At 42.0% G+C, this 144,179-nt stretch overlaps 1 protein-coding gene across 1 annotated transcript; it reads left to right on the plus strand.

Moving 5' to 3' along the window:
- The first annotated feature begins 32,708 nt into the window (after positions 1–32,708).
- On the plus strand, positions 32,709–120,423 carry LOC142760897 (putative cation-transporting ATPase 13A4). Its single transcript, XM_075864067.1, has 30 exons — positions 32,709–32,771; positions 38,352–38,525; positions 51,908–52,054; positions 61,448–61,518; positions 61,909–61,989; positions 67,072–67,141; positions 67,240–67,374; positions 68,267–68,339; positions 75,653–75,784; positions 75,914–76,084; positions 78,284–78,441; positions 80,170–80,358; positions 81,899–81,960; positions 82,291–82,441; positions 84,592–84,675; positions 85,404–85,560; positions 86,336–86,453; positions 87,942–88,066; positions 93,132–93,301; positions 103,256–103,375; positions 106,303–106,382; positions 106,713–106,755; positions 112,486–112,595; positions 114,934–115,030; positions 115,172–115,244; positions 116,643–116,817; positions 118,962–119,149; positions 119,309–119,397; positions 119,516–119,596; positions 120,171–120,423. The coding sequence occupies exons 1-30, from the start codon at positions 32,709–32,711 to the stop codon at positions 120,378–120,380; spliced, it is 3,597 nt and encodes a 1,198-aa protein (XP_075720182.1). The 3' UTR covers positions 120,381–120,423.
- Positions 120,424–144,179: the final 23,756 nt, after the last annotated feature.

A 144,179-nucleotide genomic window follows, 5' to 3' on the forward strand; every position in this document is an offset into this window, starting at 1 on the left:
CGTATGCCTCTTCTGGCAGACACAACACTTTTTCTGGGGGCGCCTTTTTTTTCTGTGGGTGGCACTTCACCAGGAAAGTGCTGCCTTGGAACTATCCTGGGGACATCAGTACTTGCAGAGGTAGAACTTTCTCCTACCTCTGCCACATTCCCAAAGAGAAGGGATTTGATCACCTTCTCCTGGTACTCCAGGTATGTCCCCTCCTGACCAGTGCTACTGCAAATTACAAAGGAGTTGTACAATGCAATTTGGATGAAGTACACCGCACGTTTTTTATACCAAATTTTGGATTTTTCGCATGGCATTGTACGGCTTGAGCATCTGGTCAGAAAATTCCACTCCCCCCATAAATGTATTATAGGCATGGATGCAGACAGGCCGTGATGTGGTGGTGGGTGTTGCACCACGCACAGGGACAATAGAACAGGTGGCGTCATGGATTGATGTCAGCATTAGGACATCCTTCTTGTCCCTGAATTTAAAAAATAGGACCCCTTCGCTATGGAGCGCCCTGCTCTCCCCACGCTGCAGGGGTTGGCCGAGAAGGGTTTTTGGGAGCTGTCTCTGGTTTTTGCGGACCGTCCCTCACTCCACCGTTTTTTTGCTCCGCCAGGCATTTAAACTGGGGTATACTTGTATACCGGTTGTCTATTTACAAGTGGTACCCCTGATTAAACAGTGGGTGCAGGAGGTACCAGACAATCTTCCCAGTTGTGGTCAGGACGGGTGGACAGTTTGGGGGCTCAATCTGACTGTCCCCTCCCTCGTATATATTTTAAACGTGTGCGTGTGTGTGTAGCCTGACTTAGACTCACACAACTTGTATATTTTGATGCCATACCTGGTACGTTTGTTGGGCAAATACTGCCTCAACTTCACCCTTCCCTTGAAATGCACCAGGGACTCGTCAATGGCAATTTCTCTGCCAGGGGTATAAGATGATGAAAATTTTTGGGCCAAATGGGAAATAAGGGGTCTAATTTTGTAGAGTCTAACAAAATTGGGGTCATCCTGGGGGGGGGGGACACTGGGAATTATCATTGAAATGTAAAAACTTCTGTATTGCCTCAAATGAGCCCTGGACATTGTGGTGCGTTATAAGGGGCAGTGGTACAGAATATCTGTGGACCAATAAGACCTCACTGATGGCTTCTTTGTTAGGCCCATATTCAGTACCAATACCCAGTACTGCAGCATTTCTGCTTTGTCGGTGGGATGACACCCGTATGGCCTGGCATAAAATCTAACGGGGTTGTCAGCAATAAATTGTTGAGCCAGGGGATTAGCTAGGGGGGGGGAGGGGAGGCATGTGCCCCGGGCACAGTTTAGAGGGGGGCGCCAGCGCCACCTCCTCCTGCACTATAATTGTACCTGTGTCTCAAGAACACAGGTATAATTAGAAGCAATGAATGACCGGGCACGTACAGTGCCCGGCCATTCAGCGCCTTTCCACGAATGAAGCGACTGGTACCTTTTGTACCAGTGACGCTTCCGTCGATGAAAGGCACTAATTGACTAACAGGGAAAGTCATCCAATCAGCGCCTTTCATAGACGCTGCGTTCAACCCCCAGGAGACCTGCGCAGAAGAGAGCAGGTCTCCATGGCTGCCGGACGGCGTGGGAGCGGGAATAAGGTGAGTTTGAATTGTTTTTTGTTTTTTTTTAAATTGTAATAAAAGTGTGCGGCTGTATCTACAGGGAGGACTTTGTCTACAGGGGGAATTTTTCTTCACGGGGGGGCCTTCATCTACAAGGGGGACTTTATCTACGGGGGGTGTCTACTACAGGGGGGGCTATATACTGGGGTGGGCTATCTATGGAGCACCATATACAGGGGTGGGCTATAGCTACAGGGGGGGGCTATATAGTATATAGCCCCCCTGTAGCTATAGCCCACCCCTGTAGATATAGCCCCCTGTAGATATAGCACCCCTGTAGATATAGCCCACCCCTGTAGATATAGCCCACTCCTGTAGATATAGCCCACCCCTGTAGATATAGCCCACCCCTGTAGATAGTGCCCCCTGTAGATAGTGCCCCCCCTGTAGATATAGCCCACCCCTGTAGATAGTGCCCCCCCCTGTAGATATAGCCCACCCCTGTAGATATAGCCCACCCCTGTAGATATAGTCCACCCCTGTAGATATAGTCCACCCCAGTAGATATAGTCCACCCCAGTAGATATAGTCCACCCCTGTAGATATAGTCCCCTAGTAGATATAGTCCCCCAGTAGATATAGTCCCCCAGTAGATATAGTCCCACTGTAGATATAGCCCACCCCTGTATATAGTATCCCACAAATATCTCCCCCTACAGTGCTCCACAGAAAGCCCACCCCTGTATATAGCCCCCTTGTACATATAGTCCACCCCTGTATATAGTATATACAGGGGTGGACTATGTGTGGAGCACTATATACAGGGGTGGACTATCTAGTGGAGCACTTTATGTACAGGGCGGCTATATACAGGGGTGGGCTATATGTGAAGCACTATATGCAGGGGTGGGCTGTATGTGGAGCACTATATGCAGGGGTGGACTATATGTGGAGCATTATATACAGGGGTGGGCTATATCTACAGGGGGGCTACATACATGGTTGGGCTATCTGTGGAGCACTATATACAGGGGTGGGCTATATCTACAGGGGGGGCTATATACAGGGGTGGGCTATATCTACAGGGGGGCTATATACAGGGGTGGGCTATCTGTAGAGCACTATATACAGGGGTGGGCTATATCTACAGGGGGCTATATACAGGGTTGGGCTATACGTGGAGCACTATATACAGGGCTGGGCTATATCTACAGGGGGCTATATACAGTGGTGGGCTATCTGTAGAGCACTATAGGGGGAGTTATTTGTGGGACACTATATACAGGGGTGGGCTATATGGGGGCACTATCTACAGGGGGCACAGTGTGTGTGTGGGACACGGTGTATGGTGCTATTATAATTAGAGGTGCAGTGTAGGGCGCTATTATATTTAGGGGCGTAGTGTGTGGTATAATGATAACTTTATATTTATTTATAGGTGCACAAATGTTGGTAAAGTGAGAAGCTGAAGACATCTGAGTGGCATACTGCAGAAATGGGCTGTGACCGGGAGAATTCATCATAAAAGGTCTGGACCGGATGGAGAAAAAGAACTAGAATCTGAGATGTCACCGGTGAGTCACTTAATGTAAATGTTTATTCTGCCTCTAATCAGTAATGTAGTCACTGTATGATCTGCAGCGAGATGATTATGATAGGATTTATTTTTTGTGAAACAGCAACTCCCAGCATATCCTTACCATTGTTCGGGCCATGCTGGGAGCTGTAGTTTTACGCCGTACACACCTATACCGCAGGGGTTGCACTAAATTGAGCTGTATTTGTGCTGGTGCTGTATTTATGTACTGAGCTTGGTTCTGGTGTTGTGTATTGAACCATATTGCTTGTAAGATGTACAAATGTGTTACATAAAGAGCAATGACACGTCGATTGGTAGAGAAAACAAACACGGCGAGGGGGAAGGAGATGTCGGGAAAGAGGTTAGGGGGGGGGGCGCCAAACTGAATCTTTGCCCTGGGTGCTGGAGAACCTAGCTACGCCTCTGGTTGAGCACATAGATTTGTTTGCTCAACAATATTTTCCACAAGGCTGTCCGAAAAAAAGAGCTGGAAAAACTCAATCTCGGACAGCCCTGCTGTCTGGACTTGGACCCCTGCAGCAGTAGTAATGTCCAGGACTTGGGGGGGTGTAGGAGGTTGGGGGCAACCAATTAGGCTCAGGTGCAACTTGACCACTAACCCTCCGGCGACTGCAAGGGGGTTCCCCGGTGTCGCTTGAGGAGGAGGACAGAGCAAAAGCGGACCCAGCATCACGCGCAGTATCGGTGTCCGATGCAAGCATCTCATACGCCTCCTCTGCAGTAAAGGTTTTGCGGGCCATTTTTATTGTATATGAGTGAATGTATATGCATACCACAAAATTATTTTTTGTTCGTTTTTTTGTTTTTTTTACATAAAACACAAAATACTAACGTACACTAATATTTTTTTGTCTTTTTTTATTTTATGACACTAAAACTGACTAACACTGACTAAACTACACCGACAAAAAAACAATGACTTACTGACAATCACACACTGACTGACGCTGACTAACAGACGGTCTGACACTGACTAACAGACGGTCTGAAACTAAGCGACGCTGACACTGACTGACACTAAATAAATTGACACTGACTAAATGGACGTTGACTAACACTGACGCTGACTAACACTGACTAAATAGACGCTGACTAAACTTTTTTTAGAGTTTTATAAAATAAAAATAAAAGAACAAAAAAAAAAAATCTTCCTTATAGACTGGGAGAGGAAGGGGGGGGCTGATCACAGTTACACACTGTGATCAAGGGGTTAATGGGGATATTATGTGATTTTTTTTTAACTTTATTTGCTCTTCACACGACACGAGGCTCTGATCTCCTCGACTTCCTGACTCCAACAGAGGAGATCAGAGCTTGTGACGTATTTCCTTCTAAGAAGTAAGCTCCGATTGGTAAGTATGCACAGACTAACCAATCGGAGCGATCTACAACAAGGGACCACTTCAATTGGTCCCTTGTTGTCTGCCCGGACATCAGGGCAGACTGACTGAGAAGTTAACCGGTGTAGCGCCGCACGGAGGTTAACTTTTAAAGCACGGACGTAACTGCACGCCCAGGTCCGCGAAGTTAATGCTCACCTGGGCGTTAATTTACGCCAAGGTGCGGGAAGGGGCTAATAACAAGTTCTTTCGTAGTACAGTATGCAAGTTCATGCAAAATCTTAACTTCTTGTGGACCAGCGTAGGTATTGAAGATTTTGATAGTAGCAGTGCTTGGCATTACATCAGCATAGCACACAGAACAAAGCCCAGACTTGAGAATGAAATAAATATGCCTGAGGTGATAAGGGACCTTAACCATTATTCCCTAAGGGCCCAGACATTTCTCAATCTGCCCCATTCTTTGACAATGAACGCTTTGTTGAACAGTGTGAATGTCTGATCTCTCTACTTACTTTCTGTATTAATGTGTCTTAAGGAGGAAGCGGAGTCACAGGGACAGGAAAGAGGGTCATTTTCAGATAAAATACTGCTTTGCTTCACGATTTTGGTCTGCATAATATAATTTAAAGCAAACCCACAGGAGTACCAGATAAAGAAATGGGGAAACATTTAATATGAATTTTATATGTACCTGACTAGACGCCAGTAAGTCATCCTTTAGGATTTTTAAGGTTTTAAGACTTCAGACAGAAATGAAAATTTTATTGCACTACTGAATTCTTTTTTTCTAGTAACTGTTTTCAGTCTTTCTTGTAAGTTCAGCTATTTGTGCTCCAGATTTCTCCTGCCTTTAGTCTTTGTCACAAGAAGAAGCTACTTCCTGTCAGCCATATTAACTTCCAGCTGCCAATCGGACAAGCTCTGAACCTACAAACTCCTCCATTTCTTTTTCTCAACCAATTTTATTTGTGACCTCCCCTTAATTCTAATCACCACAGAGGTAAAATCTTACACGTTTTTTATTTAGTATAATTTTTTCCTCTGAAAAAACTCAAAATATGTGTTATTATACGATACTATACATTGGAACACACATGCTTTACACATTTTTGTATAAAGACAATACATAAACATATCTTTGAGGACTCATATGTAACTCATGTGAGCATTAAACGCACACATTGAAAAACATATAGACAGGCACAGATAGCTCCAAAGTATAGTAGCTGGTTATAAGGCACTCTGATTATGTTATTATTCGTCTACAATACACAAAGGAGACAGTTACTACATACAGGAAATTTAGATTCCTCATTTCACAGAACACTGTGGAATATTCAGCCTGGTGCATTAGAACTTTAAAAAAGGGTAAAAATAGGGAACATATTTTTATCATAGACCACATGAAACTTAAAGGGAACCTGTCACCAGCATTTCACCTATTAAACCAGCAATACCTGGTGGAAGTTGGTGAAAAAAATCATTTTTATGTAACCTATAATTATCATCTAATTAGTCTCTGTACCTTTAGTTTTCTATTTTTTAGTGTTCCTGTGCCATATGCTAATGAGCATAAAAGAGCCATGTTATAGTTCGAAAAGAGTCATATCTTCATTCCTCAAGCATTTCAGAGTTAACTCCGCCTCCTTACTTTTGTTTGACAGTTTCTCACCTCCCCTAACACACACGAAATCCCACATTTCAGCATCGATGCCCTGTTCTGGTGCGTACACACAACGGGACACCATAGCGGCACATGCGCTGTAACTGGATTTGAGGCCCGGAAGAAGCAGGGAAGGCTGTCAGAGCATACATGATGGGTGCATGCACGCTATCTCAGACGGGAATTCAGCATTCAGGATGGGCCAGTTTTCGTCGGTGGGTGGGCATAAGAAGAGGAACAAATGAGACTGACGGATTATTACCATAAAAGGCGCAAAATGTTTGCGGTCTGAGGAGAGGTTCAGAAAAGGGGATAACGGCATTGAACTTTTGACATGTTCTGAAAAGGAATAGATAATTTTCTCACTTGCTATTTTCTAGGGACCAGGAGAACTACAAGTTTCACAATATTTATGTTTTTAAATACTGATATACTTTCACTAAGACATTGGTTTGTGGAATGGGAGGAAAATACACGGAAGGAAGGTATGACCATGTGTGGCGGAACGAGAGTGGTGTTCTGGCACCAAGTGTCAGATCATGTCAGTCTTTCCCACCTGTCAACCTTTAGACAGTTGTTCTTAACCCTTTCAGTACTGAGCTCATTTTGGCCTTCAGGACTAGCCCCATTTTTTCAAATCTGACATGTGTCACTTTATGTGGTAATAACTCTGGAATGCATTTGTCTATCTAAGCGATTCTGAGATTGTTTTCTCGTGACATATTGTACTTTATGCTAGTGGAAAAATTTGGTCAATAAATTCATTGCTTATTTGTGAAAAACACCAAAATTGTAAGAAAATGTGCAAAAATTATGATTTTTCTAATTTTAAATTTATCTGCTTGTAAGACAGACAGTAATTCCACACAAAATAGTTACTATTTCACATATTCCATATGTCTACTTTATATTTGCATTGTTTTTTGAACATTATTTTATTTTTCTACGACGTTACAAGGCTTAGAACTTTAGCAGCAATTTCTCACATTTTCAAGAAAATTTCCAAAACCTATTTTTATAGGTACCAGTTCAGTTCTGAAGTGGCTTTGAGGGCCTTATATATAGAAACCCCCATAAGTCACCCAATTTTAAAAACTACACCCCTCAAAGTATTCAATACAGCATTTAGAAAGTTTCTTAACCCCTTAGGTATTTCACAGGAATTAAAGCAATGAGGGGAAATTGACAAATTTCTTTTTTTTGTCGGAAAATCCATTTGAATCCATTTTTTTCTGTAACACAAAAAGTTTTACCAGAGAAACGCAACTCAATATATATTACCCGGATTGTGCAGTTTTTAAAAATATCCCACATGTGGCCCTAGTGTGGTAATGGACTGAAACACAGGCATCAGAAGCAAAGCACCTAGTGGATTTTGGGGCCTCCTTTTTATTAGAATATATTTTAGACACCATGTCAGGTTTGAAGAGGTCTTGTGGTGCCAAAACAGTGGGAATCCCCCAAAAAGACACAATTTGGCAAACTACACACCTCAAGGAATTAATCAAGGGGTATAGTGAGCATTTTAACCCCACAGGTTTTTTGCTGAATTTTGTGGAATTAGTCTGCAAAAATGAAAATCAAATTTTTTTTCAATAAAACGTAGAAATTATACATTTTTACAAGCAATAAAGAAGAAAAAGCACCCCAAGATTTGTAAAGCAATTTCTCCTGATTACGACAATACCCCATACGTGGTAATAAACGGCTGTTTGGACGCACAGCAGGGCTCAGAAGCAAAGGAGCGCTATTTGGCTTTTGGAGATCAAGTTTACTCAATTGGTTTTCAGTGTCATGTCGCATTTGCAAAGCCCCTGAGGGACCAAAACAGTGGACACCCCCCAGAAGTGACCCCATTTGGGAAACTACAGCCCTAAAAAGAGTTTGTGCACTTTGATCCCATAGGTTTTTTGCTGAATTTAGTGGAATTAGGCCGTCAAAACTACTATTGTTTTTTATTCTTTTTTTTTACCGAGTTCACCGTGCGCTATAAATGACATATTTAATTTATTCTGTGGGTTGATGCGATTACGGCGATACCATATGTATATAGGTTTTTTATGTTTTATTGTGTTTGCACGATAAAATCTCGGTTTTAAAAAAATTATTTTGTTTTTGTGTCGCCATATTCTAAGAGCCACAACTTTTTTATTTTTCTATCAGGAAAGCTGTGTGAGGGCTTGTTGTTTGCGGAACAACATGTCGTTTTTATCGGTACAATTTTTGGATACATGCGACTTTTTGATCCCTATTTATGAAAATTATTTGGGAGCTGAAGTGACTAAAAATAGCGATTCCGGTATAGTTTTTTAATTATTTTTTTTAAGGCGGTCACTGTGCGGGATAAATTACATTATATGTTTATAGTTCAGGCCATTACGGACGCAGCGATACCAATTATGAATAGTTTCTTTATTTTTTTCATTTTTTTCTAATAATAAAGGACTTTATAAGGGGTATTTTACAATTTATTATTTTGACATTTTACTTTTGTACATTTTTTGTAACTTTTTTTATTTTATTTTTTTAGTCCTTCTATGGACTTGAAGATCCACCAATTGTTGGATCGTTTTTATAATACCCTGCAATACTTATGTATTGCAGGGTATTATACCTGTCAGTTTCACACTGACAGGAGGCATATTAGGTCCTGCCTCTGGCAGGACGTAATATATGGCAGATCGGAAGTCTTTCTTAGGCTTCCGGTTGCCATAGCAAACGCCCCCCGCAACAATCGGCCCCCGCAATCACGTAGCGGGGTGCCGATGTTGCTATAACAACTTAAATGCAGGGGTCACTATTGACTGCCGCAATTAAGGAGTTAATCGGTTCGGATCACCGCTGTGATCCGACCCGATGTTTTCCCCCAGTACTAAGGCTGCTAGTAGCAGCCTGTACTGGGAGATGCTGGGCTGCGGGGAGCGTCTGTGTGCTCTGTTAGGAGCACACGTAGATTAACGGGCTGCAGGAACAAGGACCAGCTCTGCAGCCCGTTAATCTACGTGGGGTGGTCGAGAAGGGTTTAAATGAAGCCGGGTGATCGGCCCCTTTATCGACCCTTTATTCCCCTCTATTTCCCCTCCTGGACTCTCCCATTATTCCCCTCTATTTTCCCTCATAGAATTTCCCCTTTTGGACTGTTCCGTGCACAGGAGGCGTGGCTGGTGTTGCATGACAGTTGGTAAGAAAAAGCAGTTGGAGGTTGGAGTCAGCCATTTACAGATGGGGTATCCAGGGTCCAGAGTAAAGAAAGAAAGCAGAGTATTTACCATCAACCAATAGACTTTATCACAGCGATTGGTATGTGTACTGTACCCCTCTGTGTCTCCCTCAAATAAACACGCTATTTTAACTGTTAAACTATTTTCTCCGTCCGTCTGGATTATTTCACCCACAACAGCGATACCAAACACCCGGTATCACCACACCATATATAATCTATAATCTGTGAAACAAATCGAAGCTTAAGCTGTGTTCACATCAGCGTTGGGCTTCCATTCATGGGTTCCTTTAGACCTTTCCGTCGGAGGAATCCATGAACGGAAAGCCAAATGGAAACAATACGTAGCTTCCGTTTGCATTACCATTGATTTCAATGGTAATGCTTCCATTGCAATTGGTTTCCGTTTGTTTCCATTCCATAAGGTTTCCATTTTTTTTTAGCGGAAACAATAGCATAGTTGACTACGCTATTGTTTCCGCTAAAAAAATGGAAACCTTTTGGAATGTAAACAAATGGAAACCAATTGCAATGGAAGCATTTACATTGAAATGGTAATGCAAACGGAAGCTATGGTTTCTGTTTGGCTTTCCGTTCATTGGTTCCTCTGACGGAGAGGTTTAATGGAACCCATGAATAAGAGACCGACGCTGATGTCAACAGGCCCTTAACCCTTTCCCGACCGATGACAAAAATGAACGTCATGGTCGGCTGCTAGATCGCGCATCATGACGTTCATTTTCGTCAGTATTTCAGACTGTCACTCTGTGTAAACACTGAGTGACAAGCCCGCGCTGACCGCTGTCCTAGACAGCTGTCACATCAATCTCGCCGGTCAGCGGACCATCGCCACTGCTTTCGGCAATTAACCCCTTAAGTGCGGCGACGGATTGCCGTCGCCGCATTTAAGTGGTTTGAAGCACATCGGCAGCCCCCACGACGTGATTATGGGGGCTGCCGATGTTTGTTGTGGCAATTGGAGGCTAGACAATGGCCTCCGGGTTGCCATGTACGGAAGCCTGGGGGAAGCAGCCTCCGACCGGTTCTCCTCGGCTTCCTGTCAGTGTGACAGTTACGTCACAATGACAGTTAGGCTGGGTTCACACACCCTATTTACGGACGTAATTCGGGAGTTTTAACCTCGAATTACGTCCGAAAATACGTCACCAAAGCATCAAAAGACGGCGCGTAAAAAAGACGCCCGCGTCAAAAAAGTGCCTGTCACTTCTTGTGACGTAATTGGAGCCGTTTTCCATTGACACCATGGAAAAACAGCTCCAATTACGTCCGTACTGGACGCAGCCAAAAGCGCCTGCACTTGCCATTACGTCTGAAATGCCGGAGCTGTTTTCTCCTGAAAACAGCTCCGTAATTTCAGCCGTAACGGAGTCTGCCGTGTGAACATACCCTTAGAGTACATTACACTACGTGTGTAGTGTAATGTACTCTATCAGCGATCAGAGCTGCAAGTCTCAATGTCCCCTAGCGGGACAAGTAAAAAAAGTAAAAAACAAGGAATAAAAATGTTTTAAAAAAAGTTATAAGTTCTATAAACACAAAATGCTTTTTTTCCTATAATAAGACTTTAATTATAGAAAAAAAATGAACACGTTAAAAAAAGTACGCATATTTAGTATCACCGCATTCGTAACGACCCCAGCTATAAAACATATATAATGCAATTTTTCCCGCACGATGAACACCCCAAAAAAAAAATCAATAAAAAACTATGACAGAATCGCAATTTTTGTGGTCACCACCGCTCCCAAAATAAAGAATAAAAAGTGATCAAAAAGTCGCATGTACCCAAAAATAGTACCGATAAAAACAACAACCCGTCCCGCAAAAAACAAGCCCTTACATAGCTTTTTTGACTAAAAAATAAAAAAATGATGGCTCTCAGAATATGGTGACACAGAAAATGTTTTTTTTTTATAAATAAGTGATTTTATTGTGCAAACGCTAAAAAAAGGAAAAAAACCTATATTCATATGGTATCGCCGTAATCGTACCGACTCGCAGAATAAAGTAAAATTGTAATTTGTAGCGTACGGTGAAGGCCGCAAAAAAACCCCCTAAAAAAACGGTGTCAGAATTGCTGTTTTTTGGTCAGGATTGCAAAAAAATTAAATAAAAAGTGATCAAAAAAAATTAATAAAAAAATCGCATGTACCCCAAAATGGTACCAATGAAAACTACAGATTGTCCCGCAACAAATAAGCCCTCACACGGCTCCGGTGGTGAAAAAATAAAAAAGTTCTGGCTTTCAGAATATGGCGATGCAAAATGTGCAGAGTGTTCCAAAATCGGATAAGATCGGGCGCCATTTATCAGTGCGACACCGGCCACATATCTATGAATTATTATTTATTTACCACATTATTATACCCTCTTATTATGCCCTGATGTACTCTGTCCGGCTTACATATGCCCCCTCATTATAAACTGAAATACCAGCAATACCCCAAAAAGAACTACTACCAAGCAAAATCTGCGCTCCAAAAGCAAAATGGCGCTCCCTCCCTTCTGAGCCCTGCAGCGTGCCCAAACATCACTTTGCGCCCACACATATGGCATCGCGATACCCGAGAGAACTCGTTTAACATTTTATGAGGTATTTGTCTTCTGTGGCACAAACTGGGCACAACATATTAGTGGAAAATTGCAATTTTCGCTTTGAACCATCCGCTGTGCACTAAGCCCTTTGCGCACGATGCCTTAATTGCCCGTTGATGTATGGAGCGGGCTCACATGCTGAGCCTGCTCCATACGCAGCCGGTGTCAGCTGTGTATTACAACTGACACCCAGGACTAATGGACAGGTACAGCGATCGCTCTGTTACAGAAGCCTGTAAGAATAACAATATACTGCAATACATTAGTATTGCAGTGTATTGTACCAGCGATCCAATGATCGCTGGATCAAGTCCCCTAAGGGGATTAATAAAATGTGTAGAAGAATTAAAGTTATTAGTAGTGAAAATTTTTTTTTTTAAAGTTAAAAAAAAAAACACCTTTTCCCATTTTTCTTCTAAAGTAATGTCAAAAAAATTAACAAAATTAGTATCGCTACGTCCGTAAAAGTCTGAACTATTACAATATACCATTATTTAATTTGCACAGTGAACATCTTAAAAAAATTTAGTAATTGAAACCGCCAAAATCACGGTTTGTTTTTTATTGTCACATTAGCTCTAAAAAAAAAAATGTAATTCAACTTTTTAATCACTTTTTATGTACCAAAAAATGGTGCCAATAAAAACTGCATCTCCCGCAAGAAATAAGCCCTCACACCACTCTATTGATGGAAAAATAAAAAAGTTATGGCTCTTGGAAGGCGGGGAGTGAAAATCTAAAATAAGAAAGCAAAAAATGGATCAGTCCTGAAAGGGTTAATTCATTTCTAATGAAAAAACGTATGACCACATATGGGGTATTTCCGTACTCAGGAGAAATTGCTTTATAAAATTTTTTTGTTGTTTTCCTCCTTTATCCCTTGTGAAAATGAGAAAATTCTACATTTTAGTGGAAAAAATTTTGATATTAATTTTCGCGGCCTAATTCTAATAAACTCTGCAAAAGACTCGTGGGGTCTAAATGCTCACTATACCCCTAGAAAAATTCCTTGATGGTTTTTCTAAAATGGGGTCACTTTTGGTGGATTTCCACTGTTTTGGTCCCTCCAGTGCATTGCAAATGCGACATTGCACCGAAAACCATTCCAGCAAAATCAGAAATCCAAATGGCGCTCCTTCCCTTCGGAGCCCTGCTGTGGGTCCAAACAGCAGTTTATTACCACATATGGGGTATTGTTGTAATCGGGAGACATTGCTTTACAAATATTGGGGTGCATTTTCTTTCGTTATTCCTTGTAAATATTAAAATTTTTAATTTTTACAGACTAAATCCAATATATTTAGTGAAAAACCTGTGTGGTCAAAATGCTAACTATACCCCTAGATAAATACCTTAAGGGGTCTAGTTTTCGAAATGGGGTCGTTTATGGGGAGTTTCTATCGTTCTGGCAGCTCAAAGCCTCTCCAAATGTACAGTGGGGCCTAAAACATTTTCAAGCAAAATATGAGTCTTGAAAGCCTCCGGGTGCTTTCTTCCTTTTGGGCCCTGCCGTGTGTCCAGGCAACGCATTAGGGCCACAATGTGGGTATTTTTGAAAACAGGAGAAACAGGGTGATAGATTTTGTGGTGTGTTTCCTCATTCTCATGGTCGCTTTTTTTTTTCACCTGCTATGTATTAAATTTAGCAAAAAACTGTGGGGTCAAAATACTTACTATACCCCTAGATAAATACCTTAAAGGGAATGTGTTGCCAGAAAAACATGTTTTTTTTTTTTTAATTAAACATTTAGTGTGTGGGTGATTAAACATTGTTCAAATTTTTTTTATTTTTTTCACGAGTCAGGAAATATTATAAATTAATTCTAATTTATAATATTTCCCATTTCTGGTCACTAGATGGAGCTATTCCCAAAATTGCAGCATTGCAAAATTGGGTAAAAAGCCCTCGCTCTAGTGAGCTCTCAGCATCCCCCCCTCCTACACTGTGTGTCGCTATTTTTTGAGCTAACACACAGTGTAGTAGGTGTACATACAGTAGTAAACACACACAAACACAAACATACATTGAAATCTCTTACCTGCTCCTGCCGCCGCGGCTCCCTCCGGCCCGTCCGCTCCGTCTGCTGCCGCTGGTCCAAGTGCACAAGTCCGGAAGCCGCGACCGGAAGTAGTAATATTACTGTTCGGCCGCGACTTCCGGTCCACAGGAAAATGGCGCCGGACGGCGCCAATTTCAAATTGGACTGTGTGGGAGCGGCGCATGCGCAGTTCCCACACAGACGCCGTACACAGAAGTGAATGGGACGGGACCCGTTCGCAGTCCCTATGGGACTGTGGCTGCCGTATTCCATGTCTGTATGTGTCGTTAATCGACACATACAGAAATGGAACAAAAAATGGCAGCCCCCATAGGGAAGAAAAAGTGTAAAAATAAGAAAAAGTAAAACACAAACACACAAATAAATATAAACGTTTTTAATAAAGCACTAACATCTTTAACATATAAAAAAATAATTTGTGATGACACTGTTCCTTTAAGGGGTCTAGTTTTCTAAATGGGGTCATTTGTGGGGCTTTCCATCATTCGGAGACCTATGAGCCTCTGAAAATCTGGCTTGGTACAGGAAAAAAAAATGTACTTCAAAATTTATAAAATTATTATTCAATTTGTAAGTCCTCTAAATTGCTGAAAATGTATTTTATTTTTTCAAAAGTGCAGCCAAAATAGAGTAAAGAGATGGAAATATATATTTAATAAAAAAAAATTGTACAGTATATGTGACATATGTATTGATTGCTTGCTTGCTACAAAGTTTGCAAAAGTGACATTATTTAAAACCATTTTTCCTTTGCAGTTTCCTTCCTGAGTAGCTGTCTAAGGGGGAGGGGTTAGCTGGTACCAGGTGGTATAAATCAGGCCTCAGTACTCTGTAGAGCCTGCTCTGTGGCTTGAAAAACAAGTGGGTTGTAGATCAAGTGGAGTTCCAAAAACCGGAGTTCCGAAAAGAGGAGTTTAAGCCCCAGTAAGTACTCTTCTACTTCTTTTTCTTTTTGATTAACACCTGTTCGCTGTTTTTTTTTGGAACTTGGATAATGGATAGCAAGATTGAAGGTTTTCTTCAGTGCACAGTTTGCCATATGTATGCACGACTGGAGCCGGAGTTCCAGGGTGAATACCTATGTGGCAGATGTGAGCATGTTGGTCACCTGGAAGCTCGTATTAGAGATCTGGAGGAGCAGAATGCAACACTGAGGAAGATAGACAATCTTGAGCTGAGCTTGCTGCTCACGGAGCATGCAGTTAGTGGGTTAGAACTGGAGGGTGAAGACATGGGTGAGCAGGATCAGGTAAGTAGCTGGGTTAATGTATTTAGGGGCAGTAGAAAGGGTCAAAGAAAAGGAAGGTCGATCCGGTTTCTGACATTCCAGGCAAATTTGCCAAGTTGGGTGATGATGCGGGGGTGTCAGTCTCAGAAATGGCAGCACTAGTGGATACTGATCTCTCTAACAGCCGGGAGAACAGCCCATCTAGTAGTCGGTGGGATGGTAATGCAGGTAAGCCAAGACAATTGATAGTCGTAGGGGATTCTATAATCAGGAAGACGGATAGAATAATTTGTCGCCAAGACCACCTCAACCGAATGGTTTGCTGTCTCCCTGGTGCCAGGGTTCGGCATGTGGTGGAACGGGTGGACAAATTGCTGGGAGGGGCTGGTGATGATCCAGCTGTCGTGGTCCATGTCGGTACCAACGACAGAATAAATGGTAGGTGGAGGAGCCTTAAGAATAATTTCAAAGAACTAGGATACAAGCTGAAGGGAAGGACCTCCAAGGTTGTATTCTCAGGAATACTGCCTGTGCCATGCACATCACAGGAAAGACAACGGGAGCTCAGGGAGTTAAATGCATGGCTGAAGTCTTGGTGTAGAGAAGGATTTGGGTTCCTAGAGCACTGGGCTGACTTTTCATTGGGGTACAAACTGTATTCTGCAGATGATTTGCACCTAAATGGAAGGGGGTCCGCTGTGCTGGAGGAGAGAATTCTAGCTGGGGTGGCGGAGTATTTAAACTAGGGCTGAGGAGGGAGGTCAATGTAGAAAAAAAAAGGGGTAGCCTGGTTAGAGAGGGGTCAGACTATATTGGTGGGGGGAGAAACAGAATGTGGGGAGAGGACTAGACAACAAGATAAGGAGATCCTTTCGTTACAAAACATCAGTGTAAATAAAAAGGCCCGATTAATGTCAAATCACATTTCTGATAATAAAAGTGAAAAACTGACAGGCAAGTTAAAGTGTATGTTCACAAATGCCAGAAGTCTAGCAAGCAAAATGGGGGAGCTGGAGGCCTTGATACTGGAAGAAAATATAGATATAGTTGGTGTTGCTGAAACATGGCTGGACTCTTCACATGACTGGGCTGTAAATCTACAGGGTTTTACACTTTTTCGGAAAGACAGGACAAATAGGAAAGGCGGTGGTGTATGTCTGTATGTGAGAAATTATATAAAGGCGAGTGTGAAAGAGACAATAGTGGGTGAATACTGTGAGGAGGTTGAAACCTTGTGGGTGGAACTAGAAAGGGAGGTAAACACTGAAAAAATTACTTTTGGTGTAATCTATAGACCCCCCAATATAACTGAGGAGATGGAAGTTCAGCTATATAAACAGATGGAGCGGGCTGCACAGGCGGGTACTGTAGTGATAATGGGAGATTTTAATTTCCGGGATATTAATTGGTGTCATGGTTCGGCTTCAACTGCAAAGGGGAGACATTTCCTCAACCTGTTGCAGGAAAATGTTATGGGCCAATTTGTGGAAGACCCGACTAGAGGTGAAGGTGAAGCTCTGTTGGATCTGGTCATTTCTAATAATGCAGATCTTGTTGGGAATGTCAATGTTCGTGAAAACCTCGGTAACAGTGATCATAATATAGTTACATTTTACCTATACTGTAAAAAACAAACGCAGGCTGGGAGGGCAAAAACATTTAATTTTAAGAAAGCCAATTTCCCCAGGATGAGGGCTGCAATTCAGGGTATAGACTGGGAAGAACTAATATTAAATAATGGGACAAATGATAAATGGGAGATTTTCACATCTACTTGAGTTATTATAGTTCAAAATTTATTCCTATAGGTAACAAATATAAACGACTCAAATTAAACCCCACATGGCTTACACCTTCTGTGAAAGGGGCAATACACGACAAAAAAAGGGCATTTAAAAAAATACAAATCTGAGGGTACAGCCGTAGCCTTTGTAAAATATAAAGAGCTTAATACAATCTGTAAAAATGTAATAAAATTAGCAAAAATACAAAATGAAAGGCAGGTGGCCAAGGATAGTAAAACAAATGCCAAAAAATTCTTCAAGTATATGAATGCTAAAAAGCCAAGGTCTGAACATGTAGGACCCCTAGATAGTGGTAATGGGGAGTTGATCACAGGGGATCAAGAGAAGGCAGAGTTACTAAATGGGTTCTTTAGCTCTGTATATACAACAGAAGAAAGAGCAGCTGATGTAGCCGGTGCCAGTGCTGTTATTATATCAGTTGATATACTGAATTGGATTAATGTAGATATGGTCCAAGCTAAATAAAATAAAATAAATGTGCACAAGGCCCCGGGACCAGATGGGTTACACCCTAGAATTCTTAAAGAGCTTAGTTCAGTTATTTCTGTCCCTCTTTTCATAATATTCAGAAAATCTCTAGTGACTGGTATAGTGCCAAGGGACTGGCGCAGCGCAAATGTGGTGCCGATTTTCAAAAAGGGCTCTAGGTCTTCCCCGGGTAATTATAGACCAGTAAGCTTAACATCCATCGTGGGGAAAATGTTTGAGGGGCTATTGAGGGACTATATACAGGATTATGTGACAATAAATAGCATTATAAGTGACAGCCAGCACGGTTTTACTAAGGACAGAAGTTGTCAAACTAACCTAATCTGTTTTTATGAAGAGGTGAGCAGAAGTCTAGACAGAGGGGCCGCTGTGGATTTAGTGTTTTTGGACTTTGCAAAGGCATTTGACACTGTCCCCCATAGACGACTAATGGGTAAATTAAGGACTATAGGTTTAGAAAATATAGTTTGTAATTGGATTGAGAATTGGCTCAAGGACCGTATCCAGAGGGTTGTGGTCAATGATTCCTACTCTGAATGGACCCCAGTTATAAGTGGTGTACCCCAGGGTTCAGTGCTGGGACCACTATTATTCAACTTATTTATTAATGATATAGAAGATGGGATTAATAGCACTATTTCTATTTTTGCAGATGACACCAAGCTATGTAATATAGTTCAGTCTATGGAAGATGTTCATGAATTGCAGGCAGATTTAAACAAACTAAGTGTTTGGGCGTCCACTTGGCAGATGAAGTTTAATGTAGATAAATGTAAAGTTATGCATCTGGGTACCAACAACCTGCATGCATCATATGTCCTAGGGGGAGCTACAATGGCGGATTCACTTGTTGAGAAGGATCTGGGTGTACTTGTAAATCATAAACTCAATAACAGCATGCAGTGTCAATCAGCTGCTTCAAAGGCCAGCAGGATATTGTCGTGTATTAAAAGAGGCATGGACTCACGGGACAGGGATGTAATATTACCACTTTACAAAGCATTAGTGAGGCCTCATCTAGAATATGCAGTTCAGTTCTGGGCTCCAGTTCATAGGAAGCATGCCCTGGATTTGGAAAAAATACAAAGAAGAGCAACGAAGCTAATAAGGGGCATGGAGAATTTAAGTTATGAGGAAAGATTGAAAGAATTAAACCTATTTAGCCTTGAAAAAAGACGACTAAGGGGGGACATGATTAACTTATATAAATATATTAATGGCACATACAAAAAATATGGTGAAATCCTGTTCCTTGTAAAACCCCCTCAAAAAACAAGGGGGCACTCCCTCCGTCTGGAGAAAAAAAGGTTCAAGCTGCAGAGGCGACAAGGCTTCTTTACTGTGAGAACTGTGAATCTATGGAATAGTCTACCGCAGGAGCTGGTCACAGCAGGGACAGTAGATGGCTTTAAAAAAGGGTTAGATAATTTCCTAGAACAAAAAAATATTAGCTCCTATGTGTAGAAATTTTTCCTTCCCTTTTCCCGTCCCTTGGTTGAACTTGATGGACATGTGTCTTTTTTCAGCCGTACTAACTATGTAACTATGTAACTATGTAACTATGTGTGTACATATGTGACATATTGCAGTTAAAAATAGGGAAAAATTTACATTTTTACAAAATTTCTTCAATTTTTCTATTTTTTTATTAATTTCCGCAAATTGTATCAGTCTTCTTTTACCACTAAAATGAAGTGCAACATGTGACGAAAAAACAATGTCAGAATTACTTGAATATTCAAAACTTTCACAGAGTTATTCTCTGATAAAGTCAGACATACCAGACTTGACAATTCTGGCTTGGTCATTAAGGTCCAAACAGGCCCGGTCATTAAGGGGTTAAGTATCCCCTCAATTGAGGAATAATGGTGGCTAAACTAAGATATGTCTTTCACATTTTACTTTACAGTCTGGCAGACACAAGCAGCCGAAGGCCCCTGTGCACCCCAGTTATGTCTTTAACAACTCGCCAATAATTTTAGCCATTGTCATTAGATCAGTCCCTTACTTTCAATTTAATACACAGTTAAAAGCTGATTTTCAGGTGGCAGTGGGCATCCTTACCTACTGAGCCTCTGTACAGCAGCACAGTTTGCACATACGGTCTGTAAATCAACCCCTTGAATTACTTGAAAAGATGGTGAACCTTATCTAAAGAAAAAAAACTTGAGGAAAACGTTTTGGCAATTAACCCCTTAAGGACACGTAGAATCCCGATGCTCATAATGTTTTTATTTTTGGTACGACGTAGTTGTATGAGACTTTGTTTTTGTGCGACGAGTTATACTTTATGTAGGTACCATTTTTTGGTACAAATACATTATCTTTTAATTAATATACATTTTTATTTTGGCGAAAACGCTGTGGCTGAAGTATGGAGCGGGCTCACGTCCTGAGCCCCCTCCATACGCTGCGTGTCAGCTGTGTACTACAGATCGCACTGTTCGAGGCCATTTAACCTCTTAGATGCCACAGTCATTAGCGCCACAGCATCAAAGCCGTTAGAAAGAGGGGATGGACCACTCTGACAGTGCATCACCCCCCCGCGACGCGATTGCGGGGTGCCGATATTTGTCATGGCAGCCTGGGGGCCTAGTGAAGGCCCCCAGGTCGGCCTTCTTTCTTCTTCTGTTATGCGCTCCCTCTGGCAGGGCTTAACAGGAGCCTGTAAAAATTACACCACACTGCCATACATTAGTGTATTGTACCAGCAATCTGATGATCGCTGGTTCAAATTCCCTAGGGGGACTAATTAAAAGTGTAAAAAGAAGTTAAATAACATAGTAGCGGAAAAAAAAAATATTCAAAGTTCTAAAAACATCGTTTACCCATTTTTCATCTAATATAATGTAAAAAATAAAAAAATAAACAAAATTGGTATCACCGCGTCCGTAAAAGTCCGAACTATTGCAATATAACATTATTTAACTCGCACCGTAAAAAAAAAAAATGATAACACCAGAATCCCTGTTTTTTGGTCGCCTTAGCGCTACAGAAAATCTAACAAAAAGTGAAAAAATAGAAAATGGCTTGGACTTTAAGGGCTCATTCAGACGAGCATAAAACTCATCCGTGTGCTGTGCGTGAAAATCACGCACAGCACACTGACACATTCATTTCAATGGGGCCGTCCACACGTGCAGGAGTTTTCACGCAGCATGTGTCCGTTGCGTGAAACTCACTGCATGTCCCATATTGGTGCGTTTTCACGCACCTTCTCGCCCATTGAAGTCAATGGGTGTGTGAAAATCACGCACAGCACACTGATGCATATCCGTGTTCGGTGCGTGATTTGCCCATCAATTCCATTGAAAAAAAACAAAGATGTGCTTTGCGAGTGCGCGAAAAACACATGCCACTCGCAAAGCACACTGATGCATAGCACTACACACACGGACCAGATTCACGCGTCATTTCCACGCTCGTGAATCTGATACGCTCATGTGAATGTAGCCTAAGGGGTTAATCGCAGATACCAATGGTAAACAGTTGATTTTGCCAGGGGATCATACATCGGGTTGCTCATTTCCACGGCAACGGAATGTAGTATTACCTTTCGGTCGCAGCCAATTTTCATGTTTTCATTTTTTCCTCCCTCCCTTCCAAAAGCCATAACTTTTTTTATCGACATAGCCTTATGAGAGCTTATTTTTTGCTGGTCAAGTTGTAGTTTTTCAAAACTGAAACTGAATAAAAATTCTTTGTGGGGTCAAATGGGCAAAAAACAGCGATTGCAACATGTTTTGGGGGTTTTTAGTTTTTATGGCGTTCATTGTATGGTAGAAACTAAACTTTCACTTTATTCTATGGGTTGATACGATTACAGCGATACCAAATTTCTATGTTTTTTTTAATGTACCACTTTTATAAATAAAAAACTGTTTAAAAATTTGTTAACCCCTTCCCGACATTTGACGTATCCATACGGCAATGTCGGGTAGGGGAAGTATGGAGCGGGCTCACGGAGTGAACCCGCTTCATACGATGCTGGTGTTGGCTGTTTGTCGGCTGTTTGTTACAGCCGACACCTCAGAGTAACTAGCGGCATCCCGCTAGTTTAACTCGTTAAATGCATCGGTCAACAGACACCGCAGCATTTAAATCGTTAGAAAGAGGGGGCGACCCCCTCTAACAGCTCATCGCGCCCACCGCAACGCAATCGCGGGGGGCGGGGCGATGGTTGCTACGGCTGCCTGGGTGCCTAATGAAGGCCCCCAGGTCCGCCATCTTTGTACACCTATTAAGCCCTGCCTCCTGTCAGACACATTAGTATTGCAGTATATCGTGCAAGCGATCTAATGATCACTGGTTGAAGTCCCCTAGGGGGGACTAATAAAAAAAGTAAAAATGAGTTAAATAAAGTTGTTTTTTTTCTGTAAAAAAAATAAAAATAATAAAAAAATGAAAAGTTAAAAAAAAAAAACCTTTTCCCATTTTCCCCCTAGAGCATAGTAAAAAAAATAAATAAATAAACATAATTGGTATCGACGCATCCATAAAAGTCTGAAATCTTACAATATATCGTTATTTAACGCAGGAAAAAAAAAAAAATTGCAAACGCCAGAATCTTTATTTTTTTGGTCACCTAATCTCCCACAAAAAATGAAATAAAAAGTGATCAAACCGTCGCATTTACACCAAAATGGTATTATTAAAAACGATAAACACTTATCGCCAGTATTTATATTTGCTTGCGTCCTTGATTCATGTTGATCATGACCCTCCTACTCACATGTGCCTTGTGTATTTTCCATTGTAATCACTCTTCATATATTTCACGGCTAGTACTCTTTTATGATTAGCAGTTTCACTGCTTTATACATTGTGAGGGTTTAGCATCAGGAGAGGTTGGTACAGCGGTTTCTTAGTAGCCAGAGACAGGGACACCGTGCATTAAAAGTCATAACAGGGCTTTGCCTGTGTTTTTATTCTTGTCAAAGAAACAGCCTCTTTTACAACAAGGCAAAATACAAAATAAATCCTGCTCGTCTGAGCACTAACTAAACAAGATATTATCTAAGGGCGGGTTCACACATAGCGGAATTTTACTTAAATTCCGCTGCGGACACTCCGCAGCGTTAATCCGCAGCGGAGCCGTTTCTCCATTGACTTTCACTTTAATTTAGCAGTGTTCGTTTACACGATGCGTACAATTCCGCTGCGGAGCATAGGCTGCGGAGCGGAATTTGGTGTCCGCAGCATGCTCTGTCTGTTGCGGAGCAGTGGCGGACTGGTTGCGGACTCATGGCGGAATTTCTCCATTGACTTCAATGGAGAGTCAAAATTCCGCAATGAAGTCCGCAGATCTTATGTGTGCTGCGGAGCGTATTGTTTTTACTACCATGACATTTCTTCATTCTGGCTGGACCTATGTATTTCTAGGTCTACAGCCAGACTGAGGAAGTCAATGGGGCTCCCGTAATGACGGGAGCGTTGCTAGGAGACGTCTGTAAATAGTCACTGTCCAGGGTGCTGAAAGAGTTACGCGATCGGCAGTAACTGTTTCTGCACCCGGGACAGTGACTACCGATCTCAATATACATGTATCTGTAAAAAAAAATATAAGTTCATACTTACCGAGAACTCCCTGCGTCTGTCTCCAGTCCGGCCTCCCAGGATGACGTTTCAGTGTAAGTGACGGCTGCAGCCAATCACAGGCCAAGCACAGGCTGCAGCGGTCACATGGACTGGAGCGTCATCCAGGGAGGTCGGGCCGGATGCCGAAAGAGGGACGCGTCACCAAGACAACGGCCGGTAAGTATGAATTTCTTTGACTTTCACTAGGGAAAGTGCTGTCCCTTCTCTCTATCCTGCACTGAATAGGGAGAAGAGAAGCACTTTTCCTGCAGTCCGCAGCGGCCAGTCCGCATCAATTTTCTTCACATTTTGTGCAGATCCGCTGCAGAATCTGCAACGCAGATTCTGTGCGGCATTGATGCGGACAGTTGCGGAGGAATTCCGCCATGTGTGGTCATGCCCTAACTATACCAAGTGCCTTCCTACCAGGCACTGGACACAAAGTAACACAGGTCTTTACTCACATAGCATACAGGCTACTCCAGCCTTAGTAGTCTCCAGTCTTAGTCAGGGGTGAGACTCCCACACACTGTGTCTGCACCTTTTTATACACAGGCTACAGGTGCAGCTAATTGAGCAGCAGCCTTGTCCTACAAACAGAGATGGACTAGGGATTGGGGAACCCGCCCTGCTCTTCTCCAATCCAACTCCAGGCCCCTTTTTTCCGGCTTTTCCTTAAGCCGAGATTGGAAAACTAGAGCTTTCTATTGCAAGAACTACTCATTCCCTGGAGCCTAGGATACATATGACAGGATTCTAGGGGAAATATACCTTCCCTCAATGACTTTACCTGTCACTGTCTCACAACATGTATAGTCTGCCATTATAACCCCTGTATTATTAATACGATACTCATGTACTTGTTATAACCAATCACAGCCCTTGTATTATTATGTTCATAATCAATTTTGTCACGTTTTTACTGATCACTCTCATTCACCTCATCATCTCCTGTTCTGCCGTCTTCTTCTTTTCTGTCTTCTCTTGGTTTTCCTTTCTCTTCTTTTTTCTTTCTTTTTCTTTCCCTTCTCTTTTTCACTTTTCCCTTTCTTTTTACTTTCCTGAACAGGGGACATAACATAACACTCATTAGTTTTTTATCCAGAATAAGACCCAAGAACGGATCTCCTCGTCACACTCACTTGAATACTAGTACGTTCCGGGGTTGCGCATGCGCGGGTGAGTGTGGGAGCCTTGCCCGGCTCTCTGTCGTCTTCACGCTCGTGCTGCGCCTGCTCTGTCTCCATGGACACGCGTCCTTGGGGGAGCGCATGCGCAGTGCGGGTGTGACGACGGACAGCGGGGATCTCGCGGCTCAAGCCGGACCCCGTGCATGCGCCGTGGACCGGCACTGGAGAAAACACACACCTGAACACAATTGTCACTATCTACCCAGCTATATATAAATCTGTACAATGCCATGTTACAATATACTATCCCCTGAGGAAGCCAGATTGGCGAAACGCGCGTCGGGGCGCTACCATTTCGGGCCGCAGTGTGGGGCCACCTATACATTCATCTCGATGGGTAAGCTTGTTACAACACCCATTGTGTTTAAAGCAGATCCTTTGGATCTATATACACTTTGGACACCTGACACTTTCCTTTTTGGCCTGTTGGCCTGACTTTGACCTCTTTCCTTTCATCCATCTTCTACTATGGCAGTATTGGTTATGCAACTTTCTGATTCTGGGCACTCATGAACATATACTTACGTGATGTACCCTATGTTTCCCTTAAACTGTACCTGCATTATTACCGATAGGCTGTTAACATGTCTATAATATACTATTTAGACATTTGATTTTTTGGTCTTTGTGAGGCACATATCAGTGCCAAGGAATTCTCTGTCGCAGGACACCCTAGATTTAATTCATGTGAAGCAACCACACTGTTCCCTTTTTAGATCCCTTTGAATTTTATATACATGTCATTTTATGTTGTATGTCCTAATAAAATTTGTAATTTCTCATTATACTTGTGGCGCAATGGCTTCTTTTTCTTCAAGTTTTCTAGTATTAATGAAGCTTGCTACGATATAAATACATAGTAGAGGTGCTCAGACACTTGCTAGTGGCACCTAACTTGTAACTTAACCTGCTGAGTCTTTATATTTAAATATATCGTTATTTAACCCGCACGGTGAATGCCGTAAAAAAAATAATTTGCAAACGCCAGAATCTTTATTTTTTTGGTCACCTAATCTCCCACAAAAAATGAAATAAAAACTGATCAAACGGTCGCATTTACACCAAAATGGTATTATTAAAAACGACAGCTTATCCCGCAAAAAATAAGCCCTCATACCACTTAATCGACTTAAAAATAAAAAGTTGTGGCTCTCGGAATTTGGCGACACAAAATAAATTTTCTTTTTTACACTTAGGTTTTTACTAGTAAAAGCAGTAAAATATAGAAAAAAACTATATATATTTGGTATCGCCGTAGTTGTATTGAACCAGAGAATAAAGATAACATGTTGTTTTAATTGTGCAGTGAATTCCATAAAAACGGCGCGCAAAAAACCATGGAGGAATCGCTGATTTTTTCATTTTCAACCCCACAAATAATTTCTTTACCGTTTCCTAGTACATTATATGGCAAAATAAATGGTGCTATGAAAAACTACAACTCGTCCCGCAAAAATCAAGCCCTCATAGTACTATATCGACGGAAAAATAAAGACGTTATGGCTTTTGGAAGGTGGGGAGTAAAAAACTAAAATGAAAATCTGAAAAAGGGCTGCGGCGGGAAGGGGTTAATAAATAAAATTGTCTTGTGTCGCCACATTCTGAGAGCCATAACTCTCTCTTTTCATCAATTGAGCAGTATAGGGCTTTTTTTTTCAGTGCAAGCTGTAGTTTTTATTGGTGTTATTTTCGGGTACATGCGACTTTTTGATCCCTTTTTATTCCGTTTTTTTGGGAGATAAGGTGACCAAAAAATAGCAATTTGGGCATTTTTTTTATATACAGCATTCACCAAGTGGGTTAAATAACATTATATTGTTATAGTTCGGGCATTTACGGATGTGGCGATACCAGTTGTTATGTTAACTTTTTTTCTAACAATAATGTAGGGATAAAATAGGAAAAGGTTCTTTTTTGAACTTTTAATATTTTTTTTTCACTACTGAAAACTTTATTTAACTTTTTTTTTACACTTTTATTAGTCTCCCTAGTGGACTTGAACCAGTGATCATCAGATCGCTGGTACAATACACTGCAATACTATTGTATTGCAGTATATTGTGAGTTACACAGGCTTGTGTTAAGTCCTGCCAGAGGCAGGGCTTAGCAGAGGCAGACAGAGGGCAGTTGTAATGTCCGTGGCTGCGGGCTGTCAGCTCCGTTCTCCCCCTGACAGCCGCAGCCACAAGTCGGCAAGCGCTGGCCCCAGCCTCCTCCTCAGGAGAAGCGTCTACTCACCACAGCCGGATCCCGTAGGGTGCGCACGCACGCTTGTGCCCGCTCTTAAAGGGGCAGCACGCAACGGACCTCGTTCTTGAACCTTGACCCGTGAATACTCTGGACTATAAGAGGTGTCCAGCCCCCTAGTTCTATGCCTGAGCTTTGTTGTGTATTCCTAGTCTGTCTTGCATATAGCCCCCTAGTGTTTCCTACTCCCAGTGTTCCTGTATCCTATACTTGTATCCTGATCAACTGCCGTGCTGTGCTGTATTCCATGCCTGTCCTGCTTCTCCACGCTTGACATCCACCTGCTGCCAAGTTCCTGCCAAGCCTGCCTTGCTACTGTCCGAGCTACCACATGTAGTCTATACGAACTATAGACTTTGACCTGCGTCCTGTTGGCCAGCTGCCATAGCACCTAGCTGGTACGGCCCAGTGGGTCCATGAACCCAACGTGACAGCAGTTCTGGGGCCTTCATGGGGTTGCCATGACAATGATTGGCACCTCGCGATCTCGTCTTTGGGGACGACGACGATGAGCTGTCAGAGGGGGCCGCCCCCTATTTCTAATGGCTTAAATGCAGCAGTTGCGATCTCTGTTCCTGACAGTTAGTGCCGGGTGTCAGCTGTAATGTACAGCTGACACCCAGAGGGTATGGAGCAGGCTCAGGGAGTGAGCCCGCTCCATACATTCCCCCCACTGCACTATGATGGCACGTCATTTTTTTGGCGGGAAAGGGTTAATAACATGGCAGCCATTCAAATGAATGGCCACCCATGTAATAAATAGATAACTGAAGTGCACCAGAGAGACATGTAGGAAACAGAGTAGAAACTCTAGGTAAAACTTTAGCCAGTACTGTTGGAGAAAATATAGCTTGATATAGCAGAACTAGATTTGAAAATCTGTAAAAATCTATTGGAGATGAAAAGTAGGACATTCTCAATATCCTTAACCATTTGTCACCAGAAATAGGACTACAAGCACCTTTCCATTTTCATTTCAGTTCGAGAAGATTTTCATCATTACTTAATTGAATAAGATAATTATAAAATTGTGAAATGCCTCCGCTCTGAGTGTGATTTTTAAAGATTATGTTCAAAGTATTAAATGATTGCATTTTTTTTAATATTCGATTAATATTCGTTTAAATATTACTATAATACTATTACTATAGGAATAGTTCTTGTGCTTTTTCTTCAATAGATTCCTAACATATAGGATCAAATGTTTAGTTAGACATAAATTGCCTCTTAATCTCCCTGCCTCTAGACCTTGTAAAATATTAGTTTCACCGCTCATCATTTGGCATAAAATATTGGACTGGATCCTGGGTTTGCTATTCTATTCAATTGTTATGTTCCGAAACATTGGCACAATGGGCGCAGAAATAAATGTGTCCCAACGGATCACATGAAAAGAATGAATGTTTTTTTTTTTCTTTTGTTTGCTATTAATAAGCAGGAGGTGTGACCTTTTTGCAATCATTTAAACGTTGCCTAGCATTCTCATGTCACATCTGAATTACACTTCCATTTAACATTGACAAAGCCAATGATGCAGTAAATTTTATCATAATGACATACCTTCAAGCTGCCACAATTTTATTATAATTATCTGATGTTCTGTCAGAGCATCTACCTGGGAATACTTTGTATTTTAATTAATATTATTTGATTTTTGATAATATTCAATAGAAATATTCCCCAGGTATATCCATGAGAAACTGGGGTTTTCAAGCATTAAAATCTTGCATGTCCTCCTATAGTGCTTCTTTTATACGGCTTTCCTTCTTCCCACTGTTAAAATCCAATCCAGTTTTGGGCAAAAAATGATGGCCAGTAAATATGTCTGTATGATTGTTCCCTTATAGATACATTATGTGCACATACAGGGTCATTTACAGACGCAATTATAGGCTATGTTCACACGGAGTATTTTGCAGGAGGAATATCTGCCTCAAAATTCTGTTTGGAAGTTTGAGGCAGATTTTCCTCTCCCTGCACGCCGATTTTCGCGCCGTTTTTTGCCCGCGGCCATTGAGCGCCACGGGCATAAAACCCCGCGAAATACGCTTTCTCTGCCTCCCATTGAAGTCAATGGGAGGTCAGAGGCGGAAACGCCCGAAGATAGGGCATGTCGCTTCTTTTTCCCGCGAGGCAGTTTTACTGCACGCGGGAAAAAGACGCCGACGCCTCCCATTGAAATCAATGGGAGGCGTTTTCGGGCCGTTTTTGCCGAGTTTTGTGACGCGGTTTCCGCGTCAAAAAAGTCGGCAAAATACTCCGTGTGAACATAGCCTTATAAGAGTAAGGGGAGGATCCCGATATTATATTTGGCCAGAGAGTGGTTTATTTAATCTTTTTGTCTTTAAATAAGTCAAGTATTATGACTTTTCTTTTACATGAAGCATTATCCAGACTGAAGATATGCATGTTATGTTGTATTGTTGCACTGTAAGGTTTATGTTCTTTTGGTAGGACAGGCATATGATGGTTGGCTTGCTGCGTTCTAAATTTTCTTGGTGTCGGAATGGGCATCCTGGTTGCTATCTTAGCTAGCTGTTTGCCATGCCAGTACAATGCCAGGACATTGCAGCTTGGCTACGCCACTTCCTGATGCTGGTATGGGCTTACTTGATAAAAAATGGTGATGTTCCCACCAGTTGGTGTTTAGTGTGCGGGCAAAGCCCAGTGAGATGAGCTGCTGTTAAGGTGTGTGACGAGCTGATAGTGAGAGCGTGAAGCTGGGTTGAGATACTATTGGTGCTTTGGGCTTGAGTCTGAGTGGTCCAGATGCTGTTTGTGGGTAACGGGCAAGTTTCCTCGCTGTGTAGTGAGAGCTGATGTGGTTGATGGGTGACTGGCAGGAGCCTCCCCATTGAGTGTGGTGCATTGCTGTGTGGATGATGGGCAGGAGCCTCCTCACTTGTGACAGTGAGAGTGAAGCAGAGCAGCAAGCCAATAGGTCCAGACTGTGCCAGAAAAAATTTCAGGACATACCCCTGTATCAGCGACAAGTGTCATTGAATCTTTCCTGTGAGTACGCCAGCCACAGATCATCCGCCTGCCTGAACCAGAGTTTTACTAAGAGACTGTGCCTCTCATGTTTGAGAAGTGTTGTTTGTCTGCTGTGGTCGTATGTGGAGTTGACACTGGCCTGAGTATACTCTGTTTTCGCCATGACCAGAGGCGTAGCTAGGTTCTCCAGCACCCGGGGCAAAGATTTAGTATGGCGCCCCCCCCAACCTCTTTCCCGACATCTCCTTCCCCCTCGCCGTGTTTGTTTTCTCTACCAATCGACGTGTCATTTCTTTTTATGTAACGCGAGCATAAAAACATTTGTACATTTTACAAGCAATATGGTTCTATACACAACACAAGAACCAAGCTCGGTACATATATACAGCCCCAGAAGCAAGCTCACTACATATATACAGCCCCAGAACAAATACAGCTCAATTTAGTGCAACCCCTGCTGTTTATGTGTGTACGGCGTAAAACTACAGCGCCCAGAATGGCCCGAACAATGGTAAGGATATGCTGGGAGATGTATTTTCACAAAAAATAAATCATATTATAATCACACCACCCATCATCTCACTGCAGATCATACAGTGACTACATTACTGATTAGAAGCAGAATAAACATTTACATTGAGTGACTCACCGGTGACGTCTCAGATTCTAGTTCTTTTTCTCCATCCGGTCCAGACCTCTATGATGACTTCTCCCGGTCACAGCCCATTTCTGCAGTTTGCCGCTCACATGTCTTCAGCTTCTCACTTTACCAACATTTCTGCACCTATAAATAAAGATAAAGTTATCATTATACCACACACTACGCCCCTAAATATAATAGTGACATACACTACACCTCTAATTATAAGAGCACCATACACCGTGTCCCACATCCACACACTGTGCCCCCTGTAGATAGTGCCTGCCATAGAGCCCCCTGTAGATAGTGCCCCCATATAGCGCACCCCTGTATATAGTGTCCCACAAATAACTCCCCCTATAGTGCTCTACAGATAGCCCACCCCTGTATATAGTGCTCTACAGATAGCCCACCCCTGTATATAGCCCCCTGTAGATATAGCCTACCCCTGTATATAGTGCTCCACATATAGCACAACCATGTATATAGTGCTCCACAGATAGCCCAACCATGTATATAGTGCTCCACAGATAGCCCAACCATGTATGTAGCCCCCTGTAGATATAGCCCACCCCTGTATATAGTGCTCCACATATAGTCCACCCCTGTATATAGTGTTTCACATATAGCCCACCCCTGTATATTGCCCACCCCTGTATATAGTGCTCCACTAGATTATACAGGGGAGGGCTATCTGTGGAGCACTATATACAGGGGTGGACTATATGCACAAGGGGGCTATATACAGGGGTGGGCTTTCTGTGGAGCACTATAGGGGGAGCTATTTGTGGGATACTATATACAGGGGTGGGCTATATCTACAGGGGGACTATATACAGGGGTGGGCTATATCTACAGGGGGACTATATCTACAGGGGGACCATATCTACAGGCTGGGCTATATACAGGGCTGGGCTATATACAGGGCTGGGCTATATACAGGGCTGGGCTATATCTACAGGGGGGCTATATCTACAGGGGGGCTATATCTACAGGGGGGCTATATCTACAGGGGGCTATATCTACAGGGGTGGGCTATATACAGGGCTGGGCTATATCTACAGGGGTGGGCTATATCTACAGGGGGGCTATCTATGGAGCACCATATACAGGGGTGGGCTATATCTACAGGGGGCTATATACTATATAGCCCCCCCTGTAGCTATAGCCCATCCCTGTATATGGTGCTCCATAGATAGCCCACCCCAGTATATAGCCCCCTGTAGATATAGTCCCCCTGTAGATATAGTCCCCCTGTAGATATAGCCCCCCTGTAGATAGCCCACCCCCTGTAGATATAGTCCCCCTGTATATAGCCCACCCCCAGTAGATATAGTCCCCCTGTATATAGCCCACCCCCTGTAGATAGACACCCCCCCGTAGATAAAGTCCCCCGCGTGTAGACAAAGTCCCCCCGCAGATACAGCCACACTTTTATTACAATTAAAAAAATAAAAATATTCAAACTCACCTTATTCCCGCTCCCACGCCATCTGGCAGCCATGGAGACCTGCTCTCTTCTGCACAGGTCTCCAGGGGGTTGAACGCGGCGTCTATGAAAGGCGCTGATTGGCTGGGCAGGATGACTTTCCCTGTCAGTCAGTCAGCGCCTTTCATCGACGGAAGCGTTACTGGTACAAAAGGTACCAGTCGCTTCATTCGTTTAAAGGCGCTGAATGGCCGGGCACGGAACGTACCCGGTCATTCATTGCTTCTAATTGTACCTGTGTCCTTGCGACACAGGTACAATTATAGTGCAGGAGGAGGGGGCGCTGGCGCCTCCCTCTAAGCTGCGCCCGGGGCACATGCCCCGCCTGCCCCCCCTAGCTACGCCCCTGCCATGACTCTTGTCTTAATGCCATCTTTCCCGTGACAACCCTGCATAGGGCCGTACAATACCCAGGACCACGTTCAACAGTCTTTTCTCCTTAGTGGCGGACACAAACAAAGATGAACACACTTGGTTTCCAACTGCTAATCTGATGACAACTTTCATGGCTTCAGAAAATCCTTCAACGGTGTGTCAATTCACCAGTCATTGTAAGACATGGACAGGAATGAGTGTAGCCTCTTATATGTGAGCTAATAGACACTAGGGAGCTAGCTATGAGCCTTTGTCATTTTCGAATACATTTGTCTTGGGATAAAGTAAGCTTTACTTGTCAGTAAAAGTTTGCATGTAGCAATATGTGCCTTTTATAGCTGTAGGTTTGGCATCAACTATAAAATAAAGGCCAGCCTGACGGAAGTCCCATAACTTGGCTGCATTGTGCAGATCAGTAATTACTTCTGTAAATATAATGAAGAGGTGTGCTAAACTATTGAAGATTGTTTATGCTAATCTAGTAAAGGTCATAAGGCATAAATAGGAATCTCCATCACTACCTGTGAGTATTCTTTACTTTGCAAAGCATGTGAAGTAGTTTTCAGTTTAAATCATGAAGTCTAAAGTACCACAAGATCACCGAGCAATAATCAATGAAGGAGAGGAAAATGAAATGGTGAGTTGTGTATTTCCTGTATTGCACTTTACAGTAATATTTTTTATTTTTTTATATCAACAAGAATCTATCTACACTTTTTTATTGTTTTCATAGCCATCACACTAGAATAAATAAAAGGGCAGATACAAAATATCTCTAGACATCATTGCTGTGATTTACTTTTACTGCAACAAGTTTGGAATCAACTATTATCCTGTTTTTAGTAGTCTCTAACATGTGGTTCTCCACCTGTTGTAAAACTACAACTCTCAACATGCCTTAACAGCCTGCAGCTGCAATTTAGAAACCGCTGCTATATGTATTCTCAACTGCAGAAGTCATTCATTACCCTACGTGTTACACTCTCGATTCATCCCCTATCATTTTAATAACAATGACTTTTAATAAAACAACTATAAGCACTTCGCATGGTATGAACATTTTAAAGCTGTCACTTTATCAAGCTGCTTATTTCAGGTATTTATAAACTGTCCATAATTATCTCTAATTAGCTACTTGAGCAATAGCTTTGAACAATTTTCTATAGAAAATCTATAATGTATCAAACAACACATATATGTATGTCGTAAATATATGTATGTATGTATGTATGTATGTATGTATGTATGTATGTATAAGCATTGTAAGAAAAACTTAGTTTTTTTAAATAAAGATATATATTACCCCCCACACCCAACGTAAAACAAATAAGGCTTAATCATTTGCCCTGTAGCGTGCTAAATTTTTAATAACTTTACCCCTTTAATGCAATGAGCATACTATATTGGTCCACATTTATTAATGTGTGCACCTCTTAATAAATCTGATTCCATTTAATGGGTGAAATTACACCTATAAATTTAGTGTTGATATACTGTGAGATCTCTCAAATTTAGCCACTTCCACATATCCAGTTTTAACATATTTGTCACAGTGAATAATTCATAATCTTTAAACTAAAATGTAATACTAGACACATCAATGTCAGTGAACACATAACATTCTGTTGACAATACAAAAATCACATTCTGGTAAAAGGGTTGTGTGGATTGAGCAACTCACGTTCACTTGAACAGTCACCCAATGATTAAGAGTTATCGCTGGGGAAGAGGCTGGCGACTGTTCATAAATCCTGTAGATTCGTTCAATGAGAAATGAAGTATTACCTGGTGCCTATTAAATGGACCATCTGTGTAAAGTTTAGATGGGAACGGTCCTTCAGAGGTAGAGTCGCTCCTTGCAGTTAATTTCAGTTCTGGTTAATTGAGGGCGGTCTTGAGCTGGTACCCCTTTTTTTCATTCATAATCCCTAACAGGGTTGTCTAAGGCAGACCACTTCTTTATAGAAGAATGTTATTCAAGACCTTTATCACCCAAATAAAAAAAATGCAGATGGTTTAACCATAGTATGATTAGTCATCCACTAATGTACTGTCAGTAGCTGAAATGCCTCTGTAAGTCAGTCTTACATTTAGTCACATGACCATTCTCTAATAAGTGATAAACATATTGGTGGGGCAGACTGCGTTGTAGCCACTTGGTGACCTGTAGCAGCATGATTGCGACAGGCTGTGGAGCCTGCAGTCACTTTGGCACAGCCCAACTTAGTGGGAACTCCAGCGCAGTTGAGATCCCCGACCCTGGTTTAGGACCGCTCAATAAAGTTCAGGCTTCTGATAAATAAAGAGACTCTTTGATAAACTGCAACATCCATCTTATCTTCTGAAGGACCCTTTTATATATAGCAGCTGAATAGCAGAACTGTGTCTCAGTAGCAGACAGTGACAATAGCACTACCTTACACCTTGTTATTGAGGGTTATGCCGGCAGCTGTAAATATAGGCAATGTCTGTAAAAGGAGAGAGGAATTATGGGAAATGTAGTCCTTAACATAGTAATCCCGTCCACAGGAAGCTCTGCCAGCATCAAAACAATAGTATTGCGCAGAGTTGGGCAACATAATGAAAATAAAAAATACCTACTTTATTGTGAGAACTGTAAATCTTTGGATTAGTCTACCGCAGGAGCTGGTCACAGCAGGGACAGTAGATGGCTTTAAAAAAGGATTAGATAATTTCCTATAACGAAAAAAATATTAGCTCCTATGTGTAGAAATGTTTACCTTCCCTTTTCCCATCCCTTGGTTGAACTTGATAGACATGTGTCTTTTTTCAACCGTACTAACTATGTAACTACTTCTGAGCTATAGTGGCATCATCTGGTGACTATCTAGACACATATAAGTACTTTTCTGTGTTTTTTGTAAGCTTGAAAAGCCTTTTTATAATGTTTGCCATCTAATTAGAATTTGTTACTAAACCTTTTTCAAATAGAGGCACTTTAGTAGGTTTTTCATCCATGAACTGCTTTATTCCAGTATAGCTTTGATATATGATCTTTGAGCACTTTTTCAGACCCATACTATATATTTGGTGGGCCGTTCAGGAGGTGGTCTACAAATTTAATGAGCCCCATGTATGTTATTGTCTGTTACATAAAGCCCAGTTCCTTTAGTAGGCAGTGGCAATGTGCAGTTGATAGGCGTCTGTATACCTTTTTTTTTTTTTAACCGATTTGCCTGGGCTAACTATTTTATTGCCTTGATGGTGGCCCTGCCTGCCACAACATCTCTTTTAAGTTTAAGTTAGGACTTTGGGAAGAAGCAAAATTAAACTTTTGTTTTGACCTAAGTAGATATAGATTTGCTTTTGTATTTTAGCATCATTGTCTGGTTGCATAACTTGCATTACCCAATTAGGTTGGATATAAGGCCAAACATTCTATTTATGAGATAAGTCATAAATGTCTTATAGATGCGGGTCCCGTCTATCTCCAGAATGGTGGCCACTCAAGCCCAGTCCCACCATCTGCAACATCCAGGTGGAGAATGATTGAAGAGGTGGCCATGCATGTGCCTTTCCATTCACTGGTATGGGAGTTACAGAAACAGCTGATCAGACATTTAAGGCAAATATTGATAAATATTTCTCAAATAGCATAGACATTCTAGTACAAGTGCCATATAGAAACTGTTAAGATTCATGAAAAAATAATCAGTCACGTTATGCACTAATTTACAAAGAATACAACAACCGGTTTTATTTATCTGTGGTGTTTAATGCCAGGAAAAGAGATTACCAGTAGGGAGTATGTCAAACATAATTATTGTGTATCAGAGGATCTCTTTATTGACCCTTCAATCACTTGTAAGGGATTACGATAATTTATTTGACTGAGATACCCCGTGTCACATTTCCATAGCACATTTTCTGCACAAACAACCCCTCCTTTCCGTGACACAACCTGTTTGGAACTGTATCTCCTCATGAAATGTATGACTGCTACTATTTATCAATCCATGGCAGTGGTAGAATAAAGCTTCAACAATCTTGAATCCGGGCCACCTGCTCACAAAAGATTCCATAGAAAAAAGGTTTCCTTTTCTCAATGTCAAATTAATAATAAAATATACTTGCAACTTTTCATGCACAAAAGCAAATTGTATTTTATAAAGAGTTGAAGTAAGGCCAAGAACATGATGCCATGCCGAACCATACTCAAGTTTGTATAACTAAACCCTCATGACCACAATTGAATATTATTCAAAGGCTGCAGTCACCTACTTCTTCAGACATTATTGTGGCACTGTTTATTTTAGAATGATACCACAATAGAGCTTTAGAATTTATTTATTTTACTTCTAATACCCATCCCCCTTTTTTAATGATTTTTTTCCAGGTTACTAGTGGAGAAGTGGTGCTATTTTGTATAGAGTTGTAGTAGACCTGCCAAAGAGATCTCTACTGTACCTTTGCATGCCTCCAATTTCATACAAATGCATACAGAGTTCTTTCTGTCAGATTCTGTACTAATCCCACAGAAAAAATTGGGTGGTATGCTCCGTCAGACTCCCTATAAACAGAGGTGACTGGAGCCAGCCATCTGCTGTGCCCAGAGGCAGCCAGAGCAGCTGATTGGTGCGGGGTCCGGGTGTCGGACCCCCACCGATCATATACTGATGACCTATCCCGTGGATAGATCATGAGTTGTCCATGCCCAGACAACACCTTTAACCCCTTCACGCATTATCACGTATTTACGCCCTCCATACCCTGTGGGTGTCAGCTGTGTTTTACAGCTGACAGCCCAGACAAACGGCCAGGAACAGCAATCGCGCTGTTCCTGCAGGCTTAACCCCTCAAATGCTGCGGTCAATCGTGACCGCAGCATCTGAAGCTTTGAAAAGAGGGGGACAGCCCCCTCCGACAGCTCATCGCAGTGTAGGGGCGCTGGTGGTTGTCATGGCAGCCCGGGGGCCTAATAGAAGCCCCCAAGTCTGCCTTTTGTCTGCCTCTGTTAAGCCGTGTCTCTGGCACGGCTTAACAGAAGCCTGTGAAAATGACGATCTACTGCAATACATTACGATCGCTGGTTCAAGTCCCCTAGGGGGACAAATAAATGGTATAAATAAAAAGTTTAATCAAGTTATTAGCAGTAAAAAGAAGTAAATATTGAAAGTTAAAAAAAAACAAAACCTTTTCCCATTTCCTCTAAAGTAATGTAAAAAATAAACAAAATTAGTATCACTGCATCCGTAAAAGTATGAACTATTACAATACACAATTATTGAACTCACACAGTGAACGCAGTAAAAAACAAAAAATTTAAACCACCAAAATCATTGTTTTTTTATTCACCTCAGCTCGCAAATAAAATTTAATAAAAAGTGATCAAAAAGTTGTACGTACCAAAAAATGGTACCAATAGAAACTACAGCTCGTCCCTGCAAAATATAAACCCTCAAAACGCTCAATCCACGGAAGAATGAAAAAAGCTTTTTAACAAAAAGTTTTTTTTTTTTAAAAAGTAATAATATATAAAGAACCTATTTAAATTTGGTATCACTGTAATCGTATTGAACCAAAGAATAAAATTAAGTTGTCGTTTTTACTACACGGGGAAAGCCGTAAAAACGGAAACAAAAAAACAATGTAGGAATCGCAGTCTTTTCCAATTTCAACCCGCAAATATTTTTTTCCCATTTTCCCAGTACTTATGGTACTTCAAATGGTGCCATTAGAAACTAAAACTATAAGCCCTCACACAGCTCCATTGACAGGAAAATAAAAAAAAGTTATGGCTCTTGGAACGCAGGGAATGAAAAACTAAAATTAAAAAATTAAAAATGGCTCGGTTCTTAAGGGGTGAAAGGCTTTGTAAAGCGATTTATTTTTATTAAAAGGCCAATCAGTGTGTTTTGTGCAACGTTATAATTAGTTTTTATAAAAAAATGATTTGTACTTTTTGAGATACAGCTGCTTTGTATCCTGTATACAGAGCAGCTGTATTGTGCGCTAAGACCTGAATCCGTCAGGTCCGTGGGACTGACTGGTACTGTGTCAGCGGGTCCTGCGTGTCTCGATCACATCGACACGCAGGACCTGCTGACGCTGTATATATTTTTTTAGGTATTGAAAATGTATTGAAAATGTATATTGCTAATTGGTAAAACTTTTTAGCGCTATTCACAAATCCGTTTAGGACAGTGTGCTTTATGTCACTGAATAGACTGAATATTTTTCTGTATTTTGTCAATAGGAAATCTTTGGCTATAGAGTTAGTGTTCCATGGATTATTCTGTGTGTGATTGGCTACTGTATATCAGGTGGGATTCTTCTTCTCCTCTTTTATTGGAAGCCGGAATGGAGTGTCTGGGCAAACTGTATCCCTTCGTCTTTGGAGAAAGCCAATGTAGTCTTATTGAGATCTACTGTAAGTATGTGCTTTTCCTTTCATATCCAAAATGTTTTAGGCACCAATAAGAAATAGCCTGAATGAATTCAAGCATATGTGAGATGCGGTCACTATAGTCATGCTTTGACACTAATTGCTCCATATCTTTACACAGAACATTTCATGTTTAGTTGTTTTTGAGAGAATATAGATAATTACCACAAATATGAAGTTACATGAAGATACAGTGATATATTTCACACCTAGTTCTTTCCATATGAATTTCAAAAGATCCTCAAAATTCAGTTTTGTCTGTTGCTACTGTCATTGCATTCCCCAAAATAATTATTTAACCCCTTCCCTCTTTGGCCACTTTTGACCTTCCTGTGACAGAGCCTCATTTTTCAAATCTGACATGTTTCACTTTATGGGTAAGTCCGAATTACGTTTGAAACCACTGCATGTGAACATACCCTAAAAGAAGCTTCATTTTCAGCTTCAAAAACGCCTGAAAATCAGAGGCTGTTTTCCCTTGAAAACAGCTCGGTATTTTTAGAAGTTTTTTGCTAAGCGTGTGAACATACCCTAAGGGTATGTTCACACGCAGTGTTTTCAGATTTAATTTGGGTGTTTTACGCCTCGAATTACGCCTGAAAAAACACCCATAATACGCCTGCAAACATCTGCCCATTGTTTGCAATGGGTTTTACGGTGTACTGTTCCCACGAGCCTTAATCTTACGCGTCGCTGTTAAAATACCGCGCGTAAAATGATGACTCGTCAAAAGCGGTGCAGGACACTTCTTGGGACGTTTTTGGGGGCGTTTTTCATTAACTCCATTGAAAAACAGCTCCAAAAACAGCCGTAAAATACGCAGCGAAAAACGCGAGTTGCTGTTTTCGCCTGAAAACGGCTCCGTATTTTAAGACGTTTTTAGTCACTGCATGTGAACATACCCTTAGTAGTAATAACTTGGGAATGCTTTTACTTATCCAAATGTGTCCCTAGTGTGGTAATGTAGTGAAGCACAGGCCTCAGAAGGAAAGGAGCACCTTGAGGATTTTGGGGCCTCCTTTTTATTAGAAAATATTTTAGGCTCCATGTCAGGTTTGAAGGGCTCTTGCGGTGCCAAAAGAGTGGAAATCCTGGAAAATTTGGGAAACTACACACCTCAAGGAAATTATCTAGGGGTATAAAGAGCATTTTGACCCCACAGGTTTATTACAGAAATTATTGTAAGTAGGCCGTGAAAATTAAAATCTACATTCTTTCAAAGAAAATGTAGGTTTAGCTAATTTTTTCTCATTTCCACAAGGACTAAAGGAGAAAAAGCACCACAACAGTTGTAAAGCAATTTCTTCCGAGTAAAACAATACCCCACATGTGGTCATAAACGGCTGTTTGGTCACACGGCTTAGAAGATGTAACGTCTATGGCCGGGGGTCGTCGTTCAGACTTACCCTCTGACGGCCCCGGCCATGGACATCTGTCTACACGTCGTCAGCTCCCTCCAGCAAGACGCCGGACACCGGCACTCACTTCCGGGTCTTCGGACTGATTCCCACAGGGCACGCGCGCCCGCGCGTGCACGACCTTAAAGGACCAGTACGCGTCCAGCTGTCACCCATCAATAATTAGCCTAAATGGCTGCTGGACTATATAAAGGGGCTCTGCCCACTTGTTCCTTGCCTGAGCGTTGTCGTTTACCTAAGTTTGTCTTGCAAATGGTCTCCCAGTGGTTTCCAGTTCCCAGTGTTACCCATTCCTGCCGCCTGTACCCTGTGTCCCGTACTATCAGTGTGAAAGTCAAGTCGAGTCTTCCGCTGCATCTACGGTGCCACCTGCAGAGAAAGTCAAGTAGTGTCTTCCGCTGCACCCACGGTGCCACCTGCTGTGAAAGTCAAGTCGTGTCTCCGCTACTGTCTACATTGCCTCAGGTACCCGTTCCGAAATATAGACATTGTTTTGTACCTTGTTGGCCAGCTGCTACCCTGCTATGCGGTACAGCCCAGTGGGTCCACACCCCGCGCCGTGACAGTACGCTCAGGCAATGGACCCCGCTGGCCAAGTCAAGAGCCTGTTATCCTCCCAAGTCATGCAGGCGGACCTGCAGGATCTGCAAGCACGACAGGATCAACTCTTTGTGTCAGTAGACTCCATGGTACAGCAGCTAGGGGCGCTAGCTACTTCCGTCACCACTCCTATTCAAGCTCCTCCAATCGACCCTCCTGCTATACCTCCTGGTAGTCCCAGTTCGGACCTCGGTTCTCACTGCCATTGCCACCTCGGTTCCATGGAGATGCAAGTTTGTGCAGCGGGTTTCTGAATCAATGCCAAATCCACTTCACTCTGCACGCCCGAGCATTTCCTTCGGATGGAGCCAGGATCACCTTCATTATATCTCTACTTGCCGGCAAGGCCCTGGCGTGGGCAAATCCAATCTGGGAATGACAGGGACCTGAGACCCGAGACTTCCAGAGGTTCGTGCGGTTGTTCTGTTCCGTATTTGAGGAGCTTGGACGAGTCTTGTCGGCAGCCACTGTTATCTTTAACCTGCGTCAGGAGGACGCCTCCATGGGCGAATACACCATCCAGTTCCGGACTCTGGCAGGAGAACTGTCCTGGAACAATGAGGCCTTGATAGCATCCTTCTCGCATGGCCTATCGCCTGAGATCAAGGGCGAACTGGCTACTCGAGATCTTCCAGCTGCCTTGGACGACCTGATTCTACTGGCTACCCATGTGGACATAAGGCTCAGGGAGAGATCTCAAGAGATTCTACAGGAGAGACGGCTTCCTAGACTGGCACCCAACTTCCAGCAACCCCTCTTGCCTTGTTCTTCTGTTGCGCCCGAGGTTCCGATGCAGGTGGATCGGCTTAAACTGTCCATTCAAGAAAAACAGCTCAGACGCACCTCTGGACTCTGTCTATATTGCGGCCTCGCTGGCCATGTCGTGCTTCTGTGCCCCCAGAGGCCAAAGAAACCCCAACGCCTGGGATTGATTAGAGAGACAACCCTGGGTGCTATGGCATTTAATAGAGAATTCTCTTCCAAACTGTTTATTCCTGTGACCATCATCGCCGGCGAGAGACCTCATCCAGTCTCTGCCTACCTGCACTCTGGCTCCGCAGCCAATTTCATCTGCCAAGACCTTGTGGATCTTCTTCAATTGCCTACTGTTGTGCTGAAGAGACCATTGATTGTTGCCTCGGTAGATGGACTGCCTTTGCCTGACCTAGTATTGTCTGTGACCAAGCCATTAAGACTTCAAGTCGGAGCTCTTTATTCTGAGCTCATCCCCCTATATGTCCTGTCCAAGGCCATCAACCCCGTGCTGCTGGGTTTGCCTTGGCTCCGTCTTCACGCCCCAGTCCTAGATTGGAACTCAGGAGAGGTTCTCCAGTGGGGCCCGAAGAGTCTCGACCGCTGTCTGTTGCATGTCCATCCGTCCCAGCCTTCTCCGCATTAGTCATTTGCAGGGTTGCCTCCTTGTTACTCTCAGTTCGCTGATGTCTTCAACAAAAAGGAAGCAGAGACATTGCCACCACATCGAGCATACGATTGTCCTATCAACTTGGTTCCTGATTCGTCTCCTCCTTGCGGTAGAGTATACCCTCTCTCCTTGCCAGAGACCCAGTCTATGTCGGCCTACATTAATGTAAATCTGGAGAGGGGCTTCATACAAAAGTCTTCATCCCCGGCCGGAGCCGGGTTTTTCTTTGTCAAAAAGAAGGATGGATTCCTTCGACCCTGCATTGACTACCGAGGCCTCAACCAGATCACAGTGAAGAACAGGTACCCATTGCCGTTGATTTTGGAACTCTTTGATCGCATACGGGGGCCAAATTTTTTTTCCAAGCTAGACCTGCGGTGGGCTTAAAATCTAATCCGGATCCGTCAGGGTGACGAGTGGAAGACTGCATTTAACACACGTGATGGACACTACGAGTATTTGGTCATGCCCTTCGGCCTGTGTAACGCTCCTGCAGTATTCCAAGAATTTGTGAATGACATTTTTCATGATCTCCTCTATGTCTGTGTTGTGGTGTATCTCGATGATATCTTGATTTTTTCCCCAGATCTTGTGACTCATCAGGGCCATGTCCGTCAGGTGTTGCTTCGATTAAGGGAGAATCATCTTTACGCCAAGTTGGAGAAGTGTGTGTTCCAAGAGAAGTCTTTACCCTTCCTGGGCTATATCATCTCTGATCAGGGTCTCAAGATGGACCCTGAAAAGGTCAAGGCTGTCCTGGATTGGCCACGTCCCCATGGGTTAAGGGCTATACAACGCTCCCTGGGAGTCTCCAACTTCTACAGGCTGTTCATTCTCAACTTCTCTTCATTGACAGCCACCATCTCCACCCTCACTAAAAAGAGTATGAATGCCAAGGTATGGACTCCAGAGGCGGAAGTCGCATTTAAACCCTTTAAAAAGGCCTTCACGTTAGCCTCTATTCTTCATCACCCTGATGTGTCTCTACAGTTTTCATTAGAAGTGGACACCTCCTCTGTTGGTGCTGGTGCACAATTGTTTCAGAGAGGTTCGAAAGGCAAGACGGTGGTATGTGGTTACTACTCCAAGCTGTTTTCTCCCGCAGAGCGCAGCTACTCGATTGGTGATCGGGAGTTACTGGCCATCAAGCTGGCCCTGCAGGAGTGGAGACACCTACTGGAAGGCGCAGCTCATCCTATACTTCACGGACCACAAGAACTTGACCTACCTACAGACTGCTCAACGGCTGAATCCTCGTCAAGCCAGGTGGTCATTGTTTTTTGCACGGTTCCGGTTCGAACTCCACTACCGACCTGCCGACAAGAATGTGAGGGCCGATGCCTTGTCTAGGTCATTTAAGACAGAGGACACTGTGGAGTCCCTGCAGAATATTATCGATCCTTCCTGAATCTACTCTGTTAACCCTCTGCAGGTTAGAGACATTCCTCCGGGAAAAACTTTTGTACGTCTGGCTGACCGAGGAAGAATCCTTCGCTGGGGTCACAGTTGCAAGCTGGCAGGTCACGCGGGTGCCCGTAAGACCAGAGATCTAATTGACCGTCAGTTCTGGTGGCCCACGCTGCCGAAAAAGATGTCATGGACTTTGTTCTAATCCTGTACGGTGTGTGCAGCAAACAAAGTTGCCCACTCCAGACCAGCCGGTGTGCTCCAACCACTGCCTGTGCCCGATGCCCCCTGGCGGCATATTGCTATGGATTTTGTCACAGATCTGCCTTTCTCTGCGGGATGCAGTGTGATCTGGGTGGTGGTGGATCGTTTTTCTAAAATGGCTTATTTTGTTCCTCTGACTGGCCTGCCTTCTGCTGCTCGACTGGCTGATCTCTTCATACAACACATCTTCCGTCTGCACGGCTTGCCCCTGCATATTGTCTCAGATCGAGGGGTCCAGTTCACCTCAAACTTCCGGAGAGCACTCTGTGGCCTACTCGGTGTAAAGTTGGACTTCTCCTCAGCTTACCAATCTCAGTCCAATGGACAAGTCGAGAGGGTTGCTATCTGCGGCACTTTGTCTCCAGACGACATGATGACTGGGTGCAGCTGCTCCTGTGGTCGGAGTTCTCTTATAATAACCATACCACTGAGTCCACCACCTCCAGTCCGTTCTTCATAGTCTACGGACAACATCCTCGAATACCCCTGCCTGGCTCTTATATGTCTCAGGTGCCTGCAGCCGACTCTACCTTCAGGAACTTTCTGCAGATATGGCAGCAGACACGATCTTCTATTCTGCTGGCGGTGGACCGCATGAAGAGAAAGGCAGACACTAGAAGACCAGAACCTCCCCAATTTCTTCCAGGTACAAAGGTCTGGCTGTCTTCCAGGAATATCCAGCTGAGGGTGCCATCTTGCAAGTTTGCCCCCAGGTTCCTTGGACCCTTCGAGATTCTGCTACAGATCAATCCTGTGTGCATACAAGCTTCGACTGCCTCCTACCCTCAATATCCCTAACTCCTTCCATGTCTCCTTGCTGAAACCCGTGGTCCTGAACCGCTACTCCAGGACACGTAGTTCCAAGTGGCTCCTGGCGATTCATCCGGAACTTTCGAAGTGAAGGAGATCCTGGCCACCAAGAAAGTCAGAGGAAGGCTGTTTTATTTGGTGGATTGGAGGGGATTTGGTCCAGAGTAGAGGTCTTGGGAGCCAGAGGAGAACATCGATGCCCCTGTCCTCGTGAAGAAATTTCTTTCCCGCTCTGGTCCCAAGAGGAGGGGGTGTAAGAGGGGGGATACTGTAACGTCTATGGCCGGGGGTCGTCGTTCAGACTTACCCTCTGACGACCCCGGCCATGGACATCTGTCTTCATGGCGCCAGCTCCCTCCAGGTAGACGCCGGCACTCACTTCCGGGACCTCTGACTGATTCCCGCAGGGTGCGCGCGCCCGTGTATGCACGACCTTAAAGGGCCAGTACTCGTCCAGCTGTCACCCATCAATATTTAGCCCAAATGGCTGCTGGATTATATACTTGTTCCTCGCCTGAGCGTTGTTGTTTACCTAAGTTTGTCTTGCAAATGGTCTCCTAGTGTTTTCCAGTTCCCAGTGTTACCCGTTCCTGCCGCCTGTACCCTTAGTCCCGTGCTATCGCATCTACTGTGAAAGTCAAGTTGAGTCTTCTGCTGCATCTACGGTGCCACCTGCAGAGAAAGTCAAGTCATGTCTTCCGCTGCACCCACGGTGCCACCTACTGTGAAAGTCAAGTCGTGTCTCCGCTACTGTCTACATTGCCTCAGTTACCCGTTCGGAACTATAGACATTGTTTTGTACCTTGTTGGCCAGTTGCTACCCTACTACGCGGTACGGCCCAGTGGGTCCACACCCCGCACCATGACAGAAGGGAAAGAGCGCCATTTCGCTTTTGGAGCTCAAATGGTTTGCGGAGGCCATGTCACATTTTCAAAGCCCCTCAGGGGACAAAACAATGAAAACGCCCAAAAAGTTACTCCATTTAGGAAACTACACCCCTTGTGGAATTCATCTAGGGGTGTAGTGAGCATTTCGACCCTGCAGGTGTTTCATAGAATTTATTCGAATTGGGCAGTGAAAATAAAAACAATCCCTTTTCTTCAATAAGACGTAGCTTTAGCTCAAAATTTTTGATTTTCTCAACAAATAAAGGAAAAAAATGCCTGCATTTGTAACGCAATTTCTCCCGAGTACAGCAATACCCCATATGTGATCATTAACTGCTTTTTGGGCACACAGTATGGTTCAGAAGGGAAGGAGCGGCATTTGGCTTTTGGAGTGCAGATTTTGCTGGATTGGTTTCTGGTCCCTATGTCGGATTTGCAAATCCTCTGCGGGACCAAAACAGTGGAAACCCCCCAGAAGTGACCCCATTTTGGAAACTACATCCCTCAAGGTATTCACCTAGGGGGGTAGTGGGCATGTTAACCCTGCAAGTGTTTTGCAGAAATAAGTGTGCACTCGATGTTTCAGAGTGAAAATTAGATTTTTTTTTCCATAGATATGCCAATGTGTGGTGCCCAGCTTGTGCTTATTATGCTGTGTTTCCCGGTTTTAGAAACACCCTACATGTGGCCCTAATCTTTTGCCTGGGCATTTGACAGGGCTCAGAAGTGAAAGAGTACCATGTAAAATTGAGGCCTAATTTGGCGATTTACAAAGTATTGGTTCACAATTGCAGGGCTCTGATGTGAAATAATAAAAGAAACCCCTGAGAAGTGACCCCATTTTGGAAACTGCACCCATCAAGGCATTTATTAAGGGGTGTATTGAGCATTTTCTAAGATATACAAAAAAAAAAAAAAAATGGGACATAGAATGTAATTAAAACCACAGAAAAGGCCATACTCACAGATTAGGTGGTGGGTAAAATACCCGTTCCAAACAGGACGCAACCAGGTCAGAGAATGCTGTTGATGGGAAGTGCCCAGGTGTGTTTAAATAATGATAGCCACTCCCACTTACCTTGAGGGGAGTGGTGTGTTGGGCATGGAAGTAAATGTGTAATAATAATAAATAAATAATAAAGTACTGTGTATAGTGCACATGTGAGGTATAGGGGACATGACTAAGTGTAGTGTGTAGAAATCAGGGCTGTGAGTGAAACAAAAACGTGAGTGTAGTGTGTAAAACATGGAGGCATGGTGTTTGGATAGTGAGGCACAGCATATATCGCCGAATAGCAGCCTATTTATAACGCCCATATTGTAAGAGAGCGGGCTGCCCTGCATGCAGTGCCAAACATCCGCACACCAGGCTATCCCAGCATCATAAGACCCGGGCGCGTCCTGAAAAAAAGTATGTACAATGTAAGTAACCATGAGAAAACATGGGGTATTAGTTGTTGTTTTGGCCAAAAAAACGCAAGCTCGCAATCCACGTCACGGATCCCCACACTTGCGAGTCCCTACCTAGAACTTTTCGTTCCAAAATCTAAGATATACAAAAAAAAAAAAAAAAAAAAAATGGGACATAGAATGTAATTAAAGCCACAGAAAAGGCCATACTCACAGATTAGGTGGTGGGTAAAATACCCGTTCCAAACAGGACGCAACCAGGTCAGAGAATGCTGTTGATGGGAAGTGCCCAGGTGTGTTTAAATAATGATAGCCACTCCCACTTACCTTGAGGGGAGTGGTGTGTTGGGCATGGAAGTAAATGTGTAATAATAATAAATAAATAATAAAGTACTGTGTATAGTGCACATGTGAGGTATAGGGGACATGACTAAGTGTAGTGTGTAGAAATCAGGGCTGTGAGTGAAACAAAAACGTGAGTGTAGTGTGTAAAACATGGAGGCATAGTGTTTGGATAGTGAGGCACAGCATATATCGCCGAATAGCAGCCTATTTATAACGCCCATATTGTAAGAGAGCGGGCTGCCCTGCATGCAGTGCCAAACATCCGCACACCAGGCTATCCCAGCATCATAAGACCCGGGCGCGTCCTGAAAAAAAGTATGTACAATGTAAGTAACCATGAGAAAACATGGGGTATTAGTTGTTGTTTTGGCCAAAAAAACGCAAGCTCGCAATCCACGTCACGGATCCCCACACTTGCGAGTCCCTACCTAGAACTTTTCGTTCCAAAATCTAAGATATACAAAAAAAAAAAAAATGGGACATAGAATGTAATTAAAACCACAGAAAAGGCCATACTCACAGATTAGGTGGTGGGTAAAATACCCGTTCCAAACAGGACGCAACCAGGTCAGAGAATGCTGTTGATGGGAAGTGCCCAGGTGTGTTTAAATAATGATAGCCACTCCCACTTACCTTGAGGGGAGTGGTGTGTTGGGCATGGAAGTAAATGTGTAATAATAATAAATAAATAATAAAGTACTGTGTATAGTGCACATGTGAGGTATAGGGGACATGACTAAGTGTAGTGTGTAGAAATCAGGGCTGTGAGTGAAACAAAAACGTGAGTGTAGTGCATGCAGGGCAGCCCGCTCTCTTACAACATGGGCGTTATAAATAGGCTGCTATTCGGCGATATATGCTGTGCCTCACTATCCAAACACTATGCCTCCATGTTTTACACACTACACTCACGTTTTTGTTTCACTCACAGCCCTGATTTCTACACACTACACTTAGTCATGTCCCCTATACCTCACATGTGCACTATACACAGTACTTTATTATTTATTTATTATTATTACACATTTACTTCCATGCCCAACACACCACTCCCCTCAAGGTAAGTGGGAGTGGCTATCATTATTTAAACACACCTGGGCACTTCCCATCAACAGCATTCTCTGACCTGGTTGCGTCCTGTTTGGAACGGGTATTTTACCCACCACCTAATCTGTGAGTATGGCCTTTTCTGTGGTTTTTATTGAGCATTTTCACCCCACAGGTCTTTTCCATAAATAATTGCGCTGCGGAAGGTGCAGTGTAAAAATGTTAATTTTTTCCTAGATATGCTATTTTAGTGGCAAATATGTTGTGCCCAACTTATGCCACTGGAGACACACATCCCAAAAATTGTTAAAAGGGTTCTCCCGGGTATGGCGATGCCATATATCTGGAAGTAAACAGCTGTTTGGGCACGCTGTAGGGTTCAGAGGGGAGGGAGCACCATTTGGCTTTTGGAGTGTGGATTTGCTTGGTAGTAATTTTGTTTGAGTATTGCTGGTGTTTCTGTTCATAATGTGGGGTTACATGTAAGCTGTGCAGAGTACATCAGGGGCATAGTCAGCTGGTATAATAATTGGGTTAAAAAAAAACAGTAAAATAATCCATAGATGTGTGTTATGCTGTGAAGAATCCTTTCTGCTCAGGCCAGTGTCGCACTGATAATCTCCTTCCTTATCCCCATTTTGGTCCACACTCCGCACCTTTGCAGTTTGGGGAATTTTGCTGTGAAGTGTTGTCCTGCTATAATACGGCACCCTCGCTTCCAGCAGATATGTTTTGGCCATCCCCTTGCTGGTTCCCTAATTTTAGGGCCTTGAGAATTCGCCTCTTGAAACAGAAGAAATGTTCCCCTCGGGCCTGCACAACAGCATATTTTTTATTTCCTCATGGAAGCCTTAAGTAATTGTATTTTTTCATAGACGTAGTGGAATGAGGGCTGTTTTTTGCGGGACGAGCTGTCGTTTTTATTGGTAACATTTTGAGGTACATGCAACTTTATGATCACTTTTTATCCTATTTTTTTATTTTAAAAACTGCAATTCTGGCATAGTTTTTTTTAGGTTTTTTTTATACAGCATCCATGCGTTATAAATTACATGTTAACTTTAAGCGCGTCAGTACGATTCCAGCGATACCTAATTTATAGCACTTTTTTATGTTTTACCACTTTTTTCACAATACAATTACTTTTGTAAAAAGAATGTATTTTTTCTGCCGCCAAGTTTTGAGAACCATAACGTTTAAATTTTTTCATCAACGGAGCTGTATGAGGACTTGTTTTCTGCGAGACGAGCTATAGTTTATAACAATACCATTTTTGGATACATGCGACTTTTTGATCACTTTTTATTCCAATATTTGTAGGGCAAAGTGACCAAAAAACAGAAATTCTGGTATAGATTTTTAAGTTTTTTTTTTTTACGCCGTTCAACGCGGGGAATTAATAACATAATATTTTTATAGTTCAGGCCGTTGCAGACACGGCGATACCAAATACGTATGGTTTATTTAGTTTTTTCAATAATAAAGGACTTGATAAGTGAACATGGCGATTGTGTTTTATTTTATTACTTGAAACATTTATTATGTTTTAAAACAATTTTTTCTACAATTTTTTTATACTTTTTTTACACTTTTTTTTCAAGTCCCACTAGGGGAATTGAAGGTCCAACTGTCAGTTAATTTTTTTTCTAATACATTGCACTACCTATATAGTGCAATGTATTAGATCTGTCAGTCATTCACTGTGATTAGGTTTTGCCTCCCAGCGGGGCCTAATCAGCTTCCGTAATGGCAGAGCAGGAGGCCATAGCAGCAATTGCCAGCCCTGAATGCATGGCAGGGCTGGCGATCTGCAAGCATCCTCTAAGATGTAGCGATCGCTTCCGATCGCTGCATCCAAGGGGTTAATGGCAGGGATCGGAGCTAGCTCCAGTTCCTGTCATTACAGGTGGATGTCAGCTGTAATATACAGCTGAGATCCACCGCTGATGACACCGTCTCAGCTCCTGAGCCGGCACCATCTTGCCATTGGCTACGGAAGCCTTTCAGGCTCCGCCGCCGGGCGGGTCCTGCAGGGCTTCCATGCTAGCCATACCAGGAGGCCAGTATTAGGCCTCCGGTTCCCATTGCAGCCACCGGAACCCCTGAAACTTAAATGCAGCGATCGCTTTTGACCGCTGCATTTAAGGGGTTAATGGCGGGGATCGGAGCAAACTTCGGTCCTCGCCATTACCCCAGGGCATCAGCTATAACATGCAGCCGACACCCGGGTATGGTGGCACCGACTCAGCTTCTGAGCCGGGGTCCACCATTTGTCGTATGGATACGGCAAATTGCGGGAAGCACTAGCTTTCCATGACGTATCCATACGACAAATGTCGGGAAGGGGTTAAGTTGACTGGTCATTTTCTCACAAAACTTCAACATATTAATCTCTTGCTGTTGTAACCGTTCTGATGAATCCATAGGACACATGTTCTTCTTCCCACATGAACTTCAGACCAGGTTATACATAAGTGATCGATACATGAATAATGACAAGTTTAACGTATGTTTCATATATAAGTGTGTGTGTGTGTGTGTGTGTGTGTGTGTGTGTGTGTGTGTGTGTGTGTGTGAATCAATCCCATTATTATATTTTACATTTTCTCCTATCAGAAGCAATCTTTTTCTCAAACACATAACAGCAGTTGTACTGACAATAGAAACATGGGCCACATGAGTGAATTGATGGATAACTGGGACACAAGTGAATTGATAGATAACTGTATCACTTATAAAATTTCATGCTAGTGGATTGTATTGATCTAGATGAAAGTGGTGAAATTATATGAGTATTAGTGGTCTAGAAATCTGCATATTGCATGTCTCAGACAATATTATATTCATTATGATTTTACTAACAGAACACTAAACATAGAAAATATCCCAATTTTTTTATCTTAGTCATTCTCTTTTCCTTTTGATCCTATTCTATCTCATAATGCTATCAAAACTGCTAAATATTTAAAGAAGACATCTTAATGTGTCCCAGGAGATCAGCCATTCCCCATTCCTCTTTCTTACAAATACTTCCTTTAAGACAACTGGCTGCAGCAAAACACCTCTCCCACTGCTCTGTCTGGCTTATTCTGTCTGAATAAAGAATATTAAAGCAAATCTGTCAACAGTATGGGGACAGGTACCATCTACTATTAGCCCAAATGGAGCAAAACAATATTTTAAATAAATATTCATGATTCTAAAGTATTCATGAGGGGAAAAGCTCCTCAGCCTCTCCCGGCCTACTCCTGCCCCTCTCACCAGTGATTAATGGCTGCCTTGTATACATGCAAATACACTGAAGCCCATTAGTCACTGGTGAAAGGTGTGGAGAGAGTGGGGCGCTCCCCGCATAAATACAGCGGACTCATAACTACGAGTCTGCTGTATTATGTGGGTGGCTCTGTTCGCCGGATGGCACAATATTTTTTTGTGCCGTTTGGGCCACTAGTAGGTCTGACCTCTCCAACATTTATATAAAATAGGAAAAAATTGCATTAACATTAAGAGATTTTTGACGCACACCTCAGTGCTCCCTATATTTGGTGTATTAATGGACCACGGGTGATCAAGTTGAAAATCATATGATGTTTGCATGACTTTTACAATAATGACTTTTTAGGGTGCAGTTGCATTTTGAAAGTTGCGGTATAAATCACCATACATGCTTATTATTTAAGTGTTATAGCATTTCGCTATTACACTTTAGAGACCGTTCTAGAATATTTTTCACAATTTCCTATATTGTTGTTTAGGATGAAAGGAGAAAATACACTAGGAAGAAGGTGCGCTGGATTACCCTCGACCACTTTAAAGACTTCCTTTTATGTGACTCAGAATTCTCTGTCATCGCTGATAAAAACTCCATAGTGAATAGAGCAATAAAGAGGCCAGATGTCAAAGTAAGTCATTTATATATCGTGCAGAAAAGCTGATGTTTTAAAGCATTTTAAAGTAGGGGAAAATGGCACAAACTTTGGCAAGGAAGCACGCTGGGCTGTCTGCATATTTCCCCATTTACTTTAATTAAAAAACATTAATACGCAGCCACCTCTCTGCTAAAAACGGGGGATGAGAATTCTTGTTCTTGGGACTAATGGGGTCCTAGTGGTCATAATCCCACTGATCCTACATTTATGGCATATTCTTTTAAGATGCATTGCATGTTTTATAGTAGCAAAACTCCTTTAATTTGGTGGAAAGAAGATCAGTCCCAGGGAAGCTTGTGAGCAAAGAAGTAATACTGGATACATTGAAACCTATGTGCAAAATGTGTATGTAAGTTTGTAAACTATAATTTCCAAGTTGAGATATCTGTGAGTTTCTAGTTACAGCACATACAGATGCAAACTTTAGCAATTTAAGTATTAGGCTGACTGAAAACCACCTGTAGAAATTAAAAAAAAAAAAAGGTTACTTTGCGTTCTGGACTTTTCATACTATTAACTAACTTTCAAGCAATATTTCTAGATTTCCTCTATAAGGGCATGACCACACATGGCGGAATTCCTCCGCAACTGTCCGCATCAATGCCGCAGAAATGGTGCCCCCCCCCCCCCAGGCTGCTATACATCACTAGCAGCCTCACAAAAAAAAAAGAAAAAAATCATACCACCCATCATCTCGCTGCAGATTATACAGTGACTACATTATTGATTAGAGGCAGAATAAACATTTTCATTAAGTGACTCACCATCCGGTCCAGATCTCTATGATGACTTCTCCCGGCCATGGACCATTTCAGCAGTTTTGGCTCAGCTGTCTTCAGGTTCTCACTTTTCAAACATTTTTGCACCTATAAGCGTAGATACAATTCTTATGGTGCCACACACTACGCCCCTAAATATAATAGCACCATACACTGCACCTCTAATTATAATAAAACTGTGTGCCTGATTACAATAGCACCATAAACTGTCACACATATACACACACACACACACACACACACACACACACACACACACACACACACACACACACACACTGTAGATAGTGCTCCACATATAGCCCCTACACCCTGTAGATAATGCTCCACATATAGCCCCCACCCCCTGTAAATAGTGCTTCACATATAGCCCCCACCCCTGTAGATAGTACTCCACATATAGCCCCCACATACAGCCCCCTGTAGATAATGCTCCACATATAGCCCCCACCCCCTGTAGATAGTGCTCCTCATATAGCCCCCACATATAGCACCCACCCCCTGTAGATAGTGCCCCAAGTGCCCCATATATATCCCCTTTGTAGAGAGTGCTCCTCATCTAGCCCCCACATACAGCCCTACCCCCTGTAGATAGTGCTGCACATATAGCCCCTCACACTTTTAGCAAAAAAAAAACTTTACATACAACCCTTAACCCGTTCCCGTGCCATCTTCTTGCGATGCAAGTCTTCTGGGGCTGAACGACGCGGCGCTGAGTAGCAGGGCAAGTCATTCTGCCCGGCCAATAAGCGCCTTTTAACGTTGCATCGTTGAAAGGCGCTGATTGGCAGGCTGCCTTGCCCGTTCATTCAACCACGCAATCGGCACGTTGACATCATTGCACCGCTTGCATTGTCAAAAGTAGCTCAGTGGCATGGCAAGTCATTCTGCCCGGCCAATCAGCGCTTTTCAATGTTGCGTTGTCATTCAATGACGCGCTTACATCAGTGAAAGGCGCTGAATAGCGGGGCAAGGAACGTGTCCCGCCATTCAGCACGTATGCATGTATTTGAGTCTGCAGGTACAATAACAGTGCAGGAGGGTGGTAGTGGTGGCTGGTTTCAGTGGTGCTGCCGCCCCCTCAGAGAGGCAGCAGGGCGCCGCCTGATACGAGATGCCCATCTCGCCTCATGGACGGTGTGGCGAGATGAGCATGTCGCCTCAGGTGGCGACCTGCTGCCTCTCTGAGGGGGCGGTGGCACCATTGAAACCAGCCGCCACCACCCCCTCCTTCACTAATTGTACCTGCGTCTATATGACACAGATACAGTTACATGCAAAAGCACTAAATGGCCAGGCACTATCCCTGCCTGACCATTCAGCACCTTACAATGACGCTGATTGGCAGGACAGAATGATTTTCCCCGCCAATCAGTGCCTTTCAACGATGTGCACCGCTTCCATTGTTGAAAGGCGCTGATTGGCGGGGCAAGTCATTCTGACCTGCCAATCAGAGCCTTTCTACGAAGCAAGCGGGCGATGACGTCATTGTTGCTTGCATCGTTCAGCCCCTGCAGACCTGCTCAGAAGAGAGCAGGCCTGCATTGACACAGGACGGCATGGGAACGGGATCGAGGTGAGTATGTAAAGTTGTTTTTTTCTTTAAAAAGTGTGTGTCGCATTATCTACAAGAGGGGAGGGGAGGGCTATATGTTGGGCACAATCTATAGAGGGGGCTATAAGTAGGGAACTATCTACATTGGGGGCTATATGTAGGGAACTATATACAGGCTGGCTATTTGAGGCACTATATACAGGGGGAGCTATATGTTGGGCACAATCTATAGAGGGGGCTATATATAGGGAACTATCTACATTGGGGGCTATATGTAGGGAACAGGGGGCTATGTGGGTCACTATATACAGGTGGGCAATATCTGGGGCACTACATACAGGGGGGCAATATGTGAGGCACTATAAACTGGAGGGCAATATGTGAGGTACTATATACAGGGGGGCTATATGTTGGGCACTATTTTCAGGGGGCTACACACAGGGCACTATGTGCAGGGGGTCTTTATGTGGGGCACTATATACAGGGGGTTATATGTAGGGCACTATCTACAGGGAGGCTTTATGTAGGGCACTATATACAGGGGCTATATGTAGGGCACTATCTACAGGGAGAGCTATATGTGGGGCACTATCTACAGGGGAATCAATGTAGGGCACTATCTACAGAGGGATCTATGTAGGGCACTATCTATGGGGGGCTCTGTCTACAGGGGGATCTATGGGGGGCACTATCTACGGGGGCTCTATGGGGCTATCTACGGGGGCTCTATGGGGCTCTATGGGGTCACTATCTACAGCTATCATTCTATGTGTGGGACACAGTGTATGGTGCTATTATAATCAGGGACAGTATATGGTACTATTATAATTAGAAGTGCAGTGTATGGCGCTATTATATTTAGGGGTGTAGTGTGTGGCATCATTAGAATTTTATCTTCGTTTATAGGTGCAGAAATGTTTGAAGTGAGAAGCTGAACACATCTGAGCTGATAACTGTAGAAATGGTCTGTGGCTGGGAGAAGTCGTCTTGAGTTCTGGACCGGATGGACAAGAAAAGAGAAAAAGAACAAATAGAATCTGCGAGTCACTAAACATAAATGTTTATTCTGCCATACTGTAGTCACTATATGATCTGCAGCGAGATGACAGTTGGTATGATTGTTTTTTTGTGAAGCAGCAACTACCAACATATCCTTACCGTTGTTCGGACCATGCTGGGAGCTGTAGTTTTACGTCACACAAACCTATATGGCAGGGGTTGCACTAAATTCAGCTGTATTTGTGTTGCTGTTGTATTTATGTACTGAGCTTTGTTCTGGTGCTGTATTTATGTATTGAGCAAAGTTCAGGTATTGTATTTATGTACTGATCTTGGTTCTAATGCTGTATTTATGTACAGAGCTTTGTTCTGGTGCTGTATTTATGTACTGAGCTTGGTTCTGGTGCTGTATTTATGTACTGAGCTTGGTTCTGGTGTTGGTTCTGGTGCTATATTTATGTGCTGAGCTTCGTTCTGGTGTTGAATTTATGTACTGAGCTTTGTTCTAGTGCTGTATATATGTACTGAGCTTGGTTCTGGTGCTGAATATATGTACTGAGCTTTGTTCTGGTGCTGTATATATGTACTGAGTTTTGTTCTGGTGCCGTATGTCAGGGCTTGTTTCCGATGCTGTAATGATATAGAATATATTTATAGTAACAAAATTGTAGGGCAGATTTAACCCCTTCCCGACATCCGCCGTATATATACGGCGCATGCCGGGTGGGAGAATATGGAGCGGGCTCACGGGCTGAGACCGCTCCATAGAGCGAGTGTGTTGGCTGTGTCTTACAGCTGACACTTCCGGGTAACGAGCGGGATCCCTTTCGAGCGCGATCACGATTGTTTAACCCGTTAAATGCCGCTTTCAATAGAGATTGTGCCATTTAAGTTACTAAAAACAGGGGGGCGACCCCCTGTAACGTCCCAACGGCCCCCCCGTGGCGAGATCGGGGGGAAGCGGTTGGTTGGCACGGCTGCCTGGGGGCCTGACTAAGTCCCCGAGGTCCGCCATCTTTGTACTCCTATGATGCTCTGCCTCTGGCAAGGCTTCATAAGAGACTGTCAGAAATGCGATATACTGCAATGCATTAGTATTGCAGTTTATCGTGCAAGCGATCTAACGATCGCTGGTTAAAGTCCCCTAGGGGGACAAGTAAAAAAAATAAAAAATTGTAAAATAAAGTTTTTTTAACAAATAAGAAAAAATGTAAAAATTAAAAGCTAAAAAAAAAAAACCTTTTCCCATTTTCCCTCAAGCACAATGTAAAAAAATGTCAAAGCTAACATAACTGGTATCGACGCGTCCGTAAAATTCTGAACTATTACAATATATCAATATTTAGTCCGCACGGCGAACGACGTAAAAAAAAAATTCAAAACATCAGAATTGCTGTTTTTTGGTCCCTTCTTCTTCCACAAAAAATTAAATAAAAAGTGATCAAAAAGTCTCACGTACACCAAAATGGTGCCAATATAAACTGCAACTCGCCCCACAAAAAATAAGCCCTCACACGGATAAATCGACAGAAAAATAAAAACGTTATGGCTCTCAGAATGTGTGGACAAAACTCAAATTTTATTTTAACAATCAGTTTTTTCCTTGTAAAAGTAGTAAAACATAAAGAAAACAATATAAATTTAGTATCACTGTAATCATATTGACCCGCAGAATGTTAACATGCTGTTTTTACCATACGGTGAACGCTGTAAAAACAAAACCGCCCAAAAGGTTGAGGAATCGCTGTTTTTTTTCCTATTCCACCACACATATATTTTGTTTCCCGTTTCCCACTACATTATATGGTACAAAATAAATCTACAACTTGTCCCGCAAAAAACAAGCCCTCATACGCCAATATTGATGGAAAAATAAAAGAGTTATGACTTTTGGAAGGTGGGGAGGAAAAAACAAAAAAGTGAAAATCCGAAAAATGTCTGCATCCGGAAGGGGTTAATGGAAACATGTCAGGTAGTTTTAACCCCTTGAACCGCCACCATAATACATGACCTGGCAATATTTACAAACATTCCCCTGTATGTTTTTTTCAGATGCAGCAAAATTTATAAAATCAACTTTTAAAATGACGCATGCTATATGCTAATTACTCATCAAAGGGTCGTGGGGCGGTGCCGCTATCCTGAAGGGTCACATGGTCCTGCCTCCAAACCCACCTTTCCGTGCATGATTGACATCTCCCTGGCTGTTATACATCACTACCAGTCTCCTCCAACTTTCTTGGATGCGCCATTGCCTTGTACTACTTAGGCACACACCATGCAGCGAGGTGTATTCTGCCCAGCTGCACCGCGCATGCCAGGTGAGTACAAGTAAATGGCACATCCGCAAGAGTTGGAGGAAGCTGCTATTGATGTAGAACAGCCAGGGGGATGTCAATCAAAATCTGGGGGGCGCCATTTAAATTTTCGCCTCAGGCAGCAGAAAAGCTCGAATCGGCTCTGTATGAGATAGATAGATATGACATAGATAGATATGACATAGATAGAATAGATATGAGATACAAATGTAGCCGTCTTTATCTTGACTTGTTACGCATTAAATACACAGTGGCAAGATCCTTTATCTTCACTTTTTCACTGGCTTTTGTTGTGTCATATAACGCTGCAGCAAGTTATCAAGATAAAGATGGATACATCTGTAGATAGATAGATAGATGGATATTCGATAGATAGGTAGATAGGTATAACATGTGCCGCGAGGGGAGGGTCGTGGTGGTGGGGGGTGCCGCGGCGGTGGGGTACCGCAAGTAGGATGGGCCCCTTTATTCAGCCATGTGGCTGGCCCCTGACGGTAGTACTGCCCTGATCATCATCATTTATAATGTAATTAAAAGTAGACATGCACAAGGGTGAATAGTTTCCTCTGGTGGGCTGAGGATCATCAGTCCAACACTGTATCCAAGTGATTGGGGCCGAGCTGCAGTACCAGACACAGCCCTTAGACATGAGTGGCACTTTTTCTGGGAAAAACACAATTTTTTCTCATTTTAGGCAACACCTTTAAATCTTTGACAATAAAATACAGTTATTTGATAAATACCCCTCCTTATGTGAAGTAACAGAGAATATCTATGTTTTTTGCAACAACAGTAGGGATGTATTATACATGATTTTCCCATCTCAAACATTTATAGCACATCTACAGGATATACCAAAAATGTACGATAGATGCACCTTAGAGCAGTGACAGCAGGACAAGGTAGGACTGGCGTGCGGCAGGAGCCCTCTTTCTACAGATAGGTATGGGTCCAAGTGGTGGGACCTGCATCTGTCGGACATTTATTTAATCTTTATAATTGATCTGTGGAAAGGTGAATCAATCTTTTGCATCACTTTATAATGAAGTACTAAGTATTAAGTGATATGTTAAACACCTGCAAACTTATAATAATATTGCCTTTTTTTATACCCAGCCATGTCCATTCCCTTACTTATAAATGCTCTCTGATAAATTACATGAAATATCGCTAGTGCTGACAAATAGAACCACATAGTCTAGCATTTCACACAGAGGTAGGTACAGTGAAGGAAATAAGTATTTGATCCCTTGCTGATTTTGTAAGTTTGCCCACTGTCAAAGACATGAACAGTCTAGAATTTTTAGGCTAGGTTAATTTTACCAGTGAGAGATAGATTATATTTAAAAAAAAACAGAAAATCACATTGTCAAAATGATATATATTTATTTGCATTGTGCACAGAGAAATAAGTATTTGATCCCCTACCAACCATTAAGAGTTCAGCCTCCTCCAGACCAGTTACACGCTCCAAATCAACTTGGTGCCTGCATTAAAGACAGCTGTCTTAAATGTTCACCTGTATAAAAGACTCCTGTCCACAGACTCAATTAATCAGTCTGACTCTAACCTCTACAACATGGGCAAGACCAAAGAGCTTTCTAAGGATGTCAGGGACAAGATCATAGACCTGCACAAGGCTGGAATGGGCTACAAAACTATAAGTAAGATGCTGGGTGAGAAGGAGACAACTGTTGGTGCAATAGTAAGAAAATGGAAGACCTACAAAATGACTGTCAATCGACATCGATCTGGGGCTCCATGCAAAATCTCACCTCGTGGGGTATCCTTGATCCTGAGGAAGGTGAGAGCTCAGCCGAAAACTACACGGGGGGAACTTGTTAATGATCTCAAGGCAGCTGGGACCACAGTCACCAAGAAAACCATTGGTAACACATTACGCCGTAATGGATTAAAATCCTGCAGTGCCCGCAAGGTCCCCCTGCTCAAGAAGGCACATGTACAGGCCCGTCTGAAGTTTGCAAATGAACATCTGGATGATTCTGAGAGTGATTGGGAGAAGGTGCTGTGGTCAGATGAGACTAAAATTGAGCTCTTTGGCATTAACTCAACTCGCCGTGTTTGGAGGAAGAGAAATGCTGCCTATGACCCAAAGAACACCGTCCCCACTGTCAAGCATGGAGGTAGAAACATTATGTTTTGGGGGTGTTTCTCTGCTAAGGGCACAGGACTACTTCACCGCATCAATGGGAGAATGGATGGAGCCATGTACCGTCAAATCCTGAGTGACAACCTCCTTCCCTCTACCAGGACATTAAAAATGGCTCGTGGCTGGGTCTTCCAGCGTGACAATGACCCGAAACATACAGCCAAGGCAACAAAGGAGTGGCTCAAAAAGAAGCACATTAAGGTCATGGAGTGGCCTAGCCAGTCTCCAGACCTTAATCCCATCGAAAACTTAAGGAGGGAGCTGTAGATCCGAGTTGCCAAGTGACAGCCTCGAAACGTAATGATTTACAGATGATCTGCAAAGAGGAGTGGGCCAAAGTTCCATCTAACATGTGTGCAAACCTCATCATCAACTACAAAAAACGTCTGACTGCTTTGCTTGCCAACAAGGGTTTTGCCACCAAGTATTAAGTCTTGTTTGCCAAAGGGATCAAATACTTATTTCTCTGTGCACAATGCAAATAAATATATATAATTTTGACAATGTGATTTTCAGTTGTTGTTTTTATATAATCTATCTCTCACTGGTAAAATTAACCTAGCCTAAAAATTCTAGACTGTTCATGTCTTTGACAGTGGGCAAACTTACAAAATCAGCAAGGGATCAAATACTTATTGCCTTCACTGTATATGCCAAAAGAATGCAGTAAGACCTGAAAACTTGGCACGAGAAGCGATTGCAACAGAAAACTGCTAAGATGCCAGATATTTTGACCTCATTGACTTGGTACAAACAATAGCAGTGGGATGAAAGCTCATATTATCTCTGAGAACATTCTGCGAAGTATGTTGCAGGAGTATGAGCATGGAGAAATCTAACTAGTTTATACACCAGAAGCACTAAAATCGATACTCCTAACTACGCAATGTGGAAATAACATTCAATGGTACTGAACTTAACCAGAATTCAGATTCACATCCAGGAAAGCGAAGACAAAACACACATACCCAACTGAACATTTAATAATACCAGTTCATTGATTTAACAAAGATACCATATCATAGTACCTGTGTGCAGTTTTGCAAGGCTCTCTGAAGTCCTATAAAGAGAAATGCAGTACACGTTCTTGAAATAGTAAAGCCACTCCAAAACCAATTCAATGACCATGTCTGGAAAAAAAAACGCAGCACAAGTTCTTGAAATAGTAAAGCAAAGAGAAGCCTTTTATTTCACCTTAACATAGCGACATTTAGACTCAAGAATATTTGTGTTGGAGTGTCTACAGCTTGACACCGGCTTGCACCAAATTTGTATACTATGAAAACTTCCTTTCCTATGGTTTTGGGATTTATGATGTGCTGCTGATCTTTACATTTTTTTAATGTATTTTTTATAGTATAGAAATTAAGCCATGGGCTTCATGTCTATACCATTAGCTTTTTGCCTCCTAGTGAATTGGAAGATTAGATTTGAGTAAATATTAGCTTAGCTCTCAAGCAATGCAACAAGAACAGTTTGAGATCTAGTTTATTCTCACTTTCATTTACCTTCAATTTTATGATAAAGACACATTTGCCTTTACAGGTAAAATTCTTACGGGTACAGAAACTTCGATATGTCTGGGATCATTCTAAAAAGAAATTTGAGAAAATTGGGTACGTGTGACGGTCTAAAATGTTTCGGTAGTATAATTTAATCGATTATTATTATTAAGATAATTGGTTTAGTAGTGTTAATCTTATACTATATTTAGTTACAGTGATGTTTTAATTTTGGGATGATAAAAAATAGAATTCCCGACCACATAGAAATCATGGCTTTATCTTTCATTCTCTAAATTCAGTCCATAGGTAGCCTTATCTTTTGGTTTGTTTGCAGCCATATTGCCTCAATTTTGGAAATACTATATTTTCTTTCCATAAAATATTATTATTCTAGGCAAGCAGGGACTTTTTATAGATATTTATAAGGCAATAATATAAAAATAAATGCACAGTCTATTTTTCTATCTATCTTTTCTGCATACAATATTATTGAAATTCTAGAACTTTGGAGGAAGAACACTCTTGTAATAGCATACATACAAAATATGGATCTGGTCTGAAAAAAGAAGAACAAGATATCAGGTACTGTAAGAAGTACTTTAATGCTTGAGGCTCTAACAAACAACAATTCAACATCTCACATGGTAATGTATTAATTTTACGTCCTGAACAATATTCTTTCAAATATATAAAATGGCAGTTTGCTATGCAGTTATCTGAAATGTTAACGGCTATATCAAATACTATTTGCTCAAACTACTAATTTGTTATTACCAATTAATTAATAATATTAAGCTGAACATAACTTTATATTATTATAAGGCTAGAAGAATCTAAACCCTGGAACACAGAATCTGTGCAAATTTTACAAGCTTTCAATGTAAGTCTAAGATTCCGGATTAACACGAACCTAAGGCCTCATGCACACGAACGTGCTTTTGCGGCCGCAATTCCCCCGAAAATCCATGGGAGAATTGCGGCCCCATTCATTCCTATGTGGCCATGCACACGACCGTGGTTTCCACGGTCCGTGCATGGCCCAGGAGCCCGCACTGCAGAAAGAACGGGCATGTCTTATTACGTCCGTCTTCTGCGGTCCCGGCTTATTGAAAATAATAGCCGCAGCCATGTGCATAGCCCGCGATTTGCGGACGGCTCGCGGCTGACAGTCCGCTGCCGGCCGACCCGAAAATCACGGCCGTGCACATGGCTACGGTCGTGTGCATGAGGCCTAAATACGAAAATAAGATAAGGTGTTTCGGAATGGCATAGCCCAGTAATTTCAAAGTGATATGAATCACAGGATTGCTCTTAAAAACATCATTTGAATAGAGTACGTTTTGGAGACGTACTGGCTTCATCTGGTCTAGGACTGCAAAATGCATAGTCTTGTTAAATACATTTTAAAAGAATGATCCTGTGACTCACATGACTTATTACTGGGCAACACTATCCTGACATAATGTATCTTCTTCGTGCATTTATATTTTACCGGATATTAGGGCCCACTGGCAATGTTCCCTCTAAGTCTTAGCAGCTCCTGAGCAGAGCAGTTAGGGAGCAGGGAAAGTCTCCATCAATGGTGGGCGATCTGATGACCAAAAGTAATACCCCAATAAAACGCTAATATAGCTAACTAAATAAGAGAAGAAGAAAATATATTTTAAATTAGTTTTAATTACTTTTTTAAATACTATAATATTACTAGTTAATTAGTCATAAACACCAATTATAGGCATCAATGAAAGAATCCCTCATTACCCCACTGCCCTTATAGATAGCGCCACACAGACCCCCTGTAGATAGCAGCACACAGACCCCCTGTAGATAGCAGCACACAGACCCCCTGTAGATAGCACCACACAGCCAACCCTGTAGATTGCTCCACACAGTCCCCTGTAGATTGCTCCACACAGTCCCCTGTAGATTGCTCCACACAGTCCCCTGTAGATTGCTCCACACAGTCCCCTGTAGATTGCTCCACACAGTCCCCTGTAGATTTCTCCACACAGACCCCTGTAGATTGCGCCACACAGCACCCCTGTGGATAGCGCCGCACAGACCCCTGTAGATCGCGCCGCACAGACCCCTGTAGATCGCGCCACACAGCTCCCCTGTAGATAGCGTCACACAGACCCCCTGTAGATAGTGCCACACAGCCCCCTGTAAATAGCGCCACACACCCCTATAAATATCGCCACACAGCCCCCCTGTAGATAGCGCCACACAGACCCCCTGTAGATAGCGCCTCACAGCGCCCATGTAGATAGCGCCACACAGACCCCCTTTAGATAGTGCTACACCCCCTCCCTATAGAAACTGCCACACACAGACCCCCTGTAGATAGCGCCACACAGACCCCCTGTAAATAGCGCCACACAGACCCCTGTAGATCGTGCCACACAGCGCCCCTGTAGATAGCACCACACAGACCCCCTGTAGATAGTGCCACACACCCTATAAATAGCGCTACACAGCCCCCCTGTAGATAGCGCCACACAGACCCCCTGTAGATAGCGCCTCACAGTGCCCATGTAGATAGCGCCACAGACCCCCTGTAGATAGCCCTACACCCCCTCCCTATAGATACGGCCACACACAGCCCCCTGTAGATATTTCCACACAGCCCCCTGTAGATATTTCCACACAGCCCCCATGTAGATATTTCCACACAGCCCCCCTGTAGATATTTCCACACAGCCCCCCTGTAGATATTTCCACACAGCCCCCCTGTAGATATTTCCACACAGCCCTCCTGTAGATATTTCCACACAGCCCCCTGTAGATATTTCCACACAGCCCCCCTGTAGATATTTCCACACAGCCCCCCTGTAGATATTTCCACACAGCCCCCCTGTAGATATTTCCACACAGCCCCCCTGTAGATAGCACCACACAGACCCCCTGTAGATAGTGCCACACAGACCCCCTGTAGATAATGCCACACCCCCGCCTGTAGATAGCATCACACACAGACCCGTGTAGATAGCGCCAAACACAGCTCCCATGTAGATAGCATCACACATCCCCCTGTAGACAGTGCCGCACAACACCCTTGTAGATAGTGCCATGCAGAGGCCCCTGTAGAAAGCACCATGCAGCACCCCTGTAGGTAATGTAATACAGAGCCCCCTTGTATATACTGCCACATCAATCCCCCTCCCCTTGTTTAGACTGCCACACAGCAACCGCCCTCCCCTTGTATATAGTGCTACACTGCAATCCCCCCTGTATATACTACCACTCAGCAATCCCCTTATCCCCTTGTATATACTGCTACACAGCAATCCCCCTTCCCCTTGTATATACTGCCACACAGCAATCCCCCCTGTATATACTGCCACACAGCTCCCCTCTCCCCCTGTATATACTGCCACACAGCAATCCCCCCTGTATATACTGCCACACAGCAATCCCCCTCCCGTTGTATATACTGCCACACAGAAATCCCCCCTCCCCTTGTATATACTGTCACACAGCAATCCCCCCTCCCCTTGTATATAGTGCTACACAGTAATCCCCCCTCCCCTTGTATATGGTGCTACATAGCAATCCCCCCTCCCCTTGTATATACTGCCACACAGCAATCGCCCCTCTGCTTGTATATACTGCCACAAAGCAATCCTGCCTCCCGATGTATATAGTGCTACACTGCCACCCTCTCCCCCTGTATATACTGCCACACAGCAATCCCCCCTGTAAACACTGCCACACCGCAATCCCCTCTCCCTTTGTATATACTGCTACACAGCAATCCCCACTCCCCTTGTATATACTGCCACACAGCAATCCCCCCTCCACTTGTATATACTGCCACACAGCAATCACCCTTCTCTTGTATATATTGCCACACAGTAATCCCCCTCCCCTTGTATATACTGTCACACAGCAATCCCCCCTCCCCTTGTACATAGTGCTACACTGCAATCACCCCTCCCCTTGTATATAGTGCTACACTGCAATCCCCCCTCTTGTATATATACTGCCACACAGCAATCCCCCCTCCCCTTGTATATACAGCCACAAATCAATACCCCTCCCCTTATATATACTGCCACACAGCCCCCTGCCCTTGTATATACTGCCCCACAGCAATCCCCCCTCCCCTTGTATATAGTGCTACACTGCAATCCTCCCTGTATATAATGCCACACAGCAATCTCCTCTCCCCCTGTATATACTGCCACAAAGCAATTCCCCCTGTATATACTGCCACACAGCAATTCCCTCTCCCCCTGTATAGTGCTACACAGCCCCCCTTCCCCTTGTATATAGTTCTATATATCAATTCCCCCCGCCCTGTATATTGCCACACAGCCCCCTAAAAAAAAAATATTCTACTCAACCTGCCCCGCTCCCGCGACTGACGAAGTGCTGCACTGCCACTTGGGCAAGACGCATAAGCAAACTGGCATGATGATGTGACGTTATCACGCCGGCCTTCACAGGGAGTCTTCCCAGCACCTTATAGGATGCAGGCCTGACGTGGCTTGCAGCCTATAGTATTCATTTGTATCTGCGTCCTGAGTACGTACATTAAAGTGAATCTGGCTGTTGCTAGCACCGTAGCCCCCTCCGGTGCAAGCGATGCCACTTCAACCACCCGCCGCCCCTGAGTGTGCGCGGGCTTTAAACTTTAGTAAGCGGGCGGACAGTGGAGGGATCGCAGCCGCGCACCTTATAGGGAACACTGCCCATTGGTTTATAAGTCAAACATACGGTAGTAGCAGCATAGCCACGCCTCTACTATAAGCTGACAATGGAGTTGTGCCCATCCATAGCACAACTCTGTAAGGTGAGCAGAACAGTGGCTTTTTATCTACATTGTTTTTTTTCTCTTTATGACACTTTCTTACGCTTCTTTACTATTCAGCATACATTTTTCCTCTTGGAAGGTACTAATTCCCCTTGCGCCAATGATCCATGAAAAAAGTATGCAAAACTGCTCTCCTTCTAAAAGTAGAAATCTGTCTATATAGTGCCATCTATAGGTGACAACCCTGTAAGTCAATGTCTGTCCCTTTAAAGCCTAGGTTGGCAACCAGTAGATTGAGGTCTACTGGTAGATCTTTGACTAGTCCTGACTAGATCACGGATACCTTATTTAAACTATGTGGGCACATCAGTCCACAAGTTTTGGACTAAAGCAGTAGTAATTGTTTCCACAGGAAGCCTCTGTTTTTGTTTTACATTCTTTCCTTCTCTACTCAAACAAATTAGTTTTTTTGGTGAAAACATGCTGTGTTTCTACTCCATTTAAAATAAATAAAAAATAAGAAAAGATTTGCTGATTTACAATGATAGGAACATGTATGTTTATGAAAAATCAAAATCATTATGTGAAAATAGCAGCCTGTATACTGTATACATCATAAACAGGGTCGCTTCTTTACTGTGAATTTTTTTTACTGAAGACCTTGGGACCGTCTATATTATTACAGTAGATCTCTGCCTCACCAAGGTTGCCTACTCCAACTTTGAAACATGACTTTAGAAAGACATGGCACTAAACAGACAGTTTTCTTCCTTCTGGAGGAGCGCTATTTTGCATAGCATAGATTGTTAAATGGAAGATAATGTTTTTTTTAGCCTCTTTGGAAAAGAATGGGTTGATTAAATTCATAGCTTAATACATTTCATTAAAAAAAAAAATCATTCTTATAGGAGACTAGTATGTGGACATAACACTATTGAAGTTGAAGTGGCTCCGCTTTGGAAATTATTGATAAACAAAGTATGTATACATAAATGGTCCTTGGGATTTAATTTTAAAGACTGAAGAGTTACAGAAATGAATAAGGGCAATGATGGTATTATTTCTTTCATACACAGGTGTTAAATCTATTTTATGTGTACCAATTCTTCACTGTAGTCCTGTGGCTGGCTGAAGGGTACCTGGGCTATGCCATTGCCATCCTCCTCTTGTGTTTTTGTACGATCACCTTATCGCTCATGGAACTAAGACAGGTATACTGATTAGGAAAGTAACACTGTTTATTTTATAATAGAAAAAGAGAAACAATAGAAGACACAATATCAATTTAGGTTTTTGGAAGGAGGCAGGGCAGCACGGTGGCCCATGATCAGTTTAAATCTGATCACGGGCAATATCTGCATGGAATTTATATGTTCTGTTTGTGTTGTGTTTTCTATGGTTACTAGTTTCCTCCAGTGGGCTATGGCCTCATGTACATGTTTGTATTATGGCGCCGGTTTTTACAGAGCCTTTATACAGCGGTCATGGAGAGACATGTATACTGTATCACCACATGCCTAAAATTTTACGTTTACAGAAGACTTTAGTTCATAAAGAAAGCAGAAAGGAAAAGATCTGGAACCAGCGCTTTGTAAGTTGCCCATGGGGTTGGTTGCAAAACAGTTAGCCTACGCGTTTCAAACTTATGCCACGTCCTTACTCATGGCCTGTTGTATGCTATACTAAGCACCATGCACTTATATCCAGTAACTATCCTCAAATGGATAGTTCGTTCGTAAAAAAAAACTATGGAAAAAAATTGTCACATGCTCCGTCGGATTAGGTCTGTATGGAGATCATTCCTGTAAAATCATTCATTCTAGGGGAGAATATCTCCATATATGTGGAGTCTGAGGGTGCCTGTACAGCAGGGATCTGTATTAAGGAGCTGTACGGTTAGGTATAGGGTCACAGAGACTGATGTGAGTGATGTCACTGGGGAATATCTTGGTGCTATATATGTAATAATAAATAATTAAATATATATATATATATATATATATATATATATATATATAGACACACACACACACACACACACACACACACACACTCACTAGAATTGTGACCTTGACCTGTATTTTTTGTGTTTTTACTTAATAGCAATCTAAAAAACTCCACAATTTGGTCAAAGCTCACAATACCATGAAGGTGAATGTATGCCGGAGAGATGAAGGTAAGATTGCTTGGCAATTTTTTAACTATATGCGTACAATCTTATAGTCATATGAGAGGCAAAATATATATGTTTTCTTATTTTAAAGCAAATTTATACAAATGTGTGTTCATCTTTATCAATCCAGATTGCAATATAAATGTGTGGTTTTATATTCAGACTTCTACAACAAAAATGGCAAGTAGGATCTGACTTGATATGGCATCACCCATAAAAGAGCATTTTATTTAAAAAAACAGCCCTTTCAGGTTTTTGTGATTATACAGATACAATACACTATGTACAGTGAATACACACTTATGCACAATACCTATTTTCTTTTTAAAAAATAACATAATGCTGTGGTATTTATGAGCACACAGGTCTCCAATGTCTAATGGAGGAGTTTTCAGTCTATTTTTTCCATTAAATCGTATGAATGATTTTGGAGGATCCGATCATTTAAATAATATAATAAACATAAAGGGCACATTCACAGGGGCTTGACAGGGTAGCACATAACCTCCATATCCAAATCCATTTCCAAAATCTCTGATTCTTATTTATTTATTTCCGTTACTTATATAGCGCCAACATATTTTGCAGCACTGTACAGATGTCCTCATTTACTGTCCCCATTGGGGCTCACAATCTAAATTCCCTATCGGTATGTTTTTGGGTGTGGGAGGAAACTGGTGTACCCGGAGGAAACCCACGCAAACACGGGGAGAACATACAAACTCCATGCAGATGTTGTCCTTGGTTGGATTTGAACCCAGGACCCCATTCTTGGAACTCATACCACTCTACTTAGAATGGCATGCACTTTTTCATTAACCTGAACTTTATTCAATTAACCCCTTCCCGACATCCGCCGTATATATACGGCGCTGTCGGGAGGTGCTTCCCGCAAAGCGCCGTATAGGTACGGCGCAGTGATGGTGCGGGCTCAGAAGCAGAGCTGGCACCATCACCGCGGGGTGACAGCTGTATTATACAGCTGGCACCCTCCTGTAACTGCCAGTACCGGAGCTATTCTCCGATCCGGCAGATTAACCCCTCAGATGCTGCGCTCAATAGAGCGCAGCATCTGATAGGTTTTCACCCGACCGGCAAATCAGTGATGCAATCGCTGGGTTGCTGTGGCAATCGGACGCCAGAAAATTCCAGAAAATGCGGCGTGTCCTCATAGGCTTGCTGTCAGTGAATAACTGACAGCGCTAATACACTGCACTACGTATGTAGTGCAGTGTATTAGAGTAGCGATCGGGGCATCAGGCCCTCATGTCCCCTAATGGGACAAGTCAAAAAAGTAAAAAAGAGGTAATAAAATGTGGTAAAACAATAAAAACACACACATTTCAAATAAAAATAAAGCTAAACTCACTTTTTTCCCATAGTAAGTCTTTCATTATGGGAAAAACCGTAAAAATTAAAAAAACTATACATAATTGGTATCGCCGTGTCCGTAACGACCCAAACTACAAAACAATTATGTAATTTATCCCGCGCGGTGAATGCTGTAATAAACAAAAAACATGAAAAACAACGCCAGAATCTTTGTTTTTAGGTCACATCTCCTTCCAAAAAATGCTATAAAAAGTGATCAAAAAGTCAAATTTACTCCAAAATAGTACTAATAAAAACGACAATCCGTCCCACAAAAAAATAATCCCTGACACCGCTTTGTGCACGCAAAAATAAAAAAGTTATGGGTCTTAGAATATGGCGACACAGAAAACAAATGATTTTATAAAATAAGTGATTTTATTGTGCAAAAGCCGCAATACATAAAAAAAACCTATACATAATTGGTATCGCCGCGTACGTAACGACCCAAACTACAAAAAAATTATGTTATTTATCCCGCACGGTGAACGCCGTAAAAAAAAACATGAAAAACGGCAGAATCTTTGTTTTTAGGTCACATCTCCTTCCAAAAAATGCTATAAAAAGTGATCAAAAAGTCACATTTACTCCAAAATAGTACTAATAAAAAACGACAATCCGTCCCGCAAAAAATAATCCCTGACACCGCTTTGTGCACTCAAAAATAATAAAGTTATGGGTGTTACAATATGTCGACACAGAAAACAAATGATTTTATAAAATAAGTGATTTTATTGTGCAAAAGCTGCAATACATAAAAAAAAACTATATAAATTTGGTATCGCCGTAATCGTATCGACCCGCAGAATAAAGCTAACATGTAATTTAGGGCGCACTGTGGATGCCGAAAAAAAAACCCAATAAAAAACTATTCCAGAATTGCTTGTTTTTGGTAATTTCCTTTACCAAAAAATGAAATAAAAAGTGATCAAAAAGTCGTATGTGTTCCAAAATGGTACCAATAAAATCTACAGCCCGTCTCGCAAAAAACAAGCCTGCACACCGCTCAATCAACTGAAAAACAAAAAAGTTACGGCACTAGTCATGCGGTGATGAAAAAACATCTCAATGCGCAGGCCGGAGGGGAACATTCCTTCAGTTTCAGGGCCCTAGTATTTAGGAACTAGGAAAGGGAAGGGACATCGCACATCCGCTGGAAGCGAGGGCGCCCGTATTATACCAGCGCAAAACTTTCCCAGTAATATTTCCCAAACTACGAAGGAGAAAAGTCCCCAAAAGGTGCTACAAAAGGGGGATAAGAAAGAAAACCGTTTATCAGTGTGAAACCGGCCTGCGCATAATGGATCGCTTCACAGCGTAACACACATCTATGGACAATTGTATTATTTACCCCATTATTATACCCTCTTATTATGCCCTGATGTACTCCGCACAGATTACATATGCCACCACATTATAAACTGAAACACCAGCAATACCCCAAACAGAACAACTGCCAAGCAAAATCCATGCTCAAAATGGCGGTCTTTCCCTTCTTAGCCCTACAGTGTGCCCAAACAGCAATTTATGGCCACAAGTAAGGCATTACCATACCCGGGAGAACCCGCTTAACAATTTATGGGGTAAGATTCTCTAGGGGCACAACATCTTGTGCGGTGAATGGGCAGATCAGTGGAGAAATTGCAATTTTCACTTTGCACAATCCACTGCGTATTCATTTCTGAAAAACACCTGTGGAGTCTAAATTCTCACTACACCCTTTGATAAATGCCTTTAGGGGTGTAGTTTCTAAAACGGGGTCACTTTTGTTTGGTACATCTGTGCTTTTGCAAATGCAACATGGCGTCCGCAACCCATTCCAGCAAAATCTACGCTCCAAAATATAAATACTCCTCCTTTTCTTCTGAATGCTCCCATATATGTAAACAGGTGATTATAACCACATATTGGGTGTTACCGTACTTGGGAAAAATTTCTTTACAAATGTTGGGGTGATTTTTCTTCTCTATTCCTTGTAAAAATGAAAAATGTTGATCTAAAACTACATCTTGTTGGGAAAAAAAACTATTTTTCATTTTCATGGCTTAATTCTAATTAATTCAGCAAAAAACCTTTGGGATCAAAATTTTCACTATACCCCTAGATGATTCCTCAGGGGGTGCAGTTTCCCAAATGGAGTCACTTTTGGGGTGTTTCCACTGTACTAGTACTACAGGGGCTCAGCAAATGTGACATGGCGCCCAGAAACCATTCCAAAATCCAAATGGTGCTAATTTCATTCTGAGCCCTACCGTGTGTCCAAACAGATGTTTGTGACCACATGTGGGGTATTGTTTCACTCGGGAAAAGTTGCTTTACTAATTTTATGGTGCTTTTTCTCCTTCAGTCCTTGTGGAAATGAAAAAAAAATACCTAAACCTACATTTAGATTTAAATTTAGATTTTCATTTTTACGGCCTACTTCCAATAAGTTCTGTAAAACACCTGTGGGGTCAAACTGCTCACTGTACCCCTAGATAATTTCCTCATGGGGTGTAGTTTCCAAAATGGGTTCACTTGTTGGGGGTTTCCATTGTTTTGTCCCCTCAGGGGCTTTGCAAATGCGACATGGCCTCCGCAAACCATTCCTGCTAAATTTGAGTTCCAAAAGCCAAATGGCGCTCTTTCCCTTCTCAGCCTCGCCGTGTGTCCAAACAGCCGTTTATTACCACATGTGGGGTATTGTTTTACTCGGGAGAAATTTCTTTACAAATTTTATGGTGCTTTTTCTCCTTTAGTCCTTGTGGAAATGAAAAAAATTAGCTAAACCTACATTTTATTTGAAAAAACGTAGATTTTCATTTTCACAGCCTACTTGCAAAAATGTCTGCAAGAAACCTGTGTTGTCAAAATGCTCACTATACCCCTAGATAATTTCCTCAAGGGGTATAGTTTCCAAAATGGGGTCCCTTGTTGGGGGTTTCCACTGTTTTGTCCCCTCAGGGGCTTTGCAAATGCGACATGGCCTCTGCAAACCATTCCTGCTAAATTTGAGTTCCAAAAGCCAAATGGCGCTCTTTCCCTTCTCAGCCTCGCCGTGTGTCCAAACAGCCATTTATTACCACATGTGGGGTATTGTTTTACTCGGGAGAAATTTTTTACAAATTTTATGGTGCTTTTTCTCCTTTAGTCCTTGTGGAAATGAAAAAAAATTAGCTAAACCTACATTTTATTTGAAAAAATGTAGATTTTCATTTTCATGGCCTAGTTCCAAAAATTTTTGCAAAAAAACTGGCCGGTCAAAATGCTTGCTACACCCCTCGAGTAGTTTCCCAAATGGGGTCACTTTTGGGGGGTTTCCACTGTTTTAGTTCCACAAGACCTGTTCAAAGCTGACATGGTGCCTAAAATATATTCTAATAAAAAGGAGGCCCAAAATCCACCAGGTGCTCCTTTGCTTCTGAGGCCGGTGCTTCAGTCCAGTAGCACACTAAAGCCACATGTGGGATATTTCCTAAAACTGCAGAACCTGGGCAATAAATATTGAGTTGCATTTCTTGTGTAAAACATTCTGTGGTACAAAAAAAATGGATTAAAAATGAATTTCTGGAAAAAAATAATGAACTTTATAAATTTCACCTCTACATTGCCTTAATTCCTGCGCAATGTCTAAAGGGTTAAGAAACTTTCTAAATGCTGTTTTGAATACTTTGAGGGGTGCAGTTTTTAAAATGGGGTGACTTATTGGGGGTTTCTAATATCTAAGGACCTCAAAGCCACTTCACAACTGAACTGGCCCCTGTAAAAATAGCATTTTTAAATTTTCTTGAAAATGTGAGAAATTGCTGCTAAAGTTCGAAGCCTTGTAACGTCCTAGAAAAATAAATTGATGTTCAAAAAACGATGCCAATCTAAAGTAGACATATGGGGGATGTTAGTTATCAACATTTTTGTGTGGTATAACTGCCTGTCTTATAAGCAGATACATTTAAATTGAGAAAAATGCTAATTTTTGCAATTTTTCGCGAAATTTTGGTATTTTTCACAATTAAATACTGAATGTATCGGGCAAATTTTGCCAGTAACATAAAGTCCAATGTGTCACGAGAAAACAATCTCAGGATCGCTTGGATAGGTAAAATCATTCCGGAGTTATTACCACATAAACTGAAACATGTCAGATTTGAAAAATGAGGCTCTGTCAGGAAGGTCAAAAGTGGCCAAAGAGGGAAGGGGTTAATTGGTCAATGGGCAATTTATTAGAATGCTAGAATTACAAAAATACTCTAAATGAATTTAAAATGTATTCAAATTCTTTATGGATGATCTATTATGGGACACGCCTCTTTAACCCCTTCCCGCAAAATTACACATATATACTATATATATATATATATATATAAATAAATATAAATTATATGTAAATATGTTATATGTTGTTGCGGAGGGGAAAAGTATAGAGTGGGCTCAGGGGCTGTGCCTGCTTTATACGCAGTGGGTGTCAACTCTTTATTTTGTGGTCACATTTCAGGAGCCATAACTTCTTTCAACATTGCAGTATGAAGACTTGTTTTTTGCGGGACGAGTTTTATTTTTTAATATTATTATTAAGTGATATCTATATTATACTGTATACATTTTTTAAACTTCAGCATTTTCTTAACTTTTATAACCTCAAAAGAGGAAAAGTGAACTTTTTTCAAATTTTAATAGGTGGATAGTGAAAAAAAAGCAATTGTTTTTTTGGGGGTTTTGTTTTTTTGACGTTCAGATATCGCTATAATTGACGTTTTAACTTTATTTTGCTTGTCACTGTGATTACGGTGATACCAAATTTACATCCTCTTTTTTTAGCTTTTACTACTTTTGCGCAATAAAAAATAATTTGTTTTTGTGTCATATCTTTTTATTTTTCAACGGAGCTGTGTAAACTTTGTACCATTTTGGGGTACATTTATCGCTTTCTATTGCATTTTTTTAAGGTGGAATAAGCAAAAAACAGCAATTCTGGTTTAGATCGTTAGGTTTTTATTTACGATGTTCACCGTGTCGGTTAAATAACATGATAATATTATAATACAAGCATAAGGATAGACGATCAATGTTAGAACCTGAAAATCCTGTTATATAACTATTTTTTAGGTTTATTTTTGTCTTAAACAGTGTTCAGGCTTCAAATAAGTGCAAGAATAGGAAAAGAAAGCAAGACATATTGGGGGGGGGGGGGTAATTTATTAACCTTTCTAAGCCTTTTTGCACCACCCTCACCACCTTTTGTGGAAAGAGGCGTGGTTTAGGGAAAAGGGGGTCTCGCCACTGCGGCCCAATAAATGTAATATAATTTACACAAGAAAAGCTCCTACAGTAGTTGGTGTAGATTTCACTCTATGGGGCGTAGCAAAGTAGAAGTCCATACTGGGCTCCTAACTTGCCCTCCTCGATTAGACTACCCCCACATTGGACATTAAACATTTTTCAAAAATATTAATATAAAAAAGGTATACACACCTCTCCACTGCCCTTCTCCCCTCCCGCTACTACATCAGTCCAGTGCTGCTCATACAACGTAATGACGCCAGGCTGTGTCAGGACGTTGCATGCAACGCAGCATTGATGATGTTGAAGTGCTGGGTCGCCTATAAGGTCCTGATGTTGCTCGGTGTCATGATCTTGTACAAATGGAGCTGCAATAATGAAGGAACCAAAAAGCAGCAGAGGAGTGTTGAATTGAATATGTGGGATTTTTATTTAATGTATTATATTATGTGGGGGAATGTACAGCGTACGGCTGTTGTCTTTGCGCCACAATTGTGGCGTATGGCTCTGCCAAAAGATGTGACACATTTGTTAAGAGGCTTTTGCCTCTTAATAAATGTGTTGGTGTTTACTGCAACTTTTCTTACTATTTATGAAACGCCTGTCTTAATAAATTCCCCCCATTGTTTTTAAAGCAAAAAAACTTAGGTCAAGATTACGACTAATACAATATCTCTGTTTACTTGCAGACTGTGATCAAATTGAGTCTCGTCATTTAGTTCCAGGGGATATTATTGTTTTATCGGGCAAAAATTTTTTCATGTCATGTGATGCCATTTTGATCAATGGAACTTGTATTGTCAACGAGGGAATGCTAACAGGTAGGTGAGAGCCCAGAACACTAGCATTGACTGTAAACAAGCATACATTAATTTCCTTGTGATGATCTCACACTATTCAGACTGTCTGCCAAACTCCTTACATAATATATATTTTCTGGGTTCAATTAGGTGAGTGTATACCTGTGACAAAAACACAGCTACCACATGGAGATGACACAATGCCATGGAAACAGTACAGTGGTGAAGATTATAAGCGCCATGTCTTGTTCTGTGGTACTGAAGTAATAAGAACTGAATCCACTGCACAAGGACAAGCTAGAGCTGTAGTCCTAAGGACGGGTGAGTGTAACTACAGGTAAACTGCCTCCTTCAGAAATTTCCTCTGTACAGAGCTGGTCAGGAAGGACCTCCTTGTATTACCAACCGTGTGGTTCCTCGGTATATATACACTGAATGGTCATTTTATTAGAGACACTCATCTTGTTGTGCTTTGGACCTTCTTTGGCCATCAGATCCGCAGAAATATGTCATGGCATAGATTTAATAGATGTTGACATTTTCCTGCAGGAATATTGGCTCATGCGGACAGGATATATTTTTGCAGTTGCTGCTAAAGTGTTTTTCTGCCATAGGGTAAACAGTTGGCATGAAGGTATGAACAATGCTTAAGTAAGCCCAACTGATCAAACATCCATCCACAAGTATCAGAGCACCCAGGGTGTGGCAGGAAAACATTCTCAACACCATCACTCCACGAGCCGAAATTGTGGACACCTGACAGGAAGGGTTCATTGATTCATGCTGCTTTTGCCAAATTCTCACCTTCCCATCAACATGGTGCATCAGAAATCTGGATTCATTTGACCAGGCAATGTTTTTCCACTGGTCAGTGATTAACCCCTTAATGACCGCCGATACGTCTTTTTACGGCGGTCATTAGTGGGCTTTATTCTAGAGCGCCGCCAAACTACGTCGCTGCATTAGAATAAAGTAAACAGAGCAGGGAGCCGTGAAATCTCCCTGCTCTCAGCTGCCAGAAGCAGCTGAGGGCTGGGGGCGTCCCTGCTCTGCCGGGTGAGATCGATATTAGTATCGATCTCACCCGTTTAACCCTTCAGATGCGGTGCACAATAGCGAGCACCGCATCTGAATGGTTTTGCAGAGAGGGAGGGAGCTCCCTCTCATCTCACTGACACCCGGCGATAAAATCGCCGAGTGTCTGTGTCTTCTATGGCAGCCGGGGGTCTAATAAAGACCCCCAGGTCTGCCTGCAGCGAATGCCTGCTAGATCATGCCGCAGGCATGACCTAGCAGATGCCTGTCCGTTTTAAACGGACAGGCAGTAATACACTGCAATACAAAAGTATTGCAGTGTATTATAATAGCGATCGGAGGATAGGGAAGTCCCCTAGTGGGACTAGTAAAAAAGTAAAAAAAAGTTTAATAAAGTTAATTAAAAAAAAAGTGAAAAAAAAAAAAATGAAAAACCCAGCTTTTCCCCTTACAAAATGCTTTACTATTAAAAAAAACTACAATAAAGCAAAAAAGTTACACATATTTGGTATCGCCGCGTCCGTAACGACCCCGACTATAAAGCTGTTACATTATTTAACCCGCACGGTGAACGTCGTAAAAAATAAAATAAAAAACGATGGAAAAATTGCTGTTTTCTGTTAATCCTGACTTAAAAAAAATGTGATAGAAAGTGATCAAAAAGTCGCATCTACTGTCAAATGGTACCAATAAAAACTGCAAGTCGTCCCGCAAAAAACAAGACCTTATACAGCTATGCCGACGCAAAAATAAAAAAGTTACAGCTCTTCGAATGTGACAATGGAAAAATGTAAAAAATCGCTTGGACATTAGGGCCCAGAATGCCAGCAGGGGGAAGGGGTTAAATGTTTGTAATTTTTTTTTTTCTTTTTCTCATTGGAGTTCTGCCTTTCTGTTTCCCTTAGAATACAATGTCACTAGAAATTGTTATCTGCTATTATAGCCTATCCAGGCTAAGGAACAATGACACATTAGTTGGAGCAGTAGAGTTGTATTCGGCTGCAATTTCCTTGGCTGTGCACCGCCTGGTATTTAGATCCATTCTTGACCTCCTCCTCTGACTTATTTGTCAACAAGTTGTTAACCTCCATAAAATCGCTGAATGTTTTTCCTCAATCACACCACTATTATCGGTTTACTTTTGACATTGTTTCATGAGAAAACCCCACTGGGTTGTCAGTTTTTGAAATACTGGCCCGGCTAGTCTAGCAGGGATGACCATTCCTCGTTCAAAGTCTCTCAGATCGCTAAATTTTCCAAATCTCATGTGGATTCACACTGAAACTGATCCATGGAAAACTTTCTCACTTTATTTTATATTGCACTCCGGGGTCACATGTCTAACAAAATGGCCATTCAGTGTAGATTCACCATACTGATTAGTGCAGAAAATAAAATGCAACTATCAGAATTAATTCTGTATTTAGTTATTCAGTGCATTGCCCATCAATTTAATTTTTTTTTCTCTTGATTTATTCCTCTTAGGTTTCAATACAACTAAAGGAGATATGGTGCGGTCCATATTGTATCCAAAACCCTTAAACTTTAAGCTGCACAGAGATGTTAAATGGTTTTTCATATTTTTGGGATTTCTAGCCGTTGTTGGCATTGTATATGCAGTGATCATATTTGTACAGAGAAAGGTATTACACATGAAAATATCATTAGTTTGATTGTAATTAAAGGGGAACTCTACTCAAAACGATTTTCTGATACGTCTAGAGAGTAAGGCTGGGTTCACACGACCTATTTTCAGACGTAAACGAGGCGTATTATGCCTCGTTTTACGTCTGAAAATAGGGCTACAATACGTCGGCAAACATCTGCCCATTCATTTGAATGGGTTTGCTGACGTACTGTGCAGATGACCTGTAATTTACGCGTCGTCGTTTGACAGCTGTCAAACGACGACGCGTAAATTGACTGCCTCGGCAAAGAAGTGCAGGGCACTTCTTTGTCACGTAATTTGAGCTGTTCTTCATTGAACTCAATGAAGCACAGCTCAAGATTTACGAGCGTCTCAGAGCGTCTCAGACGCCTCGTAAATTACGAGGAGGAGCATTTACGTGTGAAACGATGCAGCTGTTAACAGTCTGTCTTTTCACACGTAAATGCCTCTCATCGTGTGAACATACCCTAAGCAAACACCTTTGGTAATGACGTAACTTTCTAAGTGAATGGCCTTTCAAACCAATGGCAGTTTATTTAGACTGTTGTGTCAAATTTTTAGTATAGAGCCCTTTAAATTCTGAAGTTTGTGAAGTACCAAGATTTATTGAGAAGCTTAGCATGGCTTTACTTCAAAAAACTCAATTTAGCATTCCTCCAACCCATAATTAAATTTTCTATTCTTGGAAATTAAGGGGGGTGGGACACATTTTTTTGTTATGTAAACCTGCCTAGCATTGCATCTAAGGACAGTAGAGAAAAGGTGCTATTATTAGGGTCTGTTCACATCAGTGTTGGCTTTCTGTTCCGGTGTTCCATCGGAGGTTTCCGTCGGATGAACCCCGCAACGGAAAGTGAAACTGAAACCACAGCTTCCGTTTCAGTCACCATTGATATCAATGGTGACAGAAACATCGCTAATGGTTTCCGTTCGTCACCATTCCGTCAGGTTTCCGTTTTAATGACAGAATCAATAGCGGAGTTGACTGCGCTATTGATTCCGTCGGAAAAACGGAAACCTGCCGGAATGGAGACGAACGGAAACCATCAGCAATGTTTCCGTCACCATTGATATCAATGGTGACTGAAAAGTAAGCTGTGGTTTCAGTTTCACTTTCCGTTGCGGGGTTCACCCGACGGAAATCTCAGACGGAACCCCGGAACGGAAAGCGAACGGTGATGGGAACAGGCACTTATTAATATACAGTTCTTAACAGTAAGTTAAATCCAGCTGTTAGTCCTTTGTTTTTGTTCCCTTTTAGGGTATGTTCACACACTCAAGTAAAAACGGCTGAAAATTACAGAGCCATTTTCAGAGAAAACAGCTTCTAATTTTCAGCCGTTTTTGAAGCGTTTGAGGTGTTTTTTGGAGCCGTTTTTGGAGCTGTTTTTCTATTGACACAATGAAAACCAGCTCCAAAAACGGTTCAAAAAGTGACATGCTCCTTCTTTTTACGCAGGGTAAAATATGCCCCGTCTGAACAAAACACAGTTTTTCCCATTGAATTCAATGGACAGAGGTTTGTAGGCGTTTAGCGTTTTTCAAGGCGTATTTCGGGGCATATCCTTATTGAGGCAAGTTATTCACAAATATAACCACACAACCCCCTTCTACAGATTGAGGATCTTTTCATTGTAAATCATAAACTCCGTATATGAAGAATTCCAATGGTGTCTACATAAATATATTTTTTTCATAATAGGTTTCAGCTTGGAGAATTATTGTGGAGTCACTTGTTCTTTTGACATCGGCAATTTGTCCAATTATACCTGCTGCTTTAACAGTTGGCATTATATATGCTCAAAGCAGATTGAAGAAAAAGACTATATTTTGCATTAGTCCAGATAGAATCAACATGTGCGGCCAGCTCAACCTTTTCTGTTTCGACAAAGTAAATATATTTACATTTTCTTTTACTCACTCATTTCAAGCCATCACTATATTAACAATATATTATTATTCACTTACTTTCTTACAGTATATTTTTATTCATATATTATCCATCCAACAGCTCTAGGCTGTAATTGCACAGCCATTGAGTGAAATGGTCAGGTCTAGTGATAATATGTCACCTCCAGATACAGATTAACTGTGGCTACAGGGTTTTACCAACATGAACAAGAAGAAAAATATATATTCCCCCTGACGATAAGCTGACCACAGATATAATAAATCAGGATCCTAAGTAGGGTACCCACCTCTGTTGACTCAGAATACCGCAATAGGATATTTGAAATTGGGATTTCTCAACCAGACAACAGTTTTAACTGGTTATCTCTTCTCAGTTCTCTTCCAGTCATGGCAGATTCCAGTGAATATAAACCATTTTTAGATTATAAGTCAATATAATTAAAGATGATCAAAAGAACTATAATATTCTCATGATTGATGTCTCAATTAGCAGTCAGCATTACATCTGAAGTTAAAGGGGTTCTTGATACTTTTTAGAAATAAAGCTATAATAACAAACCACATATAGTGATCTCCTTTTGCAATACAGTATACAATACAAGCAATTCAGAGAGTAGATCTCTCAAACCGCTACTAACATTTGTGTATCGATTGGATGGAACGGATTATTAAGAATGACAGTCAGATGTTGCCAATAGGAAGTTATATTATATTTAAGATCTGTGTATAAAATATCTTGCAAGAATCCTCTCATCTTAAAGGCTATGTAAACCTTTTTAATAAAAAGGTGTATCAGTGCGTTATGCGTAACTTTGTAAATACTTTTTATTAAAAATATTTTTTACTTTTTTAGATACTTGTGCTCTGTATTCTCTATAGCTCTATTCACTGAATCAGTCAGTCCCGTGGAGCTGACGGGTTCAGTGCTGGCTGTTTTTTTTTCGTGTCTCTGACACGCAGGATCCGCCTGTAATCTATTACATCTAAGTTCATAACTTAGATGTGATAGTATGCAGGTAGAACCTGCGTGTCACTGAAGCCCTCAAGTCCGCGGGACTGACAGATTCCGTGAGTAGCGCTAAATACAACTGCTCTGTGTAGAGAATACAGAGCAGCTGTATCTAAAAAAGTCAAAATAATTTTTCATAAAAAGTATTTAGAAAGTTACACAAAACACACTGATACACCTTTTTATTTTTTTTTAAATGTTGCCTTTCATAGATGTATATAGACTTTAAATACATAAAAATACAAGGGTATTGATACTATAGAGATATATTCACAAATGGCAGAATTGTTGCAGAAATTTCTGCGACTGAAAATCAGTTCCATACATGTGAATGGGGCTGTATCTGTAGCAGATGTATGGATTTCTGTGAGTACCATTCAGACGAAGGGGACAGTTGCAGAAATTTCTTTAACAAATCACCCACGTGTGAATATACCCTAAATATCTTTGTTTTATTTGTGATCCTTGCTGTACAATAACTATTTACATTCTTCAATTGTGTAATATCCAGACTGGCACTTTAACAGAAGATGGACTTGACTTAATGGGCATAATATCATCAGGAGGAGCATGGTACGTTCCTTAGAACCTTATCAGAGATTCCCCTTAATGAAGCAGAAGCAAAAGTTGTCAGTTTTAATGCATAAATGGCAAACTCAGCCTGCAAATTGGCCTGCTGATAGATGCTTGCCATGGGTACAAGCAAATCTGTCAACAAATCTTGGCCAAAATATAAATCTACAGAATACCTTATTTTCTTTGATGTATGAATGGGAGTATTAGTTCCTCAGTACTAAAACAATGTTTGTCAGGTGTTCCCCCACGATAATAATGATGGAAATCACTGATACCTTGCACAATATATGTTTTAGGCTCCCAGGAATTTACCATAGTTGTATTTAGTTTTCAGGAAATGCTTAAACATGATCAGATGAATGAACTTACCTGGGGACCTCTGCTTGGTGCTATGACAAGCTGCCATTCGGTGATCATGGTCGATGGGAATTTACAAGGTGATCCTTTGGACCTCAAAATGTTTGAAGCAACAGGATGGGTAATCTAATCTAATCTAGACGTCATCGTTATCTACAGGGCCGTAATTAACAGCTCATGTTGCCCTAGGCACTAAGCCGGAAAAAGCCCCCTTTTATAGCCCCATTTACACTGGTCAATTATCATCATAATGTGCTTGTTTCTGAGCAATCATAGTGATAATTGATCAATGTTAACGAATGATCAATTTATCGTTGATCATCAGTTGTGATGCCTTAAAAATAATTGTTATCTATGGCACGATTGATAATTGTTAATGCCACTCAGGGACATTTTCAGAGGGTATTGCTGACTAGCACACAGCCAGGTCCTGGTGTTCAGTGGTGTGGACTGTGTTTTCCAAGACTCATGTGCTCTACTGGGAAATACAGGGAACTATAGTATATAGTATATATAAGTATACTGTACCAGAATCTGTAATCTGTATACATAGATGAGCCCTACGCCAGATAAAATTAAATACAGTGAATAAATATTAGCAACTAAATAATACCATCATTGTGTCACTGCATAACACCATCATACAGTGACTAAATGACATGACCATGACCAAGTGACTGAATAATACCTCCATACTGCTGATATAAGTGACTGAATAATACCTCCATACTGTTTCTGAATATAAAACACTATGGGAATACCAAAATTACCACCACAGTGTAAGTGAATATTACCACCATAGGGAGACTGAATACTGTGATCATATAGTGGCCAGATACCACACAGGCAATCTTCAGAGTATCACCACACTTCAGACTGGGCAAATTATAAAAAAAGTGATCAGATGCAGTCAAAGGCACAATCAACAATGGCATCCAGTGACTCACAGGTGACATCTTCTCTGATTGTAGTCCTTCGCTTTTGTAAAGGATCTGCCAGGCACAACTTCTGTGTATACTCCCATAGGTAATCAGTCTGCACCTGAGTCTATGTCTCTTAGACTGACTCCATCTTCCACCACTCAGGATGGCAGGCTTAGGAGTGGGAGAGCCTATCGCAGCCTGGCCAGACGGAGCTAGCTCCCGCCCTCTGTCTATTTATACCTGCCTTTCCTGTTCCTCCTTTGCTTGTGATTCTTCTCGTGTGGTTTCCTGGCCCAGCTACAGCTTCTAACTATTTGATCCTGCTCCATACTGACCCTGACTTACTGACTACTCTCCTGCTCTGCGTTTGGTACCTCGTGCACTCCTGGTTTGACTCGGCTCGTTCACCACTCTTGTTGCTCACGGTGTCGCCGTGGGCAACTGCCCCTTTCCCTTTGCTTTGTGTTCCCTTGTCTGTTTGTCTCGTGCACTTACTGAGCGTAGGGACCGCCGCCCAGTTGTACCCCGTCGCCTAGGACGGGTCGTTGCAAGTAGGCAGGGACAGAGTGGCGGGGAGATTAGGGCTCACTTGTCCGTTTCCCTACCCCCGTCATTACAGCTTTCCTCATCTTCTTTAACTGGCCCAGACCACCATGACGACTTCTTCCAGCTATGACTCACTTCCGCAGAGTTTGATGCACAGACATCTTTGACTATATGCTTTCCCAGCACATCGCCACCCTCTTCACAAACCCCCCCAGCCCCCTATAATAGTGCCACCCTGTTATTACCTCTAATAATGTGTCTGCTGTGATACTTAGTGCCTTTTAGTACTGTACTACAATAAAAGACAGTGACTCACAGTAGATAATGGCATACACATAGCGCCCATCAAAGTGCCCACAGTAAGTAGCAGCATACAGATAGTGCTCCATAATTAATAGCACCATGCACATAGCGTCCCCTTTAAAGTGCCTTTCAGTAAACAGCGCCATATACTGTAGATAGTGCCAGAATACAGATGCACAATATAAAATTTGACAATATAGATAGCATCCCCCTAAGTACCTCATGTAAAATTGTGCCATGTATAGGGCTCCATAAAAAGTTGTGCCATAAATAATGCCCCACATTCAGACCCCAGACCAGACTCCCTATATAAATTCAAACCCCAAACCAAACTCCTATCCCAGGGCAGCGGCACAGGCCAGTTTCTGATGCCGTCCCTACCCTAGCGCTGCCCTAGGCACTTGACCTTCAGTGCCTTGGGCAAAATACGGCCCTGGTTATCCTAACTTCAAAAATGTACAGTTTTGTGAGTTTTCCCTAAATTGATTTCTTCTTTCAGGTCTTAAAAGATACCACTGCAGAGAACAGTAAGGGATGTTCCTCGGAGAACATGGTTGTCCATCCTGGGCCAAGTGCATGGATTGTAAGTTTTCTCATTTAATAGGAAAACTAGTGTTGTATTACATATTTTAGAGGCGCCTTCGGGTATAGGACAAAGGTATAAACTAGAATAAGACCACAACTGTAAGGGTACAGTATGTGCATGCGTAGTGTTTCCAGTGGTATTTCGGGGAAAAAGAAGTGCATGTTACTTCTTGAGCCGTTTTTGGAGCCGTTTTTCATTGACTCTATAGAAAAACAGCCCCAAAACGGGCATAAATAACGCTGCGAAAAGTGGCTTAAAAAACGTCTGAAAATCAGGAGCTGTTTTCAGGGAAAACAGCTCCGTATTTTCAGACTTTTTTTATTTTGTGTGTGCACATACCCTTAGGGTATGTTCACACGCTTAGCAAAAAATTTCTGAAAATACAGAGCTGTTTTCAACGGAAAACAGCTCCTGATTCTCAGATGTTTTTTAAGCCACTCGTGTTTTTTTCTGCGTTTTTTACGGCCGTTCTTGGAGCTGTTTTTCTATAGAGTCTATATGAAAAACGGCTCCAAAAACGTCTCAAGAAGTGACATGTGATATTCGTGGCTGTTTTTTTACGCGGCCATTTTTCAAAACGGCCGCGTAATTAAACAGTCCTTCGGAACAGAACACCATTTTTGCTTCCGATTTTTCGGCCGTTTGTGGCCCGAAAAACAGCAGAAAAATGGCAGAAAATAAGCCGTGTGAACATACCCTTAAGAATATTTTTGTTTCCCTTACAGAATACAGTAAAAGGTATAAATGTTTTATTCCAATACCCCTTCTCCTCTGCCTTGCAACGTATGTCTGTTATCACTGAGGTTATTGAAGGTGAGGAGTTGAGTGTATACATGAAGGGAGCTCCTGAGATGGTAGCCAGTTTTTGCAGGCCAGAAACAGGTAAGTTATATTATTATCTTGAACTGTATCCTGTACTTGAAAATATAGGTACACGTTTAGTGAGTCATAGGTGACCTTACGCTTATATATGGGGATATATGAATATATAAGTACATGAATATATACAGTTCTATGCAAAAGTTTTAGGTAAGAATGCTTTCAAAAGTAGAAATGTTATTAGTTGTTTTTTTTTTTTTATCTATTAACAAAATGCAAAGTGAATGAACAGAAGAGAAATCAAAATTGAAACCAATATTTAAATCAATAACCCTTTGCCTTCAAAACAGCATCAATTCCTCTAGGTAAACTTGCACAAAGTTTTTGAAGGAATTTGACAAGGAGGTTGTTCCAAACATCTTGGAGAACTAACCACAGATCTTCTGTGGATGTCTGCTCCCTCAAGTCCTCTTCATGTAATCCCAGACATACTCGATGAAGTTGAAATCAGGACGTATAGAATTCTTACTTTGCAGAATTTTTAAACAACTGCCTAAAACTTTTGCACAGTACTGTGTATATATATATACATATATCTATCTATCTATACATATATATATATATATATATATATATATATATATATATATATAAAATATATAATATAATATATTCTATAATATACTTCTGTAACTGAAAGTTAGGCCGGGAAGCTGCTGAAAAATCAAATTGTCTTTAACTTTACTGCATCACTGATATGCTTGAAGAAAACATGAAATCTAAATTTTTCTAAATTATTTTATTGTACTTATTTATTTATTTTTTTGGGGTTTTTCAGTCCCTAGTGAGTTTTTGGACGTGCTGGAGCTCTATACGTTTCAAGGCTTACGAGTAATTGGAGTGGCATACAAAATTCTTACAAATGGAAATCGGGATGATTTAGAAAGCATTGAAAGGTAAGGGAAATAGTGACATTTTGTTATTGTAGTAATATTATTTTGATCATATATAAATCTTCACATATATATTTATGAAAAAAAACTGCCATATTACATTTTTTTCACAGCTAAGCAAAGAAATGAATGCTTTTATTGTACCCATAAAAGAGGTGCAAGACCAACGTGATTTTGGGGCAACAGTTTTGCTTCTGCACTTGATCATGAGTGATGCTTGAACAATGTGGAACCAATGGGATGTCATATTTCTACCACATTTGAGGACTTTTGTGGTCTCCTCATCTTCTTGTGTATGTTCAGTACTGTGTCAGAGGTTCCTAGTCACGAGTGTGTCACTGGTTCTCAGAACTTAAATTATATATGCTCAGAGACTTGTATCAGGGTAAAAAAAAAGAAGGAATGGAACATGTAAGTAGGATCACGAGGAAGATCCGTGACAAACTTATATATTTGTTACTGGAGGCACCTCTAAAACTCTTATTTTATAATTAGAATAACAAATTGGAAATCCATTCTTGAAGGCTCTGTTCACATCCGTGTTATTTATAACAGAAGTCTTGATACAGTGCCGGATCTGTTGTATGACGGATAGCACTGGTGCCTGATGGACTCAATTGACTTATAATGGGGTTTGTCGGGTTCTGATGAATTTACGATGTAGCCTCAGATGCAAATGTTATCAAATCTTAAATGTATCTGTTTATGTGCTATCTTTTAAATGCACATATAGGATCCACATCGTCCAGTTGCTTGATCTAAAGACCAATAGGCTTTATCTGTCAAATACGCGTTCTGGGTGCTTTTGTGAGTCACATTGTTTTCTGGTTGCTATTGGAAATGGGGGACAAGTTTGTAGACACACAGGTTTAACAGATTAGCTGAGCAGTGGAGGAGTTCGATTTCTCCCACGTCAGATTACTGGTGCAGAGACTGCACTTTTTAGTCTGCTACTCGTCAGAGAATGTTCTGTGCTGACATAATTTTGCAGCAATGTGAATGCAGCTCTGGGATTATAAAACATACTATAACTCATGATCAGTACAAAATAAGTAGTGACATGTATTTGCAAAGTTACCCAACATGTTATTAAGATTAATTCTATAATGTAAATATTAAAATTGTGTTTAATGTTGAACACACAGTTTAAATATACACTCCTGCAGACAACTGATTTATTTTTTTTAAAAAAGACTCACCTTAGAAGTCAAGCTTCAGCATTGGGATCTTCCATTGTGCTCCCCTAGCCCTATATTTTATATATAGTGTAGTCAGTGGGACTAAAAGCTAGGTAGCCCATACAACATATTGGGCTTCTGACTAGCAAGAAATCATTCACTGCAGAGTAGGAGAAAGTGTGAAATACAGAATTACATTGGGAAACTTAATGTTATTTTTCCAAAGTTTCCATATAATTGAATATATTTACCAAACCAGCTCATATATAACTCAAATACTGTTATTTGATTTAGTTTCTTTGTCTCTTTAAAGGGAAGAAGTTGAATGTGACATGGAGTTCCTTGGTTTGCTCATACTAGAAAATAGTCTCAAACCCGAGACTAAACCTGTCCTGGAGGAATTGAATGCTGCTAACATCAGGACTGTTATGATTACAGGTGTGGATGAATGAATGAAATCAATGAACTTTTCCAAGTTTCATTACAAAATACAATGATAGAATTCTTTATTTAATTGTTCAAAATTGGGCAATTTAGTTTTGAAACTTGACCTATTTAAATAATGCTATGCCTCTTGACCACCAGGCAGTGGTGTGATTATAGAGGTTGCAGCAGTTGCAATTGCGACTAGGCCACGTAGCCAGGGGGCCCCGCGGCTTCCCGCACCACATCTCTTAAAAGTTATTATAGTAACTGTGGCTTTTGTAGTAAACTACAAGGTCTCCTGTTACTTTAGTAACAGACAGTATACTTACCCTCCTCAGTCCAGAGCGCAGCGGAGGTCCTGACTTCTCTTTGCGTCATGACGTCACAACGCTGTGTGCCACACTCAACGTCGCGACACTCGATGGCATCAGGACCTCTGCTGTAGCCGGAGCTGAAGTGGAGGGTAAGTATAACATTACTGTCTGCTAGGGCCCTGTATCTGAGCCTACCTAGCATAGGCTTAGATACAGGGCCCAGCAGACAGGATCACACATGGGCCATGTACCTAAGCCTTCTATGTGGCAGGCTTAGATACAGGGCCCAGCAGACAGGGTCAAACATGGTGAGCCGGAATGTCAGCGAGCTGGGTCCTATATCTAATCCTATCATATGTGATACGGTCTGCTGAGCCACTGTATCTAATCCAATCCATAGCTATAAGGTCATAGTGCTATAAGATCATTCATTCATTCATTCACTCACTCATTCTCTCTCTTTCCTTCTTTCACCTTATGCAAATGCAAATGCAAAACAAAAAAAAAGGAATTCTGAAACAGATTTTTTCTGCCTGACAAAAAACTCTGTGTGAACTCCCCCTAAGGCTACAACCAGTCTGGGGCTGACTAAAGTGATGTGTGGAGATACTGCATAATCCCTTAAACAGTATGAAAAGCAGCTGTATCTCAAAAAATACAAATTAATTTTAATAAAAAGTATTTTGAAAGTTGCACACTGATATAGATATCTATCTATCTATCTATCTATCTATCTATCTATCTATCTATCTATCTATCTATCTATCTATCTATCTATCTATCTATCTATCTATCTATCTATCTATCTAAAGATATATATGTATATATATATATATATATATATATATATATATATACTACCGTTCAAAAGTTTGGGGTCACCCAGACAATTTTGTGTTTTCCATGAAAACTCTCACTTATATTTATCAAATGAGTTACAAAATGACTAGAAAATATAGTCAAGACATTGACAAGGTTAGAAATAATGATATTTATTTGAAATAATAATTTTCTCCTTCAAACTTTGCTTTCGTCAAAGAATGCTCCATTTGCAGCGATTACAGCATTGCAGACCTTTGGCATTCTACCTGTTAATTTGCTGAGGTAATCGGGAGAAATTTCACCCCATGCTTTCAGAAGCCCCTCCCACAAGTTGGATTGGCTTGATGGGCACTTCTTGCGTCCCATACGGTCAAGCTGCTCCCACAACAGCTCTATGGGGTTGAGATCTGGTGACTGCGCTGGCCACTCCATTACAGATAGAATACCAGCTGCCTGCTTCTTCCCTAAATAGTTCTTGTATAATTTGGAGGTGTGCTTTGGGTCATTGTCCTATTGTAGGATGAAATTGGCTCCAATCAAGCGCTGTCCACAGGGTATGGCATGGCATTGCAAAATGGAGTGATAGCCTTCCTTATTCAAAATCCCTTTTACCTTGTACAAATCTCCCACTTTAACAGCACCAAAGCAACCCCAGACCATCACATTACCTCCACCATGCTTGACAGATGGCGTCAGGCACTCTTCCAGCATCTTTTCAGTTGTTCTGCGTCTCACAAATGTTCTTCTGTGTGATCCAAACACCTCAAACTTCAATTTGTCTGTCCATAACACTTTTTTCCAATCTTCCTCTGCCCAATGTCTGTGTGCTTTTGCCCATATTAATCTTTTCCTTTTATTAGCCAGTCTCAGATATGGCTTTTTCTTTGCCACTCTGCCCTGAAGGCCAGCATCCCGGAGTCGCCTCTTCACTGTAGACGTTGACACTGGCGTTTTGCGGGTACTATTTAATGAAGCTGCCAGTTGATAACCTGTGAGGCGTCTATTTCTCAAACTAGAGACTCTAATGTACTTGTCTTGTTGCTCAGTTGTGCAGCGGGGCCTCCCACTTCTCTTTCTACTCTGGTTAGAGCCTGTTTGTGCTGTCCTCTGAAGGGAGTAGTACACACCGTTGTAGGAAATATTCAGTTTCTTGGCAATTTCTCGCATGGAATAGCCTTCATTTCTAAGAACAAGAATAGACTGTCGAGCTTCACATGAAAGCTCTCTTTTTCTAGCCATTTGGAGAGTTTAATCGAACCCACAAATGTAATGCTCCAGATTCTCAACTAGCTCAAAGGAAGGTCAGTTTTATAGCTCCTCTAAACAGCTAAACTGTTTACAGCGGTGCTAACATAATTGCACAAGGGTTTTCAAGTGTTTTCTAATCATCCATTAGCCTTCTAACACAGTTAGCAAACACAATGTACCATTAGAACACTGGAGTGACGGTTGCTGGAAATGGGCCTCTATACACCTAGGTAGATATTGCATTAAAAACCAGACGTTTGCAGCTAGAATAGTCATTTACCACATTAACAATGTATATAGTGTATTTCTGATTAATTTAATGTTATCTTCATTGAAAAAACTGTGCTTTTCTTTCAAAAATAAGGAAATTTCTAAGTGACCCTAACCTTTTGAACGGTAGTGTATGTATACCAGCGCAATCGCTGCTGGTATAGTGTATAGTCCCAACCAGGAAAAAGATTAAAACTTGATCTAAAATAAGCTCGTAGGGATAGTCAGTGCTGATATAGCGATATCTCTAGTGATTCACATATGTTGACGGATAAAGAGCACTTACTTTTTACACTTTATTTTTGTTACCTGTAGCACTGATCACTGCTAGAATACATTACACTACCTAGGTAGTGTAATGTATTCCAACTGTCAGTGTGATGTCACAGTCAGGCCTCATGCACATGAACGTAAAAACGCCCGTAATTACGAGCCGTAATTACGGGCCCATAGACTTCTATTGGCCATGGGTACCTTCCCGTATGCTTACGGGAAGGCGCCCGTGCCGTTGAAAAATATGGAACATGTCCTATTTCAGGCCATAATAACGGCATAATGGGGCTCTATGAAGTCTATGGGGCTCCCGTAATTACGGTTGGCTACGTGTGTGCACCCGTAATTACGGGAGCATTGCTAGGCGACGTCAGGGGATAGTCACTGTCCAGGGTGCTGAAAGAGTTAACTTATCGGCAGTAACTCTTTCAGCACTCAGAACAGTGACTGACACTGGAGTTAATAGTATTAAAAGTTATCTTACCCTGCTTCTTCCCCCAGTCCGGCTTCCCGGGATGACGTATCATCCCATGTCGCCGCTGCAGCCAATCACAGGCTGCAGCGGTCACAGGGACTGCCGCGTCATCCAGGGAGGTCGGACTGGATGTCAAAAGAGGGACGCGTCACCAAGACAACGGTACGTATGAACTTCTTTTACTTTAAATCGCTGCGGAAACTCTGCCCGAAAGTGCTGCCCCTTCTCTCTTTCCAGCACTGATAGAGAGAAGGGGCTGCCGATTTGTGCAGAGAAAATGGGCCCGTAAATACGAGTGGAATACTGGTGACACCGGACCCGTATCTACGGGCACGGGTCCGTAAATACTGGTGGAATACGGGTCGAATACACGTGACAAAGGACCCGTATTTTTTACGCCAGTATTTACGGGAGGAAAAAAATACGTTCGTGTGCATGAGGCCTCACTCTGACAGTAAGTCTACATAGGCTTCCGTACATAGCAGACCCGGAGACTGCTGATGTGCTACAAAACCCCTACATGTGGCGATCGCAATCGAGCGGCGAATTTAATGGGTTAATTGCCTAAATCAGCAGCGATGAGCCAAGGATCGGCAACACTGGAGTGTCAGCTGTCGGGGACAGCTGACCTCCCGGTTCCCAATGCACACCTTGTCGCCGACAGTGTGCAACGGGAACGACACAGTGACTTCCTGTCACTCTGACAGGAAGCCTATCAGAACCAGCTGGAGGTTGGTCCTGATGGGCTTCCGTCCATGACAGACACGGAGGCCATTCTTTGGCTTCCGTTTGCCATGCTAACTATCGGCAAACCCCGCAATTTCAGACCGGGGTCTGCCGATATTCTAGAAACACCTAAAATGCAGCGATCGCAACCGATCGCCGAATTTAAGGGGTTAATTTGCCTAAATCAGCGGCAGATCCGGGGCAGACCCGGGGGCTGCTGATGTGCTACAAACCCCCTACATGCGGCGATCGCAATCGAGCGCCGCATTTAACGGGTTAATTGCCTAAATCAGCGCCGATGCACCACTGATCGGCAACACTGGAGTGTCAGCTGTCGGGGACAGCTGACCTCCCGGTTCCCGATGCACACCTTGTCGCCGACAGTGTGCATCAGGAATGACACAGTGACTTCCTGTCACTCTGACAGGAAGCCTATCAGGACCAGCTGGAGGTTGGTCCTGATGGGCTTCCGTCCATGGCAGACACGGAGGCCATTATTTGGCTTCCGTTTGCCATGCTAACTATCGGCAAACTCTGCAATTTCAGACCGGGGTCTGCCGATATGCTAGGTTGCGATCGACGCATTTAAGGGGTTAATTTGCCAAAATCAGCGGCAAAGGACCACTTGCCAGCAAGACTGGAGTGTCAGCTGTCGGCGACAGCTGACCTCCCAGTTCTCGATGCACACTGTCTGAAACAACTCAGTAACCATACGTCCTCGTGCAGGAAGTAACCTCCCGCGACGACGTATCGTTACTGACTCGTGCGAGTAGGGGTCAAAAAGACAAAGTGATATTTAAGGGTGGACATTCACTTAAAGTTCAAAGATTTTATTCAAGAAGTTCCATCTGGTGAACAGGCCAAATTTGTGTGTACCTGAAAAGTTTTGTATACAGTATGTTTCCAACAATACATAATGTCCTAAAAAGTTCAATACTTTTGTATATAGGTGACAACATACAAACAGCAACTACGGTTGCAAAGAACTGTGGAATGATTCCTGAGAGCAGCAAAGTGATTTTGGTGGAAGCTCAAGGTCCTGACAGCAGTTCTCCAGCTTATGTTACGTGGAAACTTCTGGAATATCCACAGAGTGAGAGAAATGCTAAATTAATTCAGGTATTGCTAATTTTTCATGTTGTTTTTATCATGTTTTAAAAAAATGACTTAATTAGATGTTATCTATTGTTTTTTATCAGCACAAGTACTAAATGTGTGAACAAAATATAATGAAAGAACAAACAAACAAATCTATTGATAAAACAGAGATGAGTAAGTTGGGTTAATCTTTGCGATTTGTGACTGGTCCTATATCAGTGAAATATTATTTTGTGGGCTGTTTCCCAATGGCTGACACCCTCCCTTAACCCCTTCATGACCAAGGGTCATTGATGCCCCTGTGTCCAGGTCAACTTTTCCATTTCTGATGTGCACTTCTTTAACCCCTTAACGCTCAGTGACGTACTATTACGTCATGGAAAGCGCCCTGTTCGCGCTCCAAGACGGAATAGTACGCCTCGGGAGTAACGGCCGTTTCGGCCGTCCTCCCGACACATACAGGAGCTGTGACAGTTGCTGTCTCGTACAGCGGCTGTCACAGCTCCTACAGCGGGGACCGATCGCTGTGTCCCCGCTGATTAACCCCTGAAAAGCCGTGTTCAATAGCGATCACGGCTTTTTAGGGGTTAAGCTACCATCGCCGGCCTGCTACACGATAGCGGCCGGCGATGGTGACTATGGCAACCGGACACCAAACAATGGCGTCCGGCTATGCCATAGACGGAAGCCTAGTGGGTCCTGACAAAGTCAGGACCCACTATGCTTGCTGTCAGTGAGTAGCTGACAGCTCTAATACACTGCACTACGCATGTAGTGCAGTGTATTAGAATAGCGATCAGGGCCTCCTGCCCTCAAGTCCCCTAGTGGGACAAAGTAAAAAAGTTAAAAAAAAGTTAAAAAAAGATGTGTAAAAATAAGAAAATAAAAGATTTAAAAGTAATAAAAGTAAAAATCCCCCCTTTTCTCTTATCAGTCCTTTATTATTAATAAAAATATATAAACAAACAAATAAACTATACATAATTGGTATCGCCGCGTCCGTAATGGCCTTAACTACAAAATTATTTTATTATTTATCCCGCGCGGTGAACGCCGTAAACGAAAATAATAATAAACCGTCCCAGAATGACAATTCGTTGGTCACTTCACCTCCCAAAAAATGGAATAAAAAGAGATCAAAAAGTCGCATGTACCTAAAAATGGTATTGATGGAAACTACAGTTCGTTACGCAAAAAATAAGTCCTTGCACGGCTTTATTGATGGAAAAATAAAAACGTTATGGCTCTTAGAATAAGGGAACACAAAAAGTAAATGATTTTTTACAAAACGTATTTTATTGTGTAAACGCCATAAGACATAAAAAAAAACTATAAACAACTGGTATCGCCGTAATCGTATCGCCCCGCAGAATAAAGTGAATATGTCATTTATAGCGCACGGTGAACGCTGTAAAAAAAATAGAATAAAAAAACAATAGTAGAATTGCGGTTTTTTAGTCACTGCGCCAATTAAAAATAGAATAAAAACTGATCAAAAAGTCGCATGCACCCCAAGAAAACTACAATGTATTCCTCAAGGGGTCTAGTTTCCAAAATGGAGTCACTTTTGGGGGTTTTCCACTGTTTTAGAACCACAAGACCTCTTCAAACCGGACATGGTGCCTAATAAAAAGGAGGTCTCATAATCCGCTAGGTGCTCCTTTGCTTCGGAGGCCGGGGCTTCAGTCCATTACCGCCCGAGGGCCACATGTGGGATATTTCTCAAAACTGCAGAATCTGGGTAATAAGTACTAAGTTGCGTTTCTCTGGTAAAACCTTTTGTGTTATAAAAAAAAGTGTTATAAAAAGGATTTTCTGACAAAAAAAAAAAGTAGATTTCACCTCTACTTTGCTCTAAATTCCTGTGAAACACCTAAAGGGTTCATAAACTTTCTAAATGCTGTTGTGAACACTTTGAGGGGTCTAGTTTCTAAAATGGGGTGTTTGATAGGGGTTTCTAATATATGGGCCCCTCAAAGCAACTTCAGAACTGAACTGGAACCTAAAAAAATAAATAAATGAGGCAATACTTCGCTTCTTACATTATACTGATAATGAGCCGTGCCCACCCCGAGATGACCCCAGTTTTGACCATTTGTATAAATGGAGACCCCTATTAGACCGTTTCAGTGCCCGGTTTTCCCAAGCATACACCCCCGAGAAGTGTATTTCTATTGATGAGTACTTGGTACATTTTAAAGGGAGGGTTCAATTCCGCCAGTACCTGCCGTGTAGGAGGGCAAGGTATGGCGTAAAGATGTATAAGCTGTGCAAGAGTGCATCAGGGTATACCTACACATTTAGGATATATGAAGGGAAGGACAGCAGTATTCAGCCCCCAGAATGCCCCCCCCCCCTTACTGGGAGTTAATGCAAAAATTGTGTGGGATTTGGTGCACCCACTGCTGGACCAGGGTTACCACCTCTACCTGGATAATTTTTATACCAGCGTCCCACTCTTCAACTGCCTCACTCTCAGAAGTCCTGCGGCATGCGGCACTGCTAGAAGAAATCTGAGAGGCCTCCCTAAGACTCTGCAGGGCAAACGCTCAGAAGGGGTGAGAGCAGGGCACAATCTAGCAGCAACATATTGTGTGTCAAGTACAAGGACAGGAGAGATGCCACACCAGTACCCATGTACCTGTACGAGGTACCAGTACAGAGACCCCCAAACCAGACTGCATCCTGGGCTACAATAGGTACATGGGAGGGGTGGACTTGTCAGATCAAGTCCTGAAGCCCTACAGCGCCATGCGGTGTGGTATAAGAAGCTGGCCGGGCACATCATACAGATGGCATTGTACAACGCGTACGTGCTACATCGATGTACAGGCCAGAGGGGAACTTTCCTGGAATTTCAATAGGTGGTTATCAAGAAACTAATTTTTATGGACCAAGAAGGGGGGGGGGGGGCACCCAGTACTTCTGGAGGCGAGGCCACACGCATCGTACCAGGGCAACACTTTCCAGGAGAAGTTCCCCAAACTGGCAAGAAAGGAAAAAGTCAAAAGAGGTACAAAGTCTGCTATAAGAGGGGGATAAGGAAGGACACAATATATCAATGTGTCACGTGTCCTGAAAAACTAAGGCTCCGTATGAAAGAGTGCTTCAAAATGTATCATACATCCCATGATTTTTAATCTACCCCAGTTTTACTAACCCTGATGCACTCCGCACAGCTTATCCCCCCTCGTCTTTCCCCTCTGGGCCCTGCTGTGTGCCCAGGCAGCTGATAACAGCCACATTGAGGGTATTGCCATACCCGTGAGTACCCACATTAGAGTTTATTGGGTGTATGTCTCCGGTCAAAATGCTCACTACACCTCTAGATGAATGCCTCAAGGGTGTAGTTTTTAAAACGGGGTCACTTCTTGGGGGTTTCAACTGTACTGGTACCTCAGGGGCTTCTGCATACATGACTTTGCACCAAAAAATCCCCAGTAGGCCAAATGGTGGTCCTTTCCTTCTGAGCCCTCCCATGGGCCCAAACAGCAGTTTATCACCACAAATGGGGTACTGCCGCACTCAGGACAAATTGGGCAACAGAATGGGGTATTTTATTTCTTGTGAAAATTAGAAATTTTCAGCCAAAACTACATATTATTGGAAAAAATAATTTTGTTTTAATTCCCAGCCCAATTCAAATAAGTTCTGTGAAAAAACTGTGGGGTCAAAATGGACACAACACCCATAAATGAATTCGTTGAGGGGTGTAGTTTCCAAAATGGGGTCACTTCTGGTGGGTTTCCATTGCTTTGATACCTCTGGGACTCTGCAAATGCGACATGGCACCCGAAAACCAATCCAGCAAAATCTGGACTCCAACAAACACATAGCGCTCCTTTCTTTCTGAGCCCTCCCATGGGCCCAAACGTCAGTTTATCACCACAAATGGGGTATTGCCGCACTCAGGACAAATTGGGGAACAAAATGGGGTATTTTGTTCCCTGTGAAAATAGGACATTTTGATCATAAATTACATCTTATTGGAAAAAATGTCATTTTTTTTATTTCACAGCCCAATTAAAATAGGTGCTGTGAAAAAACAGTGTGGTCAAAATGATAACAACAGCCATAAATTAATTCCTTGAGGGGTGTAGTTTCCAAAATCGGGTCACTATTGGGGGATTCCTACTGTTTTGGCACCTCAACACCTCTTCAAACCTGGCATGCTGCCTAAAATATATTCTAATAAAAAAGGGGCCTCAAAATGCACTAGGTGCTTCTTTACTTCTAGGGCTTGTGTTTTATTCCAGGAGCGCAGTAGAGCCACATGTGGGACGTTTCTAAAAACTGCAAAATCTGGACAATACATATTTAGTAGTGTTTCTCTGGTAAAACCTTTCGTGTTACACCAAAAAAATTGAATAAAATTTAAATTCAGCAAGAAAAATGAAATTTGCAAATTTCACCTCCACTTTGCTTTAATTCCTGTGAAATGCCTGAAGGGTTAAAAAAAATTCTAAATGCTGTTTTGAATACTTTGAGGGGTCTAGTTTTTAAAATGGGGTGTTTTAAGGGGGTTTCTAATACATAGGCCCCTCAAAGCCACTTCAGAACTGAAGAGGTACCTTAAAAAAAAGGCTTTTGAAATTTTCTTTAAAAAAAAGAGAAATTACTGTTTATGTTCTAAGCCTTGTAACGTCCAAGAAAAATAAAATAATGTTCAAAAAACTATGCCAATCCAAAGTAGACATATGGGAAATGTGACCTAGTAACTATTTTGGGTGGTATAACCGTCTGTTTTACAAGCAGATGCATTTAAATTCTGAAAAATGCTATTTTTTATAAATTTTCCCTAAATTTTCACCAATAAGCAGTGAATATATCGTCCAAATTTTACCACTAACATAAAGCCCAATGTGTCACGAGAAAACAATCTCAGAATCGCTTGGATAGGTTTAAGCATTCCGACGTTATTACCACATAAAGTGAAATATGTCAGATTTGAAAAATGGGCTCTGAGCCTTAAGGCCAAAACAAGGCTGCGTCCTTAAGGGGTTAAACAATAATAACTTTTCAACCGCTTTGAATATCCTAACTATTTTTACTTTGGTTTTAAGTACAAGACTTATGAGGCTTTCATTTTCTAGATTAGCTCCATCAATTCCATGTTTTACATTTTTATTATGAGCAGACAAATCACTAAAAATGGCAAAAAAATTATAAATATTTATCTATGTTACTTAAGCGTGTGTGTGTGTGTGTGTGTGTGGATGTATATATATATATATATATATATATACTGTTGCAGCTCTTTAACAGTTAGCCTTCTTCACTCTCCAGGAGAGAGAAGAAGACTAAAGAGTTAAACGAGCACACTGGCTCAGTTATCTCTGGGCAGAAGCGAAGGAGGGAGAAGGAGGGGGGAGGTGCCGACACACATGGGGGAGGGAGAAAAGTGCAGACTGCTTCATTGTGAGCAGAACTGCATTTGTAACTTTAGTTTAATTTAAAAAAATGCATGTTTGTTTTATGAAACTAAGTCAAAGAGGTGTCGGCACTTGTAGAGAGAGCCGACAAATAGATTAGTGCAGAGTTGCTCACGCTGAAGCAGCTTCTGCTCTCATTAAACCCCAATGCACGATGCAAACATCTATATACTTGCTAACCGCATGGGGCATCGGCAGTTAGAACATGTGTGTGTGTGTGTGTGTGTGTGTGTATATATATATATATATATATATATATATATATATATATATATATATATATATATATTTTACGGATCCTGCGATACCTGTAATGTTAACTTTTATTTTTTTAACATTGCTTTAAGGAAAAAATGGGAAAAGTTATTTATTAACTTTTAATATATATTTTTTGTTTACTGTTTACTTTTTTTATTAGTCCCCCTGGAGGACTTGAACCAGCGATCGCTTGCATTATATAGTGCAATACTAATTTATTGCAGTATATCGTGATACTCACAGTCTCCTTTGAAGCCCTGCTGCATACATGTACGTGATATGTCGTTAAGGGGTTAGAGATCTTTTTGAACCAGTAAATAGCCTTCTGTTTCACTGGATGAATACCAATGGGAATTTTTTGGTTAGAGCCTAACCTTTAATGTGAGATTTATTTCCTTGTACCACGTTTGACTTATCAAATCCAGAGAATGGTCAGATTCCATTTCAACCCCTTGACGACACAGCCATTTTTCATTTTTTCTATTTTTTTCCTCCTCGCCCTTCCAAAAGCCATACCGTTTAAATTTTTCTGCCGGCATAACCGCATCTGGACTTGTTTTCTGCGGGATGAATTGTAGTTTTTAATAGCACCATTTAACCCTGTCCCGCTTCAGCCACTTTTGACCTTCCTGACAGAGCCTTATTTTTCAAATGTGACATGTCACTTTATGTGGTAATAACTTTGGAATGCTTTTACCTATCCATGTGATTCTGAGATTGTTTCTAGTGACCCATTGTACTTTAAGCTAGTGATAAAATTTGGTCGATACATTCAGTATTTAATTGTGAAAACACAAATTACAAAAATTAGCATTTTTCTAAATTTAAATGTATATGCTTGTAAAACAGATAGTAATACCACACAAAATAGTTGCTAATTAACATTTCCCATATGTCTACTTTAGATTTGCATCATTTTTTGAACATCCTTTTATTTTTCTAGGACGTTACAAAGCTTAGAAATGGACCAGTTCAGTTGTGAAGTGGCTTTGAGGGGCCTATTCATTGCAAACCCCCAAAATCACTCTATTTTAAAAACTTCACCCCTCAAAGTATTCAAAACAGCATTTAGAAAGTTTCTTAATCCTTTAGGCGTATCACAAGAATTAAAGCAAATTAGAGATGAAATTGACAAATTGTTATTTTTTTTGCAGAAATTCATTTGTAATCAATTTTTTTCGGTAACACAGACGGTTTTACCAGAGCATTGCAACTCAATATTGCCAAGATTCTGCAGTTTTCAGAAATATCCCATATGTGGCCCTAATGTGCTAATGGACTGAAACACAGGCCTCAGAAGCAAAGGAGCACCTAGAGGATTTTGGGGCCTTCTTTTTATTAGAATATATTTTAGGCACAGTGTCAGGTTTGAAGAGGTCTTGTGATAACAAAACACCCCCAAAAGAAACCATTTAGGAAACTACAACCCACAAGGAATTCATCTAAGGGTGTAGTGAGCATTTTGTCCCCACATGTGCTTCATACATTTTATTAAAATTTGGACGTGAAAATTAAAAATTTTAATTTTTTCCAATAAGATGTCGTTTTAGCTAAAAAAAACAACAACAATGTCCACAAGGAATAAAGAAGAAAAAGCCCCCTAACATTTGTAAAGCAACTTCACTGGAGTACGGAAATGCCCCATATATTGGGCACACGGCAAGGCTCAGAAGAGAAGGAGAGCCATTTGGCTTTTGGAGTACAGATTTTGCTGGATTGGTTTCTTGGCACCATGTCGCATTTGCAAAGCCCCTAAGGTACCAATACAGTGTAAACTACCCAAAATTTACTTCAGTTATGAAACTACACCTATTCAGAAATTAATCTAGGGGTGTAGTGAGCATTTTGACCCCACAGGTGTTTCTATCATTTTATTTAAATTGGGCAGTGAAAATAAAAAAAATTCCCTTTTCTTTAATAAGACTTAGCTTTAGCTCAAAATGTAAAATTTTCTCAACAAATAAAGGAATAAAAGCAACCCAAGATTTGTAAAGCCATTTCTCCCCAATACGGCAATACCCCATATGTGGTTGTAAACTGCTGTTTGGGCACAAAGTAGGGCTCAGAAGGGAAGGAGCGCCATTTTGCTTTTGGAATACAGATTTTGCTGCATTGGTTTCTGGGCGCTATGTCACATTTCCAAAGCCCCTGTGGGACCAAAACAGTGGAAACCCCCCAGAAGTGACCCCATTTTGGAAACCACACCCCTCAAGGAATTTACCTAGGGATGTAGTTAGCATGTTAACCCCGCAGGTGTTTTTTCAGAAATTACTGTGCACTCGATGTTGCAAAATAGGAATTTTTCCATAGATATGCAACTATGTGGTGCCCAGCTTGTGCCACCATAAGACAGCTCTCTATTATGCTGTGTTTCCCAGTTTTACAATTACCCTACATGTGGCCCTAATCTTTTGCCTGGACATTCACCAGGCTCAGTAGTGAAAGAGTACCATGTGAAATTGAGGCCTAATTTGGCGATTTACAAAATATTGGTTCATAATTGCAGAGGCTCTGATGTGAAATAATAAAAGTAACTCCTGAGAAGTTACCCCATTTTGGAAACTACGCCCCCAAGGCATTTATTAAGGGGGGGAGTGAACGTTTTCAACCCACAGGTCTTTTCCATACATGAATGTGCTGCGGATGGTGCAAAGTAAAAAAATTTTTTTTTTACCCAGATATGCCATTTCAGTGGCAAATATGTCGTGCCCAGCTTGTGCCACTGGAGACACACACCCCAAAAATTGTTAAAAGGATTCTTTCCTGTTTTCTGGCTCTGCTGCTCCTGCTATTATTATTGACCTTGCTTCATTTTGACCCTGGCTTTACTGACTATGCTCCTGCTCTGCGTTTGGTACCTCGTACACTCCTGGTTTGACTCGGCTCGTTCACTACTCCTGTTGCTCACGGTGTTGCCGTGGGCAACTGCCCCATTTCCCTTAGCTTCTGTGTACCCTTGTCTGTTTGTCTGTCGTACACATATTGAGCGTAGGGACCGTCTCCCAGTTGTACACCGTCGCCTAGGACGGGCCGTGCAAGTAGGCAGGGACTGAGTGGCGGGTAGAATAGGGCTCACCTGTCTGTCTCCCTACCCTGTCATTACAAATGCTTTCTGAGCATTCTATACTATATGAGAAATGTCTACTGCCTGGGTATTAGTAGAGAAAAAGTGTGCCAAATGGTCATGGAGGGATTCTTGGTGGTCGGGATGTTGGATAATAAAATCGCTTCGTTTCAACAGTAAAGGTGATGGTCAGATGAAACATTCGTTCATACCCTGAGTTATCGGGGCATGGCCAGTCCATGTAAAGCTACCAATAGAGGTACAGTGAGATTGTAGTAGGGCACATTTATCATCTAATAAAGAGTAAATCCTAGCACAAGAAAGGTTTGGCAAAGAGAAGAAATTGTAATGCCTCCCCCCATGCTGGCACCTCCACATATCATGGAACTACTCAGTTTTTATTTGTAATCTTCACCCCCTTGCCAAGCAGGAGGATGTAAAAATATGAGGGAAATGTTTTGTTGAGAATTTAGGGGTAGAGGCATATTCAATTTTTCAGCAAAGTTAGCCCCTCTTCCACAGTTTGAATGACTATTAATGATCCATTTCGAGAAACAACAAGTTTGATGGGGAAGCCCCAGTTGTACTGGACTTAGCGTTTGGGTGGATTTGTCTATTGACTTGGATGGTAGCAGAGAAAGAGGTCTGGAAACAGAATAGCAGTCCATACGGTGCCAGCAGAAAGCCTTTTTTTTGGTAAAAAGTGCACCCTAACAACGCTGTCCCTGAGAGCCTCAACGGGGGCTGCTCTCAATTTCGGTGGGACCCAACTATTGCTAGATCCATCTAGGAAAGCATTGGGACAAGATGTTTGAAGAGTTAGCGGAAATATAGGGCTAGATAGCAAAACCTGTTCCAGGATTCCGTTAACATTTACTGTATATTGTTGCACCATGATCAATCCTCCCCATCAATATCTTTGCTTTTGAGCCATTTGACTTTATCTTTCCAGCACATTGTGAGCATCAACAAGATCATAGTGAGCTGTGGGAAGTCCACTGTTTTGCACTCAAAGTAGGCCGTACGTGCCCTTATGTTATCTATATTTCCTTGCAACTGTTAGGCCAGGGAGGCTATGTTGTCACTAATATTGTACTGCAGAAGGACAAGCATTTCCTTAAGGGTATCCACTGAATTGGGAGAAATGAGGAGGGGAAATATGAAATGTCAACATTGTAAAGTAATTTAATTAATTCTACATATTAAAAATTGTGTTAGCAGGAAATATCAATCGATTTTGAAGGTGTGGATGGCAAAATTCAAAGTAGTGATTTTCATTTTTCAATGAGCGGGAAGACTTATGAAAATCTGGAGAAATACTTTAATGATTTGCTACCAAAAGTAAGTGGCAAATGCAAACATAGCAACCTACTCAATACACATACATTGTTTACCAAAGATCTTGCCTGCTCAATCATTACAGTGATATCATTGGTTTTATTTGAACTGTATCTGTATTTGTTAGATTTGTTAGATTTGTTTATTATCAGACATCTTGATAATCACTATAGGTATTGTAGCTATGACATCATCTGTATGACCATATGCCTAGTTTACAAGATGATTAGACTGGCAAACCAGCCTATTGAAAGTCTAAACATACTAAAGCTTTAAAAAAAATAAATGCCAGAATAGTCCGATAAGACCATAATTATAAAAGCCTTTTGTTTAAAATAAGTGTTCAAGAACAAGGTCCAAAGAATACATGCTGTATACCTAAAGTACATCTGTACTGTTCCTGACAGTACATATAAGATATTAATATTGCAGAGTATTGTTATAGAACCAGGGGTGTAGCTAAAGGCTCATGGGCCCCGGTGCAAGACTTCAGCTTGGGCCCCCCTATCCCTCCCCAACACCACCATCATTAGACCCCTGCGCGTGCCTATGCCCAGACGCTTTGCCCAACAGCCCCCATAGTATAGTGCCCCCACACAGTATAATGCTCCCATAGCTGCCCCCACACAGTATAAGGCCCCATACAGTATAATGCCCCCCATAACAGCCCCCATACAGTATAATGCCCCCTATATCAGCTCCCCATACAGTATGGTGCCCCCATAACAGCCCCCATACAGTATAATGCCCCCCATATCAGCTCCCCATACAGTATAGTGCCCCCCATATCAGCCCCCATACAGTATAATGCCCCCCATATCAGCCCCCATACAGTATAATGCCCCCCATATCAGCCCCCCATACAGTATAATGCCCCTCCATATCAGCTCCCCATACAGTATAATGCCCCTCCATATGAGCTCCCATACAGTATAATGCCCCCCATATGAGCTCACCATACAGTATAATGCCCCCCATATCAGCCCCCATGAAGTATAATGCTCCCCCATCTTATCAGCCCCCATGCCATATCAGCCCTCCATACAGTATAATGCCCCCATATGTGCATAATAGAAAAATAGCATAATTACTTACCTATCCTCGTTCCCATGCCGGGTGGAGGTTCCTTCGCCTCCTCCAGTGTGTGCTATGAGTGACTCAAACAGAGAAGAAAAAGAAACACGGTGCCACATCATACAAAGTAAAAGTTGGATTGGGTAAAGGAGCAAAATTGGTTAAATATAAGCTCACCTTAACCAATGGACACTGTGAGGTGTCACACAAGCATTGAGGCTGCTGCCAGGTCCAAAAACACAAACAAACACAGTTTGTTGTCCAAATTGGAAGTAGAGAGTAAAAACACGGACCACCGGCGCTGCGATTGTAGTCAGGAAATAAGGACCTTTAGACGGACATCACGGCAAAGTTTTAATGACAGAGGCTACGCGTTTCAACACCGGACTGGTGTCTTCATCTGGCCTGATGAAGACACCAGTCCGGTGTTGAAACGCGTAGCCTCTGTCATTAAAACTTTGCCGTGATGTCCGTCTAAAGGTCCTTATTTCCTGACTACAATCGCAGCGCCGGTGGTCCGTGTTTTTACTCTCTACTTCCTATGAGTGACTCGGCGCAGACAGGCGCGATGATGACGCTACAATCCGCCTGCCTGCGTCGAGATGCTCAGGGCACAGTGAATGCTGGAGCAAGGAGACGTCAGCTCCTTGCTCCAGCATTGAATGGAACTGGGACCTCGGTGAGTGACTCGCGCCCCCCGGAGGTCTTCACACGACCCCCCAGGGAAACGCGACTCACAGTTTGTAATGTATTGTGTTGTATTGTGCAGTTTGCGGTGGAGAGAGGAGGGGGGACTGTAATTTAACGGGCCACCCCCTCTCCACCGCAAACAGCACAATACAACACATTACAAGACAACACAACACATTACAATACATTACATTACAAGACAACACAATACAACACAAATCAACACAATATAGACTCTGCAGCTCATCTAGAGTCCTCCGCACCGACCCTTCCACTGCACTGGCTGGAAGACGTGTCACGTGACAACACGGTCACAAGGTACACGAAGTGTACCATGTGACCGTAAACAGGAAGTGCCAGCTTCACGGCACAGACAATTTATTTAATAACAAGCATGTTGTATGGCAACGGGGGCCCGTGGGCCCCCCAGGCTTAGGGGCCCGGTCTCAACTGCGACCGCTGCGACCCCAATAGCTATGCCACTGTATAGAACAGGTATCTCAGTGCCTATGGTCATTCCTTAAAGGGAACCCATCACCAGCATTTCACCTATTGAACTCTACTCACCCCTCGCTGGCCGATGCTGTCAAAAGTTCATTGCCGTTATCCCCTCTCCTAAACTCCTCCTTTCTCCAACCGTAAATAACGGTCTGCAAACATTTTGCACCTTTTATGGTAATAATCCGGCGGCATCGTTCATTCCTCATGCTATTCCTGCCCACCACCAATGCCGAAATCTTGTCTGGGATAGCGAGCATGCGCCGGCGATGTATCATCCGACACCCTTACTGCTTTGTCCGGGCCTTAAATCTAGTTACTGTGCATGCACCGCTTCGGTGTCCCATTGTGCTGTCAATCGAAAGTAAGGAGGCGGGGTTAACTCGGAAATGTTTGAGGAATGAAGATATGATTTTTTGGAATGAAGATATGACGCTTATGCTCATTAGCATACGATGCAGGAACACTAAAAAAGGGAATACTAAAGGTACAGAGCCTACTTAGAAGATAATTATGGGTTAAATAAAAATGACTTTAACACCCACTTTCACGAGGTATTGCTGGTTTAATAGGTAAAATGCTGGTGACAGGTTCCTACTTTTTGGCTTTTATTTTAGTGAGTTTTTAATAGAGGTAACAAAACAACGTCATTCCCTTGCTTTCCACAGTTATTAATGAATGGAACAGTTTTCGCAAGAATGTCCCCAGGGCAGAAATCAGCAATTATAGATGAATACCGAAAGCTTGAGTAAGTCTTGTTGTGTATAGTAAAATTTCACCTGGCAAGGCGAGGTGAACAGTGAAGATAAGGGTGATTATTGTTTCTTGAATGGTGTGTAGATGGAGACAATAGAGACTGCTGTAACCTAACCACCTAATCTCAGTCTCGAAAAACATTTGATAAGTATATAGTACTCAGAATAATAATAATAATTATAATAATAATTACATGATTCATCATTATTAATGCAAGATAATGTAATGATGAAATTATTATCTGGCTAATTTCATCCCTGCCTGTGACTTGTGTATGTTTGCATATGGCAATGAAAAAATAATAATCTTCCATATTTTTCAGCTACTATGTGGGAATGTGCGGAGATGGAGCTAATGACTGTGCGGTAAGTGCACAAATGTTGCAATTTATATAACTCATATTTGCTTTTGATGTTCTATAGGTAATATGCTTTTTCTTTTAAAACAAATCCACAATTTATTGGCACTGATTTTACTATTGTCATGTTATAGTGCCTCAACCTGGGCGAGACACTCATGCTGTGAGAGGGGAGGGAGAGCAGTGGGAGGGGGCAAGTATCTAGATAATAATGTGTTTTTTTTTTTAGATGTTGTAGCTATTTATTTTTTATTTGTAAAACCTACCCTGTGGCAGTCATATTAAAGACACACACTTTCTTCCTGTACTTCCTGCGTAGTCAGTACAGCAGTGTGTGCGTGCTTTATGGCACTGAAATAAATGGGAGTCAGTTGACATAGAAATCTCATAGATTTTTACAGTCTTCAGGAAGTGATTAACTACAGAGAGACCAGGGGAGTTGCATACAGATGTATACTTAGCATTGTGTGGAGTGCTGCTATACTACCTTATCTAGGTGTCCAGTAATACAATAGAGCTGTCATTAACTTGCCTCTTATGTTAATGAGACAATTCTCCTTATTCTGTGTTTGTATTTGCAGCAAAGCTGACAAGTGAACTGCAGAGAACAGGAAATATCAGTTGTGACTTGAGGACAAGTTAGCTCATAGAATTGCCATCTCCGGGGTAAGGCTTCGTTCACTTCTGTGTCAGGGCTCTGTTCATGGGTTCCGTCTGAGATTTCCGTCAGGGTAACCCATGAACGGAACTCTGACTGAAAGAAACGGAAACCATAGGTTTGGATGATGGATCCGGTGCAAATGGTTTCTATTTGTCTCCGTTGTGCAAGGGTTCCATCATTTTGACTCAATGAATAGCGCAGTCAACTACGGTATTGCTTCCGTCAAACCGAAGGAACCCTTGCACAACGGAGACAAACGGAAACCATTTGCAACGCATTCGTCACCATTGGAATCAATGGAGATGCAAACGGAAACCTATTTCAGTCAGGGTTCCATTCATGGGATCCCCTGACGGAAAGCTCAGACAGAAGCCCTGAACGGAGTCCTGACGCAGATGTGAATGAAGCCGAAGATGGTTGGAAAATTCTCACTCCAACACAGTGGAATAGGTTTAAAACTCTCCACAACCAAATGTATTGTCTCCAAATATCTTCAGGCAGTTCTTACAACACAGTGCAAAATAGACCCTAGGCCATATAGTTGACCTAGCCATCAAGATGAAAGGCCTAAAACCCAATAACTGAAACAATACACAGTTCATACCTTCATGGTTGTGACTCCCACAGGCATTGCAATGTTTTTTTTACCACTCTAGCAACCCACCAATTTTAAGGTTCTTTTAGTATTTGCACAGCTACACAGCTTATTGTTAGCGCGACCGGCGCTCCATTCATTTCTACGGAGCTGCTGACACAGACCCCGGGAGTCCGAGGTTTGTGATGGAGAACTTCAGGGGACTTTCAGTCCCCCGTTCTCCCTATCAATGCCAGCGATCACACATGTATCCCCTGTCCTGTGGATAGGGGATACATGTCTTTTGTTTAATGGCAGAGCGGGGAGATACCTCCCTGCTCTGCTGTAGTGTTCAGTGGCGTCCCGCTGTAGCAGCTGTAGCAGCCATAGCGGCTGCTAGCGGAGCCTCCGGCCATGGTGGGGGCCCGTGCCGGCGGGCGACACGGGCCCCCTCATGCCGTGGGCCCCATAACAGCCGCTACGGCTGCTATAGCGGTAGTTACGCCACTGGGTATAGTGTGCATTTTGACCCCACAGGTTTTTTTACTGAATTCAGTGGAATTAGGCTGTGAATGAAAATGTACAGTTTTTTTCTAATAAAATGTAGATTTAGCTCAGATTTTTCCATTTTCACAATAGATAAATGAGAAAAAAGCACCCCAAAATTTGCAACGTGAATACTTCTGAGCACGGCAATACCCCATACAGTGAAGGAAATAAGTATTTGATCCCTTGCTGATTTTGTAAGTTTGCCCACTGTCAAAGACATGAACAGTCTAGAATTTTTAGGCTAGGTTAATTTTACCAGTGAGAGATAGATTATCTAAAAAAAAAAACAGAAAATCACATTGTCAAAATTATATATATGTATTTGCATTGTGCACAGAGAAATAAGTATTTGATCCCTTTGGCAAACAAGACTTAATACTTGGTGGCAAAACCCTTGTTGGCAAGCACAACAGTCAGACGTTTTTTGTAGTTGATGATGAGGTTTGCACACATGTTAGATGGAATTTTGGCCCACTCCTCTTTGCAGATCATCTGTAAATCATTAAGATTTCGAGACTGTCACTTGGCAACTCGGATCTTCAGCTCCCTCCATAAGTTTTTGATGGGATTAAGGTCTGGAGACTGGCTAGGCCACTCCATGACCTTAATGTGCTTCTTTTTGAGCCACTCCTTTGTTGCCTTGGCTGTATGTTTCGGGTCATTGTCGTGCTGGAAGGCCCAGCCACGAGCCATTTTTAATGTCCTGGTGGAGGGAAGGAGGTTGTCACTCAGGATTTGACGGTACATGGCTCCATCCATTCTCCCATTGATGCGGTGAAGTAGTCATGTGCCCTTAGCAGAGAAACACCCCCAAAACATAATGTTTCCACTTCCATGCTTGACAGTGGGGACGGTGTTCTTTGGGTCATAGGCAGCATTTCTCTTCCTCCAAACACGGTGAGTTGAGATAATGCCAAAGAGCTCAATTTTAGTCCCATCTGACCACAGCACATTCTCCCAATCACTCTCAGAATCATCCAGATGTTCATTTGCAAACTTCAGACGGGCCTGTACATGTGCCTTCTTGAGCAGGGGGACCTTTTGCGGGCACTGCATGATTTTAATCCATTACGGCGTAATGTGTTACCAATGGTTTTCTTGGTGACTGTGGTCCCAGCTGCCTTGCGATCATTAACAAGTTCCCCCCCCCGTGTAGTTTTCGGCTGAGCTCTCACCTTCCTCAGGATCAAGGATACCCCACGAGGTGAGATTTTGCATGGAGCCCCAGATCGATGTCGATTGACAGTCATTTTGTATGTCTTCCATTTTCTTACTATTGCACCAACAGTTGTCTCCTTCTCACAAAGCGTCTTACTTATGGTTTTGTAGCCCATTCCAGCCTTGTGCAGGTCTATGATCTTGTCCCTGACATCCTTAGAAAGCTCTTTGGTCTTGCCCATGTTGTAGAGGTTAGAGTCAGACTGATTAATTGAGTCTGTGGACAGGAGTCTTTTATACAGGTGACCATATAAGACAGCTGTCTTTAATGCAGGCACCAAGTTGATTTGGAGCGTGTAACTGGTCTGGAGGAGGCTGAACTCTTAATGGTTGGTAGGGGATCAAATACTTATTTCTCTGTGCACAATGCAAATAAATATATATCATTTTGACAATGTGATTTTCTGTTGTTTTTTTTAGATAATCTATCTCTCACTGGTAAAATTAACCTAGCCTAAAAATTCTAGACTGTTCATGACTTTGACAGTGGGCAAACTTACAAAATCAGCAAGGGATCAAATACTTATTTCCTTCACTGTATGTGGTGATAAACTGCCGTTTGGACCCACGGCAAGGCTTAGAAGGGAAGGAGCACCATTTGGCTTTTGGAGCTAAAACTTGCTGGAATGGTTTGCGGTGCCATATATATATATATATATATATATATATATATATATCACATTTGCAAAGCACCTGCGGGACCAAATCAGTGAAAACCACCCAAAAGTGACTCCATTTGGGAAACTATACCCCTGGAGGAATTTATCGAGGGATATAGTGGGCATTTTGACCACACAGTTCAATTTTTACAAGGAAAAAAGGAGAAAAAGCACCCCAACATTTGAAAAGCAATTTCTCCTGATTACATAAATACGCCATATGTGGTAATAAACTGTTGTTTGAACACACAGCAGGGCTTAGAAGGGAAGAAGCACCATTTGGCACATTTTGCATCGCCATATCCTTTTTTATTTTTCTCCGCCGGAGCTGTGTTAGGGCTTATTTGTTGCAGGACAATCTGTAGTTTTCATTAGTACCATTTTGGGGTACAGGCAAATTTTTGATCACTTTTTATTCCATTTTTTGGCAAGCAAGGTGACCAAAAACCAGCAATTCTGACAAAGTTTTTTATTCTTTTTTTTTTTACAGCGTTCACCAAGCATTTTTTTTAGCGCCGTGTGAACAAGGCCTAAAAATTACAGGCCGTCATGCAAAAAACAAGCCATCATACAGCTCTGCCATTTGAATATGGAAAAACAAAAATGACTTTTTTCCATAAAACATGTTTTTATTGTACTAAAATTTGACAAAAAAATTTCATATTTGGTATTGCTGTATTTGTATTGACCCATGGAATAAAGTTAACTTGATAAACAGGAAAAAAAAACCTGCAAAAAAATAAATGGTGGAACAGCTGGGTATTTTGCATACACCCCAAAAATAAAATAAATAAAAGCTAATCAATAATTTATTTGTACCATAAAATGATGCCATTAAAAAATACAATTCATGCTGCAAAAATTAGCCCAGCTACCTCAATGGAAAAATAAGAAAATTATACTCTTGGAAAGTGACTATGAAAAAATTTGCCATAAATGTCTGATATATTCGGGTCCCACCTCTGGGACCCACACCTATCTCTAGAACAGGGCCTTCTAATGCTTCTGCTGGGCTCTGGCCACCGACTGACAAAGTGGCTGGGTCTTCCTTAAAGCAGCTGAGTGAATGGGAGTTACTGAAACAGCCTAGAATAGCGAGCAAAGCTGCTTCCGTAGCTCCCGAGTTTTGGAAACAGCGTATCTCATCATGCTATGCTGTTTCCATTACTCCTAATTATTCTGTGAGAATTCCGGAAACAGCAACGCAAAACGCGTTTTTCTGTTTCCCGAAAACCCGGCCACCTTGTCAGCCAGTGGCTGGAGCGTAGCAACAGCAGAAGGTAGGATGGTGGTCAGAAGGCCCTATTCTAGAGATAGAATAGAAATAGAATAGTGTGGGTCCTAGAAGTGGGACCCACATCTATCGGATATTTATGCCATATCCTGTGGATATGCCATAAATGTGCCAGATGGGAATACCCCTTTGAGGAATTAAGATTTACATGTCTCAAAATAAAAAGAACACTTGTGTAAACATGGTCTTAAATAGTAATAATAATCCCATACGTCTCAACAATCCCATTTTTCGCGAGATTGTCCCGCAATGCGGTCCTTAATGGGAGTGTTTATTCTGGTTGGTTTTATGGATTTTCCCAGGGTTTGCTTATACTCCTGTATAGTGTGTGATATGTACATTCGTTTTTTATTGTGGCTCAAGTTAAATAAAACAATGTAAGAAAAATAAGTTACGTTACGTTAATTGTGGGGGAAGGGGGTGCCAAAATGAATCTTTGCCCGTGTGCAGGAAAACCTATCTGGGTATTGCCGGTCCATTCAAAGTCTATGGCAGTGACGGAAACTACCAAGCACTGGGCTCAACAGTTTCCATTGGTGCCATATATATTGAAAATAGTGGGATGACGTATGCTCGACATCTCGTTACATTCACCTCCTCCTTGCTGCTACTAGGAATTGGTGACATGGGACCCCCATTCTGGCGATCGGTAGGGGTGCCAGCGGAACTCCAGTGGATAGATGATAACTTGTTATAACCAGAATACCCTTTTAATAGGGTTTGAAATGTTGAGAGGTATGTGGACTCTTATGTGAACAATAATTATTAAGTTGTTCTTTTAGGCTCTGAAAATGGCCAACGCTGGAATTTCTTTGTCGGTACAAGAGGCCTCAGTGGCTGCTCCTTTTAACTCTCACGTTACCAATATTCAGTGTGTCCCAGAATTACTCAAGTAAGCAAACTCACTTATAAGAAATCATCTTATGTCTTAGGGTATGTGCACACACACTAATTACGTCCGTAATTGACGGACGTATTTCGGCCGCAAGTACCGGACCGAACACAGTGCAGGGAGCCTGGCTCCTAGCATCATAGTTATGTACGACGCTAGGAGTCCTTGCCTCTCCGTGGAACTACTGTCCCGTACTGAAAACATGATTACAGTACGGGACAGTTGTCCTGCAGAGAGGCAGGGACTCCTAGCATCGTATATAACTATGATGCTAGGAGCCCGGCTCCCTGCACTGTGTTCGGTCCGGTACTTGCAGCCGAAATACGTCCGTCAATTACGGACGTAATTAGTGTGTGTGCACATACCCTTATATTGTTTTTCTTATGAGAGCATTGCTCCATAACAAACATGTTATTGGATAATGGATTAACAACGGTAAACTAGAATTATTTTTTTCCCTCTGCACCCTCCTGTGGTTGAACCTGGATGTTTGTCTTTTTAAACCATACTAGGGGCCTGTTCACATCAGCGTTCGGGTTCCGTTTGGGGTTTCCGTTCATCCAATCCATCAGAGGAACCTATAGCTTCCGTTTGCATTACCATTGTTTTCAATGGTAATTCTTCCGTTTCAGATGGTTTCCGTTTGCTTCCCTTCCATAAAGTTTCTATAGTAACTATAAAATATTACATTGAAAATAATTATGCTTATTTTCATAGTGTATTTCTATACTTAGATTTATTTTGCAATTTGCGGCAGTTCGCTCCTGACAATTTTATCTTAAGTAGGGGAGTTTAGAGGGAGGGTTGGGCCACCAGCGTCCCAACAAATTTACTATAGTTTGCACCAGAAATTGCCTCAAATTATAGCGGAAATCTACACCTGGTCATAGCTGGTGTAAGTTTCAGTTTGTAGCGCATGAACAGACCAAAATGCACATGATTTTCCTAATTAATTTAGCCCATCTTACTCCAGTGACCTTTTGTTTCAGTCTTAGTACATTCCCCCCAAATTTCTTTAAATAAAAGAGTTTGTTTTATATGTACAGGAATACTTTGATGCAAAATATGGAAAAGTATATAAAACTACGCTTAGGCCAGGATCACACATGCAGTTTTTGGTGCAGTTTTTGGCTTGCCTTAAATACAGGCATCTTTGGGATTATAATTGCAGTTATTACAGCGGATGCTGGGGGAGAGCCCCTGGCTGACTGGCTTTCCTCCCAATGTGTTTCCCACATAGACTCTTCACTGAAACTGTAGAAGCAGCAACATGAACCCCCAAATTCTGGTTTTGGGGAGGTGTACTTTAGGCATTCTGCGCCCTCTCTCATAAATGCAGATTACACGTCACTTTAAAGTGGCTCTGTCACCAGATTATAAGTGCCTTATCTCCTACATAATCTGATCGGCGCTATAATGTAGATAACAACAGTAGTTTTTATTTTGAAAAACGATCAATTTTGAGCAAGTTGTGAAAATTTTTGGATTTATGCTAATTAGTTCTTAATGACCAACTGGGCATTTTTTAACTCTTTACCAAGTGGGCGTTGTAAAGAGAAGTGTATGACGCTGACTAATCAGCGTCATACACTTCTCTTCATTCATTTATTTCACTGCATAGCGTGATCTCGCGAGATCACACTGTGGCGGAAATTCCTTCCACAGGTCCTTCACCAGAGCCGTAGAAGACTGAACAGACATCGCCTCCAACCGCTGCAGATTTGGATAAACGTCCTTGCACGGCTGGAGGACTTGTGGGAGGAAGTCCCGTCACAGCGTGATCTCGCGAGATCACGCTGTGCAGTAAAAGAAGCTGGGCATGAATGAAGAGAAGTGTATGACGCTGATTTGTCACTGATTGGTCAGCGTCATACACTTCTCTTTACAACGCGCACTTGGTAAACAGTTAAAAAACGCCCAGTTGGTCATTAAGAACTAATTAGCATAAATCTAAAATAGTTCATAACTTGCTCAAAAATTATCGTTTATCAAAATAAAAACAACTGTTATCTGCATTATAGCGCCGATCAGATTATGTAGGAGATAGGGAATTTATAATCTGGTTACAGAGCCTCTTTAAGGACTATTGCATGTTGGATTATGCAAATTTTACTGTACTTGCGTAATTTTACTGTACTGTACTGTACTTGCATAAAATCACAGACTTTTCACATTTCCACAATTTAGGGGTGATAATCCCTTAATATAGCCATAGAAAAATACTTCTAGCACTACTACTACTACTACTACTACTACTAATAATAATAATAATAATAATGTCCAGATAATTGTAATAAAATGCATACCATATTTACTATATTATTCTTTTTGTTTTCAGAGAAGGACGGGCAGCCCTTGTCACATCTTTCTGCATGTTTAAATACATGTCTATGTTTGGGTTAATTGAATACATCAACACTTTGCTCCTCTACTGGGTAACTGTTTATAAAACTATATATAAAAAAAACGAGTTTATTGTTTCTGTTTTACTAGATGTGGAGCAGACATGATACAAGCTGAAAGTTATAGCTATTAAAACATTCAAAAATATCAACATGTGCATTTGTGTCTTCCAGCAACGAAACATCTTTGGGAATAATCAGTTTCTAGTTCATGACTTTGCAGTCATGTTTGTCATTTTCTTAACAAGTAAGTAAATATTCCAATGCTTTTTTAAACATATAACCTACTAAAACAACTTTTTAAGGCCGTATTCACACGAGCGTTGCGCATCTCGGACGTGAAAAACGGTTGGCTCTGCGCTGCGGGATGCGAGGTCTCGCATCCCCCATAGATTAGAGTCTATGGAGGGCTGCGTGAAGCATGAAAAAATAGGACATGTCCTATTTTATCACGGACCCTTCAAACGATCCGTTGAAACAATGGCCGCGTGAACGGCCACATTGAATTACAAAGGTCTGTATGACGCCCGTTTTTTTAACGGCCGTCACACGGACGTTTAATACGCTCGTGTAAATAAGGCCTAAAGACAAGAAGATGATCTTTGAGCTAATACTAAATATAGAATTATCAGGTTTTAAGTTGTAAGTGCCATTTTGTTTTTATTATTTTTCCCAAATGAACACCTTTGTTTTTATGTAAATTCTGCCCAATATAATATAATATAATATAATATAATATTATATAATTAATCATTTGAGCCATTATCAGTTTAAAGGGGTTTTCCAGTCCCATAAAATTGTGATTGGTCGGGGTCCAACTACCAGCACCCTCACCGACCATCTGTTTTGAAGGGGCCACAGCTCTCGTACGATCACTGTTTCACCTTAAATTTCATAGCTCGTACTGTGAATGGTCGACACACTTGTATCGGCGGTTAGAGTATTACAGCCTTCTCCCATTCAGTTCAATGGGAGAAGACTGTAATACTGAGAAGTGCCGCTACAAGTGTGTCAGTGATTCACAGTCTGAGCAGTAAAGGAAACTAAGGGGAAGCAGCGCTCGTACGAGCACTTCGGCCCATTCAAAACAGCTGATCGGTGGGGGTGTTGGGAGTAGGCCATACATTTTATGGGACTGGAAAACCAGATTTAGGCCACATGCACACGGCCGTATTATGAAACTGTACAGGCTCTGAGTTGTACTAAGCCATAATCTGGCACCCATATAAATCTATGCGCCATACTGTACCTCCATATGCCTCCAATTTAATACAGAGGCAAATGTTGACTTTATCTCCATGTAGCCATAGATACACCGTGTGGCGCTTTAAGGCTTTGTGTACACGGCTCTGCCATGTGCATGATGTCAAAGTGAGATCCTTGTGGCTCGTTTATTTTATCTAGTACTGCTTAATATATTTGGCTCCCTTTTTGTTCTATGGCAACTCAAGGTCGATTCAGGTCCTCCATAAGCACGTCAGTAGCAATGACTGTAGGCATTTGTCCTTTTTGTGTCATTATTGACATAATAGATTTTGCGACAAGGAAATAATGTTATTGTGACACTGCTGTGTGTCTTCATTGAGCAATAGTACAAAATGATTGATATTCAACTTCTAAATGTCACCCATTCCATTTTTTGCAGTGAGTTCGACACCTGCATATCATAAACTAGCACCCTACAGACCACCAGGACAACTTATTTCTCCATCTATGCTGTTTTCTGTGGTGTACAATGTGCTTTTTACAATAGCTATGCAGACATATGCATTCCTCATAGTCCAGCAGCAACCGTGGTACAGCAATATTGATGTTTACAGGTAAAGATTTGGAATTGGATAGAAATACAATAAATAAAGTGTCACTTTTAGAGCATACTTTTCACTAAGGGCCTGTTCACATCAGAGTTTGGCTTCCATTTATTGGTTACATTTGACCTTTCTGTTGGAGGAACGGCTGAACGAAAAGCTGAATGGAAACCACAGCTTCTGTTTGCATTACCATTGATTTCAATGGTAACGCTTCCATTGCAGTTAGTATCCGTTTGTTTCTGTTCTGTAAAGTTGGAAAAAAGAAGGAGAACCTCCTATTCTATTATTTAAATTGACAATTCTTGCCCTGGTATGCACCACCAATGTGAGTCATAGAAATTATAGGTATGGGAAAGTAGGGCAAGAATAATAGATGTTATGTCGCCTTCAATTATAGTTTATATTGATACTGACAGTTATAGGAAAAGGAATGTCCAGTGCAATGTCTGCTTAGGTTGCACTGACAAGGCAATTTTGTTATAATATTTATTAGTATTTTTTATTTATTATTATTTTTACTTAGATTTTATTTTTTATTATTTAATATTACTGAGTTTCAAATCCCATCGATTAAAGACACCATCCTGTATGAATGGCTACATCCACATCAATGGGAAAAAGGAGGGAGTGCTCATTGAAGCTATGATGACGTGACTTCAGTGTTTAAACGTCCTCACACGAGGTTGCTTAAATTGAACCTCAGTCCATAAGGTCATATGGACATAACTTGCTGGTAGTGGCAGGCAGCTATGATGTAATAAGCCAGGAAAAGCTACACTTTCCCAGTTGGCGGCAATAGGTTTTGTGCCCGCCGTACAGGCAGATGGATCACAAAACACCCAGCCCGTGGTTAAGTGTAGCAATACTGCCCCTGTCAGCTATCACAGCGTCGCTGCTCTGAGTGTTCTCTATTGAGCAGCGAGACCAAGACCACAGCTTGGGTAGTCCTGCTGGCAGCTAGGATGTTTGCCGTGAGTGCTGTGTCGTCATCAGTGCTCGACGGCTAGGCGGCATGAGCAAGCGGTGTGAGCGCTATTCTCGCTCGCTCTCGCTGCAGTTAGAAGTCACTGTATAATTTCATATGCACATATGAGTTCCCCTAGAGGTGGCTTCAGGTAGCCACAGTTTTATCATTTACAGTATAAAGGGAAGCAGGGGACTTGGAGCTCACTGGGGGGACATTTATCATTATAGTTATGCCAGTTTTCTGGCATAAAGATGGCTGTTTCAGTTTGACATACTGTAAATGGCCTCTTCTCACTCTCCTTAGAACATGTCTTCTTTGACCAAAATGTGCACCTTTGTGTTCTCTGTGGAGGTTTAAATCTCTGTAGACAGAAAGCGGAGTCCTGCCATAAAATGTACTCTTCCTATATTGAGCCAATGTACATATTGGTGGGCTCTATGATCTATTCATTATAGAAGTGTTTGAACTCCTCACAATAATGTGACTGTGGTTATGAAATTAATTTGCTTGTGTTTAGAGTATATTATATTTACTTTTACATTAGATTTTTCCATGTTTTATATTATTTTGTGTACACTATATACTCGGATCCTGTTTGTCTTAAAGGCTATGTAAACCTACGAAAGCTAAAAAAAGGTCTATCAGTGTGTTTTGTTCAACTTTATAATTAGTTTTTATTAAAAATAATTTTTACTTTTTGAGATACAGCAGCTTTGTATTTTGTATACAGAGCAGCGGTATAGTCCGCTAAGACCTGAATCCGTCAGGTCTGCGGGACTGACAGGTTCAGTGTCAGCAGGTCCTGTATGTCTCCGCAGGATTCACCTGTAATTGATCACATCTAAGATATGAACTTAGATGTGATAGATAACAGGTGGATAATGCGTGTCAGAGACACACAGGACCTGCTGACACTGAACCCGTCAGTCCCACGGACCTGACGGGTAAAGGATTCAGCGTAAGATAGAGCTGCTCTGTATACAAAAAGTAAAAATTATTTTTTAATAAAAACTAATTATAAAGTTGCACAAAACACACTGATTAACCTTATTATTAAAATAAAATCTCTTTCAAGGGCTTAAATAGCCTTTAAGTATGTATATTAATAAGTGCAATAACTAAAATAAGTGATAAATTGTATTTTTGTGAATAATACTGTAATAAATTAGACTTTTATCATTATTAGCGCCTGTTATCCAGAAAACACAAGCTTAAACGTGAACCTTACTCATGATCTAATTTCGAAAAGAACTAAGAAGAACTATGAAAGTTTTGAGAACTCAACACTGTGGCTGCTCACTGCTGTGCACCTGGTGATCTTAGCCTTTGTGTTTTCTAAGGGAAAACCCTTCCGCAAACCACTGTATACAAACTGTGAGTGAATATACGAGAGAAAATATTTTCAAAGGGGAATTGTAACGTTTTCTGAAGATTATGTATTATTCTAATAATCTTTCTAATCAGATTATCCGGTATGGTTTTGATCCTAGATGTGCTAAGTGACTAAATACAATCTCTTCTTTTTATTTTTAGATATTTTTGTGGCGACACTAATAGTAGAATTTACCCTTACTTTGTTCTTTATATTTGCTGATTTCAAGAACATGTATGTTGTTTTGGAGGTAAACAGATTTTAACAACGTTATCAATGATTGTTTTATGAAAATATATTGATTGTTATTGTTATAAAACCCTTAATGATCTACATATTATTAAAATTGGTGCAATTTTGTTTTACAGCTTGTCTGTACACCCACAAGCTGGAGGGTCCACATGTTAGTAATGCTCATTATATGTCTTGTTGTGTCATTTATTGTAGAGGTCAGTATCATTATACAAATTTATGATATAATAATAAGATATTTTGAATTAATGGTTATATATTTGTGGTAATCAATATTTATTACCAATAGTTTAACACTGATATTATTTAAGTATCAAAATTCAAACATCTGGGAGATTACTATGGAATTGATATTTTATATCTATAATTGACAGTATCAAATATAGATATAAAACATTAAAAATAAGCTTAAAGAAACAGGGTTATCCCATTTTATGCCTGTTCAAATAGAAGGATTATTTTAAACAAATAAAAAAAGGAGAGCTGAAAATTAAAGGGGTATGGGGAGAAGGAGGAAAGAAGAGTTAGGAGATAATTATCTTTCTATCTTTAGTATGTTATTTTGAGTATGAATTATGCATGTAGTAATTTATTTTTAAATCTCAATAAAATTAGAGGAAAAATAAATAAAAAAATAGGATAATACAAACTTCACGGAAACTTCATATCAGGAATCCTTTGGCATCATTGTGCTTTTGTTAGATTATGTAGATAATAGAACTATGATACTGCTATATAATATCAAATGATGATTGTTTTTTTATTCTTCAGGAATTCATTCTGGATAACCGAGCTCTCTGGTTGGCTTTGAAGAGATGTCTTAAGTTAAAACCTGGTAGCAACTATAAAAAATTAAGGGCAATTTTAGAAGAGGATAAGCAGTGGCCGCCTATTGAAACTACAGTTTATGCTGAGAGCAAGATGACCAATGGAAATTCCAAAGAGTACTCCAACCCTGCTTTTCAAAACGACTTTGTTTAGAATGAAAATAAAGATAAATTAGTGGGAATAGAAAGTAAAAAAAGATCCGTTTTGGTAGTAAAGAAGGGCATTTTAGTTACTACAAGTGAAACCTACATTACACAAGCAGCAGAAATGACAAAATGTTATTGCTACATCTTCTGAGGAAATCTTAGTCTGTTTTCATTGCTTTCCTTTAGAGATTTAGGCCCTATTAACATCATATTAACATATCAGTAGGACTCCCAATGTATACCTCCGATGGTAGACTGCAACATATCCCACTTATAGGCATACAGTGGGATACGTTGTCCATTTAGCCACTTCTGCCTCTCTATAGAAACACTTGAGTCCTACTCATCACCAGCAGTTTGATCTCCTGAGATGAGCAGCAGAGCTTCAGAGCAGGGCATACTACAGAAAAGCTCTAATATCAGGGCAATGGGATTGTTGTTTGAGTGCTGATCCCACCATCTCTGACTCTGGGAACATGTACTAGCTCCATGGCATAGCATAGCTAAGTATATGGCTGGTCTCTGGACGCTGCCTGGGAAACTTTATAATAACCCTCTGCCAACATGTGACCCCCCTGCCAGGAAAAACATTGTGTGAATCTACCCTTGGAGTTGTACGTAAATAAAGTTTAATCATTGCATAATAAAAAGTTATGTAACTTACCATTATACTTAAAATTTATTTTCATTTTCCCATTGCAAATCAAGGCTGACTTCTGTTTATGTGGGCCATCAGGTAAAAGACAGTGGCGAAACAGGTGGTGCAACCGTAACCGGGCCCAGATGAAAAGGGGGCCTGCAGGGGGCCCCCCGCACACAAGGTCTGTTTCGTGACGCGTACAAGGTCCTGATACATTGGCAGCATCAGAATGTTGTGTGCTTCAATGCATATAACGTCTTGATGCTACCCAGCTTCAGGACATTGTATGGGCAATGACACAGCCTGATGTGGCAGACTGAGGGGATCTGGGGCAGGCGTTCTGCAGACAAGAGAAAATGAGAGTAATGAGTAAGGCCTCATACGCACGACCGTAGCCAAGTGCATGGCCTTGATTTTCGGGTCGGACGGCCGCGGAGTGTCACCCGTGGGCCGCCTGCAAATCGCGGGCTGCGCACATGGCCGCGTGTATTAATTTCTATGAGCCTGGAAACCACGGTCTTGTGCATGGGCCCATTGAAATGAATGTGCCGCAATGAACCCGCAGATTTGCGGGGGAATTGCGGTCGCAAAAATACATTCTTTAAACCTTGTACTAATCTATACTTTATTTCTTCATCTGTAAGTTCTTATCCAATATCTAATTTCCATTTTTTCATTGTATCTTTTAATATGTATGTGGCTTCATGTTTACCTAGATTACTATATAGGCATGAGATTGATAAAGTTCACCTAGGTGACAGCAATTTATCACATTTGTTCTGTCTAATGACCTTTCTTTGAAGGGTATTACTTTTCCAGTTCGGCCGCTTTCACACGGCAGTATTTTAATCAGTATTTGCTTCAGTATTTGGAAGCCAAAACCAGTAGTGGATCCAAACATCGAAGAAGAATAAATCTTTCCATTATATATTTTTTTTTGTTATGCTCCACTACTGGTTTTGGAGTACTGATGCGAAATACTGACCAAAATACTACCGTGTGAATGAGGCCTTATAGAGTCAAAAAAATTGCAAATGTCTATTAGACCCTCTTTTTTCCATATTGATATACTATGTAAAGGTAATAACTTCCTTATCCCTGGATAGTCCTGTATATCTAAGGCCCCATGCACACAAACGTGCTTTTGCGGCTGCAATTCCCCCGTAAATCCACGGGAGAATTGCGGCCCCATTCATTTCTATGGGCCCATGCAAACGACCGTGGTTTCCACGGTTCGTGCATGGCCCAGGAGCCTGTACCGAGTTCACAGAAAATAATGGACACGGCCATGTGCACGGCCCGTGATTTGCGGGCGGCTCGTGGGTGACACTCCGCTAGCGGCCGAAGCGAATATCACGACTGTGCACATGGCTACGGTCATGTGCATGAGGCCTAAATGCTTAGAAATATAGGGTGATACTTCAATTTTTTGCTGAATATCAATCTATGTTGTTAAAGTGTCTCTCACTATTGTGAGATGTTTGATCCGAGATGGAATTTTTGTAACTCATGTGCAGCAGACAGTGTAACAAGCAGTTCATTGCTAGGGCCTGTTCTGCTTTCAAGGTGTAAGGCCACATGTATCGGCACACTAACAAAGTTTCCATATTTATCCTTTCCCTTTATACCTGTCCCCAACCATATGTTATGCCTAGTGGAGGGCCTGAGAGGGCAGAGCTTGATACAGGGATTCTCTCTTTGGTTTTTGTATAATTCCTGGATCATGCAACACCAACCCTCAGGTCCAGAATTGGGCACAACATAATGTATCAGTAATGCCTGGAATGTTCCTTAAATAGGAGAGCACAGAAAAAGGCAATACACTGCACTAAAAAAGTATTGCAGTGTATTAACGGAGCGTATTTATTGCATAACTTATCCAGTGATGAAGTTCCCTAGGAGAACTATAAAAACAGAAAAATGTAATAACATTTTTAAAAATATAAAAAAGTAAAAATGTAGATGTCTGGATAAAGTTTTTTTTTTGTTTTTTTTTTTTAATTCTCTGCCAAAATATTTCTATAAAACTTTTAGTTCTGTTTCATAAAGAGAGTAGATACAACTAAATGGTATTTTAGCTCCGAATAACAGTCCTATTGGGCAATCTTGAACAATATGTAGGAAGCTTATCTGAATTCTTTTGTCACAGATATCCTGAAATGCTTTGGATTGTGACTGTAATGAGTCTTTAAGAGAAAGTTAAAAATTTGATGTGCTCTCAGGTAGTGAAGAAGTAGGTTTAGGCAGACAGTATAGCTGACAATATTTAGAGGGAAAATTTATACAAGGCGTTTCCCAAATGATGGATGGATTGTGCTCAGGAATCCCCAAAACAACTGAAAATTTTTTGAGAAGCAGTCATGAAAAAGAATAACTTCTTGATGATCAGGCTTGATGAGAACTTGAAGCTGCATTGTCTCATGACATCAGTATTTTATCAGAATTCCATCAGTATTAGGTTCACACGCTTACTAAAAAACATCTGAAAATACGGAGCTGTTTTGAAGGGAAAACAGCTCCTGATTTTCAGCCATTTTTTGAGCCGTTTTGGAGCTGTTTTTCTATAGAGTCAATGAAAAACGGCTCCAACAACGTCTGAAGAAGTGACATGCACTTCTTTTTACAGGGAGTCATAAAAAAATAGGATAAAAAGTGATCAAAAAGTTGCGTGTACCCCAAAATGGTACCAATAATAACTATAGCTCATCCCGCAAAAATACAACTCTCACACCATTACATCTATGAAAAAATAAAATTGGTTAAGGCTTCCATAGGTCAGGAAATAAAAAATATGCAGTTGTGCTGGCCCGAGGGGAACATTTCTTCTGTTTCAAGAGGCGAAATATCAAGGCCCTAAAATTAGGGAACCAGGAAGGGTAGGGCCCAAACATATCTGCTGAAAGCGAGGTTGCCCGTATTATGCCAGGACAACACTTCCCACCAAAATTCCCAAAACTGCAAAGGTGCGGAGTGGGGACCAAAAGGGGGGTAAGAAAGGACATTTATCAGTGCGACACTGGCCTGTGCAGAAAGGAATCTTCACAGCGTAACACACCTCTATGGATTATTTTACTGTTTTTTTAAACCCAATTATTATACCACCTGACTATGCTCCCTATGTACTCTGCCCAGCTTACATGTGCCCCACATTATAAACTAAAATACCAGCAATACACTAACAAAACTACTACCAAGCAAATCCACGCTCCAAAAGCCAAATGGTGCTCCCTCCCCTCTGAACCCTACAGCGTGCCCAAACAGCTGTTTACTTCCACACATATGGCATCGCCATACCCGGGAGAACCATTTTAACAATTTTTGGGGTGTGTGTCTCCAGTGGCACAAGCTGGGCACAACATATTTGCCACTGAAATAGCATATCTAGGGAAAAATTTAAATTTTTACTTTGCACCATCCGCAGCGCAATAATTTATGGAAAAGACCTGTGGGGGGAAGATGCTCACTACACTTCTTAATAAATGCCTTGAGGGGTGTACTTTCCATTATGGGGTCACTTCTCAGGGGTTTCTTTTATTATTTCACATCAGAGCCTCTGCAATTGTGAACAAATACTTTGTAAATCGCCAAATTAGGCCTCAATTTTACATGTACTCTTTCACTCCTGAGCCATGTCAAATGTCCAGACAAGATTAGGGCCACATGTAGGGTGTTTCTAAAACTGGGAAACACAGCATAATAATTAAAGAGCTATCGTGTTATGGTGGCACAAGCTGGGCACCACATATTGGTATATCTATGGAAAAAATCCAATTTTCACTCTGCAACATCGAGTGCACACTAATTTCTGCAAAACACCTGCGGAGTTAACTTGCCCACTACACCCCTAGGTGAATACCTTGAGGGCGTAGTTTCCAAAATGGGGTAACTTCTGGGAGGTTTCCACTGTTTTGGTCCCACAGGGGCTTTGCAAATGCGGCATAGCGCCCAGAAACTAATCCAGTAAAATCTGCACTCCAAAAGCCAAATGGCGCTCATTCCCTTCTGAGCCCTACTATGTAGCCAAAAAGCAGTTTATTACCACATATGGGGTATTGCCGTACTCGGAAGAAATTGCTTTCCAAATGTTGGGGTTCTTTTTTTCCTTTATTTGTTGAGAAAATTAAACATTTTGAGCTTAAGTTACGTCCTATTAAAGAAAAATGTTTTTTTTGTTTTTTTTCACTGCCCAATTCCAATAAATTCTATGACACACCTATTGGGTTAAAATGCTCACTACAGAATTTTTACTGCCTAATTCCAATAATTTCTGCAAAAAAACCTGTGTTGTCAAAATGCTCACAATACCCCTAGATGATATCCTCAAGGGCTATAGTTTCCAAAATGGGGTCACTTGTGGGCGGTTTCCACTGTTTTGTCCCCTCAGGGGCTTTGCAAATGCGACATGGCCTCCGCAAACTATTCCAGCTAAATGTGATCTCCAAAAGCCAAATTCCGCTCTTTCCCTTCTAAGCCCTGCGTGTGTCCAAAACAGACGTTTATGACCACATGTTGGGTATTGTTTTACTCGGGAGAAATTGTTTTACAAATTTTGCAGTGCTTTTTCTCCCTTAGTCCTGGTGGAAATTAAAAAAAATTTGCTAAACCTACATTTTCTGAAAAAAATTAGATTTTAATTTTTACAGCCTAGTTCCAATAATTTCTGCAATGAACCTGTGGGGTCAAAATGCTCACTATACCCCTAGATAATTTCCTTGAGGTGAGTAGTTTCCCAAATGGGGTAACTTTTGGGGGATTTCCACTTTTTTGGCACCGCAAGAGCCCTTCAAACCTGACACAGTGCCTAAAATATATTCTAATAAAAAGAAGACCCCAAAATCCTCTAGGTGCTCTTTTGCTTCTGAGGCCTGTGCTTCAGTCTATTACCACACTAAAGCCACATGTGGGATATTTCCTAAATCTGCAGAACCTGGGCAATAAATATTGAGTTGCATTTCTGTGGTAAAACTTTGTGTTACAAAAAAGTGGATTAAACATGAATTTGTAAATTTAAACTCTACTTTGCTTTAATTCCTTTGAAACATCTAAAGGGTTAAGAAACTTTCTAAATGCTGTTTTGAGTACTTTGAGGGATGACGTTTTTAAAATGGGGTTTTCTAATATATAAGGCCCTCAAAGCCACTTCACAACTGAACTGGCCCCTGTAAAAATAGACTTTTGAAATTTTCCTGAATGTGAGAAATTGCTGCTAAAGTTCTAAGCCTTGTAACATGCTAGAAAAATAAAAGGATGTTAAAAAAACTATGCCAATCTAAAGTAGACATATGGGGGATGTTAATTAGCAACAATTTTGTGTGGTATAACGGCCTGTCTTACAAGCAGATACAATTAAATTTAGAAAAAACTAATTTTTGCAAGTTTTCCGCCATATTTTGGGGTTTTTCACAATTAAATACTGATGGTATCGAGCAAATTTTGCCAGTAACATAGAGTACAATGTGTCATGGGAAAACAATCTCAGAATCGCTTGGATAGGTTAAAGCATTCCGAAGTTATTACCACATAAAGTGGTCAGATTTGAAAAATGAGGCTCTGTCAGGAAGGTCAAAAGTGGCCAAAGAGGGAAGGGGTTATCTTCAGCGTGCCTCCTTAATTGTTAGTGGGCAGGCATTCAATATGACTCTAAGCAGGATGTGCATAGTTAGGCCTCATTCACATCTGCGTTGAGGTTCTGTTCTGACGTTCCGTCGGAGCTTTCCGTTAGAACGGGCCCTGAACAGACACAAACTGACACAAACGTACACCATAGGTTTCCGTTTCAATCACCATTGATTTTTGCCGGAAACATAGTCGACTACACTATTGCCTCCGCCAAACCGACGGATCTGGTGCACAACAGAGACAAACGGAAACCATGGGCACCGGATCCGTCACCGTTGAAAACAATGGTGATGGAAACGGAAACCTCGGAAATTTCTGTGACTGTTCCAATCATCTGAATGAGGCTTGCTGAAATCAATGTACATTCTGCAGAACGTATTGACATTGCACAACTAGCGTTGTACTGATATTAATGGATATACAGTACGTTCACTTGTATTATAAATTATATGTCACTGCCTATATGAACGATTAAAATTTAATTTTATTGTAGACATCAATGACAAAAATTGGGCTAAATAGCCAATGAAACTATTAAAGGCGTAAGCAAGGCGACCAGTCCGGGAGTGCAAATGGATATTGTATTCGTTTGCATATACCTCCAAAAGCATGAAGATTTCTACCCCTTCAATTTATGATATATAACCTGGTCATCCCTGCCATTAGAACTGTGTCCCAACACGTTTTGTCAGGTCCGTATTTCACACCGAATAACAACCTCTGTAAATTGAAAGCTGAAGGCATGCCTGGAAAGAAGTAAACCAGCCAAAGATGTTTGGTACACAGCTTCCCTCCGTCAGCCAGGAGGAAGACTGAAACTTTTATTCAGAACAAAGAAACACACAGAAAAAACCCCTCCCTAGGGATGTGGGAGTGCCCAAGCCCCCAGCGCTTCTCAGCTGCAAATTCTTCTGTACACTCTTCTTGCATTCCAGGGGGCGGTGTCTTCCATAGGTGTGTCCGACATGAACAAAGAACTTGTTATATATCAGTATATTACACAAAGAACTGAAATGTATATACATATGTGTGAGGATAATATTTTTCAAACAATATACATGGTAATGATCCCTGACAGTCTCCCCTAAAAATATTATTACTCTATCCCTGATTCTTGCCTATCAACCTACCACTGACAACTCGAACCAGGCGGGTAGGGGTTTTGTATTTCTTCACCAGCTTGAGACAAGCTACTCCTGATGAGTAACCCCCCTTTGTACCTGGACTTCCAAGGTGTTGGAGTGGTCCTAACTTTCCCTATTCTCCTCTGGATACAGGATGGTTGTCTTGATATAATCTACAAACCGCTGCTGGTTGTAATATATATATATAATTAATCCGGTCTACATTTTTATTAACAGTAATAATTGTCGCACTGTCACTTACTGTCCTAATGGGACTTTACCCCTGCAGATATGACAGGTCATGGGCAGCACAGTGACCTTCACCTCACACCTTCACATAAAACTCCTCAGATTGTAATTTGCAGCACCGTGGCATATTTACACACATTATAATTATAAACCTCAGACATTATAAACAATAGGGCCTCAACTAATAATCATAATGCTATCACCAATCTCATGCTATCATCCTCAGGTTTCGGGTCCCATCAGTTCATTGCCAGTCCTGTACACCATCGTCTCCTCCTTCTCCTGTCTTCTGCTCTTCACTGACTGTCACCCTCAGGGTAACCCACACAATTGTGGAGTCAGACTACGTTGGTGTCCAGTGGGGGAGTTATTATTACCCCCTCCTAGCCACTTACTTATCAAAACACTTGATCCTGCTGACGGATTCACTCAGGTCTTTGGTCTTTACTTTGATCTTTGCTGATGTCATCAGGACTTTGTTTGGTCCTTCTCATCTATCCGACACCGTCTCCTTTAGTTTACGTCACCAGGCTGTACATAGCACCTCATGCTTTGAGCCTGGGGTGAGATCCCACGTAGGCGGATTAGTGGAGTTGTATTGTGACTATCACAAACCCTCCGCATCTGTACTCTTCCTCTGGCAAGTTACTTGTCTGGGCGGCTGCTTAGAATTGTGACACTGCCGTCAGTTCATGATAAACACGTTGTAGTGGCTCAGGCTGTGCCTCACGCATCTCAGTGATGGAGTTCATCATGTTAAAAGTCTTTTAGTTCATATTTACTGGCATTTGCTGGGGACCCCCAACTCTTGTCAATTGTTAAATTAAATACTAATCTGGTGATAACATCATCCGCATACATTATAAACGTTGTTATAAGTACATACAATAATGTCAGGCCCTCAAATGACATCAAACACCTTTATATATAAAGAACAAGCTTTTCATGGCCTAATCAGTAATTGATCTTAATCAGATCTTGAAGAAAAACATTAACAATGACAGATTTATGTTAAACGTTCACACTGGTCAGTAACTAAATCTTACAAACTGATTCTTCTTCTTTATATATATATCTATACATACACATATACACTGCACAGAATTCTCTGCTCTAAAATTTCCCTTTCACAACAAAAATAAAAATAAACAAATAAAAATGTTTTCGAAGGGGAATATTCCGCTTCTGTACCTTTTATCTGACACATCCAACAGTCCAATGCTGAGGCTGGTCTAGAACTTTACATAAAACTTAACTTCAGTATTTAATATTCCCACAACACTTCTTAAATACAGTTATTAAACAAACTAACCTTGGGACAATGTCTAGAGAACTGCTGACATCTTATCATTGTACAAACACCAGTTCAATGCTTGGGATAACATTGTTCCCCTGTCACTATACACAACGTATGCAGTGGGGAAGATACCGGCCGGGCTTCAGGCCCCCCTGAGAACAGGTCTACACACACGAGCACATTGTCATACACTTCTACCTCGGGTAGTTGTATGGCCTGCAGTCGCTGGGACGGGTAATCTGGCCGGGCTGCACTTTTCACAGATACCTTTGCTGTTTTACCTATGTGTCACGCCGTGCGCACATCATGACGGCTGCTACAAACCAAGCGGTGGCATTATTGTATCCAGGGACAAGCCAATTTATTGACACCTGGCTGCACATATCCTTGTTGTCAGGTCTGTCGTCTCTCGCTCTCTCAATTGGCTTACCCGATGATCCAATAAAGTTCCTACTACCAATGGGCCCATAATTGTGGGCGATGCCAAAAGCGTACCTAGAGTCAGTGTAAATGTCGGCTGTCTTACCTTCTGCCAGGTTACAGCCTCAGCGAGCACCTCCAGCTCCGTTCCTTGAGATGAACAAGAAGGTGAGAGTGGTTTCTGGGTAATTTACCTGGTGCCTCGTATCCTGTCTTGTACATACTGTATAATAAAACCTCTTTATTACAAATTTACATTAAAAACCCATGTCACATATAGATAGAACATTTCAAAGGGGTGGCGTCTTCACCCTCTAAAATAAAACCAAATGTTATACACTTCTCCACACTCATCTGATAATCCAGAACACTTTGAGAATCTCACTTTTATCAGGTTCTGCAAATACTTGATTAATACAAAAACAAATAAAAAAATAAAAGAAATTCCTAAAAACTTTACATCAAATTAACAATGTCCAGACAATTTTTTTGTTTTGCCTTCTCCCCCATCTAAATCTGTAAAGACCCATCTGTGAGTGACGTCACCTCCTGTGTAACTTTGCTGGAGGGGGATGGTCTTTTACACACTACCTCATATTGGGTGGAGACTACAGCACAGCTTACCCAGTGCCATATTCACAGTTCTGAAAAGATCTGGAACCATCTACACAGAAAAACCTCAAAATTTTGGTTACTCTCATACACATTTATTCTGGATTACTCATTGGGGTCTCATTCACATTTTGTAGATCTCCTGAAACCAAATTAATTAATTCAAAACAAACCAAAATTGTACCTGATCAGTTCCTTCACCATTCCCCCCTTTGTGGACTCTGCAAAAGTAATGTAGCAGGGTTCAAAACTACATCTCAACATAACAAAGTCGGGCACTAGTTTAAACCCCTGTAATGTACAACAGCCTGAAACAAAAATGACTTTTTCCTGACAAATACATTTTATCTTTACAATGACATAACTCATGTGTGAAATCAAAAACAAAACAATTGTAGTTAGTTATTCAATAAAACAGAAAATATTATATCTGATAACAATAATTACTGCAAACCAATAAACTGTATATAAAAATAGGGAACGGTGGGGGGGGGGCACATACATTTTCAAAACCCCGTGTCTCACAGTATCTATAGTTTAATACATCTGAATTAACATCAAAACACATGAAATCTGATTACATCATAACACAAAAATATCGTAACTTTTATAAACAATAGCGCATGCGCAAAGATAAGAAATGTATTTAGGTTTGTAGACATAACTGATATATATATATATATATATATATATATATATATACACACACACAGTGAAGGAAATAAGTATTTGATCCCTTGCTGATTTTGTAAGTTTGCCCACTGTCAAAGACATGAACAGTCTAGAATTTTTAGGCTAGGTTAATTTTACCAGTGAGAGATAGATTATCTAAAAAAAAAAAACAGAAAATCACATTGTCAAAATTATATATATGTATTTGCATTGTGCACAGAGAAATAAGTATTTGATCCCTTTGGCAAACAAGACTTAATACTTGGTGGCAAAACCATTGTTGGCAAGCACAACAGTCAGATGTTTTTTGTAGTTGATGATGAGGTTTGCACACATGTTAGATGGAATTTTGGCCCACTCCTCTTTGCAGATCATCTGTAAATCATTAAGATTTCGAGACTGTCACTTGGCAACTCGGCTCTTCAGCTCCCTCCATAAGTTTTCGATGGGATTAAGGTCTGGAGACTGGCTAGGCCACTCCATGACCTTAATGTGCTTCTTTTTGAGCCACTCCTTTGTTGCCTTGGCTTTATGTTTCGGGTCATTGTCGTGCTGGAAGGCCCAGCCACGAGCCATTTTTAATGTCCTGGTGGAGGGAAGGAGGTTGTCACTCAGGATTTGACGGTACATGGCTCCATCCATTCTCCCATTGATACAGTGAAGTAGTCCTGTGCCCTTAGCAGAGAAACACCCCCAAAACATAATGTTTCCACTTCCATGCTTGACAGTGGGGACGGTGTTCTTTGGGTCATAGGCAGCATTTCTCTTCCTCCAAACACGGCGAGTTGAGTTAATGCCAAAGAGCTCAATTTTAGTCTCATCTGACCACAGCACCTTCTCCCAATCACTCTCAGAATCATCCAGATGTTCATTTGCAAACTTCAGACGGGCCTGTACATGAGCCTTCTTGAGCAGGGGGACCTTGCGGGCACTGCAGGATTTTAATCCATTACGGCGTAATGTGTTACCAATGGTTTTCTTGGTGACTGTGGTCCCAGCTGCCTTGAGATCATTAACAAGTTCTCCCCGTGTAGTTTTCGGCTGAGCTCTCACCTTCCTCAGGATCAAGGATACCCCACGAGGTGAGATTTTGCATGGAGCCCCAGATCGATGTCGATTGACAGTCATTTTGTATGTCTTCCATTTTCTTACTATTGCACCAACAGTTGTCTCCTTCTCACCCAGCGTCTTACTTATGGTTTTGTAGCCCATTCCAGCCTTGTGCAGGTCTATGATCTTGTCCCTGACATCCTTAGAAAGCTCTTTGGTCTTGCCCATGTTGTAGAGGTTAGAGTCAGACTGATTAATTGAGTCTGTGGACAGGAGTCTTTTATACAGGTGACCATATAAGACAGCTGTCTTTAATGCAGGCACCAAGTTGATTTGGAGCGTGTAACTGGTCTGGAGGAGGCTGAACTCTTAATGGTTTGTAGGGGATCAAATACTTATTTCTCTGTGGACAATGCAAATAAATATATATCATTTTGACAATGTGATTTTCTGTTGTTTTTTTATATAATCTATCTCTCACTAGTAAAATTAACCTAGCCTAAAAATTCTAGACTGTTCATGACTTTGACAGTGGGCAAACTTACAAAATCAGCAAGGGATCAAATACTTATTTCCTTCACTGTATATCTCTAAAAGCAGTGCATATTGGAATCCTTTGTCTCATCAGCCCTGCAGACTGCACCCAGTCAGCCCCCCTCCCCTCCTCCTCCCAAACACAGCATACTACAGGAGGGAGGGGGGGGGTCACACACTCACACACTCACAGCTTCTAGTCTCACAATCTTAACACTTTCAATGCCGGCAAAACAACATACGTATCTGCAATCATTCATCACACCATTGTATAGGAATTATCTACGTTCAAAACATCAAACACATAATCTGTAACAGTCCAATCTGTCGGCCACCAGCTCTATATAATGATGACGTGTTGTTTCATCAGTGAAAAGCGTCCAGCACACTAGAATGGAACCTAAAAATAGAAAAGACACTGCAGCATGTGCTACAAATGACAAAATTAACAAGGTGATTAGTTCATACTGATTTGGTTGGGCCGGGCGTGGCCTCATCAAGGGCAGGGGGGGCAGCCTCTCCCATTGGAAACACAGTGCGCAGCTGTGAGGGGGGGGGGTTTCCCACTCACAATGAGGACACACTCAACATGAGGTACGGACGCCATTACCGGGCGTCGGCTGGTCCTGTGTTTTCTAATACATACAATACCTTTCTTATTCTTAACTTCCTCTTCTGCAAATCCCTCTAAAGCACTTTCCATCAATTTACTACCTTCCAACTTCCCTTTGTTCTCCAGAATACCTTTTGCCCAATCTCCGGTTTGCAGCCGCCCTCCTCTATGGATTCCACACACTTCCATCAATTTCTTCATTTTACTCACATACTGCTTCACATCTCTTCGCTTCACTAAATCATATGCCTAACAGTCTATATTATACACGTAATATATATAACAATTTTCGGTCAACGACTCCCAGGCCTCGCCGGAAATATTACAATTCCTCAGTCTACAGCCTCCGGTCCGCCGAAACATTACAATTTCCTAGTCTGCAATGTATTTATTATTACATCTCGCTAGGATATAACAATCTTTATCTAGACTCTCCGGCCTCGCTGGAAATATTAAAATCTCACAGGTCTATAGCTCTCCGGTCTGTTATATAATCATTAGCTAGACTCCCCGGCCTCGCTGGAAATATTAAAATCTCACAATCTATAGTTCTCCAGTCTGTTATATTTTCTATCCAGTCCCTAATTACCCAGAGGATGGTTAGTCGGGCGCGACTAAGGTCTCACAGGTTTGCGACCTCACAGCGGAAAATATCACCTGTCGCCTGAGATAATCCAGGAAATCAACAAAAGGGTTCTACAGATCGCCACAAGACTGTCCACTAACACAGATAAGTCGAAGATTTATAAAATCAATTAGCTTACCGTGTTATTGCGGAGGTGATCAAATTCCTTATCAGTGGGCAATCTCGGGTCCTCTGTTTCACCCTGTGATTGTCGGTTATCCGGATTTCGATATTTCCTCAAGTGAGGTCCCCGTCGGGCGCCAAAAATGTCAGGTCCGTATTTCACACCGAATAAACACCTCTGTAAATTGAAAGCTGGAGGCATGCCTGGAAAGAAGTAAACCAGCCAAAGATGTTTGGTACACAGCTTCCCTCCGTCAGCCAGGAGGAAGACTGAAACTTTTATTCAGAACAAAGAAACACACAGAAAAAAACCCTCCCTAGGGATGTGGGAGTGCCCAAGCCCCCAGCGCTTCTCAGCTGCAAATTCTTCTGTACACTCTTCTTGCATTCCAGGGGGCGGTGTCTTCCATAGGTGTGTCCGACATGAACAAAGAACTTGTTATATATATCAGTATATTACACAAAGAACTGAAATGTATATACATATGTGTGAGGATAATATTTTTCAAACAATATACATGGTAATGATCCCTGACAGTTTCAGCACCCTCTGTTGGTAGGGTGCATCATCAGGGGTCACAATATTTATTAATATAACACACCAAGAGGCCGGTTAGCACCAGTTGTGTGCTTTAACATTCACCCGGCTTGTGCTCGACACTAGTCAGCTGGTCGAACACGAGCAGAGTGAACGCCGGCCTGTTATAGTACTGGTCCCTCCCACCATGCGACGACGCGGCGCCCGGCTGGCCAATCACATGCAGGCACACGCCAGTGACGACACCTACACGAGGCGAGCCCCCGGATGTGCAGCGAGTCCGCAGGTGACTGGAAGAAAGCTTCCCTAGTAACCAGGGATCATTAAGCGGTCTTCTGAATAACTGGTAGACAAAAGCTGGCAATAATTTCAATGAGAAAGACGCTTAGACAAAGGGGGTATTACATCATTAAATCAACCAGGTTGTATAGAAACACACCAGCAATTGTAAGGCTGCTCAATAAAGTATTATGATGGTAAAAATACAGTGGCGAGAGACTGGATTTGCAGGGATGGTAGGGGGATATTATATTCATATGTATATCGGGAGTGTAGGTGCCTCAGTAGGGCATACCAGAAGGAATAGGGGGGTCGGATCATAAAAAAAAAACAATTAAACGAGAGCTGTTTATTGAGGCTCGCAGGTTTCACAGTTTGCATGCGAAAAATCCATTGGGCCTCTTTCTGTAAAATTCTCTTGTCTAAGTCCCTCCTCCCTGGGCGATGGACGTATATGCTCAATCCCCTGGAATTGGATGGCACTCGTGTTGCCAGAATGGCACTCCCACACATGCCTTGTTACCGGGGTATCTTCATTTCTGCGGATATCCCCTATGTGGTCCCTAATCCTTCTCCTGAACTCTCTTGAAGTCTTGCCAATGTATTGAAGCCCACAGATGCGCGAAATGAGATAAGCAATTCCTCTTGTTCTGCAATTAATGAATGACCTATTTATAAAAGTCCTCCCTGTAGTGTGACTATGAAAATTCTTGCGGCATAATATGGAATCACAAGCCTTGCATGATCCACACCTAAAGGTGCCCTTAATGTCATGTGTGAGCCAAGATGTAGGAGAGGTAGATTGCAGGTGGCTATGTACCAGGCGATTCTGATGTTTCTGCCCCTCCTGTAGGTCACCAATGGTTTATCACCCACCATGCTTCCAATGTCGGGGTCTGCTTTAAGAATCCCACAGTAGGTTTGCAAGACCCTAAATACCTCCTTGTTAAATGAATCATACGTCCCTACAATACGTATCTGCTCATCAGTCGACCACTTCCTGGGAAGGAGGAGATCACTCCTATTACAGCTTAGAGCGTTTTGATATGATGATCTCAAGACTTTTCGGGGGTAACCTCGCCGTAGAAATCTATTTTGTAGGTCTGTTGCAGCTATTCCAAAGTCTGTGATGGTAGAGCAATTCCTACGTACCCTTAGGTACTGTCCCTTGGGTATCCCCCTTTTTAATGGTCTGGGGTGCCAGCTCTACGACCTCAAGAGACTATTGGTCGCTGTGTCCTTCCTATAGATGCTAGTTTGAATACATCCTTGTTCAGTCTTGAAGATATTGATGTCAAGAATCGTCATTTTACTATCATGGATTTCAGAGGTGAAAAAGAGCCCCATCTCATTGACATTAAGGATAGCCACGAATTCCTGGAACTGTTCCCTGGTTCCCGTCCAGAGAATCAACACATCGTCAATGAATCTTAGCTACAGAAGAATCAATGATGTCCATTTATCCATGTCCTCATTGAACACAACCTTTCTCTCCCACCAGCCCAGATATAGGTTAGCATATGAGGGGGCGCAGGGACAACCCATCGCAACTCCCTTGATCTGCTGCTAGTATTTCCCATCGAACAGGAAGAAGTTGTCTTCAAGGACAAATCTGAGTAGACTAACCACAAATTCATTGTGAGCCTGATAGTGCAGTCCCCTTTCATTCAGGAAGTCCACCACAGCCCTACATCCGAAGTTATGGGGTATACAGCTGTAGAGGGCCTCAACATCTAGGGAAGCCAAGAGAACACCAGCATCACACCTAATACCCTCAAGTCTTCTAAGTACATCCATCGTGTCCCTGACGTAGGATGGGAGAGTCAAAACAAGAGGATTCAGAATTCGATCAATATAGAGACCAGCATTTTGGGTCAGATCATCAACCCCTGATACAGTGGGACGGCCCTTCAGGAGAGACGTGCCCTTATGCACCTTCGGTAAACTGTAAAAGGTGGCATATTGTGGATGATCAACGAGGCTGAAACGCTGTTCATCAGTACTCAGCAGGTTCAGGGATTTGCCTTGGTTTATTAAATCCTTCAATGTATTAGCAAAGATCTTCATTGGGTCACTCAGCAAAATGCGATAACAGGTTATATCCCCCAAAATGCGATGACACATGATCTTGTATTGCCTCCGAACCATCACCACAATGTTGCCCCCTTTATCACAGGGCTTGATGACTATGGTCTCATCTTGTTCCAGTGCTTGTAGAGCAGCCATCTCCTCTCTCGAGGTATTACATTTGATTGCTTTAAGGGAATCCAGTTTCCTGAATTGATCAACCACTACCTCTTGAAAAATATCAATCGGTGTGTTATCATTTACATGTGCATTTCTTATTGATGGAAGGCGCAAATTAGTAAATCGTCCATCACCAGTGTTTCTTTGACCCTCTTCCAGTAGTTGATCAAGCATTCTGAGGTGTGGCAGATCCTCTTCTGCAATCCCTAATTCTAGACACTGTCGCCTGTTATGAGTTTTAATTTTTTTTTTCCATTTAAGCTTGCGCACAAAAAGATTCAGGTCCTTGACCCATGTAAATATATCGAATCTATTTGTGGGCACAAAAGACAGGCCCTTTTTCAAAATGCTGGTCTCTTCTGTGGTCAAAATTCGTGATGAGAGATTCATTATCTGCAGATCATCCTCCTTAAGACTAAAGATCAAACTTCTCTCCTGTCTCGTAGGAGGTACTCAGAAATTGGATAGTTCCTGGCTAAAAAACCCTCTCTGTTGGGATTCTTTCCTCTGCCTCTACCCCGTTGATTCATGTGGGTAGGATTTCTTCCCTGATGTTGATTACCCCTCAGTCTTCTACTAGGGATTCTGAGGTTATCTGAATCTAACTGTTCTTGTTCAGAAGAAGAAGGTTCCGTTTCAGGTTCTTGACTCCCCATGTTCTTTGTACTGTAATCAAAGATTTTGCCCTCCTTAAAATCAGCGGTATCACGTACATATTGGAAATGCTTCCGTTCTTTTATATGTCCAGTGAACTTCTCTATACCCTGCTGGAGTGCCACTTCTTTTCTTTCAAAATCTGGATTACTGGAGAGTTTTCTAACTACTTCAATCCCCTCTTTAAGTTCGGTTGAACTGCGGGCTAATAAAACTTTCTCTTCTTCAAGTAAAATCCCCATGAATCTTAAAAATGAATCAATGGATTCCTTCTCCCATTTTTTGAGAAGCTCAGAGGACCTAATCCTTGCAGCAGGAATGAGGGTAATGCGTAAACCACGAGGTACGATCTTGTTTTTCAGGTAGGTATCCAGAGTTTGAATCTCCCACCAAGACCTAATATGGTCCTAGTGGGAGATTCAGATTACAGTACAAAGAACATGGGGAGTCAAGAACCTGACACAGACCCTTCTTCTTCTGAACAAGAACAGTTAGATTCAGATAACCCCAGAATCCCTAGTAGAAGACTGAGAGGTAATCAACATCAGGGAAGAAATCCTACCCGCATGAATCAACGGGGTAGAGGCATAAGAAAGAATCCCAACAGAGAGGGTTTTTTAGCCAGGAACCATCCAATTTCAGAGTACCTCCTACGAGACAGGAGAGAAGTATGATCTTTAGTCATAAGGAGGATGATCTGCAGATAATGAATCTCTCATCACGAATTTTGACCACAGAAGAGACCAGCATTTTGAAAAAGGGCCTGTCTTTTGTGCCCACAAATAGATTCGATCTATTTACATGGGTCAAGGATCTGAATCTTTTTGTGCACAAGCTTAAATGGAAATTTTTTTTTAAAACTCATGACAGGCGACAGTGTCTAGAATTAGGGATTGCAGAAGAGGATCTGCCACACCTCAGAATGCTTGATCAACTACTGGAAGAGGGTCAAAGAAACACTGGTGATGGACCATTTACTAATTTGCGGCTTCCATCAATAAGAAATGCACCTGTAAATGATAACACACCGATTGATGTTTTTCTAGAGGTAGTGGCTGATCAATTTAGGAAACTAGATTCCCTTAATGCAATCAAATTGAATACCTCGAGAGAGGAGATGGCTGCTCTACAAGCACTGGAACAAATGAGACCATAGTCATCAAGCCCTCTGATAAAGGGTTTCAACACTGTGGTGATGGATAGGAGGCAATACAAGATCATGTGTCATCGCATTTTGGGGGATATAACCTGTTATCGCAGTTTGCAGTGACCCAATGAAGATCTTTGCTAATACATTGAAGGATTTAATAAACCAAGGCAGATCCCTGAACCTACTGAGTACTGATGAACAGCGTTTCATCCTCGTTGATCATCCACAATATGCCACCTTTTACAGTTTACCGAAGCTGCATAAGGGCACATCTCCCCTGAAGGGCCGCCCCATTGTATCAGGGGTTGATGATCTGACCCAAAATGCTGGTCTCTATATTGATCGAATTCTGAATCCTCTTGTTTTGACTCTCCCATCCTACATCAGGGACACGATGGATGTACTTAGAAGACTTGAGGGTATTAGGTATGATGCTGATGTTCTCTTGGCTTCCCTAGATGTTGAGGCCCTCTACAGCTGTATACCCCATAACTTCGGATGTAGGGCTGTGGTGGACTTCCTGAATGAAAGGGGACAGCACTATCAGGCTCACAATGAATTTGTGGTTAGTCTACTCAGATTTGTCCTTGAACACAACTTCTTCCTGTTCGATGGGAAATACTACCAGCAGATCAAGGGAGTTGCGATGGGTTGTCCCTGCGCCCCCTCATATGCTAACCTATATCTGGGCTGGTGGGAGAGAAAGGTTGTGTTCAATGAGGACATGGATAAATGGACATCATTGATTCTTCTGTGGCTAAGATTAATTGATGATGTGTTGATTCTCTGGACGGGAACCAAGGAACAGTTCCAGGAATTCGTGGCTATCCTTAATTTCAATGAGATGGGGCTCTTTTTCACCTCTGAAATCCATGACAGTAAAATTACGTTCCTTGACATCAATATCTTCAAGACTGAACAAGGATGTATTCAAACTAGCATCTATAGGAAGGACACAGCGACCAATAGTCTCTTGAGGTGGGAGAGCTGGCACCCCGGACCATTAAAAAGGGGGATACCCAAGGGACAGTACCTAAGGGTACGTAGGAATTGCTCTACCATCACAGACTTTGGAATAGCTGCAACAGACCTACAAAATAGATTTCTATGGCGAGGTTACACCCGAAAGACTTGAGATCATCATATCAAAACGCTTTAAGCTGTAATAGGAGTGATATCCTCATTCCCAGGAAGTGTTCAACTGAGGAGCAGATACACATTGTAGGGACGTATGATTCATTGAACAAGGAGGTATTTAGGGTCTTACAAACCTACTGTGGGATTCTTAAAGCAGACCCCGACATTGGCAGTATGGTGGGTGTTAAACCATTGGTGACCTACAGGAGGGGCAGAAACATCAGGGATCGCCTGGTACATAGCCACCTGCAATCTACCTCTCCTACATCTTGGCTCACAAATGACATTAAGGGCACCTTTAGGTGTGGATCATGCAAGGCTTGTGATTCCATATTATGCCGCAAGAATTTTCATAGTCACACTACAGGGAGGACTTTTATAAATAGGTCATTCATTAATTGCAGAACAAGAGGAATTGTTTATCTCATTTCGCGCATCTGTGGGCTTCAATACATTGGCAACACTTCAAGAGAGTTCAGGAGAAGGATTAGGGACCACATAGGGGATATCCGCAGATGTAATACCCCCTTTGTCTAAGCGTCTTTCTCATTGAAATTATTGCCAGCTTTTGTCTACCAGTTATTAAGAAGGCCGCTTAATGATCCCTGGTTACTAGGGACGCTTTCTTCCTGTCACCTGGGGACTCGCTGCACATCCGGGGGCTCGCCTCGTGTAGGTGCCGTCACTGGCATGTGCCTGCATGTGATTGGCCAGGGATGACCAAGTTATATATCATAAATTGAAGGGGTAGAAATGTTCATGCTTTTGGAGGTATATGCGGACTAATACAATATCCATTTGCAGCCCCCGACTAGTCAGCTTGCTTACGCCTTTAATAGTTTCATTGGTTATTTAGCCCAATTTAAGTCATTGATGTCTACAGGGCCGGCCCTAGGATAGATGGCGCCCTGTGCGAAATGATCTTTCGGCGCCCCACCCCATCATTAAAAAAAAATGCCCCTTAAAAAAATTATAATGCCCCTTTAGTGCCCCCATATAGTATAATAATAATATTTTATAATATAATATATTACAACCCCTTCAAGGACACAGTATTTTGTCCTCTAATTGTGCACGCAGTATTATGCCCCCTGTAGTACCCCTACACAGTATAATGTCCGCTTAGTGGCCCCCACACATTATAATGCCCCCCTGTAGATTTTGCCATATAGCCTCCCTGTAGACAGTGCCATAATCCCCCACCTCCTTTTTGTAGATCGTGCCATACAGTCCCCCACCTCCCCCTTGTAGATCGTGCCATACAGTCCCCGCACCTCCCCCTTGTAGACAGTGCACCCAAACAAAAACAAAAATTTTACTCACCTAGGCCCCGTTCCCATGATGAACTGAGCTGCTCCATGACGGGACCCTCGTACAGAGTTTCCCAACCTTTTCGGACTCGAGGCAGCACTGGAAAAACAAAATTTCCTCAGGGCCCCCCTACCAAAAATTGTTTTGAGAAAGACCGAAAACGGCTAAGAACAAGCACTCCACTCGTATGGCATGCTCACACACGTTTTTTTGTAAGGCAAAAAAAATCTGCCTCAAAATTCCTTCAGCAACTGACAGCGTTGTGTGACCTTTTTTTTGTGTTTTTTCTTAAGCTGTTGAAGCGAATGCAAAAGACGCAGGAAAAAAAAGCTTCAAACGAGCGCCGCAGGTATCTTCTGCCTCCTATTAATTTCAATTGGAGGTCAGAGGTGGAAATCACTTGAAGACCATCAGACCCCCACTCACAGAAAAATGACCATCAAACCCCCACTCACAGTAAAATGACCACCAGCCCCCCACTCACAGCAAAATGACCATCAGCCCACCACTCAGTAAAATGACCATCAGACCCCCACTCACAGATTCCCCCTGTAGGTAGCGCCACACAGCCCCTTGTAGGTAGCACCACACAGCCCCTTATAGGTAGCACCACACAGCCCCTTGTGGGTAGTGCCACACAGCCCCCTTGTGGGTAGCACCACATAGCCCCTTATGGGTAGTGCCACACAGCCCCCTTGTGGGTAGCACCACATAGCCCCTTGTAGGTAGCACCACGCAGCCCCCTTGTGGGTAACGCCAGACAGCCCCCTTGTAGGTAGCGCCACACAGCCCCCTTGTAGGTAGCCCCACACAGCCCCCTTGTAGATAGCGCCACACAGCCCCCTTGTAGGTAGCGCCACACAGCCCCCTTGTAGATAGCGCCACACAGCCCCCTTGTAGATAGCGCCACACAGCCCCCTTGTAGATAGCGCCACACAGCCCCCTTGTAGATAGCGTCACACAGCCCCCTGTAGAGTGTGCCACACAGCCCCCTGTAGGGAGGGCTACACAGCCCCCTGTAGGGAGTGCCGCCCAGCCCCCTGTAGGGAGTGCCGCACAGCCCCATGTAGGGAGTGCCGCACAGCCCCCTGTAGGGAGTGCCGTACAGCCCCCTGGTAGGAAGTGTCGCAAAGACTCCTGGTAAGGAGTGCCACACAGCCCACAGCCCCCTGGTAGGGAGTGCCACACAGCACCCTGGTTGGTAGTGCCCACAGCCCCCTGGTTGGTAGTGCCCCACAGCCCCCTGGTTGGTAGTGCCACACAGCCGGCAGCTCCCTGGTTGGTAGTGCCACAAAGCCCATTGGTTGGTAGTGCCACACAACCCACTGGTTGGTAGAGCCACACAGCCCACAGCCCCCTGGTAGGTAGTGCGACACAGTCCCCTGGTAGGTATTGCCACACAGCCCCCTAGTAGGTAGTGCCGCCCAGCCCCCTGTAGGGAGTGCCGCACAGCCCCATGTAGGGAGTGCCGCACAGCCCCCTGTAGGGAGTGCCGTACAGCCCCCTGGTAGAAAGTGTCGCAAAGACTCCTGGTAAGGAGTGCCACACAGCCCACAGCCCCCTGGTAGGGAGTGCCACACAGCACCCTGGTTGGTAGTGCCCACAGCCCCCTGGTTGGTAGTGCCCCACAGCCCCCTGGTTGGTAGTGCCACACAGCCGACAGCTCCCTGGTTGGTAGTGCCACAAAGCCCATCGGTTGGTAGTGCCACACAGCCCACTGGTTGGTAGAGCCACACAGCCCACAGCCCCCTGGTAGGTAGTGCGACACAGTCCCCTGGTAGGTATTGCCACACAGCCCCCTAGTAGGTAGTGCCACACAGCCCACTGGTTGGTAGTGCCACACAGCCCACAGCCCACTAGTTGGTAGTGCCACACAGCCCACAGCCCCCTGGTTGGTAGTGCCAAACAGCCCACAGCCCCCTGGTAGGTATTGCCACACAGCCCCCTAGTAGGTAGTGCCACACAGCCCACTGGTTGGTAGTGCCACACAGCCCACAGCCCCCTGGTTGGTAGTGCCACACAGCCCACAGCCCCTTGTAGGTAGTGTGAATTGACCGATAGCTGGCAGGCAATAGACATTCAAAAAAGGACAACTGTGCAGGAGCACACAGAATACCCAGCTTTCCCAGCTATCAAATAAATGTGTGGAAATAAACTAAGCTATAACTTTTATTTAGTCTGAGTAAAGGATTAATCCTTTTAGCTAGATTAAATAAAAGTTATATCTTAGTTTATTTCCACACTTTTTTTTTGATACCCGGGAAAGCTGGGTATTTTGTGTGCTCCTGCACAATTGTCCTTTGTAGGTAGTGCCACACAGCCCACAGCCCCCCTGTAGATAGCAACACCCCCCCTTCCAGTAAAGATAGCGCCACCGTAGCTCCCTGAAGGAGCGGAATCCCCGTGTGGCCGGGGATTCCGGTCCTGGAGCGCTGCTTGATGCCTCTGTCCATATATGGACAGTGACATCAGGGAAAACTCCTGAGGCGGAATCCCCGCTATGACCGTCGATCCCACTCCAGGAGAAGCTCCTGACGTCTGTGTCCATGACGTCATTGGCTTCTCCTGGAGTGGAATCCCCGATCATAGAGTCTGCAATGCTGTGAACGGGGATTCCGCTTCAGGAGTTTTCCCTGATGTCACTGTCCATATATGGACAGAGGCATCAAGCAGCGCTCCAGGACCGGAATCCCCGGGCACACGGGGATTCCGCTCCTTCAGGGAGCTATGGTGGCGCTATCCTGGAAGGGGGGGGTTGATATCTACAGGGGGGCACTATAGCAGAGCAAGGGAGGTAGCTCCCTGCTCTGCTGTCTACTAGCGCCGCTGTAGCTGAAGGGAGCTATAGTGGCGCTAGTAGACAGCAGAGCAGGGAGATATCTCCCTGCTCTGCTATAGTGCCATCGCTACCG

The sequence above is a fragment of the Rhinoderma darwinii genome, chromosome 4, assembly GCF_050947455.1.
Source record: "Rhinoderma darwinii isolate aRhiDar2 chromosome 4, aRhiDar2.hap1, whole genome shotgun sequence".
Classification (NCBI taxonomy): Eukaryota; Metazoa; Chordata; class Amphibia; order Anura; family Rhinodermatidae; genus Rhinoderma; species Rhinoderma darwinii.

Excerpts from the sequence above, each read along its gene's own strand:
- LOC142760897 (XM_075864067.1), top strand. The coding sequence starts at position 32,709 with ATGAAGTCTAAAGTACCACAAGATCACCGAGCAATAATCAATGAAGGA. Across the intron at positions 76,085-78,283 it reads AGCTGTAGTCCTAAGGACGG|GTTTCAATACAACTAAAGGA; the intron begins GTGAGTGTAACT and ends TATTCCTCTTAG. Across the intron at positions 112,596-114,933 it reads TGTGTCCCAGAATTACTCAA|AGAAGGACGGGCAGCCCTTG; the intron begins GTAAGCAAACTC and ends TTTTGTTTTCAG.